Source organism: Vigna umbellata, chromosome 5, assembly GCF_029865625.1.
Source record: "Vigna umbellata cultivar VRB3 chromosome 5, Vumbellata_1.0, whole genome shotgun sequence".
NCBI lineage: Eukaryota > Viridiplantae > Streptophyta > Magnoliopsida > Fabales > Fabaceae > Vigna > Vigna umbellata.
The window spans coordinates 70,155,161-70,295,777 of NC_142169.1; the positions used below are offsets into that span (position 1 = coordinate 70,155,161).

General features: G+C 31.7%; 19 protein-coding genes, 2 long non-coding RNA genes and 3 pseudogenes across 27 annotated transcripts; 13 read left to right on the forward strand and 11 right to left on the reverse strand.

The window, feature by feature from the left end:
* Positions 1–319: 319 nt before the first annotated feature.
* Positions 320–4,443, forward strand: LOC124846908 (beta-xylosidase/alpha-L-arabinofuranosidase 1). Its single transcript, XM_047324280.2, has 7 exons — positions 320–1,072; positions 1,838–2,125; positions 2,224–2,393; positions 2,491–2,588; positions 2,692–3,042; positions 3,192–3,602; positions 3,695–4,443. Exons 1-7 carry the CDS (start codon positions 635–637, stop codon positions 4,264–4,266), a joined length of 2,328 nt encoding a protein of 775 aa, XP_047180236.1. The 5' UTR covers positions 320–634; the 3' UTR covers positions 4,267–4,443.
* Positions 4,444–6,203: 1,760 nt separating this feature from the next.
* LOC124846918 (soyasaponin III rhamnosyltransferase-like) lies at positions 6,204–7,946 on the reverse strand. The gene has a single exon (XM_047324292.2). The coding sequence runs from the start codon at positions 7,842–7,844 to the stop codon at positions 6,408–6,410; it is 1,437 nt and encodes a 478-aa protein (XP_047180248.1). The 5' UTR covers positions 7,845–7,946; the 3' UTR covers positions 6,204–6,407.
* A 4,793-nt stretch (positions 7,947–12,739) lies between these two features.
* LOC124846926 (soyasaponin III rhamnosyltransferase pseudogene) lies at positions 12,740–14,740 on the reverse strand (annotated as a pseudogene). The gene is made up of 2 exons (XR_015786603.1): positions 14,372–14,740; positions 12,740–14,295 (listed from the first exon to the last, which is right to left on the reverse strand). The product of XR_015786603.1 is annotated as a soyasaponin III rhamnosyltransferase pseudogene (transcript).
* A 137-nt stretch (positions 14,741–14,877) lies between these two features.
* LOC124846934 (7-deoxyloganetin glucosyltransferase-like) lies at positions 14,878–16,665 on the reverse strand. Its single transcript, XM_047324311.2, has 2 exons — positions 16,095–16,665; positions 14,878–16,011 (listed from the first exon to the last, which is right to left on the reverse strand). The coding sequence occupies exons 1-2, from the start codon at positions 16,603–16,605 to the stop codon at positions 15,062–15,064; spliced, it is 1,461 nt and encodes a 486-aa protein (XP_047180267.1). The 5' UTR covers positions 16,606–16,665; the 3' UTR covers positions 14,878–15,061.
* An 8,812-nt stretch (positions 16,666–25,477) lies between these two features.
* On the forward strand, positions 25,478–26,666 carry LOC124846957 (cationic peroxidase 2-like). The gene is made up of 3 exons (XM_047324332.1): positions 25,478–25,879; positions 25,973–26,135; positions 26,205–26,666. Exons 1-3 carry the CDS (start codon positions 25,478–25,480, stop codon positions 26,609–26,611), a joined length of 972 nt encoding a protein of 323 aa, XP_047180288.1. The 3' UTR covers positions 26,612–26,666.
* Positions 26,667–28,999: 2,333 nt separating this feature from the next.
* On the reverse strand, positions 29,000–31,421 carry LOC124846946 (soyasaponin III rhamnosyltransferase pseudogene; annotated as a pseudogene). Its single transcript, XR_015786604.1, has 2 exons — positions 31,125–31,421; positions 29,000–30,964 (listed from the first exon to the last, which is right to left on the reverse strand). The product of XR_015786604.1 is annotated as a soyasaponin III rhamnosyltransferase pseudogene (transcript).
* A 3,073-nt stretch (positions 31,422–34,494) lies between these two features.
* Positions 34,495–38,021, reverse strand: LOC148198859 (uncharacterized). Its single transcript, XR_015786636.1, has 3 exons — positions 37,795–38,021; positions 37,562–37,659; positions 34,495–34,906 (listed from the first exon to the last, which is right to left on the reverse strand). It is a non-coding gene; the product is annotated as an uncharacterized LOC148198859 (long non-coding RNA).
* LOC124846879 (NAC domain-containing protein 104-like) lies at positions 34,994–37,366 on the forward strand. Its single transcript, XM_047324254.2, has 3 exons — positions 34,994–36,193; positions 36,485–36,756; positions 36,970–37,366. Exons 1-3 carry the CDS (start codon positions 36,031–36,033, stop codon positions 37,102–37,104), a joined length of 570 nt encoding a protein of 189 aa, XP_047180210.1. The 5' UTR covers positions 34,994–36,030; the 3' UTR covers positions 37,105–37,366.
* Positions 38,022–46,094: 8,073 nt separating the features above from the next.
* LOC124846967 (phosphatidylserine decarboxylase proenzyme 2-like) lies at positions 46,095–55,743 on the forward strand. Its single transcript, XM_047324340.2, has 21 exons — positions 46,095–46,463; positions 46,553–46,632; positions 46,738–46,762; positions 46,862–46,921; positions 47,172–47,240; positions 47,343–47,435; positions 47,517–47,567; positions 47,929–48,012; positions 48,371–48,462; positions 48,681–48,836; positions 49,008–49,092; positions 49,955–50,066; positions 50,611–50,711; positions 51,968–52,015; positions 52,731–52,877; positions 53,781–53,876; positions 53,961–54,035; positions 54,359–54,451; positions 54,600–54,686; positions 54,772–54,822; positions 55,445–55,743. The coding sequence occupies exons 1-21, from the start codon at positions 46,164–46,166 to the stop codon at positions 55,550–55,552; spliced, it is 2,013 nt and encodes a 670-aa protein (XP_047180296.1). The 5' UTR covers positions 46,095–46,163; the 3' UTR covers positions 55,553–55,743.
* A 2,012-nt stretch (positions 55,744–57,755) lies between these two features.
* LOC124846986 (large ribosomal subunit protein eL42) lies at positions 57,756–58,826 on the forward strand. The gene is made up of 4 exons (XM_047324370.2): positions 57,756–57,913; positions 58,158–58,337; positions 58,454–58,528; positions 58,623–58,826. The coding sequence occupies exons 1-4, from the start codon at positions 57,911–57,913 to the stop codon at positions 58,680–58,682; spliced, it is 318 nt and encodes a 105-aa protein (XP_047180326.1). The 5' UTR covers positions 57,756–57,910; the 3' UTR covers positions 58,683–58,826.
* A 1,515-nt stretch (positions 58,827–60,341) lies between these two features.
* LOC124847118 (ENTH/ANTH/VHS superfamily protein) lies at positions 60,342–63,032 on the reverse strand. Its single transcript, XM_047324519.2, has 2 exons — positions 61,731–63,032; positions 60,342–61,587 (listed from the first exon to the last, which is right to left on the reverse strand). The coding sequence occupies exons 1-2, from the start codon at positions 62,392–62,394 to the stop codon at positions 60,458–60,460; spliced, it is 1,794 nt and encodes a 597-aa protein (XP_047180475.1). The 5' UTR covers positions 62,395–63,032; the 3' UTR covers positions 60,342–60,457.
* A 190-nt stretch (positions 63,033–63,222) lies between these two features.
* Positions 63,223–65,826, reverse strand: LOC124847017 (peroxidase superfamily protein). Its single transcript, XM_047324405.2, has 4 exons — positions 65,586–65,826; positions 65,301–65,483; positions 65,028–65,190; positions 63,223–63,903 (listed from the first exon to the last, which is right to left on the reverse strand). The coding sequence occupies exons 1-4, from the start codon at positions 65,787–65,789 to the stop codon at positions 63,479–63,481; spliced, it is 975 nt and encodes a 324-aa protein (XP_047180361.1). The 5' UTR covers positions 65,790–65,826; the 3' UTR covers positions 63,223–63,478.
* Positions 65,827–67,196: 1,370 nt separating this feature from the next.
* On the forward strand, positions 67,197–68,746 carry LOC124847032 (uncharacterized). Its single transcript, XM_047324424.2, has 2 exons — positions 67,197–67,402; positions 68,035–68,746. Exon 2 carries the CDS (start codon positions 68,087–68,089, stop codon positions 68,516–68,518), a length of 432 nt encoding a protein of 143 aa, XP_047180380.1. The 5' UTR covers positions 67,197–67,402; positions 68,035–68,086; the 3' UTR covers positions 68,519–68,746.
* Positions 68,747–69,301: 555 nt separating this feature from the next.
* On the forward strand, positions 69,302–70,180 carry LOC148198860 (uncharacterized). The gene is made up of 2 exons (XR_015779879.1): positions 69,302–69,939; positions 70,069–70,180. It is a non-coding gene; the product is annotated as an uncharacterized LOC148198860 (long non-coding RNA).
* Positions 70,181–71,002: 822 nt separating this feature from the next.
* LOC124846997 (fructose-1,6-bisphosphatase, cytosolic-like) lies at positions 71,003–74,328 on the forward strand. The gene is made up of 12 exons (XM_088116533.1): positions 71,003–71,455; positions 71,631–71,678; positions 71,979–72,053; positions 72,169–72,230; positions 72,324–72,390; positions 72,489–72,602; positions 72,780–72,866; positions 73,098–73,168; positions 73,280–73,345; positions 73,429–73,515; positions 73,646–73,721; positions 74,009–74,328. The coding sequence occupies exons 1-12, from the start codon at positions 71,297–71,299 to the stop codon at positions 74,123–74,125; spliced, it is 1,029 nt and encodes a 342-aa protein (XP_087972659.1). The 5' UTR covers positions 71,003–71,296; the 3' UTR covers positions 74,126–74,328.
* A 3,671-nt stretch (positions 74,329–77,999) lies between these two features.
* On the forward strand, positions 78,000–81,363 carry LOC124846888 (WAT1-related protein At1g68170-like). Its single transcript, XM_047324263.2, has 7 exons — positions 78,000–78,266; positions 78,432–78,494; positions 79,817–79,933; positions 80,025–80,280; positions 80,370–80,528; positions 80,711–80,862; positions 80,967–81,363. Exons 1-7 carry the CDS (start codon positions 78,073–78,075, stop codon positions 81,274–81,276), a joined length of 1,251 nt encoding a protein of 416 aa, XP_047180219.1. The 5' UTR covers positions 78,000–78,072; the 3' UTR covers positions 81,277–81,363.
* Positions 81,364–86,672: 5,309 nt separating this feature from the next.
* Positions 86,673–91,956, reverse strand: LOC124847055 (actin-7-like). 3 transcript variants are annotated; one of them, XM_047324450.2, is made up of 5 exons: positions 91,802–91,956; positions 88,687–88,756; positions 88,167–88,560; positions 87,201–87,814; positions 86,673–87,119 (listed from the first exon to the last, which is right to left on the reverse strand). In XM_047324450.2, exons 2-5 carry the CDS (start codon positions 88,744–88,746, stop codon positions 87,054–87,056), a joined length of 1,134 nt encoding a protein of 377 aa, XP_047180406.1. In that variant the 5' UTR covers positions 88,747–88,756; positions 91,802–91,956; the 3' UTR covers positions 86,673–87,053. The 3 variants fall into 3 exon arrangements, with proteins under 3 accessions (XP_047180406.1, XP_087972471.1, XP_087972472.1); XM_088116345.1 differs by having other exon boundaries at positions 91,763–91,941; XM_088116346.1 differs by lacking the exon at positions 91,802–91,956 and adding an exon at positions 91,603–91,660.
* Positions 91,957–94,126: 2,170 nt separating this feature from the next.
* Positions 94,127–96,640, reverse strand: LOC124847042 (actin-101-like). Of its 2 annotated transcripts, none has more exons than XM_047324440.2 (5): positions 96,487–96,640; positions 95,880–95,960; positions 95,401–95,794; positions 94,652–95,265; positions 94,127–94,570 (listed from the first exon to the last, which is right to left on the reverse strand). In XM_047324440.2, the coding sequence occupies exons 2-5, from the start codon at positions 95,937–95,939 to the stop codon at positions 94,505–94,507; spliced, it is 1,134 nt and encodes a 377-aa protein (XP_047180396.1). In that variant the 5' UTR covers positions 95,940–95,960; positions 96,487–96,640; the 3' UTR covers positions 94,127–94,504. The 2 variants fall into 2 exon arrangements, with proteins under 2 accessions (XP_047180396.1, XP_047180389.1); XM_047324433.2 differs by having other exon boundaries at positions 95,880–95,949; positions 96,487–96,639.
* An 8,190-nt stretch (positions 96,641–104,830) lies between these two features.
* Positions 104,831–106,645, forward strand: LOC124847064 (cytochrome P450 71D10-like). The gene is made up of 2 exons (XM_047324462.2): positions 104,831–105,779; positions 105,978–106,645. Exons 1-2 carry the CDS (start codon positions 104,886–104,888, stop codon positions 106,587–106,589), a joined length of 1,506 nt encoding a protein of 501 aa, XP_047180418.1. The 5' UTR covers positions 104,831–104,885; the 3' UTR covers positions 106,590–106,645.
* Positions 106,646–109,747: 3,102 nt separating this feature from the next.
* Positions 109,748–111,789, forward strand: LOC124847072 (cytochrome P450 71D10-like). Its single transcript, XM_047324468.2, has 2 exons — positions 109,748–110,706; positions 110,906–111,789. The coding sequence occupies exons 1-2, from the start codon at positions 109,813–109,815 to the stop codon at positions 111,512–111,514; spliced, it is 1,503 nt and encodes a 500-aa protein (XP_047180424.1). The 5' UTR covers positions 109,748–109,812; the 3' UTR covers positions 111,515–111,789.
* Positions 111,790–113,414: 1,625 nt separating this feature from the next.
* On the forward strand, positions 113,415–116,328 carry LOC124847108 (cytochrome b-c1 complex subunit 6-1, mitochondrial). The gene is made up of 4 exons (XM_047324509.2): positions 113,415–113,574; positions 114,342–114,426; positions 115,925–116,014; positions 116,099–116,328. Coding segments are annotated over exons 1-4 (210 nt in total). The 5' UTR covers positions 113,415–113,572; the 3' UTR covers positions 116,132–116,328.
* Positions 116,329–118,845: 2,517 nt separating this feature from the next.
* LOC124847082 (serine decarboxylase-like) lies at positions 118,846–124,041 on the reverse strand. Of its 2 annotated transcripts, none has more exons than XM_047324497.2 (6): positions 123,868–124,041; positions 122,806–123,113; positions 120,530–120,761; positions 120,255–120,448; positions 120,030–120,166; positions 118,846–119,571 (listed from the first exon to the last, which is right to left on the reverse strand). In XM_047324497.2, the coding sequence occupies exons 2-6, from the start codon at positions 123,092–123,094 to the stop codon at positions 119,005–119,007; spliced, it is 1,419 nt and encodes a 472-aa protein (XP_047180453.1). In that variant the 5' UTR covers positions 123,095–123,113; positions 123,868–124,041; the 3' UTR covers positions 118,846–119,004. The 2 variants fall into 2 exon arrangements, with proteins under 2 accessions (XP_047180453.1, XP_047180433.1); XM_047324477.2 differs by having other exon boundaries at positions 122,806–123,160.
* Positions 124,042–125,768: 1,727 nt separating this feature from the next.
* Positions 125,769–127,426, forward strand: LOC148198861 (uncharacterized; annotated as a pseudogene).
* Positions 127,427–128,421: 995 nt separating this feature from the next.
* Positions 128,422–139,672, reverse strand: LOC148198862 (uncharacterized). Its single transcript, XM_088116118.1, has 7 exons — positions 139,432–139,672; positions 135,251–135,461; positions 135,065–135,148; positions 134,874–134,958; positions 133,733–133,821; positions 129,354–129,465; positions 128,422–129,157 (listed from the first exon to the last, which is right to left on the reverse strand). Exons 2-7 carry the CDS (start codon positions 135,284–135,286, stop codon positions 128,937–128,939), a joined length of 627 nt encoding a protein of 208 aa, XP_087972244.1. The 5' UTR covers positions 135,287–135,461; positions 139,432–139,672; the 3' UTR covers positions 128,422–128,936.
* Between the last annotated feature and the right edge of the window lie 945 nt (positions 139,673–140,617).

The window sequence follows — 140,617 nt, forward strand, 5'->3', positions numbered from 1 at the left end:
TTGAGCTAAACTTAAAAATCTTAATCCACTAGATTAGATCATAATCAACATTTACATGTAATCCAAAATAGTAATCCACAATTATACAAGATCAAAAGAAGAATGCATGGGAAGTGAATTTGATGTAAGCTTAAAATGCCTTTCCTTTGGTTTCACTCTTAACAAAATGCCCTACAAAGTCTATCCACCTTCCACGTGATTCACCGTAACAGGCAATCCTGCTGCTGATGACATTATTTAATTTATGTAGAAAAAAAAAAGAGAATTTGTATGTGCCCATTATACAGTAGACTGGTATATATATACAAGTATATACACCACCCAAGTTGTGCTTCCAAACAAATCTCAATAACTCAGTGAGGTTATTGACAATTTTGTATATACATTTTTCTTTTCCTTGTTTCCTAGATTCTCTGCCAAAACAAACAACATCTGCTTCCTCCAGAGGGAGGCTTCCACCATCCCTTCCCTCCCTCTGCATCCACCTTCACGGGTTGCTAAAAAACAATGTGTCTTCATTCTTCACTCTCAAAAGTTATACATCACCATACACCATAGATACCTCTTATTCCTAAACAGCAAACTCTCATTCACACCCTTTAGCGTTTTTATTTTGAGTTTCCGAGGTCGCAACATGGCCTGCACCGAAAACAGACAGCCGAAGGTTTCTGTTTTCCTCTGTTTCTCATTTGTGTACGTGGTCGCGGTTTTGTTTAGTTGTGAACGGGTTTCGGGGCAAACGTCTGCTGTTTTTGCCTGCGATGTTGCCAAGAACCCGGCTTTGGCGGGTTACGGATTCTGTGACAAGTCACTCTCGGTGGAGGACAGGGTCGCGGACTTGGTGAAGAGGTTGACATTGCGAGATAAAATCGGAAACTTGGTGAATTCTGCTGTTAACGTGAGTAGGCTTGGGATTCCCAAGTACGAATGGTGGTCTGAGGCGCTTCATGGAGTGTCCAACATTGGACCTGGGACTCGCTTTTCCAGTGTCGTGCCCGGTGCCACCAGTTTTCCCATGCCCATTCTCACTGCAGCTTCTTTCAACTCTTCTCTGTTTGAAGCCATCGGACGAGTGAGTGCGATTTGAACTCTTTCTCTCTGTCATGCTTTGTGGTCAGTTTTTTCCTTTGTTGGGTGGATCACAATTCACAAAGGTCCCTCAAAAAATGGGAAAGGGTGGTTTCTTTCCTTTTTTACTGAATGAGGACATCAAAAGTCTTTAACTTTAATCTCCAAGTTGGTTGTTATCACAGAATTTGAGGGAGTTTGGTGAGGTTTTGAATGTCATTGTATGGGTTCAGAGTCTTTAAAATTGTGGCATTGTGGGGACTTCTCTATTGCTTTCATAATGCTGTACACTGTACATAAGTGATTCAGCTGTTCTTCAATTTTTTGTTTTTTGTTAATATGCAGTTATTTAGAGTTGTTTGTAGCAGAAAGGTTGAAGCTATCCTTAATTGATCAGGAGAACTAGATGGATGGGTAGTGGTGGTTACATTGTTTTTTTTTCAGTCACGACTTTTAGGTATTAACATCTGATTAACCGATACAATAATGAATGAAGCAGAAATTTATGGTGAAACTGTATATATTTATGTGTCCCCTTTTTCTAGCTCGCGTGTTGAAAATCTAATGTGAATGACAGAGAGGGTTTGATGTTGATTGTTTGCCAAGGATATAGTTTAAACATTGATCACTCCCTCTATTTTCAATTGTGATAGCCCATTTAAATGGGAAAGGATTAAATTGCTTTAAATAATCAAAATGTATCATAAGCTATATTTGGATGCAAGGTTATTTGTTCAGTGATGTTTAGGATTAACTGTTCTCATTCCAGGTAGTTTCAACTGAAGCCAGAGCAATGTACAATGTGGGGCTAGCCGGTTTGACTTATTGGTCGCCAAACATAAACATATTCAGAGATCCGAGATGGGGAAGAGGACAGGAGACACCGGGGGAAGACCCTTTGCTAAGTAGTAAATATGCATCAGGATACGTGAAAGGTCTTCAACAAACCGATGATGGAGACTCCAACAAGCTCAAGGTTGCTGCTTGTTGTAAACACTATACAGCCTATGATTTGGATAACTGGAAAGGTGTTCAGCGTTACACCTTCAATGCTGTGGTAATCTACTGCATACATTGATTCAAAACTCAACGTTCATGTGATTTAAATCCAGAACAATCATTTGGTCACCCCTTCTAATATGTTGAATTTGTTAGGTGACACAACAAGATTTGGATGACACTTTCCAACCACCGTTTAAGAGCTGTGTGATAGACGGGAATGTTGCCAGTGTCATGTGTTCCTACAACCAGGTTAATGGAAAACCAACCTGCGCAGACCCTGACCTTCTCAAGGGGATTATCCGGGGCAAATGGAAATTAAACGGGTATCTTTAATTCCTTAATCTTGTAATTTACGTAAGGTAAATTGATTATGTTTGTTAATGTGGTTTTTAATGTGATATGAGTATGTGGTATGTTCAGATATATAGTATCGGACTGTGATTCCGTAGAAGTTCTTTTCAAAGATCAGCACTACACCAAAACTCCTGAAGAAGCTGCAGCCCAAACTATTCTTGCAGGTCAGAAAACATGAAAAGACTCTGGAGCATCAATAAATCGTGATAGCCATTTGCACAAATTATGCAAGATACCTGTTTGCTTATGTTAATTTTGATTTCACAGGGTTGGATTTGAACTGTGGAGATTATCTTGGCAAATATACAGAAGGTGCAGTGAACCAAGGGCTTGTGGATGAAGCGGCCATTAACAATGCTGTCTCCAACAACTTCGCCACATTGATGCGTCTTGGTTTCTTTGATGGTGATCCAAGCAAGCAACCTTATGGAAACCTTGGTCCGAAGGATGTATGCACTTCAGAGAACCGGGAGCTGGCACGTGAAGCTGCAAGGCAAGGAATTGTGTTGCTTAAAAATAGTGCAGGTTCTTTGCCTCTCAGTGCCAAAGCCATTAAATCATTGGGAGTGATAGGGCCTAATGCTAATGCTACTAGAGTCATGATTGGAAACTATGAAGGTAAACAAAATTCAATCTCTTATGATACCCTCATGGATATAAAGTTGGTAACTGCCAAATTTGGCAAACCTATTGACTGAGAGTTGAACATTTTTTTATCTTTACCTCGTGCTTAACATGGGATTTGATGAGTTACTGAAATTTTGCAGGCATTCCTTGTAGCTATATATCACCCTTGCAAGCCCTGACAGCGTTAGTTCCTACGAGCTATGCTCCTGGATGTGCAAACGTGCAATGTGCGAATGCGGAGTTGGATGATGCCACACAAATAGCAGCATCTGCAGATGCAACTGTGATCATAGTGGGTGCAAGTCTGGCTATAGAGGCCGAGAGTCTTGACAGAATCAACATTCTTCTTCCGGGACAGCAACAACTTCTAGTGAGTCAAGTTGCAAATGCATCCAAGGGACCTGTGATTCTTGTCATCATGTCTGGTGGGGGAATGGATGTGTCTTTTGCTAAATCTAATGATAAAATCACAAGCATCCTATGGGTTGGCTACCCTGGCGAAGCTGGTGGAGCTGCCATAGCAGACGTGATTTTTGGGTTTTATAATCCAAGTAAGTCGTTATTCAAAGTTCTCTCTTGAATAAAAAAAATTCAATCCTGTGATGTTGCAACTTTGACCCCGGAGTATGATTTCCTGATGCAGGTGGAAGGCTTCCCATGACATGGTATCCTCAATCATATGTAAACAAGGTACCAATGACAAACATGAACATGAGGGCAGATCCTGCAACAGGTTACCCTGGTAGAACATATAGATTTTACAAAGGGGAAACTGTTTTCTCCTTTGGAGATGGAATAAGTTTCTCAAATATTGATCACAAAATAGTTAAGGCACCACAGTTGGTGTCTGTTCCTCTAGCAGAGAATCATGAATGTCGTTCATCAGAATGCATGTCACTTGATGTTGCTGATGAACATTGCCAAAACTTGGCCTTTGATATCCACCTTGGGGTGAAGAACATGGGGCAAAGAAGCAGTAACCATGTAGTTTTATTGTTCTTTACTCCTCCTGATGTGCATAATGCTCCTCAGAAACACTTGTTGGGTTTTGAGAAAGTACACTTACCAGGAAAATCAGAAGCACAGGTTAGGTTCAAGGTAGATGTTTGCAAGGATTTGAGTGTGGTTGATGAGCTTGGCAACAGGAAAGTTCCACTGGGACAACATCTGCTTCATGTGGGAAACTTGAAGCATCCATTTATTGTGAGGGTTTGAAACAAGTCTTCAAATCCTCTCCACTGTTTTTTTTTAACCTTTTCCTCGTTGGTTTCCTTGAAAAGATTTCTTCGAGGGGATCAGAAATAAGTCATACGTAACTGTAACAAAATTCTCAGATTTGTATTGTCATATTCAAATCACAAATTGAAAAAAACCAAAATCAAGTTTTCATTAGAGTCCTCGTTATATGATTTAATCATGCAAAACTTAGTTTTGTCTTATAATTAGTTCTTTTACCCATACAGATCACGTATTATATACATGTTTTTAATTGTAAATTATCAAATACATTTGTAAAGCCGATTATCATTTTTATACTCTCATTAACTCATTCTCGTAAAAGTTATTATTCAACGCAGCTTGGATCCTCACCGAAAAAGTCTTGGACTAAGAGGAGGCCCAAGTTGACAATTTCGTAAAGACCGATGAGAGTTCCTCTCTCCAGCATCCTAACTACTTTCTACAACTTTTCAGATTTTTTTATTCCAAAAATATCCTAGATTAAACTTTTTTAACTTTTATCCTTTAACTTTATTTATCTTTTTTAAAACTTTAATTTTGCAGCCTCTACTCCCTCCACCTCCTCACTTTTCTCTTTCTCTAATTACACATAAACCTTACCCCTCACTTTTTCTCTTCCTTTCTTCTTTGCACACAGAGAGCCCCCACCCCCTCCCTCTTTTTCTTCGTTTATTTTTCTCTTGCACATTTTTGTGGTTAAAACTTTCTTTTTTTTGTTCTTTTTGTATATGTGCTCTGTAAACGGATGTATGTGGTGTACTGTGTAAGAGGAAGAAGAGAAATGTGAAGGTTTGAACGAATGTAGGAAATCCGTTCAACCTTCAACAGATCTTGAGATCCATTCACGGATATCGGTTGAAGACTGAACTGATTTCAGGCCTTCGCGTTTCAACTCTTTTATTAATTTTTTTTTGTTTTTAGTTTTATTAATTTTTTTTGTAGATTTTAATTTCTGAACATCATAAATGTTTATTTATATAGATTTTACATAATTTAATAATTTTTGTAATATTTTTTATGTATAAAAAATTGTTAAAAAATAAAAGAAATCGTTGAAAGAGAAAAGTGAAGGAATGGGGGTTGGAGAATTAGAGTTTTAAAAAAGTGAGAGGGTGGGAGATGTGTTGTTTAATGAATCTTGATTTACATCCATCCTCGTTAGAAAAAACTTTTAAGTGCAAGACAAAATAAGAATGAAGAGGTGCAGGAGTGTGATGGTGGAGGGAGTAACCCTCAACTCCGATAGTTAAAGTTTTCGTGGGCATACCACATTCGCTTAATTATTAATAAGTCAAGATTAGACAAAGATGACTCTAATGGGAAAATTACATTAATCAAGGACCTATTTAATCATGGGGCCAACGCATACTTGGACTTGTTCAAGGCCCATCATTAGCAAGGAAGTTCGCTCAAGAATAGTATAAACATAGCATAATTACATAGGTGAGTTTGGTTTCAATTCATTCATGAGCCGAAGTGGAAGGGAAATGTTCTTGTTTTACATTCAATGCAACCACTTTTAAGGGTAAAATATAGTAATTTAAAAAAGTAAAGTTTAGTATTCTGTGCAGTAAGATATTTGGCAATCTTCACTAAATATCTAAGAACTATTTTTGTAAGAAACACATTAAACTCATAGGAATAACCAATATCTTAAACTTGTGAAGAGAAATGGGGGTTGAAGGAGAAAACAAACGTATGCTAAATAAATTAGATTGTTCATTAAAGAATAATTATATCTGATAATGTGTATCCATAATACACCCCTGCATTACGCAAAATGCAGGTCACCCTGAATTTAGTTTTTATTCCTGTGATCTTTATTAGAACTGTCTCTTTAAAATGAGTCACTTGACTATTATAATTATTATTTAGAAGGCGAACACTATACATTAGCTAGGTCTTGAAAAAAGTTAAAAGGAAATTATAGGCATTCGCAGCATTATTAATTTCACATTGGAATAAGCATACACAGATAAATAAACCTGACACTACAACAAAAATTAGGGCTACTAACCACTTCTGAAAAGCCTTGTTCAAGTGGTATTCCTTTATTACAAGAGGAAGAAGCACATAAAAGAAGAGAAAATTGAGAAAATAGAAGGCATAAACGCTGCTTAACTGGTGGAAGGAATCCTATACTTGTAAAGTGCAGCAATGAGACCTTCGATGTATTGATTGTGAAGTTCTGCAGAACTGAAAACCTTCCCCATCTCCTTTGCATTCTTCCTTAAACTACCTCCCTCTTCATCCACGATTGCAAACCTCAATGTCTTGGCCACAGAGTCCCCAGTAAAGGACCCATCTTTCTCGCTCCTTGGCACCTCAATGGCCACCTTCTTTTCCTCCAGCACCCTTGAAAACAGGGCTTGGTCAAGCAAATAAGGTAAGGTCACAAGCACATGCCCAAAATGAAGTTTTTCAATCACAGAACCAGAACCACAGTGACTCATGCATCCCCCAATTGCCCCATGAGCCAAGATCTTAAGCTGGGGTGCCCAACCCTTCCAAACAATCCCACGATCCTTCGTTCTCTCCTCAAACCCTTCTGGCAACTCGAGCACCCCCTCTTTCAGGTTCTTCAGAGCCCAAAAGAAAGGCAACCCGGAAAGCTCAATGCCATTGGCCAACTCAGTGAGGTCTTCCTGACTCAGCTTCAACTCGCTCCCAAATCCAATGTACACCACTGAAGAGGACTCTTTTCCGTCCAACCAGTCCTTGATTGTGACCCAGTCAGGGTTTTTATCTTCCTCTTCAACATCTCTTATCTGCATGGATGGTGGAAGCAACCCCACTGGAACCACAGGGACCTTGTAGTTATCAGCAAGATAATCTAACCACTCTCCCTCAAGCTCTCTGGAGGTTCTGAGAAGAAACAAGTCACAGCTGGAATATGCTTTGTTGAGATCAAAGTTAGCCTTTTCCCCTGTCTCCTCGTCTTTGTTACGTTTCAATGCTCTGAGGAACTCATAAGGCCTGAGACGAAGTGTTGTGGGGAAAGGAAGCCAAGTGGGAGGGCCACATATGGTTTCAATGGAGAAATCCTTCATTTTGCCCTTTGGTGGATCAAAGAAGACTTTGTTGTAAGCTGGGGTTATGTTGTAATGCGCACAGGAAATGTTGAGGCTTTTAGCTATTGGGATTACCCAGGCAGCTGCAAAGTCGTAGAATAGCCAATCAGGCTTGGAAGTTTTGAGCACCTCGGCAACTTGGAGACCCTCATAAGCCTTCTTGAGGAAACAGTTCTTTCCTGGGGGAAGTTCCATGGTGCTCTCTGCACCTTCTGGAAGATGCTCTACTTGTGGCAATGGTAGTCTCACCAATGTAATGAATGGTTGTAAGTTTTTGGGAGCTTTGGGCATGCGATCAATGTTTTTGGGACTGTTTATGAAGGTTACATGATGACCCTTCTGAGCAAGAATCTTGGCCACCTCAAAGTAAGGATATATATGACCCATGGCCAGCCACGGGAGCATGGCTATGTGAAGAGGCTTCTCGATTTTGCCATTGCCATTGCCATTTGCTTGAGCTGAAACTGTACCAGCAGAATCCATCAACAAGTAAAGCGTGTACCGATATCTTTGTTAAAGTACTCAGTAGCCAGGGAGAGGATGATATCTTTGTTTTACACAGAGAAACCAACAAATTATATTAAGTCTTCAGTTTGTTTTCATCTGAGATCATAGAAAAGTAAACATGTCCCGGACCACGTGCCTGTAATATAATATTATTATGGGTTCACATCCTCTGCGGTTCAACTTTTAAGCTGCACCGATCATAACTCTTAAAACACCAAATTTTATCTAGGATAATAATAATAATTTTCATAACATTTTTTTACTAACATTTTAACATCACTGTATTATTTTATAATTAATTTAAAATTACTTCATAATTAATAATAATAATTAAAAATACTAATATAGACTATGAATTAATAACATAACACATAAATAATGTTAAAATATTATAAAAAATATTATAAAAAGTATAATTATATTTTATTTATAATAAAGGAATGAGTAATTTTGATTCAATCCATCAAAGTGCACCACGTTAGCTGTAAAACTGCAGAACAGACCATCCATGTCCATAGGCTATTTGTAAAACCAAAGAAAATCATGCCACGAGGTCCTCGGGGCTGTTATTTTATTTCCATTAATCAAATACAAGGGACATATCTGTCTATTTTCTTCTTATATTAACAACATAATTTTATTATGATAATTACTACAACATAAATATTATTAAGTATAAAATTATTTTTATAGAAAGTAATTACAACGTTTACAGTTTTGTCATAGGTGATTTTTTATATTAAAAAATAGTTAAAAATAAAATAAAAAATTGCATATACTACAAAAGTAATTGAAAAAAAATGATTTATTAATATTATAGATTTTATTGTATATCAGAGAAATAAAAACAGAAAAAAAAAAACAAGTACAAATAAAATTAAATGTTTGGAATGTTGTACACAATGTTATATAACATGAGAATTTTATGGTAAGAACCAACTGTTAGATATTATGACTATGACATTTATTATAACTTCTTTTCCATTGAAAAAAAAAACTTTCTTTAAAGTTAAACAATATATATAACAAAGTCATCAATCACATGTACCAGATAACTTAAATACATTGAATAATATGGAAAGGACGCAAATTTGTAATGAGATAGCCGACAATCCATAGCTATAAATCACGTGTCAAATTATTTAAATACCATTACAAAAGACAGCTGTGGAACGAGGACAATCCATAGCTATAAATCACGTGTCAAATTATTTAAATACCATTACAAAAGACAGCTGTGGAACGAGGTCCTCGCGTCTTTTATTTTATTTAACCAGTGCAAGTTTATTGAAATAAAAAATTATAGAATATTTATATGAATATATTTTAGGATTAAATATATTTTTTAAAATTTGTAGTGAAAATTAGAATTAGTATTTTTTAAATTTTGATTCAAATTAATTCTTTAATTTTAAAAGATTTAATTTTTCACTAAAAATTAATCCTATATTTTACTATACATAGAAATTAATAAAATTTATGTGACAAATATTAGAATAATGATAATAATAATTAAAATAATAACAATGATAAGTTTGTTTGTAACAATATAAATATAAATGTTTTAACTCACAATATTTAGAAGACAATTAATAAAATTTATGTGACAATTATTAGAATAATGATAATAATAATTAAAATAATAAATAATAACAATGATAAGTTTGTTTGTAACAATATAAATTGTTTCTAAATATTGTTTTCTATAATGATTTAGCGTAAAATAATATGTTGAGTTTATAATAAGAAAGATAAAGATAAATGTTTTAACTCACAATATTTAGAAGACAGATAACTTTGACTCACAAATCGAAAGAGAAAATTTATAAAGTTTTGAATTACAAATTGGATAAAAAAGAATTTAAAATTTTCAAATACACTTTTCTAATTAAATAAAAATAACAAAATTCATTGATAAATAGTTGATATCAAAGTTTTTGAATAAATGTTGAGGTTAAATTGCAAGTGTGCGTATGATATTCTATGTCAAAGTAAGTGTTTAATCATCTACCTCCGTAATAAATAAATGTAAATTATCTACTCCTTATTTTAAGTCTGTATTTATAATTTTTGGAATTGATTTTTGACTAATAAAGGTTTAATCTCGACATAATTGCTCGTAATCCTGTTTTATTATAAGTTAATGATTATTTGTGTTATTCTTATATTGAAGTAATCCTTGGGTTGATTAGAGTAGAGTTGTAGAATTCACAAAATGGATAGTACAATCATACAATACAACACATTCTCTGTTATTTAAATAATTTATTGATCACTTATATGACATCTTATTTTATCACAATATTCAAAATCATCCTGAAATTATCTCCACATAGCAATATTACCATTTAATAATTTATCACTATTAAATTTTAGTTTTCATTATATATTTAAGTTTAATAAAATCTCTCAAAACATAATTTATTCATAATTAATGTTTCATTCCTTATAATAATTTTATAGTTATCAATATTGGAAGTACGCAAAACTAAAATTACAATAATTCATATATTAAACAAAAATTTTCTACATTATAAAATTGAAAAGAAACCTATAATTTTTTGTTTGAAAAAAATATATACATTTTATTTTAATTTTTTTAATAAAAAATTGCAAATTTTATTTTACTTAAAAATAATTTTTTTATATATTCAAAGTTGTTAATAAACATTATAAATGAAATGTTGATGTTAATATTTATAGTTAAAAATTAATTTTAATAGTGATAAAAAATAATTTATTTTTATTATATTTAAACATAATATTTTATAATTAATGTTTCCAATTTATTTTTTAAATATTTTTTCATAAACTATTTCTTAACATTTATATTTAAAATTATAAAATAAAAGATAGAATAAAATTTGTTTGCTAAATATTGAATTCAAATTTGTAATAAAAAAATTCACTCACATATTTAGAGTATTATAGATTAACAAGTAGATCATGCCAAATATAACACAACCACAGAGTTCATAGAATAACAAAAAATTAATATAATAATTATCATAATTTCATAAATTATGATGTATGGAAGATGGAATACATTAACATGGGTGCAAATAGCAAAGCTTTCTTACTGATGATCACTCTTTGCACATATTTTTACAAAACTGGTAGTAAGAGTTTTCTTTTTAGATATTTTTTAATGGAAATGGATAAAAATTCACCCAATTGACGCTAGAAAAAAAAATCATAATCAATGTCAGTTATATACTTTTCCAATTAGCATTTGAAAAAAAAAATCAAATAGAATATTAATAAAGAATAATATTGATGTCAACTATGTATATATGAATAAAAAAAATAACCAAACCAAAATAGTTCATATTTGCAAATAGTATATTTTGATATAACTTTTATTTAAAAAAAAAAAAAACTGACTAAATTTCCCTCAATTTCCCTTTCAAATTTTCTTCCTCCTATACTTACTTTGCAAGCTATAACCTAGTTAAAAGAAAGTAGAACCTTAATGTTAAATTCTTGCTTTGGGTAAGTAGAACGTTAATGTTAATTTGGGTTATATTTTAATTTATTAATGTTTTTTTCATATTCATTTTATCATTCACAAACTTCTATAAATTTTTATTTTTAAGTATTTTTATTTTCTCCCTTCTATCTTATGAAAAAAAGAAAACTCACTTTCCTCATCTATTTCCTCGAATCAATCTATTTGTTCAAATTCACATTCAGAGTCCAACAAAACCTATAAAATCACAAATTGCACTTCCATTTTCAGAGGCTATACAGCGTAGCTATTAATCTAGTGGACTATATTCTTAATATTGAAATAATTTTAACAATTAAATTCAACAATAATTTGAATAATGCACTAAATCATTCTTTTTATTATAAAATAGTAATTCAAATTTTAAATTAGTGCTCAAGTTTTTTTAGGTTTAACAAGTTTTTAATTTAATCTAATTTAATATTTTGGGAAACCCTCTCTCTGCCTTCCACCAGACTTACCTTTCTCTGTGGCGCGAGAAATTAACGTAGTGTATGTTTGTTCGGTTGCAAGAAAAAATAAAATGAGTAAGAGTGATACGACGTACTTTTATATTTATTTCACATAAAATATAATAATAAAATGATTATAAAAATGTAAATTTTTGTATTTTTTTTAAATAAGAGAATAAAAAATAAAGAAAGATAATATCAAATGAATATAAAAGATTTAAGTGTCTCAAAAAATTATTATTTAAAATAAAATTTAGATAATGAAAATAAAGAAACATGAAATAAATACACAGAGAAAAAGAATTGAAGTTTACTTGTTTAATATAGTATAAATAGATAAATAAAATAAAATAATTTAATCAATTTAATAATAAATAAATAGTATAACAAGTCTCTATGTTTAAAAAACTTTACTTTTTATATTCTCTTATAACTAGCCAAACCAACTACAACTGTTAATGGCAAAATATGGTAGTTTTTGTCGTGAAATTAATCATTGATTTAACGGGGAATGAATAGAATGACATATTTCTACGTTTATTTGATACAGGATAGAATCATTATTAAAAAGTGAATTTTTATATGTTTTTAATAGAGAAGTAATAAAAAGATAAAAAGAGTAATGTCAAATTAATATAAAAAAATTATGTATATTAAAATATTTTTTTATATTTTAATAGATTGGGCAGGTCACAAAACTATGTGTGTGAAACTATATTTTTTTTTTTTATTTTAAAAGATTGGGCAGGTCACAAACAAGTCAGTGGCTTAACTGAAGAGAAATAATTATTTCACACACATAAAATTTTGACGTTAAATTTTTTATTTTCCTTAAAAAAATAAAAAAGTTAACTTTTTTTATAATCATTTTTATTTTCGTGTTAAATAAATGTAAAAGGATCATCCTACGGTTATTCTTACTTACTCTTAATTGAATGAGTTTATTTGAAAGCAAGAAAATGGTGAAGTTTAGGTAAGGAGAAAGAGCTGTAATAGCTAAAATGATCAAATACATATCCATTTACTTGCTCTGTATACCTGAATTTTGAAGGGAAACAATGAAATCTTGAATGTATTGGTTATGGAGGTCTTTGTTGCTAAATTTCTTGCCGATCTCTTTAGCGTTTTTCCTGTAAGCACTTCCCTCATGATCCACCATTGCCAATTTCAATGCCTTCGCCACGGAGGTCCTTGTGAACGATCCATCTTGCGGGTTTCTTGGAATCTCGATTCCCACTTTCTTCTCTTCCATCACTCTTGAATACAGTGCTTGGTCTAGTAAGAAGGGCAACATCACAAGGACGTGTCCAAAGTACAGATTTTCGATCATTGAACCAGAACCACAGTGAGTCAAGCAACCTCCAACCGAGCTATGAGCCAAGATCTTAGGCTGGGGTGCCCATGTTTTCCACACAACCCCACGATCTTTGATCCGATCCTCAAACCCATCTGGCAGCAGCTCGACTGACCCCTTCCTCAGAACCCAGAAGAAAGACAAACCAGAAAGCTCAATGCCAAGACCCAATTCAGTGAGGTTTTCTTGGCTCAGTTTCACCTCACTCCCAAATGCAATGTAAACCACTGATGACCCTTCCTGGGTATCTAACCACGCCTTGATTTTAAGCCAATCGGGGCTATTGTCTCCCTCTTCAGAATCCATTACTTGCATCGGTGGAAGCAACCCCACAGGAACCACAGGCTTGTGGTAAAACTCGGCCAGATAATCCAACCACTCTTGCTCAAGATCTCTTGAGCTTCTGATGACAAACATGTCACAACCAGAATTTGCTTCATTCAGATCAAAAACAGGGGAGGCACCGGTCTCGTTAACTTTGACATCTTCTAACAACTTCCTCACCTCGTATGGTCTTAGGCCGATGTTTGTGGGGAAAGGAACCCACTTGGGAGGGCCGTAGTAGTCTTCAGGGTTTGGTCTGTCGGCAGCAGCTTCACCAAGTTGTTGTTTTGGTGTGTCAAAGAAGCATATGCTCCAGGCAGGGCAGGGACTGAAATAGGCACAGGGAATGTGGAGGCTTTTGGCCAGTTGGGGTATCCAGCTGGCTGCAAAATCATAGAAAACCCAATCAGGATTTGAAGTTTTGAGTAGTTGAGCCATAGGTTGTTGGAGAGCATCGTAGGCTAATTTGAGGTAATAGAGTTTGTCGGAGGGAATGTCCATTGTAGAGTCTGCATCTTGTGGGAGATGGTTTTGGTCGGTGTGGGGAGACAAGGGCAATTTGGTTAGCTTAACAAATGGTGTTAAGGTTTGAGAGAGTTTAGGTAAGCGATCTATGATCTTAGGGGTGGATACCAGAGTGGTATAGTGACCCTTTTGTGCAAGGATCTTGGAAACCTCGAAGCAGGGGTACACGTGACCCATGGCTAGCCATGGGAACATCACAACATGAAGAGGCTTACCATAATCTGAAACTGTTTGATCCATCTCTGTACGAGGAAGATATGGTATCTGCGTTGTGTTTTATATAATCAGAAATGAATGTAAGAGGAAATGAATAGACCGTACAGCCACGAGAAGCACGAACCTTTTATTTTATTCCCTTCGTATCGCGCATGGTCTTGTTCTCCATAGTACAAAAATGGAGAGATTCATTCTTCCCACAAAAAATGCATGGTCTTGTAATACAGCGCATTTGATTTTCGGATCCAAATGACTTTTTCTTTGAGTTGTATAAAATTCCCAGACAAAAAGAAAAGACTAACAAATGAAGACAAAATGTTATTTTTTATGTTAAATATTTTATACTAATGTATAATATATGTTTATATAATGATTTTGCATATAATCAAAAGATGACAAAAGTATAGCAGAAAAGCAAAGAAATAAAAAAAAAACATGGACCTCATCTTTTTATTCTTTTAAAATATGCAAAGAAAATAGAATAAATAGGGCCAAGCTGCCTCTTCCACGCGATTCATATTGCAATTAAACCACTGCAAAGATTGCTTCTTTTTTCTCTAAGAAAGAGGTTATGAAGGAAGGTATCAAGACCATTGTAAATTTTTGGAGATAGTCCAAACAAGAATAGTCTGCCCATCGAAAAAGTAGAGCATTCAAACAGTGAATAGCATCCGTCAGAAAGACATAATATTGAATCCCACATTAACACAACTGGGAAACAACTTATTCAAATCATCTCTGGGAGAAAGCATTACAAACAATATCTCTGATAAAAATAACAACTTAGTAACTTGTAAACTAAGTATATCTCAACTTAGTTTCTTGCAGCCAAACTCTTGAAAAGCAAGAGTTCATCAACCAGTTTTTCCAAATTCAAAAAGGATGAACCACCGGTGCTGGTAGCTTCTTGTGCCTTTTTCTTCCACTCAATTGCATTTTTCTTGAACTCCTTACCCTTCTCACCCTCCAATAACTCGTTTACAGCCTTTTCCACTTCATCCCTGTTAACATTATCACTATCGATCTCCATACCGAAAGCCCACTCACGACAAATGTACCTGCAAATAAGAATTTGATCATTGAAAAAGGGGCAACAGATCAAAGGTACCCCACTTGTTAAGCTTTCAAGAGTGGAACTCCAACCACAGTGAGTAAGAAACCCTGCAACTGCTGGGTGCTTCAAAACTTGTTCCTGTGGGCACCAACCCACCAGTAGACCTCTATCTTTGGTTTCTCGAACAATTTCAGGTGGCAAGATTGGGGCCTCACCCTTAACTAAATCAGACCTAATCACCCACAAAAACTTTTTCTTGCTATTTGATAGCCCCCAGGCCAACTCAACAAGCTGTTGGTGCGTCATGACTGTCACACTACCAAAGTTCACATAGAGAACGGAATTGGGTTGCTGTGAATCCAACCATTTGAGACACTCGGAATCTTCCTTCCACAAATTACATTTAATTGAATCAAATTTGCTCTCTGAAGTCTGATCAAGGAGCAAGTCCAGAGGGCCTATGGTGTATAGTTTAGGAAACATCGTGGAGAGTGCTTCCAGCACATCATGCTCCAAGGCATCAAAAGTCGGAAGAATAACTGCCGAAGCTCTTGAAGTCGCTTCGGTCTGTTCTACCACAAAATCCAAAAGTATATCATTTGGATCTGTGGTGCGATAGATGTCAGGAAGATACCTCAGAGTGATATCCTTCATGCCAGGTATCCAGTCTATGACAGTGTCTAGATGCCCATTAGTCAAATAGCTTGCATCTGAAAAACAAGACCATAACGAAAAATAATATATACGTATTTCAATGCTAATTGATTCGAATAAAATGTTGTATGGTTCCCACCTTTAAGTGGTGTGAGGCCTCTTTCCATGAGATTCTTGCATTGTTTGTAGCTCATGACACCAGAAGCACTGTGAGTCCAAAAGAATATGTTGGGTAACCCAAATTGCTGAGAAGCTTTGAGAGTGAAGGACATGACGCCATCTGATAAAAGGAAAGTTACTGGAGGAGTATGATGAGAGTGATTAAGTTTTGAGATAAGGTTGCATAAGGGCAGCAAAGAATTCTTTCTGGTGGAGTCACACAAAGCTGGAATGCTTTGAGTTGCATCCATGTCGGTGGGAGGGAGACCGTCTGGAATGGCCTCGAAGTGGAAATCTGAGAGGCCATTGAGGGCATCAGGGCCTCTAGATTTTAGGAGGCGTCGGTGATTGAATTCAGAGTTCACAAAGGTTATGTAGAAGCCTCTGCTGTGGAGGAGCTTTGCTAGTTTCAGAAATGGATTTATGTGACCTTGTGATGGAAATGGGATCAGAAGAGCGTGTGGCTTCTTGCTTCCTCCTTCTGAATCCATCTTTGAGATTATTCAGTTTTTTTTAGAGGGTAATTGTAGATGACAATGAAACATCAAATGAATAACGACTGACTCTGTCTCTGTTCTTTGGATATGGTTGGATTTTTTTTTAACAATTAACCGCATTTGTGATAATTGTTTCAAATAGGACAATGATAAGTTAAAAATTTTCTTTAACAATAATAATTTTCTTTAACAATTTTTTACAACAGAATATGTGTAACAGTGTCATTATTTTGGTATGTATAATTACAAATTATTACATAGACGTTAAAAAGTGGTCAAAATTGTTAAAAAAACCTTTTCCTTTCAAATATACATACCACACATATTTTATTATTAAAAATAATTGTTAGCATATTTCATTGTTCTTTTATTATATTCTTTTATCATAAGTCCTTCAATTTCGGATGTCGCAAAATTACTGAAATTGTAACCAGAGGAGTCACAACACACCAAAGTTGATAAGAGTACATATCCCAAGACGAATAACCTTATAGTCGAAGAAAATATAATAAAAGGGTTAATTCAATTGAAAAATATACTTTTACCTACAAATTTTTTTATATTTATTGAATATTATTTTTCTTTATTTTTTTTTCTTTTTTTAAAAGACTATAAAAAATTAATTTTTTAAAACTATTTTATCTTTACTTGTGAAATAAATGTCAATTCAATTAAAATTGTAAAAAATGTTGTCAAAGTATCATGATCCTTTGCGAATGGATAATAATACTTTGAGAACAATTTTTTGACAATATTTTAATATTATTTACGTGTCATTCTGTGGTTGGTCTATATTGATGTTTATGATTATTATTATTGATTGTGGAATAATTTTAGACCAATTACACATATAAATGATGTTAAAATATTGTCAAACTATCGTTATCCTATGTGAATTTGATTTGTTATGCATTAAAAAGTAACGATATTTATTCAATTGGTAATTGATGTAATATGTGGAATAAATATCATAACACTCTTTTATATTTATTTGATATAAAATATAAAAATAAAATGGTTATAAAATATAATTTTTTTATTTTAAAAGATAATAATATTACTAAATAAATATAAAAAATTTAAGTATATTCAATAATATCTTTTATTAAAATAATAGTATCATGATAAGTTTTACATTTATTTGATATTGAAGAATAAAATGATGATGATAAAGTTTTATATTTTTTCAAAAATAAAAAATAGAAGATAGGAAAGTTAGCTGTCTCAAATAATATTTTTTATTTATTAAAACCACGTGTTTAAGTTACTATGTATAAAAACATGAAAATAAGCACACTTTTGTCTTTAAATAAGGGGACTTATCGAAAAAAACCGACAACTTTGCAAAGAAAACATCAAAAGTTTAACCTTTAAAATAATTGAAGAATCTTGTTATGTAGTATTATATTTATTACATAAAATATCTTAGATATTTTAAACGGTTAAGATATTTATAAGTAACTAATCACATTTTTAGGTAAGGGGGTTATTTTTATTTTGCTTATAAATACAATGACAGGGCAAAAGTTCAGGTACGTTCTCTCTATGTTCTAGAGACCCTAAATAATATTTCAGAGTAGTAGTCGGAGTATCTTTGCAGGTACCTTCCCCTCCTTTGAAGAGTATGAACAACAACAATTGGAGAAGAGCAATCGTCCCAGACAATCAAAAGCAACAAAGATACATTGGAAAACATCTACACCGAAACAAATCTTAATTATGCTGTTCTATTGTACCATACCACTGCTCTCGTCGCTTCTCGATCAAAAAGCTGCCAGTTGCTCCTTCCATAATCCAGATATTTATTTTACAGCAAAGATTAGTTCGAAAACTTGAAATATGAGGTTTATAAGATTTTTTCTATGCAGTGTTTAATTTTATAACCACGTGAGACTTAAACATATTTTTCCTTTTCAGTGTGGGTGATAATTTATTGATGTTTTATATTTTTCCAGACATTATTTTCTACGCTATGAAAATTTTATCGAAAAAATTTAGTTTTGAAAATTTTACTCCAAAAGTTTTGAAAAATTTTCAAAATATATAATTTAAAAAGTTACTTTTACATGAAGTATAATATCGTTTTGAAATTTTGGAGGTGCGCGTAGAAATTGTAGGCGTGCAGAAAGTACAAGCCGACATGAAAATAAGAGCCTTTACACTATTCAATGGCTTGATAGGCTTATGCAGCCTTGTATGAAAAAATTGGCAAGTTTTATTTATATATTTATATACATACATATATATATATATACATACATATATATATATATATATATATATATATATGGATTCGTTAACGTGTGTATGCCTGTCTTTTTCTATTTTACCTATGTGTACAGTAGACAAAAATACTCTTATATATCATGGATTCTAACTTTTAAGGTTAAAGGTATTTTAATAATTTTCATTCTCAAAACTAAAAAAAAAAACCTCAAACCCTTACTCAATCCCCTCATTCCTCTCAACCCTTTCTCTTTCATCTCTCTCACTCCAACATTTTCTCTGTCATCCTATGATAATCCAACTGAAATAAATCAGAAACATTGACGGTTAAACAATCTTATGAAAAATGATTCTATAATGAGTTTTCATTTTATAACTTTTGTCTTATCTAATTTTATCCAATTTTCACAAACATAAACGAATTTGTAATTGACCTGGAAAACATAAAAAATACTTAGTTGTTAAACAATTTCTTATAAAAAATATTTTATAATGAGTTTTCATTTTATTTTATAATTTGTGTCTTATCTAATTTTCACAAACATAATGACATGAAAGGAATTGGTAATTGACCTGGAAAAAAATCAGAAACACTCATGGTTAAACAATTTCTTACAAAAAATGATTTTATAATGAGTTTTCATTTTATAATTTTTGTCGTATATAATTTTATCTAATTTTCACATATGATGAAATTATAGAGGTTAGGGAAGATGGTGAGATTGAAAAGATCCTGAATGAACATTTGGCTAAAGGTGAATATGTTAATGACTCAACCCTTTACAAAGTCAAAATTGTTTAACTACAGTTGTTTACGATTTTTTCAATTGGGACTACAGGGATGATAGAAAAAAGATTGAAGTGAGAGAGATGAAAGAGAAACGGTTGAGAGGAATGATATAGATGAATAAGGGTTTGGGTTTTTCTTTTTTTAGTTTTGAGAATAAAAATTATTAAAATAGCTTGTCCCATTAATTATATTATATATGTATATAGAATAAAAACAATTTTTTATTTTGTATTGAGGATGTGAGTAATAATATTCCTGTTGATATTTTTCATTTAGATATTTTTTGAAAAATCTATTTATCTTGACTATAAATTTAATAGTCTATATTTCTCAAGAGTCTAGACTTTGTATGACATTTTCAAAAATAAAACTGTAATAACATTTCAGTTTTAAAATAAATAATACAATTTATCCCTTAAATGATCGATTGAGAATAAACCTAATTAGAATATTAAACAATAGTACAAACAAAAATCATAGCATACACATGGAAAATTAAGGGGTGTTATTCCCTCCACTACCACAACTTGATTCCTCCACCACTTCATTCTTCTTTTATCCTTTTTTTTTATTTTTTTCATTCCTATTTTACTCTTATTAAAATTTTAGGGTTAATATTATTTAAAATCTTAGGTGGACATTCATTCTCTTTATCATTCTTCCCTCTTTCTCTTTATTATTTTTTTCAGGTTGTCTCTTACGTTCCACTACCCTTTGGTTGTCTCTCATGTTCCATTTCTTCTTCTCTTTTATAGAATTGTGACGTGAGAGTGTGGTGGACTTTGTGTTTAGTAAGATTAAAAGTGGGGAAAGCAATTCATCTTCAGCCGTGAGTGTGGTGGTGCTTCAAAGTGCTGGTTCAGAGGCGTGAGAGGTTCAGAGGCGTGAAGGTGCGTAATAAAACCCTAAAATATAAACCGTATAATCTTTAAACGGATGTGAGCATCCGTCAACGGATGTCAACATCCGTTTAAGGGAAAACGGATGTCGACATCCGTTTCAGATCCAAACGGATACTCGACATCCGTTTTTGGCCTGGTTATCTTCTTCCTTTCTCCCAACACACACACACAACAAAAAACGCAGAGCAAAACACAACACAGAACACAACACAGAGATATATGCATTGCATTTAAAAAAAAATTAAAAACATCATCACTAACCTTGTGGGAGAACGCACCGCCACACCTCACCGTCCCACCACCGTCGCACTGTCGCTCCGCACTGCCGCACTGTTGCACTGTCGTGCCGCGCACCGCCCCCACTGCTGAAGGAGGAAGAAAACGGATATGGAGGAAAAATGGAAGATGAAAAACGAATATGATGAAGTTTGGGTGAGAATCTGAGAATGTTGGGAGGTGGGTGAGAAGAGGTAGAAAGATAAATTTTAGAGTTAAAGTAAATAATTAGGATTAAAAAATAAAAATGTTATTTTTGTAATTATAAAAGAATAGTTTTGTAATTCAAAAAATATGTAACAGAATTAAGTAGGTGAAGGAAAAAAATGGGGTGACGGAAGAAGTAACACCCAAGATTAAGTACCAGCTAGCATTGACAATAAGAAGTTATCCAGGAACCAAAAATCTGACTATGAATAACTTTGAAGTAAAGGTTATTAATTTGAATTTCATCCAGAAAAAAAAAGTCAATAACAAGATATTTTGTGCAGACATGGAATCATAAATTGCGAAAATAAATGTATGTTAAAGTTTCTATATATATAGAATTTCTTATTAAAAAAATAACCACGGTAATCATTTTTCTTTTTTACCAAAAGTAATATGATTTATAAAATTAAAAATAATAAACACATGATAACCAACAAATTTCATTATCTAATATTTATATTAATTATATAAAAAAGTTATCATATTTTTAAATATATTATCTTTATTTTATATTTATCTTTTATCATTAGTTTGATTGTTATTATTTTTTATTTGGATTTTGGATTTTACTCATCTTTCTTTCATTGTAAGTAGAAGAATCTATGTGTATATTAAATACAAAGAGATTAATCTCATATATAACTTTTTACTATATTCTACAATTTTATTGTCATACTCACTAGACAGTGAATATACTTGTATCTTTATCTCTATATTCTTAATATCAATTAATTAATTTTAATAAAAATTCAAGAAATGTAATATTATCAAATATTAAATGTAAAAAATATTTTAATTTTCATTTTCAATATCAAATATTTAAAAATAAATTATAATAATATATATTTCAAATTAAAATAGGAAAGAACATTTGATAATAACAAATTTATTAAATTTATAATGTTAATGAAACATGAGAAAATTAAAAAATACTTTTAAAGTTTTTAAAAAATAAACATATTTAATTTCAAAAATGTTAAAAAAAATTCTTGTTTTTTTCTAAATTCTAATTAAATCTCTATTTAATTTCAAAAATATTTAATTTGTTTTTCTTCTTTTTCCTAAATTTTAATTAAATCTCTTTTCTTTATATTATGATAAAAATCATAATAGACCAACTCAAACAACAATTAATAATAATTAAAATTTAACATAATTTTTTTACTTTTTAACTTTTAGTGATAAATAAGATTGATGACAATAACATTCAAATTATTATATCACGATATAAATGAATTGGTTTTGTATTATTGTAGTGATAAGATTACATATGACTTAAAAAATATATAAAATTATCAAATTAGTATTAAATGATAAAAAATATGAAAGAAAAATAAGTTAAAATAATTAAATGTGTCTCAAAAATAATTTAACACACGTAAATGTTATATATATAAGTTAATAAATTATGAGAACTTTAAATAAGAATAAGAACATGAATTCAGATAATACCAAAAAAAAAAACAGTTTTATTTATCATTCCTACTCGAATAAATTTCTTATGTTTTTTTGTTTGTTTTTCTTATATTTTATTTTAGGATTAAATATTTTTTTCATCAAAAATTGTGTTTATATATTACTTTCCGTATGTAAGTTTTTTTTTCTTCTACAACTATATTTCATTCAACTTGTCAATTAAAAAAAAAAAGTACACCAATAGTTAAACGCTGGTTTAGCGAGTGCAGAAGAATCATAAGTCCCTCTTGTTTTCCCCATTGGGTACAATGCCGTATCAAATAGCTAATTAATCAATAATGGAAAATTTTGGATTTCCCAAAGGTTAGGCAGGAAAAGAAAAAGAGAGAGGGAAAACACATAAAAGAAAAAAAAATGAAAAAAAAGAAGAAAAAAAAATGATTTAGTTGAAATATAAATAAAAAATAAGTGAAATGTTTTTTTTTTATATTTTTAGTTTTAGGTAAATAAATTTTATTTGTTATTCATATTTCTTTGTTAGTAGCATTTTTTTTATTATTATTACTCTGAAAGTAAAACACAAGAAAGACACAGGCCAGCATAATTAACAGTTCTTAATAATCGATTACGGGTTAAAAAGTAAATTATTGGCAAAATATAATCAATTTGTTTAAGTATGCTTAAAAAATATATTTGTGATAGAAGCTGGTAATCTTTGGGATTTTATCTTTAATTAGTTTGTTATTATTTGTATTTTGGGCTTAATCCATATTTCTTCTATTTTATAAATGAAGGAATTCATGTGTATATTCAATACAAGGGAGATTAATCTCATACATAGTTTTCATTATATTCAACATGGTATCATAATTAGGTTGGAGTATTTTCTAACGAGATCTATGTGGTTTCACCCGTTGTCGAACTACTATCGAATCACCCATTAATTCCACTCTCATGCTCGAGATCTATACATCAACGTGAATGAGTGTATTGGAAGTCCCACATCTATGTCGTTTTACAAATCATTAGCAATTTGGTGTCTCTCGACTGCAGAAACATATATTTTCACTAAGACTTGATGAATTATATTAGTAACAAGCTTGATACATATGTATGTACGGGAAAGTATTAAATATATTATCTTTATTTTATATTTATCTTTTATCTTTAGTTAATTTGTTATTATTTATATTTTAGGTTTAGCCCATATTTCTTCTATTATAAATGGAGGACTATATGTGTATATTCATTAATCTCATACATAGTTCTTATTATATTAAACAATTAATTAGTTTAAACTTTAGTTTTTGAAAAGCTGGAACACAATCAATAAAAATATAAAGTAAAATGTAAAAAAAATGAGAACTAAAGATATTCCACCAAAATATGTAAAAAATAATATATATATATATATATATATATATATATATATATATATATATATATATATATATATATATATAAAGAGTTGTTAAATTTAATACAAATATATAAATCGAAGATAATTTATTATAAGAAAAAAAAGTCTATCGACACCAAAAGTCTGCGAACATATACAGTTTCCAACGAGAAGAATAACTACGAGGCCCTAAGTTCTAGTGGTAGTGGGTTGCGCATGGAAAAAATGAAAAAACTTTTAGAATTTTATGTTTAGAGATGAAAAAAGAAAATATTTGTTTTAATATGAAATTGGGTATGAGCTATTAGGTAAAAAACTTATCACACAATAATAAACATTTTAAATTATCAATATATTTTATAATAAATTTTAAAATTTATATTGATAAAAAAATGTGTTACTAAATAGAATATATATTAGCAACGAATTTATCAACAATTTTTTACAAAATAATTCACATTTACTAAATTTACTAAATATTTATTTTTTTGTTGATAAAATTTTATCAATAATTTGATTTTTTTTATAGTGATTAACCGTTGACAACGAGTTAATTCAAATGGTTAAACTTAGAAAACAAGTGCCCCCTACTTGTATTTCTTAATTTCACAATCAAACAGTTTATAATAGATTGAAATGTCTTAAAGTAATATTTTTTTTTTCGGAAAAAGTAATAAAATAAGAAGTGCTCTATTTATAAATTAATATTTTCAAATATTAAAATAAAAGAGTGGTTGAGATCTCATGTGTGTCTTCTTTAAGTTAGAGAGGATTTACAGGTCATATTTAGAAATTTTGACTTTCTATAAATTAATAAGCTGACTTTGGAGTTTCACATATTTCTTAATAGATCTTGGAGTACTATTTTCATAAGAAGAATATAAAAAAACTGAAATTATTTTTTCTATAAATTAAAATGAATTGATCTATACATAAACTATTCGTAATGAGTTTTTATATGAGCAACTTGGTGCTAATATAAAAATGTCAATTTCACTTAACTTTACGTGTCAACCTTTTTTATCTATAAATTCTAATAAAGTTATCAGGCCCTTGCAGTAGATTTTAGTTTTCCATTAAAATAAATAAAAATATTCTTACAATTTGATAATTAATCCAATGAAAACGTTGAATTAATAAGTTAATGGTCGATTTATTAAATTAATGATTTACCCACTTGGCTCAATCTGGTTAAAAAGCAAATGATATTTTATGTTTTATAATTGAATCATGTTAACATTTCTTTTTAACAACTTTTTGATAATAGACTATATATCATTATTTTAGTGGTATAAGAATGAATCACAAACTTCCACATAAGTGATTGTAAAAAAATTGTTAAAAATACAATTTTTTTTATAATTTGATAAAGAAAAATGTTCTTTTAATAACTTTTTTACATTTATGTGATAGCTTATGATTAGTCCGTTTTAAATATTCAAACCAACGAAACAATGACACCTTCCATTATCAAAAATTGTTAAAAAAAAGTTGTTAAGGAATGCTCAGTTGATAAATTCAACTAAGTATCAACTTGTATATCCCTACTTAATTATCTTAAAAATATGAGCAAACCATTCTTATAAATATCTCCTCCTCATGACAATGTATTCCACACACTTTGGAAGTCTTAATTTCCTCACAAACATGGAGGGACGTAGTTTAAACTGTCTAATGTTTGTTTTGCTTGGTTTGACTATTGTGAACACAGGAGAAGTTAGTGGGCAAGGGACGCGTGTGGGGTTCTATTCCCGCACGTGTCCACGAGCTGAGTCCATTGTTAAGTCCACTGTTCGAGATCATCTTAAGTCCGATCCTAGTTTGGCAGCAGGGTTGCTTCGGTTGCACTTCCATGATTGCTTCGTGCAAGGTTGTGATGCTTCCGTTCTCATCGAGGGTCCTCAAACCGAGAGAACAGCATTGCCAAACCTTAGTTTAAAAGGATTCGAGGTTATTAATGATGCTAAGACACAGCTCGAGGCTGTCTGCCCCGGCGTTGTGTCATGCGCCGACATTCTTGCTCTTGCAACTCGTGATGCTGTCGACCTTGTAATTAACTCAAAATCATTAATGATGTTCGTGACCTTGTTATTACATTAATTGTTTATGATGTGATGATTTGGTGTATATTTTGCATGGCAGAGTGATGGACCGAGTTGGAAAGTGCCTACTGGACGTAGAGATGGACGCATATCACAGGCTTCAGAAGCGAATAACTTGCCTTCTCCTTTCGATTCTGTTGCTATTCTGACGCAGAAGTTTGCAGCAAAGGGTCTCAACACTCAAGACCTCGTAGTCACTTCTGGTACTTGTAAATGCAAATACAATCTTATAGACAAATGATAGAGTTAATGATGAGTATTTTGGTATGCAGGTGGACATACAATTGGTACAACAGCTTGCCTATTCTTCAGGCACAGACTGTACAACTTCACCGGAAATGGTGGTCCTGACCCTTCCATTGACCCTACATTTCTTCCCACACTACGAGCACAGTGCCCTCAAAGTACAGGTGCTCAAAACCGTGTTGCACTGGATACTGGCAGTGAATTCGAATTTGATAGATCTTACTTTAAAAATTTGAAGAATGGACGTGGAATTTTGGAGTCTGATCAATTGCTTTGGACTGATGCTTCCACGAAGACGTTTGTGGAAGAGTACTCCGACTCAGCGCTGCGTTTCAAATCGGACTTTGCAAAGTCTATGGTGAAGATGGGCAACATTGAGCTGAAGACGGGTTCTGATAGTGAAATTCGAACCATATGTTCTGCCATTAACTAGCTACTTATGACTATCCTCTCTTCTCGTAGATTTATAGGCAAAGAAACCTATTTAGTTTTTATTTGGATGCCTAATCAATTAATTAATGAAATAAAAGTCATTTGGCTGGAGTAACAACATTCCAGTAACACATTTGTACCAATATATAGCTGATAAATTTAAGTGTTTAATTTTTTTTACCAAGTAAAGATTAAAATAAAAAATTTACACGTGTATAATATTTATATGCAAAACAAGAGAAGTCCGTGTAAGAAAGAACAATTATTTTTGAAAGAAGTAATTCGTTGTCTCTATTTTATATCATTCAAAAAAAATTATATATATGTACATTTGTATCAATTAATTTAAAAAAAAAAAATCATTTTCCCTTTCTCGAGACTATATGAAGGCCAATCGATGCAAATTTGGTAGCCAAAATTCAAGCAAAAAGCTAATTCACAAATGGTTTCTTCATATTAAAGAGAAGAGAGAAAAATGAAAAGAGTGAAAAAAATAAAGTTCAGAAATAATGATTGATTTGACTGATTTGTAAATAAAATAAAAATTTTAATTTATGTTAAAAAAATAATTTTTAAGAATAGTTTGATGTAAAACAATTTTTTAAAATATAAATTAAAGTTAAAAATTAATTAAATCAATTAAAAGAAAAATTATTATCAAATCTTAATAAAAAAATAAGTAATGTTTCAAAATAATATATGAAAATTAATATCTATTTTTAAATTATTTTATTTTATTTATTATGTTAGTATTTTATTTAGTTATATATTTTTATATTAAAAGAGGGTTAATGCTTCTACATTTAATATATAATATTATAGTATATGAATAAAATATTAATCATATAATTATTATAAAATATAAAATTAATAAAATCATTTTAAAGATAATCCATCGTATCTTAAATATTTTATATATATATATATATATATAATCGATTTTTATTTGAAAAACTCATAATAATAAATATGGTGCGTGAAAAACTTAGATGTAGATTGGTGTACTTGATTAAACTTGCAGCCATACAGGTCTGTGTAAGGAAAAATCCTTTGACACTACTGTTAAATTTATACATCCATATAAAAATTGTGAATGATAATATTATATTATATTAAGTTATTTAGCTTAAATATAAATTAAATTATTGAATAGAAAAATAATAAAATGAATAGTAGGATAAGGGTATTAAACAATGTCAACTGATTAGGTTCATAGTGAAATTAATTTATCGTTTTAACTGACCTTCCTTCATTCTTAATTGATGCATTCACGCAACATAACTCAGATATTACATAGGATGGACCCGAAACCCACAAATTATTCTTAATTAAAATCCAATAAGCAATCGAATCTAGTGTGGATCTAAGTAATAATATGTTACATATTAAATTACTCACTGTAACATGAAATGTACACAAAAATAATACAAGAAAATATATATTTTTCCATTAACCTTGTATCACTGCAGCATTTTGAACTATTTTTTAAGCTTGGAAGATTTCTTTGCTTGTTTATTTTAGGCTGAGTACCCTATTTTGTCCCCAATTTCGCTCGAAAATGTCAAATTACTCCATCCTTTAAAAAATGCGTCAATTACGTCCTCACTTAATAAAATTTGCATCAATGAAATTCCTTTCGTTAAATCCGTACAAACGGCGTTAATTATTTTTCTCTCTTATTAAGTAACGCCGTTTGTACGGATTTAACGAAAGGGATTTCATTGATGCAAATTTTATTAAGTGAGGACGTAATTGACGCATTTTTTAAAGGATTGACTAATTTGACATTTTCGAACGAAACTGGGGATAAAATAGGATATTAAGCCTTTATTTTACTTTAAATAGAACACTTTTGGTATCTTCCATCTCGAATCTAACTGATCTTAGAATAAGGACGGTTCGCTAATAAAAATATTCGTGTCCTGGGAAAGTGGGGGAATATAAATCAATTATTTAAAGAAAGTTAGATAAAAAAAGGTATATAAGGGAAAAGGATATATAAAGTCACATGGAGTGAGGTGCTGATTCAGTACATTCCATTTTCCATAGTTAATGCCCTTTCAGTGCATACAGCCATTTCAGACAGGCTTCGCAAAAGGTTTGCAAGGCTCAAAAATTCAAAATCCCATTTATATGTTTTGTTTTATATATACACTTAAAAAGTGAATATTTATATATTTTTATTTTATTTTTAGTTTAAGTAAAAAATTTAACGAAATTTTTGTAGATATATTGTTCTGCTCACTGTTAAATCATTATCAGATAATTTATTAATGTCTAATTTTATATATGTGATATATATACTTCGTGAGAAAATGATAGAAATTTTATATCTACTAAAAATAAAATTAATTTGTAATATATAACTAATTTTAATAACATGCATAAGTCGTAAAATACAATCCTGTCATTTCTCTTTCTTCTCATCTCACTCAAGTGAATAAAGTGGGAAAAAAACGCAGATAATTGAAATACTGCATGTGAAAAGTTAAAGCTTTTGCAGAAGTAAAAGAGAAACGCAGAGAATTGAAATAGTACTGCATGAGAAAAGTTAAAGCATTGCAGAAGTAAAAGAGAAAAGCAGAGTAGAGATGATTAAGTGTTGGAAGGAGCTTTGTAGTTCTGAAGAGCAAGAATGCAATCGTCGATGTACTGATTGTGAATGTATGTGGAACTGAAAAGCTTTCCCATCTGTTTGGCGTTATTTCTGTAACTGCTTCCTTCTTCATCCACCATTGCAAACCTCAATGTCTTAGCCACAGACTCCCTCGTAAAGGACCCATCTTCCTTGCTCCTTGCTACCTCAATTCCCACCTTCTTTTCTTCCACCACCCTGGAAAACAGCGCTTGGTCTAGCAAATACGGAATAGTCACAAGAACATGCCCAAAATTAAGCATTTCAACCAGAGAGTTGGTGCCGCAGTGAGTAATGCATCCCCCAATAGCTGCATGGCCTAAGATCTTAGTCTGGGGTGCCCAATTCTTCCAAACAAACCCACGATCCTTTGTTCTCTCCTCAAACCCCTCTGGCAATTCAGCTGAATCCCCTTTCACCTTCTTCAAAGCCCAAAAGAAAGGCAACTTTGAAAACTCAATGCCATGAGCCAACTCAGTAAGGTCTTCCTGACTCAGCTCCAACTCGCTCCCGAAAGCTATATACACCACGGATGAGGACTCTCTCGAGTCCAACCACTCCTTGATTTTGACCCAGTCGCGGTTTCTGTCTTCCTCTCCAACATCCTTTATCTGTATGGATGGTGGAACCAAACCCACCGGAATCACGGGCATGTTGTACCTGCGAGCGAGATAATCCAACCATTCTCCTTCCAGTTCTCTGCATGTCCTCAGAAGAAACACGTCACAGCTGGAATACACCTTTCCGAGATCGAAAGAAGCAGTACGACCTGTGTCAACGTCTTTGCCAGAGTTCATTGCTCTTATTATTTCGTAAGGCCTGAGATGAAGGGTTGTTTGGAAAGGAAGCCAGGTAGGGTTACACATGTCGAGAATAGAGAAATTTTTTTTGTTGAGTACTTCCTTGGGTGGATCGTAGAACACTTTGTTCCATGCTGCGGTTAAGTTGTAATGTGCACAGGGAATGCCGAGACTCTTGGCTATTGCGGGTAACCACTCGGTTGAAAAATCGTAGAAAACCCAATCAGGCCTTGAAGTTTTGAGCAACTCGAACACAGCATCTTGGAGACCATCATAAGCTAACTTGAGGTGACTGCTCTTTGATTTGGGAATGTCCATGCTACTCTCTGCGCCTTCTGGGAGATGCTCTGTGTGTGGTAAGGGTAACCTCACCAATTTAATGAATGGTTGTAAGGGTTGAGGGATTTTGGGCATGCGATCGATGTTTTTGGGAGTGCTTATGAAGGTGACAGAGTGACCCTTTTGAGCAAAAATCTTTGCGAGCTCCGAATAAGGATTTACGTGACCTGCTGCCAGCCATGGGAGCATTGCAATGTGCAGAGGCTTCTGCACTTTATCATTGCCGAGAGGGAGAGAATCCATGAGTGTTTGTGTTTTGTGGTTGTTTTGGCTTGGCTTGGAGTTTTGGTGGATGTTAACAGTGTATAAATACCAGTAAAAAAATGGGCTTTTAACGCGCTATACACGTCTATAAAAGCGCGGTGGCATAATTGTAAATTTGGGGAAGAAGATATGCCTCGCAAGAGATCCTATACCTCGGCTGAGTCAGAAACCAAAGCCTAAAGCACTGCCACGTTGCATCTGCTCTAATGCAAATCGGCGGACAGCTTTTTTGAAATCATTTACTGCCTCGGTCACAGTGAACCGAAGCGTAAACTTTGCCACGTAACCTACTTTTCTGCAATTCCTCTACACATCTCTGCAGAGCAGTTAACAGCAATACTGCTTCAGTTATCAGCAGAACCGAGGCAGAAAGCGTAAGCTATGGCATTATAGTCATTATATTTTTTATTTTTTTGTTATTTTCTGCTAGTATAGACACCCCGATTAGTATTAAAAAAGCAGTATACTTTTATTACCTCGTGTAGGTTTCTAAAGCCTCAGCCCACCGCGACTGTTCCATTCTTCTCGCTCAAACTCTCGCCTGTCGCTCTCAGTCACCGTCGCCACCACTTTATAAGCCTACTTTTCTCTTGCTTCTATCTTCTTCACTCTCCTTTGTCAGCTTTCTTTTCCGATGTTGCATAGTAAATCTATGAATTTCTAATAGTTTATTTAATTTCTAAAAACTAATTTACTGAAAAATAGTTTTTTTTAGGAAGTGAAGTGTTATGCTATGATTATGGTCACATCTCCTAAGATATAACCCTCCACGAGCACCTCGCCTTGCAACTACTAAATTATTTTATTTCCTTCACTAATATTTTATTAATTATTTTATTTCCTTCACTAATATTTTATTAACGTGTTTCTGAAAAAAAAGTTATTGTGCACTGACACATGATTAAATTGATCTGCTAGACAGATTGTTGCTCTGTTCAAGTAATATTTAAATATAAACTCATTCCAATCCTTCACGGCTATGGCAGTGTTTTAAAAATAGAAAAAGTTTATTTTAAGACATTTCTACGTTCATTTCATTTCTTTTCATTATATTTTATTTTTCCATAATAAAAGATATGTCAAATGTCTATTATTCTTAACAATATTATCAATTAAAAGTGATTTTTTAAGTAATTTTTATACTCAAAAAATTGTGTTAGGTTGTATTGAAGAAACATTGCATCATTATTTGTTGCCTATGAGAAAATAGAAAAAAAAGTTATATTTTATTTTTTAAAATTAAGTTTACTCAAATGTTAAAATTTACAATAATTGATATGTTTTAAAAATTTAATAAAATAAAATGATTGTTTTTATCAAAATTTGTGATTGTAAAAAAAATTGAATTAATTAGTTTTAATCAATAATCTCTTTTAATATAAAAATGATCGTTTAAAGAAAATATATTTCCTTTGTTTGCTTTTGTCTTTTTTGTTAGGCTTTTGCTTCAAATAATAAATTTGAGAGAAAAAACGAATGTATGAATTTAAAGAAATAAAAAGAGGAAATTAATATATTTTTTAAGGGATTTAAAATAAAATTAAAGGTGGGTGATTACAGCAACAACTGGAAGGTTTCACCATGAGTGGGAAGAATGAAGATGTAGAGGTTTCTTTCACCATGAGTGGGATTCAAGCCATTCAACCTAAACTCTTCTAAAATAATCAACCTTCCAATAATTCAATACTTTATTAATTCAACAATAACTACTGCTAATTAAACTTGCTTTTCCAAACCCCAGAAAAGCACATGATTATTATGTAATTGTAAACACAATGTAAAAATAATCATTATTTTATCGATTTAGTAATTTTTAATCATGTAATTCACCTAAAATGTAATATTGTTTTGATGGTTTTTGTCATAATCTTTTTTTTATTGGACTTTGTCTTTTTATTTTAAAATGCTTAATGTTTTTGACAATTAAGTCTCACTTTGACTATACTAAAGCATATTAATTATGCGTATAATACTAAGGTTATATTGTTTTGTTATATAATTCAAAAAAACTATATTGTATATATAATTTGGAAATTAATGGAAGAGATAAAATATTTTAGCTATCACTTGAAATGATAAATTTTTTTTGTTAGGATTATGAGGTGAATATATATATTTTATTCAGAATTTTTTAATTCTTGTGGTGATTTTTAAGACTTATTAAATTTGTGACACATGATTTTATATCCCTTTTTCGTCTAGTTCCACACGTTAACTTTTATTTTTCAATTTTACAAAAGTTACATATTTTAAAATTTATCAATTATACTATTATTTTCTAAATTTTATACTTGTTCATCTAATGTTGTTTCGGTAACATGAGTTACGTCTCACACCTTAATTAGATCCAAAAATATTTAGGAATTTAATTTCATAATTTATTGAAAAACACATAGAATCGAATTGAGCTACTCTAATATGAACAAAATCAAATCAAGTTATTAAAAATAAAAATAATTTATTTAATTTTAGGTATTTTTTAAAACAAATAATTTTAATTTGTTTTTAATTATCAATACTTTCGTATAAACATATATAGCTCAACTCAAGCTGTCATTTGTACAGTATTACTTGGCTTTTGCCCTTGCAATCTTTAGACAAAACTATTTTAAATCATTAACTCACTAGTCAAATATTCTCTCAATAATCACTTTGATTTCTAGAGAATTGATTACCTACCCTGTCAATCAAATCAATCTCTTGACTTTATTTTCTAAACTCAATCATGTACTTTTCTAATGTTTTCATGAAATTTTTTGTTGATCACACTAGCTAATGTCATTGAGATTCTGCAAATTGTCCGTTACGTCTAGATAAATCACTCTCAAAATATTATCACTTCATCTTATTCCGATACTTTCAAATGCATTCTTTAAATCTTCCAATTGCCTTTTTATCATCTCTGTGATAACTCATAGTTCTTGATAATTCTTACGATTAATTGCTTATTTTCTTTAGATTCTATTGGTCTACCAAGGCCAAGAAAAAGAAATGGATAAAGAGATAAAATCGTCAGAAAGCAAAACTTGCCAAACTTAGACCCACCACCACTGAGTTATGATAGTATCATTTTCTTACAAGATAAAAGGAGACAACAGATTAATATATATTGGGATTATTTAGATGCTTACTTCAGCATATGGTAGGTATGTGGAAACGTACCAAAACTGTACAACAAGAGTCTGACTGAAACCTGTGAGTGCTCCAACAATGAGTGATTAAAAATAAGTCATCACTTGTTTTTACTTGATGCACTCTTGTGTGTGCGATATTGCTGGAGGAGCATCTTAGAATTTCTCAATGAATCTAACGAGTAGCAACTAATATGTAAGGGTGGGTGTGGGCAAAGTGGAACAAGCACTCACAATCAATAAGATGGCTATAGAGTGAATACCAAGGTTATGAGCATGAAAAAAAGAACTAGCTCATAGTTTTAGGAATGTTGCTCACTGGGCCTTATGTGGATGGAATTCACCTTTTCAGTGGAAAGATGTTCCTCAACTCTTGGTCCACAAAAGATGGAGTACGGTAGTGCTTCCACTTCCACACATGTGTGATATGTTATTATCCGTAGGGTTTATCTATTAGAAAGTGGGTTTAAGTCCAACTCAGTGATTCGAGAATGATCCGACAACGGATGAAACAAAATGTCCACATAGATCTATTTAGGATAGGCTTGTAAGGTGAGATTTGTACCTCACTTATATATTATAAAAATCGGCTTGTAAGGTGAGCACCCCACTTATATATTATAATTTGACCTTATCTCTAGTCGATGTGAAACTTTTAACATTATCAAGAATAAGGTTCACTGGAAAGATATAAATATATAAAGGATTGACATCATTCTCTAACTAAAACCTTAACAATAAGTTAACGGGTCTTTCATCTTTATACAGTGATCTATTTTCTTATTTTTATCCAACGTAGAACTTATACTCACACTTGTATTCTCATATCCTCAATATAATATAATTTTTTTTTGTTGACATAAACCTTATCCAAAATTGGTACAAGTATTATTAAGCTGATACCAAAACCTTCTGATTCAGATTAATGTTATCATGTTATGGTACGAGAATATGAAGCCATAAACGGTAAAGGAATTTGAATCCAGAACTAAACGTTTCGGTTGTTGATAACTAGTTTGGTTGAGTTCTGTTGGTACCAACCTCACATAGCCCATATGTCTACTTCATTGCCAGTCTCAACTGATGCCAGTGCAAGAAGAAATGTACTTAGGTACCCTTTCACGTTCCTATTTTATGAAGCACAATATAGCAGTTAACATATAAAACATATAACGACTTACAAGAAAGACACCGTCCAAAGTTGTACTGTAAATAGTAAATATCTCTAAGATTTAAGGTAATGATGTCTACTTCAAGTTAAATAAATATTACTGCCGAACTTCTAAATCAGAAAAGACATCAATCAACTGCAAAATTATAATTAATTAATGTTAGGATGAGTTATAAGCAAGGTGTAGTTCACGTACTTTATTTTTGTTTCCTTAATAATTGGTTAATCATATAAATAATGTTGTGTTGTAGTTTCCTTGGCTCCACCAAGTGAGGGGAGTAAAATAGTTATATATTGATACAATCTATTGTTGTAGAAATAGAATTTGTGAGTTAGTTAAAGTCCACCTTCCAAAGAAATAATTGATTGCTTTGCTTGATGTATGTGCAGTTCCCACTGTGCTACTCCTGCTTATTCATTCATTGCATAGCTAGGCAGAAGCATATGGGTTGAGAGTGAAACAAAAAGTCCCTCCCATATTTTATTCTCAAAACATACTATAATTGCTGATAATTATGAACCATATAAAGATACACTCCAAGAGGTGGGTCATCCCAGTTCAATTGGCCTAAAACCAAACCCATCTTAATGTCTGTGACACATACTACCGCAGGTGAATGATGTCAGCATGAAGTGTGATCATCATCGTATTATCGTTATCTTTAATCGACGTGAAACTTTCAACACATTTTTTAATCTCACAAAACTAAATTGTAAGATGAGATTTATACTCGTTTATACAGTATAAATTGATTTTATCTTTAGTCGAGGTAGAACTTCCACCAGATGCTGTAAATGTATACTGTAAATGTATATCATATATAATCTTGTGCCACGCAACGATCTGTCCCTACGTTTGTTAAGCAAATATATATCCATGAGGTTCCCTTATCTGGCGCATTGCTTGCTTGGACTTTGAGTGGTACCGTGCCAAAAAGAATTATCAATTATTTGATGAAATGTATCTGTTTTGTACGTGATAAACGCCATCTTCAATTTCACGTCAGGCCCTGCTATATATAGTCTATCCATTCGTTACTTCCTAGCTACCTTCATCTTCCCCTGCCTCTCCTTGCTTCAATGGCAGATACCAATGTCAACCTTCCACCAGGCTTTCGATTCTATCCCACAGATGAAGAGCTCATAGTCCATTTCCTTCACAGAAAAGCCTCACTTTTGCCTTGCCACCCGGATGTCATCCCTGATCTTGAGCTCTACCAATATGATCCATGGGAGCTTCATGGTACTGTTACTTCCTTTGCTTCCAAACTTTCAATACATGCCATATTTCACACAAAAATATTTTATATTCTGGAGTCGTGTTGCATGTAAGAGTTAATAGAATTTGGTTCTTTGCTATACAAAGATCAGGTTGGACTTGGATCATGTATCTTATATCATTCAATAATAATTTCCTGTATTCAAATAGATGCCAAACTATATATAGTTATATAGTTAGTTAGCTAGGATGTTGGACTTTGGTTAATTAGGTATAAATATATTGTAGTATGCATATAATTATGCAAGTGTTCAGGTAGAGCTTTGGCTGAGGGAAACCAATGGTACTACTACAGCAGAAGGACGCAGAATAGAGTCACTGGCAATGGGTATTGGAAACCAACGGGAATGGAAGAGCCAGTGGTTTCAAGCTCAAACAGCAAGAGAGTTGGTATGAAGAAATATTTTGTTTTTCATGTAGGAGAAGATGCTACTGCTATCAAAACCAATTGGATAATGCAAGAATATCGTCTATCAGATTCTGCTTCCTCTACCAGATCATCCAAAAGAAAACCTCAACCAAAATCAGTCAGTACACATTCATATACACTCATCACATGAATATACGTATGCATAAATATACATCATGTATATTTAACTAGTTAAATTTTTTTTCAAAAGTGTTACTTCTCTAAGTAATCATGATTAATTTTCACTTGTGACAGTCTTGCATGGAAAACTGTTGTGCAACACTTTGATTTGATTGGTGATTTTGTTTTTCCTTGTGTTTGATTAATTCAGGATTACAATAAATGGGTGATATGTCGTGTTTATGAGCGTAACGGAGAGGAGGACAATGGAACAGAGCTCTCATGTTTGGATGAAGTATTCTTGTCATTGGATGATGATCTTGATGAAATAAGCTTACCAAATTAGCTGACAATGCAAGTGATCTATAGCAAGCTAGCTAGCTAGCTAGCCGCAGTATCCAACTGGTTAATTAATTAAAATAATGGTTGCTTGTAATTGTAATGGTTGATGTTATTTGTCAGGTCTAGTGTAGGTGGCACTGTAATCACTGAAGTGGCTCTGGCCAGATTTTCATAGCAGCTCTTCAAGTGGGGCACTATGTAAAATATTCATCTCATGCCAAAAACAATATTACTATTACTATGACGTTATGCTTTTAAAGATCCCACTCACTCACCGAGCTACCTATAGCCCCTTTCACTTTTTTTTACCCTTTGTTCTGCATAAGGATACTACAATTCTTCTTACAGTAAATTTTACGTCGAGGAGAGATAAAGTCAATTTATAATATATAAATGACAGTAAATTTTACTTCGACCAGAGATAAGGTCAATTTAGAGTATACAAGTGAGTACAAACCTACCTTACAGGCTGGTTTTGTAAGATTGAATTAGACTTTAAAGTCTACTTCTTAACGAGCACACGGTATCCACTCTCGGCCATTAAAATGCTTCACTAACCCTGCAATTTTGGAACGATGATAAGAATCAAAAGCAAAAGATGATAATGAACTATAGAAAAGAATAATATATATGAAATGGGAATTAATTTGTGTGAGTGAGATGGAAGGATGGTTGAGAGAAGAAGAATAAAAACATTGATGAAACGTGAGAAGAGGAAGAGAAACGTGGAGCCCAAAGAGCACTGTAAGGGAAGTTTGGAACTGAGCATTGAGCAATAAACTACGAAGTTGTGTTGCTTTTAGGAAGGGTTTCCCTTTTGTGTTGTCGTTGTTGTTTTACTTTTCTTGCATTATATGGGTGCCTGCTTAGGGAAGCATCAAGTCATTTCTGATGCAAGCACTACCACTACCACTCTTTCATGCCCCCACCTCCACCACTATTCTATTACATCCCACATATAAATATATTAACTTCGCCATTATCTTCCTCAAAATATCAACATAAACTTTTCATTCAAACTTTATCAAAATACAACATTATTCTTTTCTTATGAGGTTCTTTATCTCCACTACAAGAGATGAGATAATTATGATGGTGAGCACTGTAATTTAATGGCAAAGCTGAGAGTGTAGATTAGGTGAAGAATGGATAAAAAAACGAATGAGTCCAAAGAAATGGGGGTGCGTATCTTTATCATCAGCATCCATTCTATTAATTATCAAATACAAATGCATTGATTCCAATATTACCATTCACATGATATGACACCATTAGTGAAACTAGTGAAATTTTTTGGGCCACAGAATTGAACCAAATCCTATATACTGTTTTATAAAATTTGTACTTCCATGTCTTTATACTATTTCAGATTATTCACCGATGTTCAATCGGATGTAATGATATATTTTTGAAGATCTACACCAACCAGTATCAGTAGAAAGAAATCTTTAACTTAGAGATAGTTTTGTATATTGGGTTTATCGATGAGAGAAAGTTTCCTGGAGAAATACAACCACTAATAAAATATTAACTCAATCATATTAAGGATTTACATCACTCTCTATTCAAAACTTAAAAAAAATAGATTAATGAATCTTTCATTTTTATACAAACTGCTTTCTTATTTTTATTCAGAATAGGACTTCGACTCGTACTTAAATTTTTAACATTATATTCTAAGATTTAATTGGTCTAAAATCAAGTATTGGACAAACATAATACACAAATAATGAAAGATTGAGAAGTAATCGAACCTGCTTCTAAATTGAAATTAAAAGAAAAATTTGATTTAATCAGATTCTTTCAACAAAATTTTTTGTAATTAGAAAAAGAAAAACATGAGCATGCTGCGGTTTGACCTTTGTGTGGTTTCCACGAGTACTTGTCTATCACATAAATCACTAAACAAGTCTCTGCGAGCCTTCTGTCTTTGAAGTTACACCAATAACAAATACTACAAAACTATTTGATTGCTTAATCAGATTTGCAATTATCTCACCCGTGCTTGGGACTTTAGGAGAGAGAAACACAAGTGTATGTGTGGTTTTGGGTAGTTGAAATTGAAAGACCCAAAAACCATTACTGAAAACATAATTAGAAGCAGTACAGAACTAGACGTGGAAAGTTGAAAATGCCAAATCAAAATTGGACGTTATAATGATTGCTAAAGTCATGAAACCTTCCCAATGGGCCTGAGATTTCAACTTGTGATTAAAGCTTTGGTTGATTGCAACAAAACTTGTGTATATATAAAGACACAAAGGCAAAGGCAGGTGTTTGACATGTACCTGAATATCACAATCTTGACATTTTTTAGCTTGCTTGTTTTCTTGGTATGATAATGATGATGATTTCGTTTAAAACATTGCCTTGAGAGACCAACTGCTGAGAATGATTGTAAGGCCAACACCTATAATCACACCACTGGATCCATGCAACCACCAAAAGTCAACAAATAAAGCTTCAAAATAAGTCAACCCCTCACAAAATGAAACAATAAAAATTGAAGTTCAAGCAAAATTAATGTAATGATTTGAGTAACACAACACACATCACATAAAATGTTCTTTTGAATTTAAGAGATGAAAAAAAACTCATGAATGAGTATTAAAGTAAATAATTTATATTAATTACATTAGAGATTCATTAGTTCATCTTAGTTATACTCGAACTCGAAATCATAGGAATTGATTTTCAAACAATTTTTTTTATTGAAATATACTAACATAATAAATTTAAGATCTGGACTTTAAATAAGACATTAGGTTATAAATAAATATATATGTGTGTGTGATTTTAAAAATATATGACATAGAAGACTTAAAAATGTAAAACGTATGTTATATATTATGATTTTTAAAAAATATTATAAGACTTGTGTTAATTTTTTTTATCTTTTTTTATATTGTTTAGTTAAAAAATATTAAATTTCCAGTACACGTAGTTAAATTGTATGAAATTCTTAAATTGATTCACATCCTATATTCTCTCTTTTCTCCTCTTTAATAATATTATCTCCTCCAATAATTTTTTACCTTCTCGTCAAAACAACTTATAAAACCGTATGGCTTCAAAGTAATCATTTTTCCTTGTAATTTTTACAATATTTTTCATCATTTTAATTATTTATGAAATTTTAAAATTCAAACTCTTTCTTCATTCGCACTAATTCATTATACAAAATTTATTCTCTTATATAAAACCAAAATGAAAAAAAAATAAGAACCAGTGTTATTAAATTCTACATCAACCTTCTTAGTTTTTCATTGTGAAAATATGACAAAAACGAGATCTATGTCTTATGTATACAATAGAAGTCTTTAAGTGATTTCACATTTTGAAAAATTATAAAAACAAAAACAAAAAATAAGACTACAATGATCTTATTAAAGAAGAATTGGCATCTTCTTACGACAAAGTGGACATGAAATGTTTCCACTCTGCAGCCAATAGTTAATGCATAAGGAATGAAATTCATGAACGCACACTCCAAATGGTTGAATGAAGTCTCTATTCTTAAATTCTTCCAAGCAAATACAACAATCAGACTGAGATTCTTTCATTTGGTCCTCACGAAAGCATTTAACAGGAGGCAAGGTTGTCATAGCTTTGTCGATAACACAGACTTTGATTTCTGAAAGCTCCCTTCTTATTTCATGAGTTTCAGTATCTCCAACTTCATCATCATCGTCAAATATAAATATTTCTCTGTGACCACGAAAGAATGATAATAATATATAACACCAAATGAGGAATCCTCCTATGCAACTCAACACCACATGTGTTCGAGATGTAGTTGCATCACACAACATAGAGACTAAAACATAGTATGTTACAAAAAATGCCAACAAAATAGGCACCACCAACCCCAAAACAAGAATCATGATATAAGAATACGAATGTTGTGAATACACAGAGAAATAATTGAAGATACTAATTAAGAAATTCATCACTTTTGGTTCATTTATATAATTTTAATTAAGTTCTTAATCTTTTTATACATGTACTTATCTTTATCAATTGTGATTTCCTTATCTATTTATTAATTTCTTTATATTTTATGATTATATTATCTAATGTAAATATATCTCTTTCAAATATATAATATCATAAGGGAAATATTCTTTCTTATCTTTCAATATTTTTTTTATATAAATAAAATAAACCAAAACATAATTATCTATTTTTTAATGGTTTACCTTAGATACAAATTTTTATTATCTATTTTTTTTACCTCTCCAAAATTTTTTATGATTGTTTATCTATTTATCAAAATATCTATAAAAAATCTACAAATATATAAAATAGAATATATTTATTAAACTGGATGGCTAGGAAAAACTTTTAGAATTGTTTGATAGAGATATTGTTATCACTTTCCTATATTTAATTATCCTAGCAAAATATCTCTTTCAATTTATCATCTTTTTATACTTTAGAATTTAATTTAATTTTAAAAAAATGATGAGAAAGTTAAATATAATTTTTATCAATTTAAGGGAAATGTTTATTTTAAGAGCTAAAATAAATCTAAAATAAAATTTATGAAATGATTATTAGTAATTTAGTTCAATGCCAATAAAAGTTTAAAAAAATCATTATAAATTAAATAATATTTTTTCTCTTATCTATTTGATACAAATTATAATTTAAACTTTAATTTATATATTGTAAGCAATAGTTCATATCTTTATAACTAACAAGTATAGGATTTTAAAATAAAAATAAAAGAAATAGTTCTTCTCAAATCCAAATTATATTTTACATCTTCGCTGGAAGTCTTTTAAGATATATCTTTAAAGTATTCATACTATATTAATTTATATAAATGATTTGTGATAAATGATTTATATTTCAGTGCTAGAATAATTTTAACGATTCATATTTTTTTCAAAAAATTGAAATTAAATATAAAAATAAAGATAAACATAATAGATTAAAAAAGATAAGTCATTACGAAAATTATATATATATATATATATATATATATATATATATATATATATATATATATATATAGTAAAATAAATAATAAAAGTAAAGAAAGCATGACTTAAATTAAGTGATATTATTTTAGTTTTAAAGTAAAATATATCACATTAAAGAAAAACAACTGTCTTCCAATATATTATATTGTAATATATAATGATATATTTATAGTCTGATGCATTATCTAATGCATTATCTATTATCTATTACTTCTTAATTATAATGATATTGATTATCTTAGCATATTACGATAAAATTATAGAACGGTGCATTATTTATTATCTATTACTTCTTAATTTATTATATTTTTTTCATGCCATAAATGAAGTATGAATCTCAGTAAAAATAAAAAGAATAAAAGTAACGTTGTGAGAATAAAGTGGCATTTTCATTAACAATTTATTTACTTTTTAAATAAAATATATTATGATTTTAATCGATCAATATTTTTATTAAAGTTTTCACTTATTCCTTTTATTTTCTCAGTTAAAGTCCAAGATTAAAGAGGACGGGAAAGAATTTATAAAATCATCCTTGAATGAACAAAGGCTCAGATTCTCAAGAAGATGTCCTATTTTTTATTGGTTGAAAAATCAAGAAATCAAGTTTTCTTAAGAGGAAGAAGCTCGAGAATGAGCTTTATATTTCTTTAATTAATGTAAATATTTTATTAATCTTTTTCAATACATATTTTTTTTTTAATTTTCATTCTTAATTTTATTTTATTGTTTCAGTTAACTTAATATAAATTTAAAACGTATCATTTGTTTATTTTTTTAAATATTTTTATTCCAAGATGTAATATTTTAAAATAAAAGTATTAATTTATAATAAGATTTTTATATTATATATGTAAGTAATCCTTAATGACATTTATTTTATTATTTAATATAATATTTTACTGATTTAGTTTTTATGTTACACTCTCTGGTTTAAGTGACTAAAGTCACATAACTGTCTTAAATAATACTATGACATGTTTTAGTTAATACAATGTTTTGTCTCACATCTCATTCTTGCCAATAAAATCACTATCACAAGAAATAAAATATAAAATTTAGGTTTAATAACCAATTTAGTCCCCACTTTGGTTGAAAAATCTCAATTTAGTCCCTCGTTATAAAAGTGTTTTACATTAGTCCTAACTTTTAAAATAGTGGGTCAGATTGGTCACTTTCGTTAAATATAAGTTAACGAAATTAATGGATGATGATGTGACACAGCTTAAAGCTGATGTGTTAGATTGGTCCCTCGTTAGCTTTAAGTTGTGTCACATCATCATCCATTAATTTTGTTAACTTATATTTAACAGAAAGGACTATTTTAAAAGTTAGGACTAATTCAAAACACTTTTATAACGAGGGACTAAATTGAGATTTTTCAACCAAAGTGAGGACTAAATTGGCTATTAAACCTAAAATTTATATTGTAAAATTAAAAACAATAAAAATTAAAAAATAAATTCGATAAATATAACAGAGAAATTGGTAACATAATTATATAAATGTCAATATAAAATGGTAATTAAGACATAAAAAATTTAACAATATTAAATTAAAAATATTATATTCATTCAATTTTTAAATTTAAAAATAAATAAATATTAAAATTTAAGATATAATAATTCCAATTTTACATTAAATTATAAACATATTTAATTTTTTTTAGTATGTATACACGACAATAGCTAAAAGTTACACATTTATTTAATTATTTTAAGCATTTGTGAAATTGAAATAAAATTAACAGTTATTAGTTTATCACGACAATTTATAATTATGATTTATAATTTAAAAGTATTATTTTATCATACATTTTAAATATAATATAATATGATTTATATATTAATAGTTATTTATTATTAATTTTAGTTATGAAAAAAAAATTATTCCAGATTTTAGTTCAACAAAATAAACATTCATCATATGAATTATACATTATAAATTATAGTTATTAATGATAATACAAATAAGGGTTAAATATGTTTTTAGTCCCTTAACTATCACGTGATTTTATTTTATAATAAGGAAACTAAAATTTTTCGTCCTCCAAAACCAACAGCTTTAAAAATAAACTGAAGTGACGACAGTGTGACATGTCATTTTTTGTCTGACACCATCAATCTCTCCCAGCTTTTCTTCCTCCGTCTCCTTCCTTGCATCTTTTACTCCCTCCATCATCTTCACCAAATCCTTCAAATAAAGAAATCCATCAACCTCATAATCCATGGCCGCAATCACCATCTCATCCTTTCTCAACCATAAATATAACGTTAACTTGTTTCATCATCGTTGGAGTAATGTGGTTGATTATCTATGAATCAGTTCCTTTCCATCTTTATACAAAAATGTTGATATATGCTATGAATATTTTCTTTGGATTAATGTGGCTTCATTGTACTAGAATCTTTCATTTAGTTACTTATTCATTTTTCCTTATCAGCACTTCTACAGTTTGCATAAAAAAAAAAACTGGTTCCCTTTTTCGCAACAATCAAGTCCAAACGTTTCTAGGTGCTCTTTTGTGGTCTTTTTTCAATAAATTTATGCAATTGTTGTTGTTTATAAGTTACCAATTCCAGTATGATTCCTTTTCATGAATATGACAGTTTGATGGGAGAGATAAACTGGAAGTTGAGACAGATTAGAAACAGGAGATGAATATGATTTCATGTATGAACTAATATGTTATTCCTTGAGAAACTGTTATTTGCTATTACTAAGAAATTGCTGAGTTCCAATTGTTCCTCTTGTGTGGTATTTTATATTTTTCATAGGAAATAAATATTGATTTTGCTTCTCGTCTATTCTTAATTTTCCAACAACATTGTTCTACTTAACTTGTCATTGATTAAAGCTTAAATTTCAGAATGCTTACAATGAATTAAAGAAAAAAGAAGTTGAAATGCTCTGTACTGAAAACTTTGAGCAACCAGAGAATTATTCTGATTCAACGGATAGCATACAAGAGACCCTACACAATAATCGGCATGAAAATGAGCCAAAAGTAAATTCCAAAACAGTGGAAAATAATACAGAGAATAGCAGTACAGATAAGATAAAATCTTCAAGAAACTAGACAAGATTCTGCATTGTCCTCGATGCAACAGTTTATACTTGGACGATGATGATTGTTTATTGAGAGGAATGTTGATTAAGCATAATACGAGCGGGTGCTGAGGTACTTGACGAGGACGGTGATGGAAAGATTTCAGCTTGTAAGTTGAGGAACAGAATAGGGATGCTGGGTAGGGAGGTTGGGTTGAGAGAGGCTGAGATTGTGATTGCGACGGTGGATTCTGACCGTGATGGGATTCTTTGTTTAGAGGATTGAGTGAAGATGCAAGGAAGGAGACGGGGAGAGAGGGAGAACATTGGGAAAGATTGAGAGTGTGAGAAAAAAAATGACGTCTCATATTAGTCATTTCAGTTTTAACGTCGTTAGTTTTGGAGGATGATAAAAAATTATAATTTTTTTTAAGGAGAATGATGAAAGTGTACCAAAAAAATCGCGTGATAATTGAAAGACTAAAAACATATTTAACCATAAAAATAATTACAAAGAGAATTTATACGAATTTTTATTCTAAGAACTAAAATAAAATTTATAAAATAATTATTTGTTAGTTTAGTTAAATGCTAATAAAAGTTGAGAATTTTTTCATTATAAATTAAATAATACTTTTTCTATTATGTCATTCGATACAAATTATAGTTTAAACTTTAATTTATATATTGTAAGTAATAGTTTATGTCTTTATAATTATTATTGGGTTTTAAAACAAAAATAAAATATTGCCAATAAAATTAGTGTCACAATAAATAAAATATAAAATTTATATTGTAAAAATTAAAAGAATAAAAAATAAAATCGAAAAATATAGTAGAGAAATTAGTAGCGTATTTAAATAAATTTGAAAACATATGAAGTTAAAAAGATGGTATATGAATAGAAATATTAAAATATTAAAATATCCAAAAGGGTTGAACTGGCCATGCTTACCTGGAGCGCACTAGCGACGTTCATGATTCAGCCGTGTATTGAGGTGATTATTGAACATGTGTGCATCACTGAATGGTCACCATTACTGACCAGCTCGTTACTCAGCTCAACCTCAATCTCACTGTAAGAGACCTAATCAGCGTTTTCATTATCCAATTCTTCCTTGGATTGAAACATTTGCTAGCAGAGAGAGAGAGAGGGATGGGTCACGAACACTCCAAACTGTCAGAACCAAAGGGATCGCGTCGTGCTCGCTTCAAAGAGCGTTTGCGTCGTCACCTTCACCGCCGTCAAAGCGGCAACGGCTCTTCCGCGAACAAGCCACTAACTGCCGATAGCTTCGCCGGAATCGCTCTCCTCGCTCTCCTTAGCGTACGCACATTGTTATTTCTTTTAATCTTCCATTTTCTGTTTACTTAATGAACGCAGCTGCTGCTGCTTCTTCTTTTTCTGTGTTGCAGGCGGAGATGGAGTTCAAAGATAAATGGATTGCGTGCGTTTCTCTCGGAGAACAGACTTTTCGTACGAACACCTCTGATAGGTTTAGCTCTTCATCTAACCACTATTTTTCAATTCTGCGACGTCTATTCCTTTTGTTAATAGTTTGTGGGTTGTGTATTGATTTGTTTTATTATTGTTAGTGCAGCACAGACAAACCAGTTTGGAACTCAGTGAGTGCTCTAAACCGTTACTGTTTCAAATTAAGTATGTTTGCTGAAAAGGTGTTTCAAACTATGTTTCGTCCATATGACTGGCTTTTTCTTCTACAGGAAAAGAAACTTCTTTTGGAACAGAATGGGGCTCATGTTGCAAGAGTTTCCGTCTTCGAGGTATGCTAAAAGAATTAGAACCTTTTAGTCTTTTACTCTAAAACATCTTTTGGGGGGATGTCACTTTTGTCAGATTAAAATGAATCTTGCACGATATTTCTCCTGCATTTCATGAGCATTTTTTTGTCGGTGTCCCCTATTTTTTAAAATATACTGTACAGAGTAAATTTTTTTAAATGTTTTCATTCTGCATCTCCTGTTGCCTATTTTGTTTGTGAATATAAGTTTTATATTTTTTTTTCACATGTAGACGAACAAACTGTCCAGCAATACTCTTGTTGGATACTGCGAGGTTGATCTACTTGAATTTCTGACCAAGGTGAGGAAACAGAAAAAATAGAGAGTTTAGAATTGTTAATATATTGGTTTATTCTTTATTGTTTCAGCAATATTCATTGTTGTGAACGATATGATCATGCAGGATTCTGATTCTGAGGCTGAGGTATTTAACCTTTTAGATCCGTCAGTTCCTGGAAAAGTGGTTGGCAAGATTTCCATTTCATGCTCTGTAGAGGTATGTATGGCTTATGATATAAATTCTAATATTGTTTGAGTATCGTAGGGGTTTCTAACTATAATAAGCGCATGCTAACAGGATCCAATTGAAACGGAGAAAGGCTTTGTTAAACGCATTCTATCTATAGTGGTAAGTTTGATCTCCCTCTGTTTTTTGATAACATGTGCCAAATGTGGGGCTTAAATAAAAAGACATATGAAGGTAACGAAAAAAGTGATGATGTATAATTTCATTCCTTTACATGAGGGTACTATCATGATATTAAGCCACATTATGACTGTGCCTACGAGTCCTTGTTTCAATATTCCACATTAGTAAGATGTTGTACAAATTGCAATAACTGATTGAATACATACCAGAGTATTTGGAATCTACGAATTATGGAAAGCACAACATGTAATTTTTTATCATCTATGTAATTTGAATATTCTGTTCTCATGTTGCACTGTCTAACATTTAATATCAACCTGAGAAGTGATGTTTGATGCAGGACTACAATGAAGATGGAATGCTTTCACTTTCTGAATTTTCTGATCTAATTGATGCTTTTGGCAATGAAGTTGCAAACAGCAAGGTTCATACCTGAGTGGTTATTTTGCACTTAATATGCTCACATTACCTTTTGTTTATGAATTATTTTCTTTCCAAACTAATTTGCTTGTGTACCTGGTTTTCATTTCTGAGTCTGATTTGCCGTCCTTCTATTTTGGAGTTCTATACTTTACATAAACCAGTGACATCTTGATTGTTGGTACTTAGAACCTGGAATTTGGTTATATTGAAGTCCAAATCTTCCCTGCAAGCTTGTGTGGAACTCTTGGCTGAAATAATGAATCTATACGCTGTGCATATTGAAATGGTGTTATAATATGATAACTAGTTTTATATGTGTACAATTTTTACTCTATCATCAATACATTATTTTTCACCAGAAAGAAGAGCTCTTCAAAGCAGCAGACAAGAATGGAGATGGTGTTGTGAGCATGGAAGAGTTGGCTTCACTTCTTACTTTTCATCAAGAACAGTAATGTCCCATCTAAATTACAAGTGATAAAAGTTTTAATTTTGTTTGACTGTTATCTTCTTTTGCTAGAAGTTTGACAGTATTTAGTAATTTAACTGGCCTCTCTATATCATTTTTTATGATTTGATGATTTACAAACTATAATTTATTTGAATTATTTTGAAGTTTTTAGTTTATTTTTATTTTTTATTTTACTTATATAGCTTCTGGTATTGCAGGGAACCATTATTGAATTGCTGTCCTGTGTGTGGCGAGGTTCTTCAGATTTCTGACCGGTTGAACAGCATGATCCACTTAACTCTTTGTTTTGATGAAGGGACTGGTAACCAGGTGATGACTGGAGGGTTCTTGACAGATAAGCAGGCTTCTTATGGGTAAATTTCTTCAAATTGCTGCTAATTTAGGCATTAATGACAGACAGGGTATGATAATCTTTATTGACCTAATGGATTATACCCCAGTTTTATTGACTAGGGTTATGTATTTATGATTTGCATCATATGACAACAAAAAAAATACTTGTTTTTTTCTTTCTGTTTATATAGGTGGTTCTTCAAACTGAGCGAATGGGCCCATTTCTCGTCCTATGATGTTGGAATTCGATCTGGATCAAGTGCATCCCATATCCTGGTATACGATATTTTCCACCAACTTGCTTTTTCTTTTTATTTAACAATTGAAGTACATTTATATGATATATTAGACATAAGTGTATGTTTCGAGTCATTTCAGGATGTAAAGACCTCTTTGAAATTTCTTCTTTGCATTGGTAATACTGGGTTTGCCCAATCACATCCACCAGAATTAGAAGAAAGGCTTCCATGCTTACTTACTAACATATATCATCCCAGCACCCTTTTCAGCTGTTCCCGTATAACAATGTTTGACTTGCATAACTCTTTTTAAATTATTGACAATTTGAATTGTGTTGGCTTAAGATCTCTATACATCTCCATCAAGGCAGTGAAATAAATATATTATTCGGATATCATTGGATTATGGAATTGGAAAAATAGTTTAGAATTTTAATTTTATAATTATAGATTGTTCATTTGTTTGAATTATGCAAATAATTAGACGTAGAATTAGAATTCTAAATTCAATTTCAATTTCCTAATTCTACAGCACTGGCTGTGTGAAAATGGTGTGGAGGGGATGAGAAGTGGGGGTAATGGTGGTAGGGTGGGTGGTTGGGATGTTGGCAGTATGTGTAGCAGTAGCAGAAATGAGGAGGGTGATTTCTCAGTATGGAAGTTAGGAATTGACAAAATTTAGGGTGTTAGTTGACTGGAATGAATCAACTTAGGTACTATGGAATTCCATGAATATGTAATGCAATTGGGATTATGATTCTCTGAGGGAATTCCCAACATAGAAATTAGGAAATTTGATTAAATTCTATCTATGGGTCAATTATGGTAATTTTAAACATAGATGTGTGCCTCTTGACCCTCCCAACTTGTTATTTGATATTAACTTCTTTTGACATCAGGTATATGATCGGAAGTCTCAAAGGCTTGTTGAAGAAATAATTGACAAAAAGATTGTTTTGTCAATGAGAGCCATTTATCAGTCAAAAATTGGCCTTGGCCTAATGGATATAGGTATGATTTTTTTTTACTACTATTAATGATTGAAAGAAGCGCTTGGCTTCGTTTATATATAGCTTCACCAATAACTAGTCGCCACCACTCCCTATTGTGGGCCATGTGGCAGTTGCTGAGGTGTTGTTGTTCGTAGGGTTAATGCTATAGAAATATTGCTTGTTAAAAATTGCTGTACAGATATTACATCCAGCTGCCATTCTTTAAGATGTGTAAGTAAATTATACTTGAGAAAAATACAAAAGAGTAGAAAATGAATTTGAGAGGATGATTTTCTCTCTTAGAAGAGAAGAGGATAGAAAAAGTTATATCTAGAAACTAGTAACTTTTCAATAAATTTTATATACGAGAACTTATTCTAAAAATTATAAATGATGGAAAGTTCTTTGGAAAAGTATTTGTCATAATGAACCTTTATGGCATTCGTATCACTTGAAACCTGCTTTTTTTGGCCAATTTATAGATTCAAAATGGATTTGAATGATTTTTTTCTTTTTCATGGAGTTACTTTTTGTGTTTAATTTAGTGAATCTATCATATGCAGGGGTGAAGGAGCTCTTGCAAAGCATTTCTGAAAAACAGGGAACACGAATGGATTCACCTGAATCTTCTGCAGATATTCCAAAATTTATTGAATCTTTTAAGGTGTAACAATGCTTCTCTTAGTTCTTTGTGAATCGCGTACTTTAATTTTGATACGAAAGTTTGTAGTTGTGCAGTGCCTCTTGACTAACTTTTGACCAGGGTTTCATTCATTACGGTGCCCCGTAATTCAGCATTACGGTTTCTTTTGGATGATACCTTATCCTCTCGTCTTTTCCTGCATTATCTAATAGTATGTGTTTAATGGACGACCCATAATAAGGGATTTTTACAAGTGAAGTAAATAAACACAGCCCATGTAATAACAATAATAAAGAAAGGACTATTGAATTATCTAATCCAAAGTTTCGTGCATAGAATCCAAGGAACTAGGAAATCTCCAATCTTTTATAAAGAAAATGATAGGTAAGAGAAACTGAAGCTGCCCAGGTACCCATTTTGATCTTGCAAGATTATTCTGTATTTTAAAGCAGAAGAATATTGCTTTTTTCTACCACTAAAATATTTAAGTCGAGCTGGTAGCACTTTTAAATCCATGCCTAGCATTTTTTACTTGCAATCCCTAAGAGCCACTAAACATGTATGAAATATTGAAGGATTAAGAACATGGCATTATTCTAATCATATGACATAGTGCATCCGAATTGACAATGCGACAGAAAATGACATTATTCTTGTGTCTATACATACAAGCATCACCAACACTAGATGATCATGTATGATGCAAAAGTTAGTGTGTATATAGGGTTAAATTCAAAAATTTTCTTGTATGAGTGTTCTTTTTGTTCAAGTATTTTTGAACTACTTTTTACTGATTTTGTTCATTATTTTTACTTAATACCTTATTTTGTCCCCAGTTTCGCTCGAAAATGTCAAATTAGTCCATCCTTTAAAAAATGCGTCAATTACGTCCTCACTTAATAAAATTTGCATCAATGAAATCCCTTCCGTTAAATCCGTACAAACGGCGTTAATTATTTTTCTCTTTCTTTAGTTAACGCCGTTTGTACGGATTTAACGGAAGGGATTTCATTGATGCAAATTTTATTAAGTGAGGACGTAATTGACACATTTTTTAAAGGATGGATTAATTTGACATTTTCGAACGAAACTGGAGACAAAATAGGGTATTAAGCCTTATTTTTATTCTTTAGTTTAGGAGAAAAAATAATTATTCTACAAACCGATTAGGGTTCCTTTCTTTTTTCTGTTTTGTACTTTAGTTCTTCTTGTGCTGCACATGTGTTTCTATAGTTGCTTCCTTCTTATAATAAATGTAACTATTGTGTTGTCTGTAGGATCAAATCAATTTGGCTGAGGTCAAGTATCCACTGGAACACTTTAAGGTAGGCCAAACTTTGTAATGAATTTTAATTGATATGTTATTGTTGCATAATTGCTTCTGAAAACACTTTTTGACCCTGTTAGTTGTTTAGTACGCTTTGCTGTTCAGTTCAATTATGCTGAAACTAACGTTGTTTCGTTTCATCATATACATACAGTCTTATATCTTAATTTTAATGAAGTTAAGCATTACATGCTGCTAATTTTTTCAACAAACATTAACCTTGTCCCATGTTTCCTTAAAGCTATTGCCATACTTTGTAGCATCGCTCTCGTGTCTATTTTTAGAAATAATCGGATACCCCTCATTCCTGTGAACCCCCAAACATTCCTGTCGTTAACAGCTTCTATTCCCGATTTAAGTATATCAACTCGTTGAATTTTACTTTTCCCAGCCAGTCTTGAAATCAACAATTTATGTCAATCCTGCCTCCACCCTGCCAGCTTAAGTTAGATTGTTGAAGAATCTCTACTGCTTTCTAGTTGAATAGATCCTCTCTATTGATCGATCTTAACATAATTTTATTTAGGGGGGAATTGAAAGAATTTGTTTTTCATTGAGCTAGCAATATACATATTTGGTTGTACTAACAGTTGGAGTAAAGATGAGCGGAAATTCGGAGCAATGCGTGTGCTGAAAAGCATGTGGAATTTTAAATAGTAGTGATTATTTTGTCACATAATATTAATACATTTCTTAAATTACGGTCTTTGCAGACATTCAATGAATTTTTCATTAGAGAGTTAAAGCCTGATTCTAGACCAATTGCTTCTGCTGAACGTGATGACATTGCTGTATGTGCTGCTGATTGCCGTCTTTCGGCATTTAAATCAGTTGATGATAGTAAAAGATTCTGGATCAAGGTACTTCACCTCTTTCTTACTATAAATATTAAAAATAGAGATACGTGAATCTATTTTAGATGCTTTGAATTGGTTTAGAAGAGCTTAAAAGACGCCTCTTATGATCTTCTATTTATAATGATGAGAAAGTGATACAATGGGAAGATGAAAGATCAAAGGACTACACTAGACTTCCTAGGTACAAAACTAGGTATAACTCATAGGTTGCACTAGACTCATAGGTGCAGGTGGAAGTAGTTCCCAACACACTACTCCCTACTTTAGACTTAGTAATTACTCTTACATACATAAATTTAATAATTATTCTAATACTTACAACTCTTGAACATGGAAGACTTCTGATCTCGATGATGCAGTTTGTTTCAAAATCAGTTAGAAGCTGGAAAGTATTTCTTATTTTCAGCTCGGAATTAAATAAAGATGATATTATTGTAATTTTATTTATTGAACTAGGGCCTGTTTCACTCACCTTACTTTAGGACAGAGATGGGGGGCAGGGAAGAAATGGTTTTGCAAATATTAGATTACAATCTCAGGTTTGTTTTTGGCATGCACTGTTTTGCATGAAATCAAGCTTGATAGGTAACATACAAAACTATTTAGATGCTTAAACGATTTTAACGATGAAATGGTCGTAGTGTTTGTGGTAACTGGAAGTTAACTTATCACTGTGTTCACTGCTTTTTCTTTATGATAATTTTTCCATTTCATCACTTTTTATTTCCAAGAAGTTATAATATAATATTAAGCTAAGCCCATTGATGAAATTATTGCCAGCTAGAGGCAAATAAAATTATACTCCCTAAAATGTTAGGATATCCCTCATTTTCTAGTCCTTTAATCTTTTCACTTCCTTTATTTATCCCAAAAGAAGTGTTTTTGTCATTATTTGTTTCTTTTTAGGGTCGAAAGTTTTCAGTTCAAGGTCTTTTGGGGAAAGATATGTGTTCGAGTGCTTTTGTTGATGGAACAGTGGTGGTTTTCCGTTTGGCACCACAGGTATTTGTTGCTTTCTTTCAAAGCTATTTTAAATTTCTATATAATTTGATTTCAAATTTTAATTGTAATATATATTTATTACAGGATTATCACCGTTTCCACTTTCCAGTATCAGGAACTGTTGAGCAATTCGTAGATATCCCTGGATGCTTGTATACTGTATGTGTAATAATAACTTGAGGAAAATGATATTACACACACACACACACACATATATATACATATAATGAGAAAATAGGTTATGCGCACAGATAGTGTAAAGTAAATTTCTCTTCCAATCACATTATCATGTCAGTTTGTTATTTTTACTATAATTACCTTACAGTTCATACTGATGGTGGTTTTTTATTGGTTGACAATATTGATTTCTTTTACACTGTAAGTGGATAACCACTAAATTCTCTCTCGATACACACACACATATATATACTCTTATTTTTTGTCAATTCACACTGTTTTCCTGATAGTGTTGCACTCTTCAGGTCAATCCCATTGCTGTAAATAGCAAGTACTGTAATGTTTTCACGGAGAACAAGAGAGTTGTTTCAATAATTTCAACAGTAGATTTTGGAAAGGTTGGTTTGTGTCTGAATTTTATGTTTGACTGTATCCTTCTGAATTTGTTCCTTAGATTTTTTTTTTCCGAGTTACCTATAGTTTGCTGTCTCTACAATTTTATAATTTCCAACCTGTATTGACCAGCATTGTATAATTTGGATTCAGGTGGCATTTGTTGCAATAGGAGCGACGATGGTTGGTAGCATTACTTTTACAAAGAAAAAGGGCGACTCTGTCAAGAAGGGAGACGAGGTTTGTCAAGTTACAGTTGTTACCGGTGTTCGTTTCTTATATGTTGTATTTGTTTAGAAGTGCCATTTGTGTGCTTAATTTACAGTTTGGATATTTCTCATTCGGTGGGAGCACTGTCATTTGCGTATTTGAAAAGGTTGGTATTTCTATTGTGAGAATGTTTGAAATTTATTTCGTTGGACATGGTGTTTATTATTCCTGACTGACATCGCTGACCTGAGTTATATGTTTAGTATATCATACAAATGATTCGTGTTTATCATGTCATTCCTGTTTGAAGAAAAACTATCAGACAAGGGCTAAAAATCCTTTATCCAATTAAATTTAAATGTTTCACTTGATACTGACTAAATATATTACTAAGTTTAGCATGCATGCTCCTTGGCATTTCTATTATATATACAGGCCAAAATTACAGTGTAATATTCAAGATTGACGGAGGATGCCATAATTGATTTTTTAAAATTCAATTTTTTGTAGGATTTTACAAATGATAATCGAGATTGATGCGTTCTCACTTGCTATGCGTGGTTTTAATGAAAATTTGTGGTTTTTATGGCTTAACAGTTGAACAAGTTAATGGATAAATAAATAAGAAAACATAAGCGTAACAGCAAGCCATTTCTTTGGTTATAGGCAATGCAAATATACAATTTGTTAAAGAATTAATATATTTATTACCATTTTGGAAACATCATCTTTACAGAGCTTTTAGCTTAAGATTGAGAAACGCAGTGACATTTTTTTTTTCTTTGCAGGATTCAATTGCAATTGATGAAGATCTTCTGGCGAATAGCAACAGGGCACTCGAGACCTTGGTTTCTGTAGGGATGAGATTGGGCGTCTCCACGAGAAAATTGTCTTGACATTGGATTGATTTGGAAATGTTGAAATAGAATAATAATGAGAGTTCTTCTCCCAATTTGTAAAGTAAATCTTTTACAACCTCATGATTTCGTGTAGATTGATCTAGATAGAAACATCTGGGATAAGTTCGGCCTTGTAGAGATCCATTCTTTATATAAAGAGTAATAAGCATGGACAAATTTATAAAGCAGTGTGATGCATGAACGTATTTACAAGTCATTGCATAACCTCATAACCTGTTTAGTGGTTTAAGATTTAACTTTATACATCATGCACATGGGCTGATATAATGAAAGCAATTTGCATATTAACATTTGAGTAGCTCTTGGTGAATATTGGGCGGGTTACACCTCTTTTTCTTCCCGAAGGAGTTCAGATCTCGATGTACGGCTTGCTTCTGTGAATTGTACAAGTCTGTGATCGCTTCAACTTAGTAAAATGATACCATGAGCTCATCATGTTATTCTATTGTTAATTTAACATTCTATAAGTTTGGTTTGACTGATCCCTTACAACTTTACCTTTATTTCTGTTTCTATTACACCAAACCATTTTTATTGGACTAAAATTTAGGGTCAATAGTCAGAACTGTACTTTGGGTTCATGTATACTTATGAAAAGTGGAAGCATTCGTGTCTTCTTATTCTTTTCTAGACTAGACAGAAAGGAACGAGGTTTCTATTTTATAGGTAAGAGTCTATTTTATTCCAGTAGTTAATTTTCATATTGAGCTATTGTTTATGAGTTTTACTATCTTTTTTTAACTCAATTTACTCGAACTAGTTATTGACTTATTTATTTTATCTCATTCAAACGTTAAAAATAGTTATATACGAAAACATGAAGAATGTTTATGTATATTATTAATGAGATAAAATTAAATATAAAACTGATAGAATAATTTAGAATCAATAGATTAGGACTATTTTGACAACCATCTTTACTTGGTTGCTAAATGTTATATGCATTTGCATAAGCTCATTTTAATCTATTTCACTACATTTTATGAATAAATGTCAAGGTAAGTTATTTAAAACTTCTTTAATGATTATTGCTATTAACTTTGTAAATAAATTCTTCATTAACAAGACTTATTCAATACAAAAATAGCTAATTACAGAAAAATAGCACAAATATGTAAAAAAAAAGTTAAACTGCTTATTTTAATTATATTTTTTACGGAGATAACTTGTCTTTTTAATCAAAGCTACTATTATAATCTCATTTACATGTTTGAATTATAAAATATATTAAACATTTCAATATTTCAATATTTACAAGTTATAAATTAAACTAGTATACACATAAAGTTTAATCATTTTTCATATTTAAAATTATGGGCATCTAATGTTTACTTTTTTTAAAAATATTTCTATGAATTTCACGTAACATTATGGATAATTAATAATAATAACAATATTAATATTATTATTATTAATAATAATATTAATAATAATAATATTTATATTTAAATTTATAGCATATTTATAGTTGATGATTATTTAATTTTTTTTATTAATTCTTTTTAATTTATCACATCTATCACATTATATACAATTTTTTACAAACTTTCTTCTCAAATCTACTAAAAATCACACCATTTTTCCTTAATCTAAATAACACCACAATTATCTTTTCATCTCTTCAAATTCATCAACTTAATAATATGTTCCTCAAATCTTTTCGTCTATCCAAACATATCCTTAGTTTCTATTGTTAGTGAATTCACATGAGGTTCAAACAATATATTGAGTGTGTTTGAATGCTCTTTTATGCTATTTACATTAAATCAATATGGATCATGTCAAAACTAAAATGATTAGTTTTGCCTGTTTTGTAACGACTTTGACATAAAATAAAACCTTCAATTCACTTCTTCATTATCTTAATTGGATGTAAAAAGTGATTAAGGATATGTTTCACACTTCAAAGCAAATGTCAATTTTTTTTCCTATACTTAATACTCTATCAATAATAATAATAATAATAATAATAATAATAATATATTATTATTATTATTATTATTATATATTGAGCACATTCTCTTCACTTTACAGCCATACGAAAATTAATATATATTAGTTGTTAATAATATTATTTTTAGGATTTCAATTTTTAAAAAGTAACAGAAAATAAGAAAAGGATGTATATTCTAAAAGGAGTGGATATGGGGCAGGTGAGCGTTGGTTCAAATTGGGCCTTTCTAAAATTTGTCCAAGAAAACAAAGCTTGGTCCAGTCCGTGTAACCCTAGTTCCTAAAGCCATTAAAACGCAGGGCATTATCACTCGTGGCCTTGTTTTCGCGGCGCACATCAGAACCCTACTTCTTCAGATTCCGGTCGCACGCGCCGTCACAATGGTAACCTTCTCCTCCATCTTTGTTTACTCTCAGTTGTTTTTCATCGTCACTAGATAACTCTGCTACCACCAACTCATCGGCCTTAGACATTTTTTTATTTTTCGAAATCAATTAAATTTTTCTCAAGCCCTAGCTTATTGAATTAGATTTGAAATTGAGGAATATGCCCCTATTTAATTGAGTTGGGGTTTAGGTCGTGTTTGGTATAACGATTTAGTGCTCGTCTTATTGTCGCCGTGAACAGGTAAACGTTCCAAAAACGAAGAAGACTTACTGCAAGAGTAAGGAGTGCAGGAAGCACACTCTGCACAAGGTTACCCAATACAAGAAGGGTAAGGATAGCATCGCTGCTCAGGGGAAACGCCGTTACGATCGCAAACAATCCGGTTATGGCGGACAAACTAAGCCTGTTTTCCACAAGAAGGTAACTCCTTTTGTTCTTTCCATTTATCTGCGTCCTATTTTTTAGTCCATAGATTAAAAACCTTTGTGTTTGTTTGCTGATAGATAAATATTTTTTTATTTTTCTTTCTCTAATAGGCCAAGACCACCAAGAAGATTGTCTTGAGGTTGCAATGTCAGGGTTGCAAGCATGTTTCCCAACACCCAATTAAGGTCAGTGTGTGGACAACCTTACATTTTTCTGGGTTGGTGTTTTTTGGCTCGGGATGTATCTGGCTGATTGTTGGTTTTTATTTATGTTGTGCAGAGGTGCAAGCACTTTGAGATTGGTGGTGACAAGAAGGGCAAGGGAACTTCTCTTTTCTAGGTTGAGAATTAGGATTTGCAGCTTTTGCGTTTCTGCAATGTTGGGATGTTTTGTTTCTGTGTGGATTTATTTGCTAGTTATATTTATTATTTCGCAATACCTTATTATGCGATTGAGAAATGAAAACTAACATCATTGAGTATTCGTTTTCCTTCTCTTGAATTTGTCTTATTGTGCCTATTCTTTTGCTTCTGGGTTGCCTGGTTATTCAGGGTGTCTAGGATAGCTGGTTTTTTTTGGGATCATATATGTGAAGTGCCGTCCGGAAAGTGTCCATACGTCTACTCTTAACTAAATTAAGGAGTGGTTATATAGCAGTTACATTCTCTTACCCTTTTAGATTGTGTCTACCTGTCTAAGTAGCCATTGATTTAGAGGAGCCATGATTTTGGGGGTTTTAGTGAGTCCTCTGACTAAGTTTCAGCCTTGAATTTTAGTTAGTTGTCATTACATTGGTGCAATGAATTTGTTCTGGAGTTTGATACAAGAGTTTATGATAAAACGGCGCAGTTACCAAGTTAAGTTGTCTGGACTTGTCTTAAATAGGTATTGCGAATAATTATTTATAGTTTATTTACGTAAAGTTTCTTTCTGAGTGTAGTATTTTTGTAATCGATATTGACCCTATATTACAGCATCTTTTAGTCTTTCCTTTGGGGTAGAGCCTCTAAATTAGGAGCAAACATAAAATGTTAATTCAATGTATTTATGATATGATCTTAAATTGTTTGCTACGAAATTAAGTTAGGTAAATGTTCAATTTGTAATTCAGTCTAGTTTGTATAAATAACTGGTACGAGTAGCATATACTGTATTTGGTCTGTATGAATTGGGTTCTTAGAGAAGAATGGGTGACCTAACCATACATTAAAGTCACCTTGTCGATCAATCCGTCTTTTATCATAGTTGCCATTTTCTTTTTCTTCTTTAATGTGTATGTTAGATATGGTTAAAGATAAAATGAAAAGGTAAAATGACTACGTGCTTGCGGTCTATCTACCTTAAGATGATGAGTAAGAACTAATAGAAATATAAAATGAGATAACTAAGTAAACAAGAAACGTTGAGCAATTGATGACTGATTATTTAACTTTGCTTTTAAAATTAAACGATGTTTTTAAGGAAAAAAAATTAAAACAAATTTTAGTTGAATTTTGTACCATTTTTTTTCTCTCTATAAGGAGTATTGGGCCTAGATTATATTATGTTACTAATTTGATGGAATATATACCATTAAATCAAAAGCAAACTTTCAAAACTAAAATCAATTGAATTTAGATTATCAGTGACATTGAGAATAGCTCCTGAACTGAAGGAACTAGAAGGCACTGACAAATTTATTAAATTGACGTGTTGTACTCTTTAAACATTACTGTATGTAGTAAAGAATTGAGTTATTGAATAATTAATGTCATCGTTAACTTACTGGATACACGAATCGGTTTTAGTATCATATAGTATTTTAAAATTTAACTACTTTGGTTAAAATTCGGTTGGTGTGAATTGGATTGGATTTATTCAGGAAAAAGTTCGTAGTATTTTACAAGCTTTCTGAAGTGGCAACGGAAGAAAACATTTAATACCGTAAGATTTTGTAAGCGATCTTAGTTAGCATTGGCAATCTTTAATGTCTTTTTTGATTCGTATTCTAATAAAATAATGAGAACATGTGTTTCTAATGAGATGAGTAAAATTTTGTCACTCAGAATAAAAGAGTGAAAGGGTAGGGGACAGGTCCCAAGGAAGGAAAAACCTGTCCTCGGTCCTAGTCAACGTTAAAAGTTGCGGTGATTTTGCGGATAGCCTCCATTGTAAGATTTATTAGTATTGTTAGAGTGCAGTTTTGCGACTGCTGCTGGTCCTTGCACGCCATCCTTTGCATATTGCTGCCACATCATCTGTTCTTCAACCAAAAACCTCTGCTTCTTCTCCATATCTGACATTTGAACGTAAGAGGGAGGAGCCACAGCCAATGAAGCTGCAAATGGATCTGAATTGGAATCTCCAGGTCCTGATGTTGGGGGTGCTGGCAATGCTAGCATTGAAGGCCTTCCAGCCGAACCAAGTGCCACACTACTAGAACTTCCATTCATCCCATACCCTGGTCCTTGCATGACTCTATTCACCTCTGCGTGTTTATACATGCCATCCAACAACAATGTATCAAAGCCACCACTATATGTAGGCTTTTGGTTGGACAAGTTGGATGTTGATTGCACAAGTGCTGTTTCCCAATCTGCCTCTTCATCAAATGCATGCCATGGAAGCGCTTGTGTGGAACCTGCTCCTCCTGCTGCTGCTTCTCCATCAAACAAGGCCAAGGTTAGTTTATCCCCTTGTGATTCACTAGTCATCGCGTCATCTCCTAAATTCAATAAATCACCCTCTGTCTGCACTATTTTTTCTTCCTTTGGCTCCTCCTTCACTTCTTCAACCGCTTCCTCCTTGATTTCCTCAGGCGGTGGTAGTGCCTTCGTTGCATTAGGATCCTCTTCCGGTTCTGGTTCCGGTTCCGGTTCCGGTTCCTTCTCTTCTTCCTCCTCTACGTTTTCATTCATATTTTGTAGTAGTTCAGGTCTGTTGCATTGCGCTAAGGCGGACTTGTCCTTGATAAACTCTTCCATGACCTCTAACTTCTTTAACGTGATCCTTTCAATCTCAGGGTACTCCGAAGAGCGTGCGATTCCAATGTTCCTAGACCATCCGTAGAAGAGGTCTAACTCCTCAAATTGCTTCCCAACGCGGCAAAAAATGTCATACACCTTCACACACTCCTGTACCTCCATGTCAGGGAACCGATCAATCAAGATAGACAGTATATCTGATATATCATAATATATCTGAAAACTCTCCTTCACTAGCGGGTAGAGAGCCACTATCACAATACGATGGTTCTTTGCCGCCCCTGTTGCATTGAAATAACCAACAATAAGATTGCTTTATAAAACAAGACATTCTGATCATTCATGATAGAAATGCATCTCTAAACCAGAATGTGAACTTATTGATTTATAAAAGGCTACTTGAAAGAAAATCCCAATTACAGACCTGTAGGGCGGCAAGCTAAAAAGCGCTCAAGCAGCAAATGCAAATGCTGCATTTTGGAAAAGATTTGCTCTAACTTCATGTCACGTACTGGTGTGGATCTTACACCCATTTCTCGTTCTTTTTCTATTTCTGCTTCTCTTTCTCTCTCTTCATCTTCATCAACACTATACCTGCCGCTTTTCCCACGCCGGCTTTGCATCTTGTACTCAAGCCTTTCATCTAGAAACAATGCAGAGGTGCGCACAAACGCAGAGAAGTCCCACGAACCAGATTTGGAGTTGTCACGAAAATCAGACATGTTGAGAAGGCGAGTCCCGCGTCGAGTGGAGAAGAAAATTTCCTGCTCATACGCAGGATCACCGTCTAATAGCAGCCTTTCAATCAAAATGAGCGTTTTCAAAGCCACAGTCCAGCTCCTAGTCTTGTTGAGACGTCTTGCAAGGGTGTTAACACATGCAGTGATGAATGCTCGAGAGTAACACGTGAGGCTCAGAATCTCCCTTATGTACTTCTCTTCTGCAGGGTATTCATCGTGCCTCGTTGCCTTCACAATGGCCACATCAAGGTCTGCAAGCGAGGCGCTGCTTCCCACCTTCGCTAGGCCTATGCTTGTTTGATCCTTAACTGCCCCTAGGGCTCTTCTCAGCTTTGAGTTTTGTGGCATGCTTTGCTTTATTACCTCCTAGATATTCTAATTTCCGACCCTAACGCTAAAATATCTTCAAAATCACCACACCCTGCAAATTTTTTTTCAACGTTCTATTTCAAATTGTAAGATTTATGTATGATGGTAAGGACAAAAAGTAAGGATGCTTTTGGAATCCAACCTGCTTCGAGAGCACCGGAAGGAGGTAATTAAGATTTTTCAACGATTTTTTTTTCTTAATCACAAATGTTTACGGATATCTCTGGCATGTATAAAATGCTGTCTTTGTTGGAATCTTCATGCCAGATGTTGTTACAGGAAAATGAAAAAAAGAAGATAAGAAAGGAAAAGGTAGATAGATTTTTCTATCTCTTTCTTTTCTTACTCTGTGAGATTACAACCCCTAAGCTCAAATTGGGTAAAAATTCCCCGTTTTCTTAGCATAAAAACGTGGGAAACAAAGGAAATGCAATGATATTATTGTATGCGTTAATACCCATTTGAAACCAGTTTGACTCTACTCATCACAACTGGGCTTTGCCATATTTGGTAGGCTAACTTCACCCTTTGACCTTTTCAACGTCAACCCACTAAAAATATGTTTAATATTTTTTTCTCTCTTTATCTGATTTTTTTTTTCGATTTAGTGTCACTATTTTGAAAGGTGTAATTTTTTCCTAATTTGATTGAAAAGTAAATTATTTGTTATTTTCTTTTTGATTTGGTGTTTATGCATTCTTCTCGTTTAATTGTCATAAGAAATCATATCTACCCAATATTTTAATCACAATGGTTAAACACTGCAACATTATTCATGGCAAAATGATATTACCAATATGAAGCAAATATTGAATCCACGGACTCCATCAACCCACATTAACTAAAAAACAACCTTAAACCTCAGTTAACATTTACACAAATTTACCCAAACCAAACAAGCTAGAGGTGTGATCCTTTACACAAATGAAGTGCCCATTGAGAAGTTGAAAACATAAACAATAAGAACGTATAAATTTAGAATATAAAGCAGAGGAAGCTTTCCACCTAAAAAATAACAAAACCAGAAGCCATAAATCACTTCATTATTGGTTGCTTATTTACTTCAATTGAATTGTGAACACACTGTCCTGATTTCTCCAAGGAATCCTGTCTTGACACCAATTTGGCCCATCCTCACGAATGAATCAACAAAATCAGCTTCAAAAGAAGGCTCAAACATTGGACCCAAGGGAGAAAAGTAAGAGTCAATGACATTCTTTGTGGCTATGTCATCATTGAGTCTGGCATCAGATTCTAACACAGCAAAACCTTCCTTTATGTTCTTCAGAATGTGTACGTCAAAATTCTGCTCACTGCCCTCGTCAATGGCTAGCCTAACATTAACATCTCCATTCTGAGGGCACTTTGCTTGCAACTGTGGGAGAAAATTTGGACTAATTGATGGGTCTGATCCTCCACCACTTGGAAAAAAGTTGTACAGTCTTTTAGTCATAAAGAAGCATGCTGTGGTTCCAATTGTATGTGCACCTGAGATTGTTTTCAAAACTCACAATATTACACGAAAAAGAAAACACCAACTTTTACAATCTTTAACCAAGCCAAGTTTTCTTTACTTGCTTATTATTCTGGCTTACATATATTTGTCACTGTCATAACAGTCACCTAGCTAATTTACCATAAATTCTAGTACTTATACGTTCTCAGTTAATCAGAATACACAAAATAAATATGTAAGAGAAAGGGACAAACAAGCATATCTCTATCAATACCAATACCAATTAATGTGGATTGCAACTGTAACTCTGCATGTGCAACATTTGTAAGATAAGAACTGTCATCTGCCACAATTTTGCATTGGGTTTGATACGAAACTTTAAGCGGTCAATGAATTAGGTGAAACCAAAGCTAAGTATAAAAGAAAAGCGAAATGAAAGCTGGCACACATAATAATACCAATGAATCCCTATTCTTACAGCTATATAAAATTAAATATGTCCTCATGATAAGACATAAATTAAATAAAGAAGTCTCACATGTATCATTTATCATCCATCAAATAGAAAACATGATAGATCTTTTAGCAAAAATTATACTAAACAGATATAAAGGGAACATATGCAACTTTTCAGAATCATAGGTACTAAGTTTATGAATAAATTAAAGTGGTAGCTGTTATGGCAAGGTTTCTTGAAAGGTGAAAATTTGTCAAAAAAAGGAAAAGATTACTTAAAAAGATGATGATCTCATATCATATATTTGAACAAAAGATATCGTGTTTCAAAACAATTTCTGCAAAATAAGTTATACTCTCTTTTTTCTTTATCTTCTTCATCACAATTTCTCTTTCTTCGTTCCTTGGGTCTTTCTTTCAAAAGAAATGCTAGTATAATTTATGGTATAATTAGAAATTGTCTTCTGGTAATTCCTAGGACTTCAACATCAATTTCCCAAATTGGCACAGGCTTTCGTTGTATTGTAAAGCGGAGAGTAACATCTGCTAAAATAGTTTAATATCATAGGTTTGGTAATTTGGCCATAGCAGGTCTTTTAATTTGGTTTTTTTTGCCAAGGTTCATATAATTTTTCATCTTCAACAACCATGTTCTCACCTATTCAGCATGACAAAGATAGCATAGTGTGTGAGAGAGTACCACTGAGAAGAACAAGGTCTTTCACTGTGAGACCCTTGTTCAGAAACTTGGTCTTGAGTAGCTCAATTGAATCACTAACATCTGGCATGTCATCTGCAAGAGAAACATTTGAAACCAACCCATCTCTCCTCCCTGTTGGAACTTCATATGTTGGTCCATTCGCCTACGTTCATATCAAACATTATCTAAGTCGCAACTTACAAGAACAAACTCTTCCATCAGCAACAAGAGAAAAAGCATGAATTAACTAATAATAATGAAGTTAGTTAGTACCAAAACAATAGCCTCTCTAGCTGCCAATGCCACTATGTCTGCACAAGAAACCACACCAGGACAAGATCCTTCCAATTCTGCCTTGGCTTTTTCTATCACATCAAACCCTCTAACCCCTTGATGTCCAAATGCGTGTCTCTCTGATTCTGGACCATTCTCAATCAGAATTGAACCATCACAACCCTGAAATTATCCCATCCATTTCAACCGTTGAAGCCAAAAGAAAATAGCACCATGTTATGTATACATAAATATCAATAATACAGTTATATTATTCAGAGAGACCTCAACAAAGCAGTCATGAAAATGAAGTCTGAGCAAGACAGCAGCCATGTTGGTATCAGAGAGAGCAGCTTCTCTAACAACGTCACGGACAACGGAATCTACCTGAGGACAAGTGTTGGAGTAGAACCCTACCTCAAGCTGACCATCAGAACAACCCATTAAGAATGAGAAGAATAAGAGAGACACAACAAAGAGCACCGTCATCACTGCGAGTGCAACTCTGTAGATGAAATATAACTAGTTATAAGCTAACACACTAATTAATATATATATATATATATATATATATATATATATATATATATATTTATTGTTGAAACTATCGAAAAGAAGATTCATCATAAAACATAAACATTAATAACATTTGAGTCTAATTATGTAACGTATTAACACTATTTTTTATTCAAAATCTTAAAATAATAGATTAAGAATCTTTAATTTAATGTGAGAATTATACACACACTTAATTCCTAATATATATATATATAATAATATTTGTTCTCAACACAAATACATAAATGGTTATTTTATAATGATGCTAATGCGAGGAAGAAAAGGTGTTGATGAGGCTGAAATAAATAGACATAGAAATTCATATTGTAGACGGCAAGTTGTCAATAAGTTGGCCACGTTTCAACCAGTGCATGACTCTTGTGATTATCACTTCTCCTTTACTTCTGTTACCAAAGTCAATTCTGCATCCTTTTCATTTATCCTCTTTTATAAAAAAATGCATGATTCAGTTGCACGCACTTCAACCTCTCTGTTACCAATTATTACAACTCACTTCATTTATTTGAGAAAATTACGTGAATTAAAGTTTTTCTTCAGCAATCCGCGTAATAATAAGTCAACTATAAGGTTCAATGCTTGCTATTATTTTAGTACAATTTCAGTTATACTTAAAATACTTACTGTACTATATTACTGTGTGCTTTCTATTTTATATTGGTAATGCATCTAAGCAGAGTTATTCTTATATTTTAAGAAGTGTAAATGAAGGTCATTGTCATTTATGAAAAGCCTAGTGTTGGTTAGTGGCAATTTAAATTAAATTTGAATAGTTCTTAGTGAGTGTGATATTCTAATAACTAAATATAGAGAAGTGTGATAATCTTGTCCCTCCAATTAAGCACAAAGATTATAAAAAAAAGTTGTATTTTTTTAAATAAAAAAAATTAAAATATAGAAGATAATGTCAAATGTAAAAAATTTCTATGTATCAAAGTATAATTTGTCTTTGAAACTTTCATGCTGGTATGAGTCAGCATTTTATTGAGGTGTGAGTCACTGTTTGGGGTGGCCTACCTTCTCCCTTCTATTTGTTTCGTATAATGTTCAAAAATGTCTTTTTAATAATTTTCTTTTTGACAATTTTTTTATAACCGTCTGTGTTATTACGTGATTAGTACATTTTAAAATTGGTGTTAGCTTGTCATTAGTACGTTTCAAAATTGGTTCATCTATAATGTTTCAAGTTAATAGTAAAACTTTTTCTATTTTAAATTTTGTTTCTGTAAATCCTATATAGGCATATACAGCTCAGCATACAGTTACTCTTTCCACGTACATATACAATAATGGTAGAGTTCATAAGGCATAATATATGATATATATGATGAAGTGATATAAAGCATACATCCCATTTATATGAGTGATGAAATGATGAAATGCATTATTATTGAACATTTTCAGAAATATCTGTAATTGAAGGTTTCAACTTTGAGGATAAACCTCTCTCTGCTGCTCCCAGTGAGGGTTTATCGTTTAACGGTTATTCCCTTCTGCATCCTCAATCCTGCGATTGTTTTGAACTGGTAAAGTCTCAGACTTTAATCATCTTTTGATTCGTTTTGCATTTTTCCTTAGTTTGTTTTCATGTCAACTCAGCATCGGCGCTTATCAAATACGAAAATCATTTATCCTGTGTTGTTGAATAGGGCCTTGTGAGGAAACCCTAATTAGAAAGCTGGTGTTTTTACATTTTAATTGATTCTTGTTTTTTGGAATATGAAGATTTGGGATGTGCTTTTAATGAATGGTGTCTCCATCTGTGAGTGAATGCAATTTGATAATTTTCTGAACTTATGTTCATTTTTCTGGTCCTTTCATTCGTTGGTGTTGGGTATGGTAAGCCTCATCCTTCACTCAGGTTATCTCTCCCCTTGTTATTGTATATGCCATTCACTTCTCATCTATGATGGAAACGGACACAAAATAACAGCTAAATAAAACAAACAAACCCACATAAAGATGGAAAGAGAGTGGGCTGCCTTGCTACTGTAGAATCAACAACAGAAGGCTATATCATCGTCAGTCCCCTCCCCCCTCCCTTGCAATTAAAATTTAACAAACATTACTCGTGGGAATTTTGGTTCCTTGTGGAGTTGTTCAATGCTTATAACATGAACATTGGAAGTCTATGAACTTATTAAAATCGTCCTTGCAGGTTTGTGCTATTTTAAAAGTGAAACAGACTGAGTGTGAACTGTTGACCTGGCATGGCAAGCTTGTTGACAACATCGGTCATCAGCTATTGTCCTGTGAACAATGGTTCCAGGGGATTTGGAAAGTCGGGGAATTTTTCTAAAGGAAGTCATTGGATAAAAGCGGTGAAGATAGAGAAATCCTTGGAGGAATTGTACAATGTGAAAGTGGAAAGAAAAGTGTCTCCTGAGAGACTAACTGAGCTTGGAGTATCAAAATGGTCAGTGTGGAAGAGTGGGAAAAGCAAGCTTCCCTGGGACTGGCAGGTAGACCAACTGGTGTACATTGAAGAAGGGGAAGTGAGAGTTGCGCCTCAAGGAAGCAAGCGTTTCATGCAATTTTTGGCTGGAGACTTGGTCCGGTACCCAAAGTGGTTTGAAGCTGACCTCTGGTTCAATGGCCCATATCAAGAACGTTATAGTTTTAGAGCATATGGTGATGATTAAAGTAACATCCACGTCTTATCTGGATGTTTCAAGTAATTGACGTGTTATGTAGTTTTAGTTGTCCAGTTCTAATTGCAATGTCAATATATTTGACTGATTGCGATACTTCACTCTCTTCTAAAAGATTTGGTACTAATTGCTTATGTTGTATCCTTTTTCATGTTTTTGCCTTTGCAAGGAAAGACTTCCCGATGAGTTTATCCAGACCAACTTGATATTCCATCACTATACTAAGCTCGCAGATGATTTTTGTTTTTCAAAACCTATCAACATAAATATATATTTTAAGGTAATGCAAACGTGTACAAGTAAGAAAGATATCTCTTTATAAAAATAAGAGCACACATTAACTTGGAGCCGTGTATGTTCAACTCTATACTCGGAAAATCACTCACCGGATGGGATAGGTGTATGGAAACATTGTGCTTAGTGGAGGGTCTACTATGTTTCCCGGAATTGCTGATCGTATGAGCAAGGAAATCAGTGCTCTAGCACCAAGCAGCATGAAAATCAAGGTGGTTGCACCTCCCGAGAGAAAGTATAGTGTCTGGATTGGTGGTTCTATCTTGGCATCGCTTAGCACCTTCCAACAGGTTTGTACTGATTCTTTTCTCAATTCAACAGAACCCCTAACCCCTCCCCTTGTGTAATTATTACGAATAAAACTGATTAGTTTATGGAAGTCATTGGATTTTTACTTTTTTCTACTGTATATAGATGTGGATCTCTAAGGGTGAATATGATGAATCGGGGCCAGCTATCGTTCATCGGAAGTGCTTCTAAGTTGGGTCAAGTTGAACTGAACGGTTATCAAGTTCTGCATGCATCCGATCCTGTTTCATATTTCAGTCAAGTTTGGTTGAATTATTTGATATTTCATGCTTTTGGGTTTTTGATAGATATATCTAGTTTAATGAATGGATTTATAAGTTGAGTATGTAATATGTTTCTCCGTTAGGTTCTTGAAGCCAGACTTTTTATGCAATTGGCGGATGGTATTGGAACTCTGTAGGTTCTGCTGGGTTTGATATTCCTTTTCTTCGTTTTTCATGCTGTGGCCAAGAATTAGGTGCCTCGGTTTAGAAGGACGATAAGTTTAAGGATATTTTCTCCCAGGTGGATTTTTGAGTCAGTTTCTGTTTATTAGTTATATACCTAATTGGTTTTATGTTTGCAATACTCTAAAGGAATGTTTTTATTTTGAGTTTGTGTGATCAATCGTTCATACACCATATGGTTAAAACTTAAATGAAATCTATTTGTATACGCCTGTGGCATATATTTAAACAGGGATAGAGTTTAGTGCGTATATGCTCCCTGCCTTTCGATATTCCAGAAAAAGGTTCACGAGGAACGAAAGATGGACCCTGCCTTAGTACCATGATGCTGTTCGAGTTCGATCCATCAACCGAACCTTAATGGTACTCAGTCCTGATGAAAAGTGTACTTTTTTTCACTTCTTTTCAAAGTTGATGTATATTTTCGTCTAGCATTTGCTCTAGAGATTTGCTTATTTCTGATCACTTTCATCTTTCTTTGGATTTTCGTAGAAAGGGGATGAGTCAGACAAGGCGAGGATGTTGTCATCCTTATCCTAATAAAGATTGAGTGGGAAATATAGTACTTACGATATTTATAAATGGACTGGAATTGCAAGATCAATGGAAGTTGCACTTGTTTTCTTCAGTATTATATAAAAAATAATAACGTGAAATAAATGAAAAGCTTACATGCTTATATTGTTTCTTTTTCTTTTCTTTATCTTTCATGTCTCAAGACTCTAAAGGAAAGATACCAGAATAAAAAACATGAATCTATCGAAATTATCCTAATGTCAATATAAAATGATATTAAATTATAAAAACAAGAATCATTCATTGTATTACATTATTAACAATCTGAATTTATATCATAATTAAAATATACTTCCGTGCGTTTCGGTGGAAGATCTGTTTCCTTGTCTAGCTGTCTTGTACTTTTAAGCTTTAATCATCCGTATACATCATTATAGTCTGCAAAAGCTTTTGAATCGTTACATTCTAGACAACTGACTTTGCTGTAATAAAAAATGAGTTCTTAAAAGTAATTACTTGATTTTTAATTAATAACTATTATTTTTATTAATTATTCATTAATAATTATGTCTAATTCAATAATTATTAATATATAACTTTTATTATTTTTAATTAATAACTATTATTTTTATTAATTGTTCTTTAATAATTATTATTGTTCATATTAGTTATCAATTAATTACTATTTTGAATATCTACAGTTTCTTTTTGAGTGGATGGTTACACTGTAATATTTTCAGACGGTTGTCTAATAAAAAATGTCATATATAATTAGATTATCCTTGATAACAATTTTTAAATTAATTGATAATAAAAAAATCTTTCCTGTATCTACATAAAAATTCAATATAAAACCATTTATTCTAAACAAGCTGTCTATGATTTGCGTGTAAATCTCATCCTTTCCCTCCATTTTCTTCTTTCCTTCCCTTCTCACTCAAAGGTATGAGAATAGTTCGTGATACAGCATCATACCCATGTGTCATTCCTATCATCTCGTTGACATAACTTTCTCATGCCCCAATTCTCTCAATTCGTAAAAATCTTTAATCCCTAAATATTGGTATAAGTAGGATACTCTAATCGTCTTTCATTCATTCCAGCAACTTCTTTTCTTAAAAAGAGGTACCTTTCTTTAGTTGAATTTGCGTGTATTGCTGCTGGTATTCACACAGAACATTGAGAAAGAGAGAAGGGAAGAAGGATGGATCACCAAGCTGACACTAACAGAACTGATTTGATGACTATCACACGCTTTGTTCTGAATGAACAGTCTAAGTATCCCGAATCACGTGGTGATTTCACCATCCTTCTCAATACCATTGTTCTTGGTTGCAAATTTGTTTGTTCTGCTGTTGGCAAGGTGTTTTTTTTCCTCCAACCATACACATCATTTTCTTGGACACTGGGGAAACTGTTATTTTTACCGGAAAAAAAAAACATAGTTTTCCCCCGTCCAACTTTATGTTCTCATGATTTGACATTTTCTTTTTGGAGCATTTATCTTTACATATTTTGTTGGGCACTTTTTCTGGCAGGCTGGGTTGGCTAAACTCATAGGACTTGCTGGAGAGACCAATGTTCAAGTGAGTTCTATATTTCTCATTTTCGAAATAACCATTGACATAAATCGCTAGTGTGTATGAATAGGGACAACTAGCTTTTGAGTCCAAATCCAAATTTTAGATACCATATCAAAGTTTAGCAAATTTTTCTATGTTAAGGATCTCACGAATTAACTAATGATATTAAAATACTGTACATAATTATAGTTACAATCCTTTAGTTTTTGGGATGATCCAAACACAAAGTAATGATATATTTTCTTAATTACACTATTATGCTTTGGTGTTTTATCATATTAGGAGTAAGTATGCCTTTTGTAGGGGGAGGAGCAAAAGAAATTGGATGTACTTTCAAATGAAGTATTTGTGAAAGCCTTAATTAGCAGTGGACGCACAGTAAGTGTGTTTATAGTTCTTGTTTTTTCATTCTCCTTTTCTTTAAATTTAAGTTTGACTCCGTGCAGCCTTTGGGCATATTTTCTCGTAAAAATCCAATCTGTTGTCTTGACAGTCCGTTCTTGTTTCCGAAGAAGTTGGAGAGGCCATATTTGTGCCACGATCACACCGTGGCAAGTCAGTTCAAAGCTCTAGAACCAACTAATACTCCATCTTTTAGTGGTTTTGATAAAATACATTATCTGATCAAAGTTCCTTTTGATTTTGTAGATACATTGTTGTGTTTGATCCTTTGGATGGATCCTCAAACATTGACTGCGGAGTTTCTATTGGAACTGTATGAATTTTTTTTAACATCAATTGCCAAACAAAATTGCTGCATTTAAAAACAGAAAACATTATAATAACTGCCAGCATTTTTTCTGTTGCACATAGATCTTTGGAATTTACATGGTAAAGAATGAGGCTAAAGTAAGTCTTGAAGATGCAATGCAACCTGGAAACCAAATGCTAGCAGCAGGTTACTGCATGTATGGAAGCTCTTGCACGGTAAAACAGACAAAATCTGTGAAACACGACTTGTATAACTATTAAAAAAAATATTTCCTTTTCACAACGAATTTCAAGGTTGTCCTGTTTTTCTTATACCAACATAATTAGAAGTTCCCTATTTTTCTAGTCACCAATATATGATGCTGATTGAATAAATTAATTATGGAATTGCAGTTCGTGCTTAGCACAGGAAATGGAGTGAATGGTTTTACACTCGATCCTTCCCTTGGGGAGTTCATATTAACTCACCCCAACATCAAGGTATATGCAATTGGCCGTGAAATTGGTATATCAAGTTATTAGAATTTTTAGCAGGAAATTCTAAATTTTCTTCTATGTAATAAGGCGTAGTAGTATCAAGATGTGTACATGTGACTCCAGAGTCCAATTCATCCTTGCTCTGCACACATTGCACATAATTTTTTGTGTATCAAACGTTAGACTGTTAAAGCGAGCTTTCAATTTTGTTTAATTACTGTGTCACTTGCATAGATACCAAGGAAAGGAAATATTTATTCCGTGAATGAAGGAAATGCCAAAAACTGGGATGAACCAACCACTAAGTAAGTTATGGAGACCTATTATTTGAAATCTAATTGAACCCGAAATAACTGATTTAATTTATTAATAATTCCTTTCATAAATGACAAAATTCTTGACACTTTCTGTTCCAGATACGTACAAAAGTGCAAGTTTCCTCAAGATGGTTCACCACCAAAGTCTCTTAGGTACATAGGAAGGTATTTGATTCTGAACTTCTTGTAGTATCTTGGCCTTCTTTTATATGTCTTCATTTCAATTCTAACAATGATGAGCAACACAGTATGGTTGCTGACATCCATCGAACATTGCTTTATGGTGGTATCTTCATGTACCCTGCTGATATAAAGAGTCCACATGGAAAGCTACGGTATGATGTACTTTGAATTAGCTTCTAGGAAAACCATCTCTCACCTACACTTTTGCATATTCAATTTTCCAAATCAAGACGTGTTTTCTGAGTTACATGACTTATTTATGGGATTTCACTGTGAAATCAGGATTCTGTATGAAGTATTTCCAATGTCATATTTGATGGAGCAAGCAGGAGGTCAGGCTTTCACAGGAAAACGACGGGTATGCCTCTCATTTTCCTTTCACCTGATAGTTTATTATTGCAAACACTCTAGCTCAAATGCAATGTTAATATCCAATAGTAAAAAACTAAATAACTTAGACGGCAGTACATGCATTTTTGCTTCTTGAACTTAACATGTGGATCATAATTTGATGTCACTTCTGATGGATCCTTTTTTGAATTCTTTTACGTATCAATGTTTAAGCAACTACAATAAATTCTAGGAGGTTTTGAAGCATTATATGTGTATACATTCCTTATTTATGAATGGATTGGCAAATTGCAGGCTCTTGACTTGGTTCCAAGAGAATTACATGAACGATCACCAATATTCCTAGGCAGTTACGATGACATTGAGCAAATCAAAGAGCTTTATGCATCATCCAAAGCAGATGGTGCATGAATATTGTCTTTCAATCTTTGAATCTTTTCTTTCATGTGTTAACATATATTTGTTCTTGGGCTCTTGAAAGTTCATTGGATATCACAACATTTAACCTTTTGTTTAATAAAAAAATTTAAAAGGAAACAAATGGGTTAAAAGTTTCTTTTTTTCCTTTTAATTAAAAACCTCATTAAGTTGTAAAGATAAAGTGACTTAACCTGTAAAACTAGATTTTTATTCCCAACTATTGCACTTGTCTATGAAAATTTTCCGGACAGAACAGAACACACGGTTCTGAAAACTAAATTTTGACCTTCTCTTAATTAATAAGAACAAAATGTTCTAAAAGGAAAAAATAATGTGAGAAGTTTTCAAGAATCAAATTCTGACCTCTCCAAAATAAATTGTACTATTATGATAAATGGAGATGAGAGTATGCTTCATGAAGAGCTATTATAGAAATCTATGCTAGTTAGGGGAAAAAATCTCTAAAGTCATTAATTTTTGTGAAAAAAAAAGGGAAAAGTCTGACATGATGCATCACAGCATAAAAAAAAGTCCATCTCAATATTTCTGGAGATCCCTGATTTTGGATTCATTTGGATTAGATAATTTTTTTTTTAATTTTAACACTTGGAACCAAATAAATTCAATCTAATTTGCATCACCGTTGGTAACAAAGATTTGACGAAAAAATTAAGTGTTGGAAAGATCATATATATAGATGATCAACTATATGAAAATGCTTTTGTGAGAAAGGTTATATCCCAATCTTTCATGGTTAAAATTATTTAATCTTCTCATAAGAAAGTCAAATAAATCGCATGTCAATCAAAGTTTAGTCAATTATATGAAAATAAAATTAAATTTAGTCAAGTAAATTATGTGGAAAGAAAATTAACATTGATTCTCCTTGCTTATACTATATATCATCACTTAAACTACATGAATTCATTAATAAGTAACAAACTTTCGTAATCAACTTAAAAATCTTACTCTTCTTCATTACTTGACCAACTATTATTTTTGGACATTAAGAGTTTTATATCAAAGATAATTGATTTATATCTCTCATTTAAACTTCAATTTATAACTTGATTAAAGAGGTTTATTACTTGAGTGAAAAATTAAACACTCAAGTATATTTCTTTGTTTTGGATATATATATATATATATATATATATATATATATTTGACCTTATAGTATTACTATTACTACTATTAAATTATTTTGACCTTATAGTATCTTATGTAGTAATGCAATCTAGATCAAATAAAACTTTAATTATATTCAACAAGCACATTGAATTGATCTCAGATTAATCAAATATGTTGAGTTTAAGTTTATTAATATATAATTACATGAAAAAGTATTGATTAAGTTCTCATTTTGAAATCAAGTAACCTGAGATATTAGGTGGAAATAAAATTTAGATTTTGTGGACATTTAATATCTATAGTAATAATTGTGTATACATGAATAGGTAAGTTAGACGCAATCTCAAAAGGAGAAGGCAATGGTGGGCGCTGTCTAAAAGCATAATTAAGACAGACATTAAATAAGTGAGAAAACCAAACTTTCCAATTTTAGTTTGGTTTTTACAACATGCTAATGCCTTTTATGACTAAGCTTCCATCAAGGTAAACCTATGACCCTTTTTCATTTTTCACCAATTAATGGAATTATCAGACCCCACTACACTTTTTCTGCATTTTTCGTCTCCATCTTTCTCCTCTATTGTGTCTTCATTTATGTTAATCAAATCTACTCCTAAGATTCAAATTGGTATTTGCTTCTTATATAATTCATTTTTAATGGTTTTTCTATCCCTAGTTTGATCTTATATATTGATCTAGTTCATCTATTTATTTTAAAATATTTTATATTCAAGTCACAGTATTTTAAAATATTATAATTAAATATCAGATGTTAACAAAATGGATAAAACTAGAGGAGTTCCAACAAACTTAACTTAATATCAATTACGAAATTTTGATAGTTAGTACAAGAAGTTTAAGTGTGTATATCACATAATTTCAGTAGTAATTTTTGTTTTTATGTTTTATATTTTTATCTTTATTATCATTTATGCAATATATCATTGACAATTTGGAGACGGATAATTGAAAAAAAATATCTTATTTATTTTTTCCTTATCGTCATTATTATTTTATGTGGGTAATGAATTGCTAATATAGTATCATAGTTGCAAAAAAATGTATGTTTTTTTTTTTAATTTTGGATAGTTGAAGTATTATTATTTAAAAAATTATAGTATTTTATGGAAATGGGTTCTCTTTTGACTGTGTTATAAAGATAAATTAAGTGCTTCTCTTGCAGGCATGAATTTTTTTTCCTTCTATACCAAATAAGAAAGAAAATAATAATTATACAAGCATTTCTTTTGAGGAAAATATTGCATATAATTATGTCTCAAGAGATTCAAAGAATGAATATTCTACTTTTATTACTCTAATAGAAATACAAAATGTTTATATTCAATTTTTTATTATTAATATAAAAAATATTACATTGTAAAATTACAAATAACTTTTATTTCTTTAATATTGTTTTATATTAATAATAATAATATAACCTTACATTTCTCAACATATAAATATAAAAAAATAAAATAACTAATAACCATAACACCTAATTAATGAAAAATAAAATAAAATAAATTTAATTTAAAAATATAAAAATTTTAATACTCAATGGACATAAAAAATTAATAGACATTCAATTGAAAATATTCAAGTTTATTAATAACTCAAAACTTAATTAAGCCAAAAATATACTACACAAATTTAATAAATATTATAAAAGAGAATATAAATATAAAACTGTAAAATAATTTAATAATAACTATGTACAAAAGTTACAAGCTATTAAAGTTTGTTTACAAAGTAATATGGATTCAAACTAACTTTTTCTATAAGCATAAAAATTAGTTAAAGTTTATCGTCAAACATAAACCAAAACCACACTAAAAAACATTACAAATAAAAAATTAGACTAAACTTTAAAAAAAATGAAGACTCTTAGATTTTTTGTAAAAAATGTAAGAGAAATTTAACTATAACCTGATTAAAAAATTTAATTACATCTCTACAATGCATGAATCCATTTAATATCTTCTTGTTTTACAGTGAATAAAAATAGAAAAGTAAAAGAAAATATGAAAATATAAGAAACATATATATATATATATATATATATATATATATATATAGTGAGTTATATTTTTTAATTATATAGTAAATAGTAATAAAATGTTCATAATACAAATATGTATATGTTTATGTTATATAACTGATTGCGTTAAATTATAATTTTTTATGTGAGTAATATTTTATTGATATTTATAATAATATTTTAATAAAATAAATAAATAAATTTGATTTTTACTTATTTTATTTTTTGGTAAAAATAATGTTAGTTCACTTTTTTTTCATTCTTTCAATCCACTAAACCAACATAGGTTTTGATTATAAGTATTTAAGAAAAAATATTGTTAAAAAGGTAATGTAAGAAAAGGTAGAAGAAAGAAAAAACCATAAGTTATTTAATAAGTTTAAAGTAGAAAAGGACAAGTTGTTCACAGGTGATAACGGGAGGAGGTTGAAGAATCTGGAGATTGACCTAGGAAAAGAGGTTTGACACGTGTCAGGCTAGAGCAAAAAGTGTGTGGTATTTTGACACTAACGACTGAGAAAATGACATGTGAAAGAAACAAAGAAGGGCTCTTTCTACTTTGGAATCTGCCCCCTAATAAAACCCTACCTCACAACACCATTTCCCAACAATAATAAAACTCTCAATTAACTTCTCGACTCTTCTCTATTACACTCTCTACTACTTTTCAATTTCGTGTTTAACAACCCACTACCCACTCAGATTCACTTCTATTCATATTATATATAGTAATTTGCATTTTTTGAAATTGTCATTACAAAACAGAACCATGAAGAATGCGTGCAATGTGGTGCAGGCCATGAAACCCACCCTGCTAATGCTGGTGGTGCAAGTAGCATTTGCCGGAGTTAATATCTTCTACAAGCTTGCCGTCAACGATGGCATGAACTTGAAAGTCATTGTTGCCTACCGTTTTCTTTTTGCCACCGCTTTCATTGTTCCACTTGCTCTCATTCTTGAAAGGTACCATTTCTGTTTTTCACACGTTTAAATTCTTATGTAGTTTATTTCTTTCTTTCACGTTTGATTGTGTTGTTTCATGTTTGATTGTCTTGTTTCTTACAGACTCACTTTAATAAATTAGGAAACACAAAACAAGGTCACATGTTTCTTTTGTTTGATTGGCAGGAAGAAGAGGACAAAGATGAATTGCACCATACTGTTTCAGTCATTTCTTTGCGGCTTATTTGGGTATATGTTGTCGTTTAACTGTTCAGATGCGATTTTCTTGTTCCTTAGCTATCTATTCTTGGTACTCTTCTCTAGATTAAGAATGTTAACCAACTGATTTTGAGCCAAATACATATTATGTAAAATGATTATGAGTTTTGTAGACTGTGTTGGCACAATGAATTTGTATAAGTACATAGCAATATTTACACATGGAACTATTTTTTACCAGCTGTCTCCCCCTCACCTGGCAAGTTTTCAGGAACTTATTTATTACAAATTATGAATATACTATTACTAATAAATACTGACTCAATTATTAAAATCATTTTTTTATCTCTATTTGACAATATTTTTCTCAAAATTATAATTCAAACACTTGACATTTAAAAAGACTTAATTTAAATGATTGTAATTTAATAATATTCTTTCTTAATTAAAAATAGCGTGATGTGAGAACATAAAGTAGTAGAGATGATGAAATGTCTGATATTCTCCAAATACAAGTAAATTAATTATATGAATTGCATAGGATGTGTATATTCGTAAATTGAGTGTATGAGTTACGCTATTAGTCTAAATATGTCTTTCTATCTTTAATAATATTATTAAATTTTTAATAATATTAAGTTTTTTGTCTTTACTCTTTCTTATGATAAACTTTTAATCAAATCAAATAAATTTTAGAATACATATATAATATGTTTATTTATTTTTAAGATTTTTATTTATTATATTTTTATTTGTTGTTTTATTTATTTTTATATAATAATATCTCACTTAACCAATTTTAATTATTCAATCAATTAAATCTTAAAAATGTGTGTCTTTCTTATATTAAATCTTTAATAATATTGCACTGTTTTTTATAAATTTTATATTCAGTCATTTAATCTTATATATCAATATTGAGAAGTAAGTGTAAAAAAACAAAGATAAAAAAGAATAAAAGATAAATTACAAACTTATAGAAAATATACAATCTAATTATCTATAATTTAATCTGTTGAAGTTATAAACTAATTATTCAAAATCCTATTAATATAGGCAAATAAATTTATGTTCCTCTTAAATTAAGTTAAAAAAAAAAAGAATTTTTTCCTAAGATTTTTCTTTTTAACTTTTACTTTCTCACAAGTCTCACACTATCTTTTGTCATGACAAAAACAGGTTTTCTTGGTTTTTTTTTTATTATAAAATAAAATACAAATTGCAGTGGTAATATAAAAACAAAAGACGGAATTTCTTACTAAAAATTTGGTATAAAGATACACATAAAATTTAGCAATGGAATAACTTTTTCTATAATATTTTAAACGAACTGGTCTTGGTTTAATATGCAGGGGATCTTTAGCTCAGAATTTCTACTTGCGAGCTCTGTCCTTAACATCTGCAACATTTGCATCTGCAATGGCTAATCTTGTACCAGGCATAACCTTTATCATGGCAGTTTGCTTTGGGTAAACTCAGTATATCCCTCATATTATTATTATTATTATTTTAAACTTTTTTAAATTTACTTTTAAATTAATTTAATTTAATTATTTTCAGTTTGGAAAGATTGAATTTGAGAACAACATTCGGAAAGGCCAAAATAATGGGTACATTAATTGGAATTGCTGGAGCAATGGTTCTTACATTCGTTAAAGGTAAAGATATTGAGATAGGGACGTTTCACTTTAACCTTTTGCCTGAGAATGGCGCACACCCACAGGTGCAGGCTACCGGCGGCGGTGCCAAGACCGTCATGGGTGCTTTGTGCGCTCTGGCTAGTGGAGTCAGTTATGCGTTCTGGCTCATCGTTCAGGTAAATAAACTTTTTTTATTGTTTAATTCAGATTTTCTTTGGTGCATTTTTTCATACACTTACAGCTCTTAAAATTTAATTTTGGTCAGGCGAAGATGAGTGAAAGATATCCTCATCCCTACTCTAGCACAGCGTTGATGTCACTGTGGGGAGCATTAGTGTCCATTATGTTTGCACTTTTCGTTGAGAGGGACTGGAATCAGTGGAGGTTGGGTTGGAATATTAGGCTTTGGACTGCAGCATATGCGGTATTAATAGTTGTATAATTCCAAAAGTCTATTTATTGCTTTTTCTGGTAGCTGTTTTTGGTATTCAAATAAAGGTAGAAAGCATGTCTATTGAAATGGTTGTAAATAGTTTAAGAAATGTGATTATTGTTGTATTTTTCTATGACTAAATGCAAAATGTCATCATCTAAATGGTGTTGTAGGGTATTGTGGTTTCTGGGATTATGGTGGTTGTGATTTCATGGTGCATCCGCATGAGAGGCCCATTATTTGCCTCTGTTTTTAACCCTCTGATGCTTGTAATAGTCGCCTTGGCTGGTTCTACCATGTTGAAGGAGAAGCTACACCTTGGATGGTATGTACCTTTACAATTATTAAGGTTTAGCATTTTAATATGCAATGATGTTGAATGTTTCTGAAATGAATTTATTTATTTATTTTTATATAAATTTGTTTCAGCATTATTGGAGCTGTGCTGATTGTGTGTGGCTTATACATGGTTTTATGGGGTAAAAGTAAAGAGATGAAGAAAAATAATCAATTGGTGCCAGCAGCAGATAACAGCCATGAGGATGAGTCTGATAGGGTGGAAGTAGTAGTTAGGGATGAAGTAGAAGATAAAAGCAACCAAAAGAAAAGACATAAAAACGATGAAAAAGTAATTGGGGATTACCACGAAGATCGAAAGCTAGAGCAGAATTTAGATGTACCAAGTCAGAGTAATCAGGGAAGAGATGAGGAAAATTCTAATACTGTTTTCTGTACTTAATAAATATCTAATGTATGCTTATGTTTTTTTTATTGTACTAAGGAATAGAAATAGATTCATCCATGAAAAGTATATTTCTAACCCAAATCAACTTGCTAATATAATTTTTAGTAGTTCTGAAACATATCAGAGGCTAATCTTATGAATATAAGTACATCTAGGTCATTAATAATTAAGTATTTCAATCTTATATTTATAATCATATTTCTTACTTTCTCTTTCAACTATTTCAACTTATTAATGGTCAAAGTTTATTTAAGAATGGCTAATATATATTTTCTCTTATTCTAACCTTAATTGTACAATTTTTACGCAGTCTTTTACTTTTTAAACATGTTTTTTTTACTTATTTAATATTCACAAAGTTTATTCTTTTTTTATGTATCATTGAGTATATTGGGCGGTTTTAGCAAATCCTGGTTAGTTTTGGTGGTTTCAACAAAATCCATGCTAATACTAACGGTTTTCACAAAACTCCACCCGTCGGTGATTTTCGCAAAGCTCTTGTTAGTACTGGCGGTTTTGACAAAACCCCGTTAGTACCAGCAGTTTTCACAAAATCCCTGCTAATACTGACGATTTTCTCAAAACCGCCAGTAATTACTTAGTGATGCAACTTTTTCTAGCGTTTTTTCTAATTGCGAATAACCTACTTTTCGGGAGTTAAAATTGCCGGAAACGAAAAAATAATCCCGATAAAAATGTAGATTTTTTAAGTGTATTAGCATTCCTAATTCAAATCAAATAGGAGGTCAATGTTGAAAAAAAAAATATACGAGAAAATTGACTAAATCATGAAAATAAGAAACATATGAGATATTTAAAAAAAACGAAAATATATACACCTCAGATACAAAATCATTTTCTTTATATTTAATCAACGAACTAATAGGAGTAAAAAAAGGTTAAAAATAAAGGGTATGAATTTAACTTAAGAAAATTATTTACAGGAGACAACAAATAGTAAAGAAAAAAATAATTCTTTTATAATTAAAATAATTTTATACAAGTTATTTAGTGTCTCTCTCTCTATATATATAATATTATTTAAATACGTGAATAGTTTACTTTTAATTTTAATTAATAAAGAATTCAATTTTATTTATTTTTTCTTTATATTGTCTCTCGTAAGCTTTTACAAAGACATTCGTCCTTCGCCAAGAACAGTACACCTTTAGAAATGAAAAAGAAAAAGAAAAAAGACAAGGTATTTATATGGAGCCAATTAATTTTTGCATACAACGAATAAATAAACAGTTACCATTCATAATTATAGTTATCTGCATCCAAATCTTATACTATTTTTATTTCGTCTTATTTACTATCATATATAAACCTTTCTCGTGGTTTCCAAAGTTTTATATTTTTATTTTTGAAATTGAAATTTAGTAGAAAAATCTAGTGTGCTGGCCTGATTAAGAAAGGTTAATAAATCGAGAATTAAATAAATTTGTTTAACTCTAACTTTCGTAACTTTTTCCCTATGAAATATAAGATAATATTAATAGTAACGTCTTATAAGTCATCCCAAATTTTCTCAATTAATGTGATAAGAGATTTAAATCTTTTAAACTAGTCCAGACACTTACCATCACATTCAAATAGAATATAGGTAAAAAATAAAAGACGTATTTAAATTTAGTTAATAATTTGATTTCTTCTATGTAATATTTTCCTTTTTAGCAATTTGTTTTTTGTTTTCTTATTTTTCAACGAATATTTCAGTGTAACTCTTATAATGGAAAAAATGTCACCATTTTTGTTTTTCAAATATGTTTATGAATTGATTTATTATTGTTTTTATTATTTTAAAATTAAAATATCTACTAGTGTCAAGTACCCAGCAAAGCGAAGTATGTAAGAACACAAGTTCAAGATTCTTTAATTCAAAGATCATAAAACGTTAACAATTTTTTTAACAACTTTTTTATAATAGGATATATGTCGTCAGTTTATTGATATGTTTAAATTTAAATTTAGAAAATTATTTCGAACGGATGAATCACAAATAATCAAGTATGAGTTATCAAAAATTTGTAAAAAAAAATATTTTTCCTAATCGAAATTCTAAAGCAGTACGGATTCTTGAATCGGTCATCACTCAAAAGATAAATTAAAATTAGAATAATTTCAATGAACAATTAGACCAAATGGATCAGAGAAATGAACTGAAAAAAATGCAGTGAGAAGTATATACATGCAAAGTTCCAGGATATCAAAGATAAATGTAGTCAAACGTACATGCCCATGGGATATTAATGTATGAGAAAAAGCTACAAACGAGTTACAAATTACTGTTTATTCATATACAGACTGGTATGGAAATAAATGAGATAGAAAAAAATACAGATAGATATATTTTCTTTTTTGGAGAGTCACCTCTTTCATAAGACTCAACAAAGAAATGGATGGTTACTTTATCATTTTGTTTATCATTTTGTGAGAGAGTACATTGAAATTAGTTAAAGAAATAAGGTTGTTTATGAATAACAAATTAGTCACTGATCTTGTTAAATATCAAATGTTTCAGAATTTAAGTGAGTTTAAGTTGTATATTGGATAAAAATGGAAAAGTAAAATAATATATAAAGATGAAAGACTCGTTAATCTATTACTTTAAGATTTTGAATAAAGAGTAATATCAATTTTTTATATGATTAAACTCAGATGTAGTTAGTGTTCTATGTTTCAAAAGTAATATTTTAGAAATTTGAGAAATATAAAATTAAAATTTTTCACGAACTCAAGTTCGTGTGAGTCAGCGAGCTCAGTTCGTCCAAGGTCGGCTTGGTTTGGCAGCTCGGCTTGTGAGATCGGCAGCCCAGCACAGGTGTTAGGAGCCCGGTAACTCGGCTTGGGTGCATAGAAGCTCGGCTCCAGCACGGGAACTCGGCAGACCGGCCCAAGAGCTCGCAGGTCCATTTTTACTGAAAATGTTTTGTTTTTGGTTTGTTTTTTGGTTTAAAGAAGTGTGTTAGTGTTTTGGTTGTAATACAAAAAACATTTGTCAGTTACATCATGATCATGTGCTGACTTATAAAACTCGGTTGCTTTATTTCCTTATTTGAATGATATTACACCGTCCACTTGAATGATATTATGTGAAAATTATGGAATTGACATGGGAACGAGAAAAACTACCAATCTGTCAATTTAAGTGTAAGATATTGTTGGGATGGACAAATAGAACTGCACTGTACTACTAAAATCTGTATTGAACTAAAAACTAATTTGTATAAACTATACTAAATTGTACTAAACTACAATATAAACTAAACTGAACTACTAACTATACTAATTTTAAACTGAATTATACTAATTTTAAAATCAATTGTACTAGTTTTTAAACTGAATAGTATAACAATACATGTTCTTTTTAATTGAAATTTATTTTAATATTTATTTTATTTTATTCATAAGTGTCTTACAAATTAACCTTTTAATTATTTGATATTATTATTTTCTATTTTATTTATATTTCTTTTATTATTATACGTGTATGGAAATTATTTTACTATATATTTATTTATTTTATTTTATTTTATTTTTTATTTATATTTATTTTGTCATGAATATTATTTTACTTTTATATTTATTTTTTTAATTTTTTATTTATATTTTTTTGTTTTATATGTGTATATAATTTATTTTATCTTTTTATCTACTTATTTTATTTTAAAATAATTTTTTATTTATATTTATTTTGTTCTTTCGTAAAATTGTTTTATTAATCAATTATTTATTATTTATATTTTATAATGTAAAAATTAAACTAATATTTATTAATTATTATAATATAATAAAAGATAATACTAGAAAAATTACTCTTAATAAACGTTTGTTAATTTTTTTATCATTTGATATTTCTATAATATTAATTATTTTTGCTATATTACTATTTTTTTATGATATTTCATTATATATTCATTTAATAAAATTTAACGTTAAAAAATATATTTTAGTTTTAGTATGTAAAATACTATCATTTAAAAATAATAATATTAATATTTATTTTAAAGTAAGTTGATTTTTAAAATAAATAATTATTTTAGTGTGTGCTTACACACATTTTAATATCATTAAAAAAAATTTTAACATATTTTTACATATTTAATAATATGTTAAAGAATATAATATATTTAAAGTATTATTTTTTTTATATAGTCTTTTTTTTATGATTTATATTACTTAATCATTTAATAAAATAAAATTAAAATATATATATTTTACTTTTATTACTTAAAATAATATTATTTAAAAAGTAATATATGTTTATTGATGAAAAAATATAAAAATTTGTGATAAAAAAATTTTGCCTTAAAAAATTTATTATTAATTTTTTATTTAAACGGTTGTTTTTATTAATATTTTATTATTAAATAACGTTTTCTTAGCGAGGAGCAATTGAAGGGTAACTAGAGAAGAGAAAAGAGTAGATACAGTTCTCACAGTTAACTGAACCAAAACTGTTATAAGTTCAGTTTTTAAAAACTAAACCATAAAATAGTATACTGAACTTTTAGTAAAAGTGAATCAGTTTTTTTAAGTATAATATAGTATAATTAACTATAATACAGTACAGATCAGTTATTTTTGCCCAGCTGTAACTATTAGTAAAGACGTGGTTAGAATATTGAAGTGGCCTCATTGAAAACGTGTCAATTTTCACGTTAAAATGTGCTGTAGGAAGCTGTCAAAGTTATCAATATGTCTATGAATTATGAATCGTTCCCGTTCTTACACCAGCTACCAAATTTATGAACTATTAACCACCCACGATATTATACTGTTCCACCTTTTGTTCACCAAATCTGGTGAGTGGGTGGGGTTGGAAATATGGAAAGAGAAGAAGTGAGAGCGAGAGTGAAAATAGGTAGGAATTTAAAGTTTCATATTAATATATATAAATAGGATTAAAAGTAAAAAAAGCTATTTTTATAATTAAAAAAAATTAAAGAGTTAAGGAGGTGGAGGGAGAAGGGTGATGGTGGAGGGATTAACTCCCAAAACCCAATTGGATGCGACCAAAGTCCAATTACACTCATCCAGTTCTGAAAAGGGTGGTTTACTTTCAGCACCTTCCCAGTTTGTTCTCAGACCTCCTCAAAATTTCAAAATAACCATTTTATCTTCTATAAAATTGATTTATAAAAACGTCAGCAGTAAAACATGACTTGTAAATACAATTATTTAAATATGAACTGAGAAAATATTTTATGCATTTAACTTTGATTAATCGGATACTATGAGCTCATTTTTTATTCGTCCAGAACTTTATTCGTGAATATCATCAGCAAGGATAAAAAACACACCACCCTCAATTCTTGTTCACACTAACCAAATGGTGTATATAAGGGATTCATCACCTCAAACAATAAAAAACATTCTCATTGTACTGCAAGCATAACCAATTAAGCATATAATTAATATCGACAGAAACTAAATCAAAAATCCCTCCAATAAAAAGGATGCTTAAACTTATCGTCCTCCTATCTCGAGGAACCTAATTTTTTTGCCACAGCATAAAAAAAAAAGAATAAAAGGAAAATCAAACCAAGCGGAACCTACAACGTTCAAATGCCATCCATCGCCAACTGCATAAAAAGTCTGGCTTCCAACGACCTAACGGGGAAACATATAACATACTCAACTTATAAATCCATTCATTAACTAGATATACCTATTAAAAACCCAAAGCATCAAATATCCAACAAGTCAACCAAGCTTGACGGAAATATGGCACAGAACTGGGAGCATTAAGAGCTTCATGACCCATCTTAGAAGCACTTCCGGTGAACTATAGCTGGCCCAGATTCATCATATTCACCCTTGGAGATCCACATCTGCATACATAAGAGAATAAAATAAACACCCAATACTTCCATAAACAAATCCGTTTTATAGGTAATTTGCAGGGTACAAACCTGTTGGAAGGTACTTAGTGATGCCAAGATAGAACCACCAATCCAGACACTGTACTTCCTCTCGGGAGGTGCAACCACCTTGATTTTCATGCTGCTTGGTGCTAGAGCACTGATTTCCTTGCTCATACGATCAGCAATTCCGGGAAACATAGTAGACCCTCCACTAAGCACAATGTTTCCATACAGATCCTTCCTAATATCAACATCACATTTCATGATGGAGCTGTATGTCGTTTCATGAATTCCAGTAGCTTCCATACCAATTAGAGAAGGCTGGAACAGTACTTCAGGGCAACGGAATCTCTCAGAACCAATTGTAATGACCTGTCCATCAGGCAATTCATAGCTCTTCTCTACTGCAGAACTACTCTTGGTAGTCTCCAATTCTTGTTCAAAATCAAGGGCCACATATGCCAATTTCTCCTTCACATCACGGACAATTTCCTTTTCGGCAGAGGTGCTGAAGGAGTATCCTCTCTCAGTAAGAATTTTCACCAAGTACTCCGTTAAGTCACGGCCAGCAAGATCCAACCGAAGAATTGCGTGAGGAAGAGCATAACCTTCATATATGGGCACCGTGTGACTCACACCATCACCAGAATCAAGCACAATACCTGATTAAAACAAACATAGCAACACAAACGGATAAGGAAATAATGCTGGTCACAAGCAATTAATGTAGAAATGCAGGAATTTCCCACCCGCGTACATGTGGAATAGTGCTGCTGTATATAATTTAACTAGGCTAAAACTATGAACAAAATCAATTCACGAAGAACATCATAGGCTAAAACTATGAACAAAGTTTCCAACTTATGTGCCACATATAACCTTGGATAGTGTATCCTATTCTCAAAACAGAACTTACCGACTTACAGCAATTATGATAAGTTGATTGCATCCAATTGAAGTCTCATGATAACAGTATAGTAAATAGTAAATCAAAGATAAATCAGAGAAACAAACCTGTAGTACGTCCACTGGCATACAGAGACAAGACAGCCTGAATTGCCACATACATAGCAGGCACATTAAAAGTCTCAAACATAATTTGGGTCATCTTCTCTCGGTTGGCCTTGGGATTGAGTGGTGCCTCAGTAAGAAGTACGGGGTGTTCTTCAGGGGCAACTCGAAGCTCGTTGTAAAATGTGTGATGCCAAATCTTCTCCATATCATCCCAGTTGCTGACTATGCCATGCTCTATAGGATACTTCAAGGTGAGTATACCCCTTTTTGATTGGGCTTCATCACCCACGTAGGCATCCTTCTGACCCATCCCAACCATTACACCAGTGTGGCGCGGTCGACCAATAATACTGGGGAACACAGCCCTGGGAGCATCATCACCTGCAAAACCAGCCTGCAAAACATTGAAGAAAATATAATTAGTATTATAGCAAGGAAAAAACTAAGCAAGCACAAAGCAAGCCATCTTTAAATAGCAGAAGAAGCAGTCCTTAATAGGCAATACAAAACATAGTCTGACCTTGACCATTCCAGTTCCATTATCAACAACAAGAGGTTGAATGTCCTCCCCATCAGCCATCTTTTAAAACCTGTAGCAGAGATCGGGAAAGATGTTGTTTATGGGGGAAAATAATAAAACCAAACAAAAAGAATATGCAACAGATAAAACTTGAACTACTAGAGAGGGCCTTTCGTTATCACTCAATTATGTAAAAATACATCAACCACTAGTCACAATGGTTTCATTTTTTGTTCAAACCAGAAAAGAAACATGTAATCCCATCATTTTCAAGCAAATGCAGAGAAAATCATCAACAGACACGAAAGATCAGAAGCAAGCATACCCAGCAGCGACCTTAGTTATAGGTGACGGGTGCCATATGTATAATTAGATTTATCACTAATAAGGTTTTTTAAGAACTTCAAATATTCTTTAAATTATTTATTCCTTGATTATTAGTAAATGTAAATCATTAAAAGATATAAAAAGTAATAACTAACTTATATTTAATCATTGAAAAAAAGAAGAAGATAATATTTAGTTATTTTCGATTTATATTATTAATTGACATGTTTTTAACTCTAGTTTCCATATGCATGGACAGGGCAAGTTCAACAAGGCATCAGCTGCACTGTAGCATTCTCTGTATACATGTTCCCAGGAAGAAAATCCACTAGAGATGCTAATTTCAGGATGTTTTGAACTAAAGGGAGAATCGGGTGAAGGGAAGAGCACCCTATGGTGAGAAGGTTCCAAATGCAGCAACTTGAAACCACAATCTCTATTCCAAGGTAAATGCTCAAAGTTCAGCATGGGTACTGGAAGGATCCCGATAGCAACCGAGGAACCAGCCAAGTACTCCCAAGATGGTTTTTAATACAACCCCTCAAGAAGCTCTCTGATCAACGGATGAAAAATGCACCATCACTACTAATCTTAAACTAGCTCGGTTAGGCAAATTTGAAAACAAGGAATGAGGATCATTAGCAGAAAGATTTTGCGAAGGACAGGATAAAAAGTATGCATAAGTTCAATGTCTTGAAAACTTCTGGCCTTTTAACAAAAATAACTGAATTGATTTCTCACTTTGCATTACAATATTTCTCCAAATAAAATCTATAGTTCCACCAAAATGGACAGTACATTTTTTCTGAGTATGGTTGTTCGGAAGGAGATCTGAAACAAGCCACTTGTGAGTAGGAAGGCAAGAAAAAGACAGACTATGCCTGCCATTCAATAATATCATCAATAGTGCCTTCGTAGGAGAACATTCCCTAAAGGTATGAATAATGGTCTGACTGCTAGCTTTGCAAACAGGACATAGGTCCGAATTTCTTATTCCTCTTCCCGTCAGGAGTTAAATGGTAGGGATTATACCATTACATATTTACCAGGGAAGGCAACAAACTCTTTCTGGGCCACAATGACAAATAGGTGAAAATCGGATAACTGTGGTTCTGAACAAGATCATACTCTTACACGCATTTTCGAGTTTGAAAAACTTTTTTTCCCATTTTCCGTTACATATTTATTCTTATGATTAATTTGGTGACACTTTCTAAACATTACCCGTTTAATTAATTAATTAATTGTCTTTTTCTAATATAAAACTGTCTTTTATTTTGAATCCATTTTTTTCACAACTTTCATATATTCAGTATGGGGTAAGAGGGATTAAAATTACCTGTCTCCATTATGTATTTTCTTCCCTTTTCCTTCAATAATATTTTGAATTTGTATTCTCTGATGGTTATTTTAGTGTTGTTCCTCTATTGCTGTTACAAAATACATTGATTTTGATATTTTAAAACATATTGAAAACTTTTTTAATATATCAAAATCAGTGTATTGTGAATATAGAACAGCAGGATAACAACATACAAAACTGAGGAGAGAATTTGAACTAATGTTTTATTGTTAAGTCAATAAATATAGCACACGAACATTAAATGAAATTAACAGTTTTAATTGACGACATGACAATAAATTATTAGAGGGACAAATAAGACACATAAAATGGGATCAGCTGATTCGAATTTTAATCCCTTATATAAGAAAAATTATGCAATATGACTCAAATTAGAGGATTCCTTTTGTGAGCATTTTGCACACATTTTTAAAGTACAAATTTCTCTTTAATTTTAGAAAAAATGTTATTTCCTTAAATTCATTAAAAAAAATTGGTGTATTTTCATACAACTTTTTTAATAAAGACAGGATGTTTCTTACAATGTTTCACAAAAAAATTAAGGATAACTTTCCAACATTTTTTTATTGATTAGTACACAAGGGAACAAAATCATAATATATTAATAGCATCATTATTAAGTTAAAAACATATAATTAAAAAAAGGGTTAAATATGTTTTTAGTCCCTAAACTATTGGCCGTTTCTGGTTTTCGTCCCTCTTCCAAAGTAAGGTACAATTTGTTCCTCATTCTTTAGAAAAACGTTCGTTTTAGTCCTCAAAATTTTGTTTTTAGTCCTCGTTTTAGTCCTCAAAACGTTCGTTTTTTCGACTAAAACGAACGTTTTTTAAAGATTGAGGACTAAATTGTACCTTACTTTGGAAGAGGGACGAAAACCAGAAAGGGTCAATGGTTTAGGGACTAAAAACATATTTAACCCTTAAAAAAATAAATATTTAAACAATGTCATTAAATGCTTACAATCAATTCTAAGGGAGCACATTATCAAAATATATTGAATTCCTGTAATATAATTTTAATTATTTCGCACTCCAAATTTTGATTTCGATCTCAAGTTTGCCTCTGCACACCCTGAACTAAACGCGTACAATAAAAACCGAACACTGATATACAATTAACGAGCTAAGCAGCAATAGCATCTTCTAATTTGATCACCCATTTATCGCATATAAACAAACCGATGCATCAGAAAGCATATATCAGCAAAATTAAGTAATAACCGAACCTTACACACACAAGAAGATGCAGCGGGGAAGTAGATCCAGATCAGCAACAGAAAACAAACCCGTAAAAATTTTCGATCCAGGAAACACAACAGAAGTTTACCGATCCAGTAAGAAAAGAGCATGTAAATACAAAAGAAAAAAAAACATCCAAAAAATTACTTGAATGCACGAATTCCGGAAATTATGATCAGAACACACCTTCCGCGAATGAAGTGTGGTTTCCCGGCGAAGTGGTTCGGTGGTGTAGCACCAGCAGAAGCAGTAGCAACAGGGGCAGAGTTTCGCGAATGAATGTCAGAGAGAGAAGAAGCTTTCTATTCAATGAGGATAGCTAAATGACTTTGAAATGAAACTTAAATGAAATGAACTTTCCACTTCAGATTATACCCATAAAAGGGAAGAATAAAAATATGCCATACTATTGTCTTGTAGAAAATGTCTTGAAAAAAAATGGACTATCTTTCTCTCTGGATCATCAGACACACAATTAAGAACTAGAAAAATCACTTTTCAAAATTAAATAATTTGCAATTGCTGTGGCTCAATACCTATTATGGTAAATTACTTTATTTTAAATATGTGTTATGCATGGACTGATTTAAATTATATTTTTTGCATTTTAGTATATATTTAAAATTAAGTACTATTTATTGATTTTTAAATATTTAGTCTTATATTATATTTAATCACATTAAATTAATGATATTTATTATCTGTGTTTTAATTAAATTTTAACATTATATTTTATGCAATATAGAAAAAAAAATTAAATTAATTAAGATAGTTGTAAAGTTTATTATTTTCATGAGACGTATTTGCATCACTTATAATGTTAATGTTAATTTAATAAATCGTAACATTTATTTTGCAATGTATCTTATTCAGCCTTATTCGTAAATTTTATTTACATATATTGTTTTATTAACTAATATATTTAATTGTTGATTCTTAGTAGTAATAACTTCTAAATTTTCTCCTTAAATATCAATTAATCTACTATTTAAGAAAATAATTCACGTCAACACTACCAATAAATTTAACAAAATAAGAAATTTAATTTATGACAAATGAATTACATATTCAGGATTTAGACTATGATTTTCCAATCATATAAAACATTAAATACAGAAATCAAATCATTAATAAAATATACATACATATATATATATATATATATATATATATATATATATATATATATATATAATTTAAACTAATACTTGAGAATTAGATGCTTACATTTAATCTTAATTAAAAATAAACCAATAATACATGAAAATAAAGAAGCAAACTAAAAGATTGTGAAAAATTAGAGAAAAAAATTATCTTTCCAAACTTTCTCAATTATTTCAATAAATTTCTCTTACATTTTTTCCAAAAAAAAATTTCTTAAAAATGTTTTTTCTTATTTTCAAAATTCCTATTTATATCTTATAATTTCATAAATATGGGAACTAGATTCTGACGATTTCACTAAAGAAATTAGTTTCATTCAGTGAATTATTTTTGTAAAACACATTTTAAACCAAAAAATGTTCATAACAAAAACCCAATTGGATGCGACCCAAGTCCAACCACACTCATTCAGCTCTGAAAAGGGTCATTTATTTTTTGAACCTTCACAATTTGTTAATAAACCTCCTCAAATTTTTAGAATAACCATTTTAGTCCTTTACTAGTAAATACAATTATTTAAATATGAACGGAGAGAAATTATTTTATGTAATTAAATTTGAAATATGCAATGATGAAAGATATTGTTTTTAATATTTAAATTATACTTTAAGCTTACTTATATATATATATATATATATATATATATATATATATATATATATATATATATATATATAAACCTTTTTAAATTAATTTGTACCATTCATTGAATTAAGAGAACTTATTTTATAACTTTTAAATATGCAATGATGAAAGACATGTTTTTTTTACTATTATTACACAACTTGGTTTAATAAACATAAATTTGAATTATATCATAGATAAAAGAAAAAGGAATTATTGTTACTATTACAAAATTTTAATATCATACCATACAATTATGGATTGAACTTACAATCCAATAATTAAATCTAATGAATTCAATATCTAGAAAGAAGAATATAAGATGACTTCTTTATTTTCTTTTATTACACATAAACAAATATTATTTTTAAGCTTTCTTAAATTTAATTAAATATTTTCTTTTAAATAGAATGTTTGGTGATTGTGATGGATAAGTTTAAATACTAAAATATTAATTGATAAATAAATAATGGATTAAATTCAGGTTAGGATAAAAAATAACTAAAATAAGTTAAATAAGATAAGTTAACCCATATGGCAAACAAAATTCAAGTTATCTATACTATGAGCTCATTTTTTATTCGTCCAGAACTTTATTCATGAATATCATCAGCAAGGATAAAGAGCACATAATCCTCGATTCTTGTTCACACTAACCAAATGGTGTATACAAGGGATTCATCACCTCAAACAATAAAAAACATTCTCATTGTACTGCAAACATAACCAATTAAGCATATAATTAATATCGACAGAAACTAAATCAAAAATCCCTCCAATAAAAAGGATGCTTAAACTTATCGTCCTCCTATCTCGAGGCACCTAATTTTTTTGCCACAGCATAAAAAAAAGAATAAAAGGAAAATCAAACCAAGCGGAACCTACAACGTTCAAATGCCATCCATCGCCAACTGCATAAAAAGTCTGGCTTCCAACGACCTAACGGGGAAACATATAACATACTCAACTTATAAATCCATTCATTAACTAGATATACCTATTAAAAACCCAAAGCATCAAATATCGAACAAGTCAACCAAGCTTGATGGAAATATGGCACAGGACTGGGAGCATTAAGAGCTTCATGACCATCCACCCATCTTAGAAGCACTTCCGGTGAACTATAGCTGGCCCAGATTCATCATATTCACCCTTGGAGATCCACATCTGCATACATAAGAGAATAAAATAAACACCCAGTACTTCCATAAACAAATCCATTTTATAGGTAATTTGCTGGGTACAAACCTGTTGGAAGGTACTTAGTGATGCCAAGATAGAACCACCAATCCAGACACTGTACTTCCTCTCGGGAGGTGCAACCACCTTGATTTTCATGCTGCTTGGTGCTAGAGCACTGATTTCCTTGCTCATACGATCAGCAATTCCGGGAAACATAGTAGACCCTCCACTAAGCACAATGTTTCCATACAGATCCTTCCTAATATCAACATCACATTTCATGATGGAGCTGTATGTCGTTTCATGAATTCCAGTAGCTTCCATACCAATTAGAGAAGGCTGGAACAGTACTTCAGGGCAACGGAATCTCTCAGAACCAATAGTAATGACCTGTCCATCAGGCAATTCATAGCTCTTCTCCACTGCAGAACTACTCTTGGTAGTTTCCATTTCTTGTTCAAAATCAAGGGCCACGTATGCCAATTTCTCCTTCACATCTCGGACAATTTCCTTTTCGGCAGAGGTGCTGAATGAGTATCCTCTCTCAGTAAGAATTTTCACCAAGTACTCCGTTAAGTCACGGCCAGCAAGATCCAACCGAAGAATTGCATGAGGAAGAGCGTATCCTTCATATATGGGCACCGTGTGGCTTACACCATCACCAGAATCAAGCACAATACCTGTTTAATACAAACAAAATCAGAACTTAGCAAACTTACAGCATTTACTCAAATGATAAGTTGAATGAATCCAATTGAAGTCACATGATCACAACATAGTAAATAGTGAATCCAAGACCAATTGCAGAAACAAACCTGTAGTACGTCCACTGGCATACAGAGACAAGACCGCCTGAATTGCCACATACATGGCAGGCACATTGAAAGTCTCAAACATAATTTGGGTCATCTTCTCTCTGTTGGCCTTGGGATTGAGTGGTGCCTCAGTAAGAAGTACAGGGTGTTCTTCGGGGGCAACACGAAGTTCATTGTAAAACGTGTGATGCCAAATCTTCTCCATATCATCCCAGTTGCTGACTATGCCATGCTCTATGGGATACTTCAAGGTGAGTATACCTCGTTTTGATTGGGCTTCATCACCCACATAAGCATCCTTCTGACCCATTCCAACCATTACACCAGTATGGCGCGGTCGCCCAATAATACTGGGGAACACAGCTCTAGGAGCATCGTCACCTGCAAAGCCAGCCTGCAAACATTGCAGAAAAGATTATATTAATCTGTCCTCAGCACAAGAAGAACTGGTCAATTGCCAAAACAAAACATATCCTAACCTTGACCATTCCCGTTCCATTATCAACAACAAGAGGTTGAATGTCTTCAGCATCAGCCATCTTTTAAAACCTGTATCAAAACTTTGTTTAGGGAAAGAAATAACAAAGTCAAAGAAAAGAACATGTAACAATTAAAATTTTGAACGGAAGATCTTTTCAATATCATTCAATTATAAAAAAATACACTAACAAATACCCCCAATGATTTTATAACATAAACAGACCTAAAAGATTCGAAGCATGCATAGGAAAACATTTCCATGGACTCGTACAGTAAAAACAAGAAACACAGACATATAATTATCAAGATAAGAAAGAATATTATCTTTGATAGCCTATAATCGCATGATAACTAACAGAAAATCAACACCGAACAGAAAACATCTCAATAACAAAATTAAGCAAAACGAAACCTACACACAATATGCAGCAACTAAGTAGATCCAGGTGAGCAAGAGCAAACGAAGTAAAATAAAAAATAAAAATCGATCCAGAAAACAAAAAAGAAGTTCGCGGATCCAGTACCAAAAAGCAGAACGGAAACACAAAAATTCATCCAAAGAATCACATGAAAACGCAAATCGGAGAAGTGGTAATCGAAACACACCTTGCACGATCGAAAAGCGTTTTGCAGAGGAAGTGGTTCGGAGATGGAGCAAAGGCAGAAGCAGCTACGACAGTAGGGGAGTGTTTCGTGAGAAAGCGTAAAAGAAGAAGCTTTATATTCGATGAAAAGAGCTAAATGACTGTGAAATGAAATTCAAATGTAAATTAACTTTGGACATGGACTACGCTGTTTGGGGAGTGTTTGGATTGAGATAAACCTATCCCGAAGAAAAATATGCAGTGACATGTTGAGAAAGAAAAATGGACTCTTTCGGACATCAAACAAGGAAAAAAACACGCCTTTTTTTTTTTCTTTTGAAACCTAACCATCATTCGAATTATTTAAAATTTTCTTAAAAATTCAACTAGATCGTTTTACATTATTAAATCGATTCAAAACTTAATAGATCGTTAAAAATAGAGATCGAAAATTATATTAAATTATCGGTTTATCGCATTAATAGTATATATCTAATCCCTTAAAACTATTTAACAATATAAAGTGTTGTTAAAAAATGTAATGAAATTATTGTTTTTTAAATGCATTGTTACGAAGCAAGTGATTATTTTATTTTCTCTTACACTAAGCATATTATCATAATTAGTTTTACTACGTTTTTTACATTTCAAAAGTTTATGGCTTTGTTTGGTAAAATGACGTCGATAAATTGAGGTGATGTGTGTTAATTTATGTGACTAATTTTTAAATTGAAACTAAATGAAAATTTATGTAAAGACTTGAAAAATGAATCAATGTAAGCTTCACTGTAAGAATTAATTTTAATATAATATTGAAGCTGAGGCATAAGAAAACAGTGATCGAAAAAAACAATACCGAACCATTCCTTCTTTAAAAAGGAAACTAAAGGTATACCGAACCGTAGATACCGTAGGAATAAGTCTCAGCCGTCCATTTTGTGTGATGTTGATTTGGACGGTGTGTTTGGTCTTGTGCCACATCGGCATGGTGGCTACGACGGGCTTGTGGGCCCTATGAGTGCCGACCAATTCTTGAAAAGTTCTGGTGTGACCATGAAATCCACCATTGCTCATCGAACAATGATTCAACGTTTGCATGGAGTTATTCAAATCAAAATCAATTTGAAATTAAAAAAAGTGGATTTATTATGACTGCTCTAAAGAAAAATTGGATTAATGTGGTTTTAATTTAACATATTCAACAAAGGGGAATGAATTTAAAAGGAGAAAAGAATGAGTAACGGCATTGACTGCATTCCAAGTCCAACATGGACAAAATTTCAGATGGAAGATCATAACAATTTGTTTACGTTTAATTCAGTTTTTTAAGATCCAATTTATTATCGGACCTTATAATTTTTTATTTGTGTATTGTATAATCGTTTTTTTTTATTTGTACACTGTATGACAGTTTGATTAATTTTGGATCAGTGTAAAATATCACGATAACAAAATATGATTAGCATCAATTGAGTGATGATTAAAATATTTATAAATTTATATTTAAGTAAAAAGATGGATATATATTTATTAGACATTAATTAAATTTTGACTTAAGAATATATTTTTCAGATAACTTTCTGAATTAATTAACAGAAGAGTTTAAAAAACAAACATTGAACATGAACACCTATAGAACGTGATAAATAGATAATGTTGACTCTCTTATTGAATTGACTCTCTCAAAATTCTTATTATAATAAGAGAACCATGTTAAAATGTTTTGCTGCCAGATATTTTTGTTCATCTGACACATAATTTTGATTTTTTGTCTTCAACTTATTATTGAATATTTAGAAGTATTTTTTTGTGATCCTAGATTATTTGATTTTGGTTTATACATTTTAATGAGTAGGGATTTTCATTCTATCACTAACTTTTCTTGGAAGCTTTTGAAATAACTAAATTTTTTATAGGAAGCTTTCAATTATTAAATAAAAAAGTTCATGAAAATCAAACTAAATTCATATATAAAGCAAACTTCTAAAACGATAAGTTAGCCCACTTTAATCATCAAAATTTATACGTAAGGATAATGATACTTTAACAACATTTTTTTGACAACATTCTAACATCATTTACGTGTCATTCTATGATTGGTTTAAAATTATTCCACAATCAATAATAATAATCATAAACATCAACATGGACCAATCACATAATAACACATAGATGATATTAAAATGTTATCAAAAAAATGTTATCAAAGTATCATTATCCTTATAAAAAATTGAGTAAAGAATACATCTCTTCATAGATAATTTTCCCTATGTTTGAGTGGTATTTTAATTTTATTGTATTTTTACTTTTAATGATGTATAATTTATATTTTCTTAATTTTTTAAACGTTTTAGTTTAATTTGATACAGACATTTTTTTATTTGGAAATATTTATTTCATATTTTAATTAATAAAATAAATTTTAAAAATTAAAATAATATCAAATGTATTTTTAAAGGGTTCGACATATATTTTTAATAAATAAAGTTCACGTATACAAATTTAATAATCAAATTATCCAAGAAAAAAATCTAAAAAAAACTATATATTTATATACAAAAATAAATGGTAAAAAATATAAATAAATTAATTCATTAATTAAATTATTAAAAATATCTGAAAATAAAAAGATGTAAAAATAGCAAAAAAATAATTAAATTATTAAAAAGATATTGAAAAATAGAAAATGTAGTTGTATAAAAATTTAAGTAAAACGTAAAATAAATAGAAGTGGAACTTGACATGTGTGCCTTTTTTTCATGTGTTTTTTAGATGAAATTGTGCTTTTTAAATGTTTTATAATCATTTAACTAAAGAATTTTTTAAATTTGTTTATACTTTTTAAACTTTTATATGAACATATTTATTTTAGATATATCTTTTAATAGTTTGATTAATCAACTAAAGTTATAATTATTATTTTTTACCTTTTAAAACATTTGACGTTGTTTTTATTTTTTGCATAAACTTTTTTTGAAAATTTTGATCATTAAAATTGTATATGTCAATGGAATATTTGAAAAGAAATATGATCTTATTTTAATATTCAAAATTTAATTTACTAATTTAATTATAAAATATATTTAAAATAACTTAACTAAATTGTAAGTTTAATGTAGAGATATTATAATTAACATAAAGGATCAAGACTTATTGAAAACATGTTGTATAACAATGAGTCACTAACATTACTTATGTCAATATGATCAATGATAGTCCATTGATGTTATAAGCGATAATAGAATGTGATGTTAGGTTCAATTCTTATGGAATCTTTAAGTAAAATCTCCATTAGGTTATTAGGTTTAACGTTAAAAATGTGTAACAATTGAATAATTATGCCACAAAATTTTCATGATAACTTGAAACTGTTTGTTGTTAATCACATATATGTAGGTTTAACTGAAATAATAAAGGAAAAAAATATTCTTAAAATAGCCAATAAAAAATAGAGAGAACATTTTTAATCCCTGATTGTACCTAATATTTTTTTTGGTTATAACAATTATATAATATGTTTTATATTGATCACAAAACTTTATATTATATTACTTAATAATTCAATTTTTATGTGTTTAAATCTCGAAAAAAAGTTTAACTTAATCTAATTCAAATGATAGGTCAAATTGATTCACAGATTCTAATCAATTTAATAGCACTACATATTATTTAAACATAATACATAAAAATTAAGTAAAGAAGATGAGGTGACAAAGACAACAACTAATTTACAATGTTAATGAAAAAAAAATTTAATATTTGCGACAAAATTGAAAAATATAAAAAAATTGAAGAATAGATAAATAAATATTTATTTCAAAAATTAATTAGAAGTACTTAAATTTATAAAAAAAATTATGTTTATGTTAAATGAGAAGGTAAACAAAATAATAAGACTAAACAGCAATCACGTCATTGTGTTAATAGAAAAATTAAACAATTAAGACTCACATAAAAAGTAATTTTTTAATGTTATATATATATATATATATATATATATATATATATATATATATATAATAAAAAAATTAAGTTTACAAGAAACTTAAAACTTAATTAAATTGTAAAAAATATGCATATATTAAATAAAAAAGCAAATTTAGAAAATAAAATGTGATTTTATGACAAAAATACTCAAGTATAACTTTATTTAGCATTCCCAATTCAAATAGGAGGTCAATGTTGCAAAAAATTATACGAGAAAATTGACTAAATCATGAAAAATAAGAAACATATGAGATATTTAAAAAAAAGCCGAAAATATATACACCTCAGGTACAAAACCATTTTCTTTATATTTAATCAACGAACTAATAGGAGTAAAAAAAGGTTAAAAATAAAGGGTATGAATTTAACTTAGAAAATTATTTACAGGAGACAACAAATAGTAAAAAAACAAATAATTCTTTTATAATTAAAATAATTTTATACGAGTTATTTAGCGTGTGTGTCTATATATATATATATATATATATATATATATATATATATATATATATATATATATATATAATATTATTTAAATAGGTGAGTAGTTTAATTTTAATTTTAATTAATAAAGAATTCAATTTTATTTATTTTTTCTTTATATTGTCTCTCGTAAGCTTCTACAAAGACATTCGTCCTTCGCCAAGAAAAGTACACCTTTAGAAATGAAAAAGAAAAAGAAAAAAGACAAGGTATTTATATGGAGCCAATTAATTTTTGCATACAACGAATAAATAAACAGTTACCATTCATAATTATAGTTATCTGCATCCAAATCTTATACTATTTTTATTTCGTCTTATTTACTATCATATAAACCTTTCTCGTGGTTTCCAAAGTTTTATATTTTATTTTTGAAATTGAAATTTAGTAGAAAAATCTACTGTGCTGGCCTGATTAAGAAAGGTTAATAAATCGAGAATTAAATAAATTTGTTTAACTCTAACTTTCGTAACTTTTTCCCTATGAAATATAAGATAATATTAATAGTAACGTCTTATAAGTCATCCCAAATTTTCTCAATTAATGTGATAAGAGATTTAAGTCTTTTAAACTAGTCCAGACACTTACCAACACATTCAAATAGAATATAGGTAAAATATAAAAGACGTATTTAAATTTAGTTAATAATTTGATTTCTTCTATGTAAAATTTTCCTTTTTAGCAAAAAAATATTTTTGTTTTCGTATTTTTCAACGAATATTTCAGTGTAACTCTTTTTGTACTGAAAATGGCTAGGTCATAAATGCAAGAACATTTTTTCTATGAATAATTATAATAGAAAAAATGTCACCATTTTTGTTTTTCAAATATGTTTATGAATTGATTTATTATTATTCTTATTATTTTAAAATTAAAATATCTATTAGTGTCAATTATCCAGCAAAGCGAAGCTGCTGTAAGGACACAAGTCCAAGATCCTTTAATCCAAATTCTAAAATAGTACGGATTCTTGAATCGGTCATCACTCAAAAGATAAATTAAGAATTAGAATAATTTCAATGAACAATTAGACCAAATGGATCAGAGAAATGAACTGAAAAAATGGAGTGACAAGTATATACATGCAAAGTTCAAGGATATCAAACATAAATGTAGTCAAAGGTAAATGTGTAACATCCCAAAATATAGTGATAACCATAATCAGAATTAATTACATTAATCATTAAAACAGTGCAGTCTTTACATAAAGATACGAGGTTCAAAATGTCGAACGGCTTAAAGTACAAAATTTAAGATCGCCAGCGGTATCCCAAGGTTCTAATACTAACGGTTACACAACCCGCAACTGAACTTTCAAAAGCTAAATAGAAAAAAAACTAAAGACTACCACATGTCGAGCACTCTAGGGCTCGACCTTAACCTCTACTTCAACCAGATTGGCATCATCCAAAATTTCTTCTTCCAGCGCCTCTTCCAGCAGCTCACTTCCATCTGCTCCCATCCACACGGATGATCATCGCAAGGACAAGACGGACGTACAATGACGATCGACAACGCAAGGAAAAGAACACAGGGTAAGCTTATTGAATTTAATTCAAGTAAAATACACATTTCATAAACATAACAATCATGTCGATACTTCACACCATATAATTTAACTCATTCAATTACTCAACCAATTCCTGATACTAGACTGACTGTCCGGACTGTATGAATCTTGTGTAGCTACTACGTTTCTTGCACCCGGGTGATGTGATAACTGAATTTCTCCTCAGCTGCCACCCGAGGTTAGTCCGTTCCGTCCAAAGTAACCCTAAGGACTAGGACCTCCTGCCGTTCCCACACATGATGTACCCCCTCTACGTGAGGACGAGTACTCACGGAACATCAGGATGAAACGTCGGCCAAGCTTTGTCCACATTCATACATTACAATTCACAACTTTCATTCTAGAGTCGTTCCTCCCTGGAACGCTCGTTCCAATTCTACAACCGTTTATTCATCACATATATTGTTCATCATTCATAATCTTTCAGTCCAAGTACATAAAATCACAACGTTCAGCCCTCTTTATAACGAGGACAACCATGAGGAACGAGACCGGAGAATTTACCTCGTTCCATAACAGAATAGGACCGATTACCAGATAGATGGACGATCTGTATTAACACGGGTGCTCGACACTGTCGGTCGACACAGATGGACGATCTGTATTATCAAGGGTGCTCAACACTGTCGGTCGACACAGATGAAGGATCTGTATTACAAGGATGCTCGACACTGTCGGTCGACACAGATGGATGATCTATATTACCAAGGGTGCTCGACACTGTTGATCAACACAGATGAAGGATCAGTATTACAATGGTACTCGACACTGTCGGTCGACACAGATGGATGATCTGTATTCTCAAGGACGCTCGACATTGTTGGTCGACACAGATGAAGGATCTGTATTATCAAGGATTTTTCCAGAAAAGAGTAAGAGCGCTTGGTGTAAGACCGATCACTACCCAATACGATTACTATGTGTAAGATCGACACTGCTCATTATGAGCTCTAAGTAAAAGACCTACATAGCTCATGCTCGACCAGAATTCTTCCCAATGAAAGTATTCCAATTCAAAGAAGTTTACTGGAACACCAAACGGTCGAGAACCGTTTAATATCGGAAATACGTTATCATAGGGAAGTTGATATTCAAGTTTCACTTACGTTCACTGCTTCTAAACATGTATATTTCATATTCACACGTATCACCCATATCATACATTTCAACCAACATATATCATATTCATTCAGTACAGCAACGTTCGATCATGCATACTCGACCAATATATACCTCATACTTATGATCATATACCAACAATCAAATAACACCGTTCATACTTCATGCGACACACATAATGTTCATACAGTACAAGACAAACATACGAATTAAATTTAATAAGCTTCCCTTACCTGGATAGCAGTGTACGTCTAATAGTATAACTTTCACACGTTCAACTACAGCTCTTCTATACTCGACAGTCACTTAAGTTCTTCCACTAAATCTAACCAAAGAGAAACTCAGAAACTCAGTTTATATCCTTGCATGCAACTGAAACAGAGTTCGTAGTAACTCCAGAACTAGGGTATGGTTTGAAAACTTACCGTTTACAGAATCTAAAAGGATTCGGATCAAAATGAAGCTCACTGCTGGACGAACGTTCCTACGGTTCTGAAATGGAATTCGGAGAAAAGCTTGGTGAGTTACAGTAGAAAGAAGTTTGGGAGTTCTAGAGAGAAGTTGGAGAAGATGAAGGGTTTGGGTTCTGAGGAAGAGGAAGAGTGCATGCAAAGAGTGATGCGGACTTCAGAAAATTCATTTTTTTGTTTAAAAACCAACGTCCGTTCTCTTGCTGCCACTTGTCTTCCACTGCTGATTTAGGAACATTCCATCACGACACCTGGCAGGAAGGCAGTGAGTCTGGAAGTGCGTTTTTAATGCACGGCAGAAGGGTTTCTAGGGCAATTAATGAGGATGAGACAGGGATTAATGGCGCTCGTTTTTCTAGGGTCTTACAACATGTCTATGGTATATTAATGTCAAGAGAAAAAGCTACAAACGAGTTACAAATTACTGCTTATTTAGATATATTTTGTTTCTCTATTTCCTTACAAATGCTCAAATTATCTATCTCTTAAAAGACTTTGTTGGAAAAATTACTTAAATTTATTTATACGTGGATGTCAACAAAATAACACTTATAGTTCTTATGGTATATTTAAGAGCCACATACTTAACAGTCGTCGTTATCTAAAGGCAATAAATATTGGCCACATTCTGGCGATGACAAACAGCAATTTATGTGGATGACAATATGGAGAAGTTGTTTCCCATAAGTAAGTCCCTAAATCTGTAGATAAATATATTAAAGGCCCCTGGTTGATGCATTCATTCATGTTCTTTTTCACTGTTCCTCCTACATCTATCATCTTATATCATATATGGTCATGGATGTTCACCACTACCACCCTTTCTCTGTTTACTTCATTGCTTCCATTCTCTTTGTTTTCTTCATCTTATACAAATTAGTTCAAAGCTGGAGTTCAAGCAACTCCTCTAGCAATTTACCTCCAGGACCTACGACACTGCCTCTCATAGGAAACTTGCATCAGTTGGTAGGTTCATTGCCACATCACTCCTTGAAACTTTTGGCAGATAAGTACGGACCGTTAATGCACCTGAAACTAGGAGAGGTATCCAACATCATAGTCACTTCACCGGATATAGCCCAAGAGGTTCTGAAAACACACGATGTTAATTTTTCTGATAGGCCAAACCTTGCATCGGCTAGAACAGTTACTTACAACAATACCAGCATAGTCTTCTCTCCGTATGGAGAATATTGGAGACAGGTACGAAAGATATGCACGGTGGAGCTACTAACGACAAAGCGAGTGCAATCTTTTCAGTCCATAAGGGAAGAGGAGATGGCAGAACTGGTTAAGAAAATAGCTGCAAGTGAAGGCTGTGCTGTTAATCTCACCCAGAACATTTTCCCGATGACTTACGGAATAGCGGCACGAGCGGCTTTTGGTAAAAAAAGCAGATATCAACAAGTTTTCATTTCAAAGATTGAGGAGCAATTGAAACTCATGGGAGGGTTTTCGCTAGCTGATCTCTATCCTTCTAGCAGAGTGCTTGAAATAGCGGAGAGGGTAAAGTTTGAGAAAATTCACAAAGAGATTGACAGGGTTTTGCAAAACATCATCGAGGAACACAGAAATAGAAGCAAGTGCGAAGTAGTGGAAGATCTGGTCGATGTTCTTCTCAAGTATCAACAGGAAAACGATTCTGAAAGTCTCATAACTGATGACAACATTAAAGCGGTCATCCAGGTTAGTGTCTGTATGAAACTTCTAACTAGATAAGATGTCAAATAATTCATGATTTAAATGAAAGATTGATGGAATTCTCATAGGAAAATTCGCTCTGTTATGGATCTTCTAACTTATATGTCAGTTAAGTGTCTCGTTATTTCTAACAAAAACACATTTATTTGTAGATAAATGATAACATTAATCCATACTTTTCAGGACATATTCATCGGTGGAGGAGAGACTTCATCTTCCGTAGTGGAATGGGGGATGTCAGAATTGATAAGAAACCCAAGGGTGATGGAAAAAGCACAAGCTGAGGTGAGAAGAGTGTATGGTAAGAAGGGATACGTGGATGAGACAGAATTACAGAAATTGATATACTTGAAGTGCATAATCAAAGAAACATTGAGGTTGCACCCACCTGTACCATTGTTAGTTCCGAGAGAAAGTAGAGAAAGGTGTGAAATCAATGGGTATGAGATACCCTCTAAGACAAGGGTAATCATCAATGCTTGGGCAATTGGAAGAAATGCTGAGTATTGGACTGAAGCTGAGAGTTTCAAACCTGAAAGGTTTCTCAATAACTGTATCGATTTCAAAGGTGCAGACTTTGCATTTATCCCATTTGGTGGTGGAAGAAGGATCTGCCCAGGCATCACATTTGCCATCCCGAACATTGAGTTGCCACTTGCTCAGCTACTTTACCATTTTGATTGGAAGCTTCCGAACAATATGAAGAATGAAGAACTTGACATGGCCGAGTCTGGTGGAATTACTCTCAGAAGAAAAAATGACCTCTGCTTGATCCCCACCACTCATCAAACTTAAATGTTAAATGTAAGAGTGATGGTTAGGTTCATTTGAAACATATAACAAGAATAAAATGATTATAAGAAAAAAAATAAATAAATATATATATATATATATATATATATATATATATATATATATATATATATATATATATATATATATATATATCAAGTTATTATTTCTCTAAATGTATTACTTAAGGTTACCTGTAATATAAAAAAATACTACTTTCGGCATTAATTTTATAATCGGACTATGTAACTTAATTAGCATACTACATTATGAAAATTTATGTTACATAAAGTGTTTACTAAAAAATACTTTGGAGAAAAATTGATGGAATAAATAAAAATTTTAAAAATTAAAGGGTTCGAATTTATGAATTTCATAAAATAATCTTTAGAGCTCTTAATATAATTGTTATCCTAATTATTTCATTCCTTGCGATTCTTTCATTCTCAACAATTTTAAATGATACATTTTAGTAATGTATATCAAATTTTAGTAGAAAAAAAAACTGTGATTTATTAATATATATAAATAAATAAATCAGAATCAATTCTATTGAGAATCGATTTTAATTTGTCTTTTAATTATCCAGAATCGATTTCATATCAAGAGAATTAAATTCAGTCCTAAAATACACTTTATTTACTGAGTATATTCTTTTACATCCATTATGCACATATGATTTCAATTCTCTCATTTGCAAATTATCATCATTAAATCGTCTCAAATTTATTAAAACAAATGTGAAACTAACCGCAAATCCATCATCATACAGTAACAATAACAATACCATCCATTAAAACAAAGACAGTCTAAGTGCAGTTAGACTTCATATTTCTTTTCAAAATTTATTCAAAGACAGTCTAATTGTCAATACAGGGGATCACCTTCAATAACAATTTGATGCTTACAGTATCACAAATTAAAAGGAAAACTTACATCACTGTTTCAAATATTTCATTCAAGGGAAAAAAATTGTATGAATATGATTCAAAAGATATTTTAAGTATAAGTCAGTTTTATAAAACTGGACTTCTATTTATCATTTTCTAATACTACGTGTCTTGTATGTCATAGAATCTAAATATAAACGTTGACAAGATTTACAAAATCAAATCAGTCAACAAGAAATTAATTTTTAAATATAAATCTTATAAAACAAATTTCTATTTATCATTTTTGAATATTACGTGTCTTATTGTGTGTCACGAAACCTAAATATAAACATTGATAGGACTTTTAATTCTTTTTTCTTCATTTTTTTTATCACTGTCATTATTGATTCTTCACATTACTTATTTATTGTGTTGGTCAAATTATAGTGCTAGTAAGATCATATATGTTTTTTAATAAGTCTACCGTATTGTTAATGGTTAATATATAACTTTACATCACAATAAAAAACTATTCTTAATAATTTCATGAGACCCTGATTCATAAATCTCCGTAAATATTTAGTTTGATAAACCTTTTTAACAATTTTTTTTGTTTTGTGAGTTCTTTTGGTTTCAATCCACATGAACTAAGATTAATTCCTATAAAATAGATTAATTTTATAAGTCTACTACTCTTATTTATATGTCATATTTTGTTGATAAGTTGAAAAAAAAAAGATAAAATCATAAATAACATAGTTAACAACTAACATCTATGAATAAAAAACCGTATGTATATATCATTCTATAAGAAGTGTTCTGCACCACCCCAAGTACTTCTGCATCTTTCCACTATTTTTTTTTATTTCAAATAAATATATTGAACAGTGAAAATAAATATATTGAACAGTGAAAATAAGATTGAATCAAGCTTATTTAAGGGAAAGTGTAAGTAAAATTTTACAATATATCACAAGTTTAAATCTGAATCTTGTGAATGCTCCATTAATATGGAGAGAGAAAGAGAGAGATTATTGAATATAGTGGGGATGTGTAAGGTAATTTTGGAATAAAAGAAAATAGTGGGGAGGTGTAGAGTATTTTTGGAATAAAAGAAAATAGTGGAAAGATGCAGGAGCACTTGGGGTGATGGAGGGAGCAACACCCTAAAAAATATGGTAATTTTGTCCGAGGAATTGAAGAAGAGGTCTCGTTCTTCCTGGGCCAAACTTATGTGGTAAGAAAGAGATTGATGTTCCCTTTGCCACCCCCATCTTCTTCTTACACCTCCCTAATTTTTTTTAAAATTCTAAATTTACTCTTTTTATTTTTAAAACCCTAATCCCAATTCCAATCCCAATCCCTTATCACTTTCACTTTTCCTTTCACTCTCACCAGCAAGCCCCCACTCCCCCTCCCCTACTCACTTTCTCTCTTTTTCTTAATTTTCACTTCCGTTAACACAAAATTTGACAGAAAAAGTAAATTCTGCATGGTATAAATTTAAAATATTTATAACTTCTGATGAGTTTTGAAGTATCATGATTCTATAATATAATCTACTAAAAATTTCTTTCCCACTTCTTTGTCTTTAAATAACTAAACTTGAAAATTTATGCTTCAAATTGAAACTCTAAACCACCAAGAGATAACCCTTGTCATTGTAAACCAAACCGTTTAGGTCGTAGGAATTGAACTTTTTTTCAATGATCACTGAGTTTTCGATGAATCTCGCAGAATTTGAAAAGAAATGAAAAATGTGTTAACGGAAGTGAAAATTAAGAGAAAGAGAGAAAGTGACACTTGGAGGGGGTGGGTCCTTGTTGCTTAGAGTGAAAGAAAAAATGAAAGTGAAAAGAGATTGAAATTAGGATTTTAAAAAATAAAAAGTAAAAGTAAAAAATAAAAAAAGTAAATTTGGAATTTAAAACAAATTGGAGCGGTATAGAGAAGATGGAAGGAACTCGCTCTGAGAAAGATCCTGCGAATCCAGGCCCACTAAGCCCGCTACTCATATATGTTGACAAAAACACAATTAAAAGAAGGCCACAATTTTTTTTATTTTTTTTAAATTTAAAATATACACTTAAATTTATTTATACGTTGATGTCAACATCATATAATAGTTATATTTTGTACGGTACACTTAAAGGCCACATATTTCACAGTTGTACTGTAAATGCTATAAATGTTGTCGGGGATGACAAACAGCAATTTATGTGGATGACAAATTTAGTGAGAAGTAAGTCCTTAGTCCATTGACAAATATATATAAAGAGGTAGATGCTCTGGTTCATGCATTCGTTCATGGCTTTTTTAACCGTTCCTCCTAGATCTACCATCATATATCATATATGCTCATGGATGTTCACCATTACCACCCTTTCTCTGTTTACTTCATTGCTTCCATTCTCTTTGTTTTCTTCATCTTATACAAGTTAGTTCAAAGCTGGAGTTCAAACAACTCCTCTACAAATTTACCTCCAGGACCTACGACATTACCTCTCATAGGGAACTTGCATCAGTTGGTAGGTTCATTGCCACATCACTCCTTGAAACTTTTGGCAGATAGGTACGGACCGTTAATGCACCTGAAACTAGGAGAGGTATCCAACATCATAGTAACTTCACCGGAGATAGCCCAAGAGGTTCTGAAAACGCATGATGTTAATTTCTCTGATAGGCCAAACCTTGCATCGGCTAGAACAGTTACTTACAACAATACGAATATAGTCTTCTCTCCATATGGAGAATATTGGAGACAAGTACGAAAGATATGCACAATGGAGCTACTGACGATAAAGCGAGTGCAATCTTTTCAGTCCATAAGGGAAGAGGAGGTGGCAGAACTGGTTAAGAAAATAGCTGCAAGTGAAGGCTGTGCTGTTAATCTCACCCAGAACATTTACCCGATGACTTGCGGAGTAGTCGCACGAGCGGCTTGTGGTAAAAAAAACAGATATCAACAAGTGTTCATTTCAAAGATTAATGAGCAATTGAAGCTCATGGGAGGGTTTTCGCTAGCTGATCTCTATCCTTCTAGCAGAGTGCTTGAAATGGCGGAGAAGGTGAAGTTTGAGAAAGTTCACAAAGAGACTGACAGGGTTTTGCAAGACATCATCGACGAACACAGAAATGGAAGTAAGTATGAAGTAGTGGAAGATCTGGTCGATGTTCTTCTCAAGTGTCAACAGGAAAACGATTCTGAAAGTCTCTTAACTGATGACAACATTAAAGCGGTCATCAAGGTTAGTGTCTGTATGAAACTCCTAACTAGATGAGATGTCAAATAATTTATGATTTTAAATGAAAAATTGATGGAATTCTGATAGGAAAACTCGCTCTGTTATGGATCTTCTAACTTATATGTTACTCAAGTATCTCGTTATTTCTAACAAAAGTACATTTATTTTTATATAAACGATAACATTAATCCATATTTTTCAGGACATATTCGTGGCTGGAGGCACTTCATCTTCCGTAGTGGAATGGGGGATGTCAGAATTGATAAGAAACCCAAGGGTGATGGAAAAAGCACAAGCTGAGGTGAGAATAGTGTATGGTAAGAAGGGATATGTGGATGAGACAGAATTACAGAAATTGATATACTTGAAGTCCATAATCAAAGAAACATTGAGGTTGCACCCTCCTGTACCATTGTTGGTTCCGAGAGAAAGTAGAGAAAGGTGTGAAATCAATGGATATGAGATACCCTCTAAGACGAGGGTAATTATCAATGCTTGGGCAATTGGAAGAAATGCTGAGTATTGGACTGAAGCTGAGAGTTTCAAACCTGAAAGGTTTCTTAATAACTGTATCGATTTCAAAGGTGCAGACTTTGCATTTATCCCATTTGGTGGTGGAAGAAGGATCTGCCCAGGCATTACATTTGCCATCGCAAACATTGAGTTGCCACTTGCTCAGTTACTTTACCATTTTGATTGGAAGCTTCCGAACAATATGAAGAATGAAGAACTTGACATGACCGAGTCGGGAGGAATTACTCTCAGAAGAAAACATGACCTCTGCTTGATCCCCATCACTCATCAAACTTAAAATGTAAGAGTCATGGTTACATTCATTTGAAGTGGTGTTGATGATGAATTTTCCTTGAGTATCGGTGAATTGTTAGTGACAATTATGTGAAAGTTGCCGACAAGGTGAAGGTTAATGACGAAGAATGATTTTCACCGTCAATGAGTTTTTGCAAATCACCGGTGGCAAGAATGATTCGAGCAGATCGATTGACAGTATGTGTTTCAAAGTAAGTGACAAGACTTTTATGTATAAGTGGGTCTAATAAAACTGAACTTTTATTTATCATTTTTCAATGCTACGTGTCCTTTCATGTGTGCCACGAAACCTAAATATAAAGGGTGACAAGGTTGACAAAACTAAGTCGGAAATTAACTAAAGTATAAGTTAATCTTATAAAATCAAATTTCTATTTATCATTATGTTACCTGTCCTTCTGTGCGTGTCACGAAACCTAAATATAAATGTTGATAGCGTTTACAATTCATCTTTTTTCAATTTTTATCACTGTCGTTACTTATTATCCACATTTCTTATTTATTATGTTAGTCAGATTATGATTCTAATTATATATTTTTTTAATAAGTCAACCACAATATTAGTGATTAATATATGGTCTTACATATAAGAAACTATTGCTAATAAATTTATAGGTTGGATTGGTCCTAATCCATAGGTCTTCTTGGATATTTGGTGTGGTAAACTTTGTTTAATAAATTTTTTTGTTGTCTCGTGATTTTTTTTATCCCAACCCACATGAATGAATTGGGATCATATCCAAGATGAGTTAATTTTATAGATTTATCATTGACATTTAAGTGTTGATAAGTTGAAAACGAAGAATGAAATCGTAAATTAAAATTTTCCCACTAATATAAGAATGTTAACAACTAACATTTATAGATAAAATATTTAAAATTTCTCCACTAAATCCATGTATACTAGCATGATCTCCATGTTTGTGTAATTATTCATATATTTTAAAAAATCTCTAATTTATTTAACCCCGTGATAAATTCATAAACTTTATTTACAATAAAGACTTCATTTTTTCTTCTTACGGAATATTTTTATAAATTTATCCATCAAACAGGTGTTATGTGTAGTAGGCTTGTGTTCAAGTATAATATGTGCTTATGTTACTTTTTATACATTCCAATTCTATTATTATTATTATACATTTGGAAAAAAAAAAGAGAAGAAGAAGATTTCTTCAATTAAACACTTTGCCCTCCCTTAAATTCACAAGAGACAACTCTTTATTTAAATAATTAACATTTCCATGCCAAATTCATATTCACCAACAATACATTGGAAAAGACTTAACTTTACTTTACAGCAATAATGGAAATTCAAATTTAAAATATTTTTTATGATTAATAGTCCACAAGACCTCGTGCAAATTTTCGTAAATTTATCAATGCACAAATGCTATAATCTAGTGTATTTAATTATACTCCATGCTCGTTATTTATACATTTGCAAAAATCTCTATTTCTGTTCTTAACCATGCTAAATTATACTTATATATGAAGTTTTGTGAGATAATTATATAAAAGGGTACAGTGAATAGATAAAAGTGTCAGTGGAAAATATGTTTGTTTTTAATTAAAGAATGTTTTTTTTAAGTAAAAATGTATTAATAATAATGACACAGTTAAAAAGAAACAAATACCTGTTCGAAAGTTTAAAGAACAATTTAAAACTTTATATCGTTTTTGAAAAATATAAAAAGAAGACAAACCTTAAATCTCAGTAGACAAATATTATATTATACTGATTTGTGAGAAAAAGAGAAGGGAGGTGCGTTTTTTTTTTTCTTTTAATCTCATTATCTATTAAATGACAGTAAAAAATATGGTAATTTTGTGCGAGAAATTGAGGAATTAAAATGTAAAATTTAAACAGAAAGAAGCACAAAAATCTAATTGTGGCGTGGTATAATTTGACCAATTATACCCAAATCGAATGCAACCCTAATTGGCACAGTATTATTTGATCCAAAATACAAGCTCTTCAAAACCCAACCAACATCGACACTACCCACCATCATCACCAAAGCTCTGCAACCATTCTGCAATGTAAGTCTCTAAGCTTCTGTCTTTCTTTCATTTCTCATCTTCTAGATCTATTATCTTTCTTTCATTAATGGTAGTCCTTCTTAAGTTTATCTGAATCTAGGGTCTCGAAGTTTCGCTGCAATTGATTTTGTTTTTATTTGGCACGCTTGATTGCCCCAGATCCCGTGGGGATTGAAAGTGATTTGGGAATTTCTTTCAATTTGATTCGAACGTTTATTTATTTCTTTTGATGCCGGGTTTTTCGACACGCTCTGCGAATTGAAAGATGGGGGGTTTGCTGATTTCAAGCGTTTTAGGTGTGATCCCTTCTGAGTTTGGGATGATATAAGGCTAGAGTTTTGTAAGGGATGCTTATTAGGTCTATGCCACAAACCGATGTGGTTTATTGCTAGTGATATTCGGTGTTTGTTTTCTTGTGCTTTTATTCACGTTGTGTTATGTTGTGCGTGGGATGAATTCCTTCGAAAATAATGCTTTGATGGCTTTTGTGATGGACTTGTGTTGTGTTTAGTGTAACCATAATCTCTTAGGACCCAGACAAATATGTGATAGAACCCTTTTTTTTTGTGAAAAAGAAAAGATAAGTTTTCTTTTCTCAGTTTGCTGTTCCTGGTTCCCTTCACTTGTTTGCGTAAGCATTGAGTTTTTTTTTACTTTATATGAATGGTTTTTCCAGTGCCGATTTAAATTATTATTTTTTTCTTTTTTACGCATTCTCTACTGTTTATTGCATTTCATTTATGTTTGAATTGTTTTATGAATCTTAGGGCCGACGAGGAACCTGTTGATCAGAAGAGATATCTTGAAGAGTCTTGCAAGCCAAAATGTGTAAAACCTTTACTGGAATACCAGGTGTGCTTTTCTTGAAGTGTAGAATTATACGTTAGATCATTTAAAGACGAGATTTATTCTTACTTTAAATTATCAATATGATATTCTTTTATTTTTAAAATTTTAAAATCAGCTATAGATTGAATTTTCAGTTATTGGTTAATTATGATGTTGCTCTTGGACTAGTAAAAGTTATGACATGGCCGACTAAAATATATAGCTTGAGAATTCGACAGTGATGATGAGTGTATATAAGTAGAAAACATTGAGATGGTACTAGATAGAGTGTACAAATGAAGAGAACAAAGAAATGCAATGTAGTGAAGAAATACTGGAGTTTTCTGGTTTTTTTGGCTTAAGGTATATGATCTCATTATCTGGTGTTTTATTGCTTATGAATGGGGATAGATAGATATGAAGCTGAATTATTATGTTGAGCTACACAATGATAGTCCAGCTATGTTTCCTTTATTCTGATATATTTTTCTATTTTATCATATTCGATGGTGAATGCAAACTTCTGCTGTGTTCTTTTTTTTTTGGGTGGGGGGTTGTTGGGATTCTTCTCCCAAGTAAAGGAAGTTTTTACAGAACTGCTGTTAGATGGATCAGTAGCGTGTGAGTAAGGGTTTGCTTGGGTAAACAAATTAATTAAGAGTTTATTGGATACGTGCTCATCTTTTAAGTTCTTATGTGTATCAAATTTGGGTCACTGTTTTCATCTAAGCTGCAAGCTGTTTAGATAAGCTATCGAGAGAGGTTATTGAAATCAGCTGAAAACAGATTATGGATATGTTTGACCCAAACAGTATTGTCATAAGCTCTTCCAAACATTATTGTTAAGTAGCTGTAATTGCGCTGCGGGCGGGATTCCTTGGATTGGTGATAGTGACTCTTTCTACCATTGCAACTGCCAAGGGTTTTATGGCATGCATTCTACATCCTCTTCATCCCCACCGAGTCTCTGCCCAAATGAACTTTTGAGATAACATTATGCCAATTTTAATGCATTTTATTTTTATTTGCATGAAACTTAATTATGTTATGCATATGAAATGTATGTGACCATGAGATAGCGGATTGGCTTTCCACGATATTTTGCAATCTGCAATAGACAACACTACTCCCAAACCAACACTTTCTCATTGCGTATGTTTATAAGTCTAAATAAGCTCTTCTAACTGAACCCTGGGTATTTTTCACATAATTTTTGGCAGTGTTTGCATAAGTACAAAAGGAATTTAATCCTAAGGAAGCCTAGAAGTTACAGTTTTTAAGGACTTGGGGCAGGTTGGTTATATCTTAGGGTCAATTTTTTAATGAGAAAAAAATTCCATGGGGGATTTCCTTGTGCATCCGCTCCCCTCTTTTTACTAAAGAACTAATGCTCATATCATTTATGGGGCACCTTAGATTTTGACTTATTAGACGAACAAATACCCTGAGCGAGTGTTAAATTGACAAACTTTTGTTCGGTCTTATTTTTAGCTGAGAAAAGTTATCGTTTAATTTGCTACAGGCGTGCATTAAAAGGATACATGGCGATGAATCCGGGCAGAAACACTGCACTGGACAATATTTTGATTATTGGTTTTGTGTTGACAAATGTGTAAGTACTATTTAGTCAGTAAATATGCAGAGTAATTTAGTTTTCTTGTGTATTCTGTGACAAGATCATAATCCTGTAATGCAGGTCGCGCCCAAGCTATTCACCAAACTGAAGTGATAAGGAAGGATTTGATATGGCTTATTGTCATTGCATTCTGTTCTACTTTCATTCCCTAATAACTTCGACTGAACTTTCGATGTTATAATAACCAAACTATATGCTCGGTATGGTTATTATTCTGTTTTTTGTGAAGTTTTGAGTCTATGCAACCTAGATTATGATTAATAAGAACATTATTCCGAAATTTGGAAGGATGTATTTTGGAATGGCTCGGTGCTTCATTTTTTCAATCATGCCGCAGAATATTATTACCTTAAAGATCGCTCTTCTATTGATGGTCTCATCTTTTTCAAAATGTTTTAGTTATTGTGGGATACATAATGTTGCAAGGCAAATTGTTTGACAATACTGCTGGAACTAACATGACGCTTTTCAATAATATACATAATATTTCCAGTTTATATTATTGAAATTTATTAAATTCATTAATTATTCATTTTTTAATGGTTAGATTTTAAGTATTTTTTACAATTATTGATTTCTCAATGATCGCTGAAGGAAAACTATATTAAGAAAAAGTAATACAACAATTAAATCAAGTCTTTTTTATCGAGTGATACATTTTAAACCAAGATCAAATACCTTTTCTCAATTAATTCTGGTTGTTTCAATGTAACAAGCATTAAGCTCACGAATGAATAATTAACATATATGAACGAAGGAAATCTAAAAAATATATATGAATTAATTTACGGTCTTCGATTTCTTTTTTTATTTTAGTTTTGTTGTGTATTGATGGATTGATACTTTTGAATTGGAAGGATTGTGATTGTGTTATGTCAATCCTTTTTTAGGGTGGTGAGGGTAATATTTTCTCCGGTTTTGGTCTTGTCATAGGTTTATTTTATATAATAATTTGAGAAGGTTCTTTTGAAGGGCTATTTTTGTCCATCAAATATATTTGAGGTGTAGATTGAAAATCCCAACGTTTGCTTGTAATGGGTCACACTACCATTGGGCTGGTTTCATACTGTCCAAAAAAATTGAGTGTTACTCCCTCCACCATTACACACTGCTCCTTACACCTCATTTCTCTTTTGTCCTTATAAAATATTTAATTTGTGGTGGTTAAACGTACTTACCTTTATCAACATCCACCCATTGTATCAATACAACCCTACACCCAAACACTCTCACAGAAATCAGATTTTTCTTGCTTCTTCTCCTCTCTAACTATGCTATTGTGATGGTCGAAGATGGTCTAGTGGTGGTGCCAAACAGAAAGTTCCTAGATGTGAATACAAAGTTCAGTACCCTTAAACGAATATGGGGTATCGTAGAACACTTAAACGGATCTCAAAATCCGTTGAAGGATATCGACATCTGACAGATTTCGAGATTCGTTTAAGTGTTTTACGGATATCCCGTATCTGTTGCCATCTTTCGCGTTTCTCTTCTTCTTCATTTAACACAGAACAGAGGCACATAACAACATCCAACACACGCGCAACACCCAGCACATAGACAATACATGTTCACAAAGAATCTTGATGAAGATGGGAAATTGGAGAAAGAGGAAGAGGAGAATAAGAGAGGAAGAGAGAAAGTAAGAGTGTGGGGGTGGGGGATATGGTATAAGAGAGTAAAAAATTAGGATTTTAAGAAAAAGTTAAAAAAGGTAAAGGGTGAGGGGGTATGGTGTGAGGGTTGAGTGAATGAGAGAGTAAAAAATTAGGGTTTTAAGAAAAAGTTAAAAAAAAAATAAAAGATGTAGGAGAGAGAGTGTGATGTGTGGCCGAATGAATAAGAGATTAAAAATAAAAATGGTTAGCTCAAATTAAAAATAAAAATAAAAATGGTACTTCTGGAATTAAAAAAAAAATTGTAGATGTACAGGAACAGTGTGACAGTGAAGGGAGTAACTCTCAACAAAATTTTGGGCTGCTTTTGATTAGCTCAGTTTAAGTGTAACTGTAAATTTGATATTCCAACCTAGCCAGCTGTATGCTACATGCCAAGAAAGCGATCCACGAGCTTACTTTTTTTTTCTTTTAACTAACTTTTGAAAATTATTATAAAAAGTTTAATTTATTTATTAATCAGTAAGCATGTAAAATTTATATTAAATTAATATTTTATTGTAATTTTCATTAACACATCAGCTCACCCATAATTGTGTCCTTTTATGATAATAAAAAGTAAAAGAAATAAAAAACTAATTATTAGAATAGTTATTAAAATAAAAATATAGTACTAAAATTAATATTTAAATTATAGAAACCCATGTCCATATAAAAATATTTGAATTTAAAAGAGAAAACTAACAAAGTGAATAAAAAAACCAGTTACAAAACATAAAAAAGTGAAATAATAATTGTGCATACTAATAAACAATTACCAGAATAATCACTTTGAAAGAAAAATAAATAAATAAATATGTAAGGAAACAGTTAAAAAATTTAAAAATAGTAAATTAGTAAACAATTATGTATACCTACCCCGTGTATGAAAGCAAGGTTAATTTTGATCTTTACTAATTGATCTTATGTAAAATCACTTCCAATCTAGTACTATCGTTTACATAGCTGACACTATGATGGACTTCACTTACATGTATAAAATTGACATGAAAATGACTTGTATGATCAAATTTCATGTTATAGATAAACCAAACATAGAGACGAAATTTGTATACCCTTTTGTTTTAGCTTTTACTTGGGTTACGAGTACTTTCAACAGGGTAACCAAACCAATGCTGATAACAGGTTAAATAGTGGAAAAAATGATAAAAATTAAGGCAAAAGAGTACGGACAACAAAGAAGATTCTAAATGTTACTAATAACATAAAAATCCTGAGAACATAAACGCGTAAACTGCATAACACTCCAAAACTCAATTACAGCAACAAACTCTAGATTGGATGCTGCAATTACTTGTGCAAAGCACAAAGGCAATTCTTTTCACCTACATCCGACGATATACAGTAAGGCTGATCCTTCCCATCTTGAAACCAGGTAGCACGCTTCTCCAGAAGCTCGTTCAGAAAATCATTCAGCTTCTCAATAGTGATGTTTGGCATCACCACCACATGTGCAATATTCCCCTTGCATGCTAACTGCCACCTGCGTACAAATTCCTCATCATGTGGCCTCTCAAACACAACTGTGCTGCTCAGCTCATTAAGCATTGCACCAATCCCAGCCTCAACAAGGCGATCTTTGAAATAGTGTGCATTTCGCAAGCATTTCTGAACTTCTTTCTGAAAACCTCTATATCCTTTCCGATTCAAGGTATACCAAAGGAATATGGGAGCATGACCGTTCCGACTACCCATGATCGTGGCATCCCTAGATGCAAGATACTCCACATCCCTAGAGAGAGCATTCACATAATTCATTCTTGTTATCTGCACACCACAAGGCATGGGACAACCTACAAATTTGTGGCCAGAAACACTGACACTGCCAATAGGCTTCTTAAAAGTAACTTTTGGAGCCTGAAAGCAAATACAACAATAATATGGTGAGGTTCACATAAGATGGGTTGACCAAGAAGCATGAAATTTTAATCTTGCCAATTTTTAACTATAACCAGTTTATAACAAAATGAACATTCCCTGACTGATATTGGAAAAGGAATGATGCCGTTTCATGGGCATGTAAAATAATAGTGACAGTCACATTTATACTATATATAAAGTGGGTTGATCAATAAGCACTAATACACTTTCTGCTATCATTAATATTATGACTTTATACCAAAAGTATAAATATAAGACAAAATGAGCCACTGGAAAATTAACAGGTTATGCTAGGAAGAACCAAAATGATGAAAATTAAACCAGAACACAAGTATAAGAACACATCATGATTTTCTATTGGAAAAAATAAGGACAGCGGATGAAAATCCCATCATTTTCAAGTTAAAACAATTTATAGTAACATCTTCACATACTCTTTTCACGAAAGGCATCATGAGACCAAATAAAGCCCCGTCACAATGGATGTAGAATCTGTCCTGTGAAAATCCAGCTTCTTCAAGTTTCTTGATGACCAGATCAAGATCATCCACAGCTCCTTTCACAGTTGTACCTGCAATTGTTGTAAGGGTTAGAATGAACAAGGTAAGAGGAAGGGAGAATGGAATGGAAGAGAGAGAAGCAATGATAAAGAAACTTGCCTATGTTCACATTTATAATTGCTGGCTTGTCCTGATTTTGAAGAAGCTTGGCCTTGAAATCATCACAATCAATCTCCCCAGACCAAAGAGTATCAACCTTCACACATTCCATTCTGTACATTCGAGCAGCTTTAAAAACAGAATAATGTGACTCTCGTGAGGCGTACAAAATCCCATCTGGGAAAACCTCTCTCCTGCACAAGTCATATAACCATATTAGATGTTCTTTACAACCTTACCAAATTTTGAAGATGAACAAACTAGCTGAAACTAACCCAACAAGGATGCCATGGAGATTTCCTTCTGTACCACAGTTTGTTATATAGCCCCAATACTCGTTTTTCTCCAGTTCCCACAGTCGGGCAAACCAATCCAAAACACCAACTTCAAACTGTCGGGAGTGGACACCATAGTTGCTTTCAATAAATGGATCTCCCAAGTTGTTTATGGAAAAATGCTGAAGTTGTGAGAGTGCACCATAATCGAAATCCAAATTATAAGGGTACCCTGGAATAAGTTTTTCATAAATTTAACGAGTTATACTCAACTCCAGAGGGTAATTGAAGTAAGAGGGAACAAAAGTTACGCAAAATCCTGATAAAATTATTTGAATACGATGTGTTTCTGAACATAGTATACCAAGGCAATACCAAGACAATTCAGAAATAACATCGAGGAAGTTATAAATTCACCCTAAGAAGATAACAAAATATAAACAAGGGCAAAGTCTATTACTATTACATTGAGGAAGTTGTAAATTCATTCTAATGTAATAAAATATCAACACAGAGACTTCAAAATCAGGTAGTATTTAGCTCCAGAAGAAGATAGATTACTATGTAATGAAGCCACAAATTATCAAAAGTATCAAACACTGAAATAGACACAATCAAGAGTGCTTCCTAAAACTTGGAAATGAAAGATTATCTACCCAAGTAGATGAGGGAATAATCACCCAGCTAATTTGGCACAAGTCCATGAACCCCTTGAAAAACCAAGAATATTATATCAAAATATCTCTCCATTTGAAAATTCAGGATTGAATTTACGTTTGCACATTGGAATCTCCTACATTGCATTGCTTTATTCACAAGATTTTATTTATCAAAATCATCAAGGTCTTGGACTTTCAGAGTTAGAAATCATCAAGTAAATCCAGACTTCAGAATAAACATAGAACATAAGTGTAGAAAATTCTAATGCTAAGGAGATAATTTTCATGGTTATGACAATCACAACTAAAATTGTAGTAAGAAAATAGTTTTTTATGGACCAGCATATTGTCAATTGTGTCATATTTTAATTAGAGAAAACAGAATCCTATACTGTATTCCATGGTGTTTGTCTATATTGTTTTACATTAGATTGTGAAATTTGTGACCAGGGAAGAGAATATTGTGCTGTAGTCAGGATAGCGCTTTGGGGGGTAGAATGGCCCATGGCCACTATGGAAATACTGTAGAAGAGCGTTTCAGTAAGGTGGACATACTGGTTGTAGCAGCCAAGATAGTGGCGCTATAGCATGTCCTGATAAAACAAAAGAAAAAAAAGAGATGAAGGTCAAAATAGTGGATGTCAAGTGGCTATAAAATTTGTTAGGGTGTCCAAATATCATTAACCAAAAGAAACCCTTTGAAATAGGTATGCTAGGTGGTAGTATTTGAGGACCTTCTCTAGAATTTTTTATATTCAATAAAAAGATTCGTTTTAGATTAAAATGATCCACTTTTTCTTATCACTTTTTCTGCTCTCCTTTTTGGTGATATGTTTGATTTTTTGACTGACATAAAGTGGTGTTTAATCTGAGCACACGTCTATTTTAACTTTTGTCTTTTGCAAAGTGCTATTTTGCCCATGCACACAGCTACTTCATATCATTTTAAGTTTTTTTGTACGTAAGACCATTTCTTCTTTTTTTTCTCCCACAACCTTCACTTCATTTTATATGAACGATTCTATTTCTGTGAAAAGTTGTTGACTGACAATCATATTTATGATTCTGTCTTTTGTGAAGTGGTTACATATTTAATTCCTCTAATGCATCGTTATGTGAAGAGTCTTGTTATATATGTATACAGTTTACATTATAAACTACATAAAAAATCCTTAGAATAGAGGGTGTCCCGCTACTGGGGATCTAGAACACTGTTTGTGACATCTAGATTACGCAGGAAGGTTGAATGAATTCCATGAAGTTATGACAAAAACATGCTGGGATTCCCGCTACAGATAAAAGAGAAACATGAACCAAACAAAGGATGACAGGGGAGTAGATGAGCTAAAGAAACAAGTACAGGTTCAGTGCTAATTGGTGATTGCTAGTGCTGGGTTAGGTTGACACCATCAAGAAGCTAACTGAATTTACCGCATACGTATATCAATTGTCTAGTCATAAATCACAGTGTGAAACCTCTAATAAATTAAGCAAAATCCCAAGGGGAAAATCAAAAGCAGTATCAAGATCTGTATAATTGGATTGATTTTGTAAATAACCCAAGTAAATGTAGTAAAAAAGGCAATAAGATCACCAAAAGAGCAAATATTGTCAAACCTAAATGGTGTTTTGTCCTTTCAGTCAAAGCTCTTTTGTATCTGGCCAACACACCAGCCATATAAGCTTCCCGGTCCCCTGTAACTTCGTCATCTGCATCAGGCTCTGTGACTTCTAGACACATGGTATGGATATTTCTTCCCAGAACTATTAATCTTTTCTCTTTTTCCTTACTGATCTGCACCTCTTCATTGACACTGCCATTGTCTACAACTGGAGAAGGCACAGGATCCATGATTAAAGCTGTTGCGTCAAAATCCTCAGGCAAAGGTTCAACTGCTCCGTTCATTCTCAAATCCTCGTTTAAACTGTTAACACTCCCAACCATTTTTTTTTATCAGCAACACACAAGCACCTGATATAAATGGATTGCAAGACCGAAAAAGAAAAATGAGAACTAAAATCTAAATAAAGATAAAGAAAAAGACCAATTAGTCCAAAGACAGATGTGAGAAACCGGATTTTTACATATGAAATCAAGCCATCACTCTCAATTCCATGCATAAATTTAAGGAACACAACCACAGAACCACACAATTATTTTACTCTATCAATCAACGACTTCGCGAGCAAACAAGACTGCACGAAAGGTGTTACACCTAGAATATAAACAACATTTATACACAGATCTATTTAATTTTTCTTTGAATACACACATTTAAAAGAATTAATTCTAGGCCATCATTGTGAATTCAGCCACTATTAACAAAACAAAGATTAACTTTCAAATGCTCAATTAGCAGAAGATACAGGGTTAATAATTCTCATTCAACTACATCTTTAAAGCCAAAACTAGAACAGCAAGTATTCCTCAGAAACTTTGGAAAAATAGCAAGGAGTTTTTGCTATGACCTATGGCTTCACAGAATCACAGCATGTCAATAACGTGTACAGCACATGCAAGCTGAGAGAACAACTATCTAAGCAATGAGAGATGATAAAATCCACAAGAATAGAATAGGCACAATTGTTAATACATTAGGAGATTATGCTGGTTAAATTAAAAGAGGAAAATGAAAGTAAGATAATAGATCTGAGAGAAGATGAAGAAGAAAAGCTAACCGCAAAAGAGAAGCGGTGGAATCGACAAAGGAAAGTGAGAAACGCCGAAAGACTCGGCCTCTGGCACAAGAGAGATGAATAATGCGGACCGGCCAAAAGGAGAAACACAACTGAACTTCCCTCCTTTTATAGCTGCATCAGATTCCTTCACGCGCTTCAACTGACTACTCTACCCACAGGCATATGAGTCTGAGGTGGATCAATATTTCGCCACTGTCCCTACAAAGATCTCAGAATCTATACAAATGAATTCCCTGCAGTTACTGTTTCAGCCACAGGAAATCTGAACCCTTCAATTTATATTTATGATAAAAATTTAATAAACATGTGAGATGAAAACTATAATGATCCTTGTCACCCTAATCTTATGTAATTATATTTAAAAAAGTGTTTGACACAATATTTTAACTCTTATAATATAATGGTTTTAGTTGTAAACTGACTTTTTTAAGAGTTACTATTATTTTAATTTTTTCTAATGAAACTCAATTACAAAAATAATAAGTGAAAAAGACGGTAAACTAAAAAATATTTTTTAAATTACTTTTATAATGTTAAATATAAGTAATTTTTATTTTTAATAATTTAGTATATTTTGTTGCATTTGTGTTCAAATTTTTAAATACTTATATTATAACACACATGCATCACATACTCATATACACATCCATTGTCACACGTATCCCCATATACTTGTTGGAATTAAGCCGAGTTTGGTAGTTAGTTGGTCAGGATAGTTATTGATTAAGTGTTCAGTTGCTTTTCATTTTATAAATATTGAACCTCTGTTCTTGTAAAGCATTCTTTTGAGAACAGTGTGAATAATACATTTTCTGTGCGTTTGAGTTTTTTACTCTTTCTTCATCTGTTCATTTCCTTGATCGTTTGGTGTAAAGGTCTTAAACTGATCGGTGCTGTTCGTGTTCTTGCTGGGTCGTTCGGTCATCTAAGTTGCAGTACGGTGTGTTCGTAGTGTTGGACTAGGGACGTTCGTTCTCCAGTCGCATACGACACTCATACCGTTCGGCTGTGACGCTCGGTGCAAACCCTTTGGTTTTCTTCCATTTCTAACAATACTTACATTGTGAATTTAGAAATATTAATAAACTTACTTTATTTTATTAATATTTTAAAATTGTTGTGAATGCATAAATATGACAATATTTATATCAGACCAAACACATTTTTATATGAAAGATATTATAAAAATGTGTTTAACTAATATAATAAATTCATTTAATAAATCATTATAGATAATTGTAGATTAAGTATTTTCTATTGTTGTTTGCATAAATTGTTGTATTATAACTGCATAAAACAATATAACTTAGCAAACCTAATTAAAGATATATTATAACATATTAACGAAAATATTAGTGTCATCATACCTATGTATACTCATTTTTTAAATTATAACGTCTGTATGCATGCGTACTCAGACACAAATACGACACTGCTCGTGTTTCCACTAATGTTTATAATACCAAATTATTAAAAGTAAAAGCTACTTATATTTAACATTATAAAAATAATTAAAAAATATATTTTAATTTATGATTTTCTTCACTTATTACTTATAATTGAGTTTTATTTAAAAAATTTAAAATAGTGATTATTCTTATAAAATCAGTTAACAATTATATTATAAAAAATAAAATATAAATATAAATTGTGTAAAAAAAAATGAAATAACCAAGGATAATATATGAACATTTTTTTTTATGTTTTATTATATATTTGGGTCTACTTCCTTACTTAATTTGTCATTTTCTCATGAAAATAAATTAAATTTAACATAGAAAATGTATACTTAAAATCTATTTTTTTTTCGTTTAAGTTCATTTAAATTAATTGTATTTATCAATTCCTTGACTGGATATTTACTTAATATTTGGAAGGGTAAAGGAAAATCTTGAAGTACTACTCCCAATGATAGCGCGTGGAAGCTATTTCGACTTCCATCGAGAGGACCCCCAAATCTCAAAAATGTGAAAACCCTAGACGTTTTATTTCCCTATCAGAAGCTTGGATCTGAATAATGGGAGTTTCACCGGCGATGAAGCTCCTCGAATCGAAGAAACGAACAGAAGTGCAGCCAGAGTCATATGAAAATCTCTTAGACTCCCTCGAATCGAAGAAACGAACAGAAGTGCAGCCGGAGTCATATGAAAATCTCTTAGACTCCGTTCCAACACACAAAAAAACTAGGGATTTACCCAACTTAACAGAATGCCATGCGTGTGAGTATGCTCCGGTAAGAACAGACTTCGAACCCTTTATAGCGAATGGCGTGTAGTTCTTCTATGCAAGAATTGTTTTTCTTCCGTTCAATCTTCCCAAATTTGTTCCTATTGTTTTTATGGAATGTCTCTTGAATCATATGGTTGCAATAAGTGTCAGCGTTCTGTTCACAAAAACTGTTTTTTGAAATATAAAAATGCTCCTCCATGGTCCTATTGCTTCTATGGACTCTGAATTTTCTGTCTGTGTGGATTGCTGGATTCCTAAACACTTGGAACTTTCAAGAAGAAGAAAAAGAAGAGTACTGGGTGGTGAAAATGGTAGTTCTAGGGATTTGCCCGATGGAAATTTGGAGAGGTCAATGGAGGATTTGGTTGAGGACGCAAAACGTGTGGTAGGGCTAGAGAGGGGGCAATGAAGAAAGCTTTGGTGGCGAAAAGGGCGGTTGAAATTGCAAACAATGCTTTGGGTCTAGTAGCAAGTAAGGAAAAGAGTGGTTTGGATCCGCCTCCTGAGAGGGATGCTTTTGAAGTTCTTGATTGCTCTGAATTGACTTTTGAGTTGCATCCACAGTTTAATTGTTTGCCTAGGATTTCAAAGAGTTGCTGCTTATTGAATACATGTTCCCTGGATATTCCTAAGATGTTTTCTTCTAGTGTTGATTCTTCGAGCAACACATCAAACTCAAGGAATGCCGATTATCGTGATAAGCATGAAGTGTCCTGTGACAATAAACTATTGACAGACACTTGTAAATCTTTATGCGAGCCTTTGATTTCTGTAGGATCTTTGGATAGTGGCTCTTCAACTGGTCTGAATCTTCTCTGTACGGGCAGAAGTGGCATGGAAACTGGTTCAAAAGTTGATGAGCCCACAGCTGAATCTGATGGTGAAGGGGTCGGGGAAGGGCTTCAGAAGGAAGGGGAGGGAAGTTGTTCTGACAGGATAATAAACATGAGTGAAGATACTGGCATGGAACTTGATCGTAAGCAAGCAGATTCTGCATTGCATAGGGAAAAACCATGCAATGCACGACCAGATAGATATTTCTTGAAGTATAGTAGGAGAAATTGTAGTTTGAAATCAAACTGAGGTAGTAATTAACGATCCCACAATCTGTTAGAATGAGTTAGGATTTACTCTAACATTGGGGTTCTATGGCAGTCAGTCATTCAATGGTTGCTTGTGAAAGTGGATACTTTAGAAGCCATCATAGGAGGGAACATATATACAGTTTTTTCTCTTCTTGATTTGGTTAAAACCTAAAGAGCTCTTTGTTATCTTTTATGGCTGTTATCATTTTTAACATTGTATTTGCTCTTCTGCTTTCAGTTTGATCTATGAAAAATGAATGAAGTTTTTGTTTAACAACGTCAAAGTTGACTGGAAAAAGCAAGAATGATAAGATAAACATTACTAATTTCATTGATGACATATTGAAATGAAATGATAAGCTACACATTGCCTGGAAAGAGTACTGTTCACTGTTTTATTGGCATTTCAAGGAGACTATTCCATAGCACTGATTTATTTCTTAGTTTATTTTCTTGATTGTGTCCCTCTTACCTATCAAATCTCTTACTCGTCTTTTTGCTTGTTGTATTGCTTTGGAAATATTGCAGACTGTGTTCACTGTGATTACATTATCGGTGACCTTATATATAGAATGTTCAAGTAGGATTTTACATAGATAAGAATTCAACATGAATGCAATATTCTTAAAGTTATATCATTTTGCTCTGACAGCTTTACCATATTAAGAAAGATTGGTTCTGGATGTTCCAGAAAGGACTCGAGTCTGATTTCTTTTTTAAGGCTTTGTAATGTGCTAAATTTGTACTTTTGTCTGCAACCATAATGATTTGATTCGTTTCATTGCATTTTTCAGTCGAGTTTTCCTTTGGAGTTCCAAATCTGTCGAATGTTTGGTATTTGTACCGAATAAATTTGGTTAGATCAATCAATTTCACTGATCCAAACCATAATGCCGGTGTCATTGGCAAATTGCACGCGGATCTAAACACAATATCTGTTGAAAATGAGATATGAATGAAAACTGAAAGTCTGGGAAGAAAGAGTGAAAAAAAAAGAGTAAAAGGTTTTTTCACACTGACATGTGGATAATTCACATGTACTTCGACCTCGTCATATTATTATTGGATGTATTTGAATCAATTTTATTTGAAGTTGAATTAAATTTTGGTAAAATTAATTTAACAGTGCAATTAAAAAGTATTCAAATTGGTTATATTTACAAATTACAAAAATACGCATCGCATAATGTTTGGGGACTCTTCATTAAAACTTGTGTACTGTAACAAAAGGATTAACATCTTTATTTGACATCTGACATAATTGAAGATGACAAAATATATCTTTAGTTGACATCAATAAAGACATTGGCAACATGTCGCACAATTACACGATCACGTGCTTAATTTATGCTGAAATTGTCACCGTTGTCGAAAAGTCGAAACAACGACGTTAAGAGACCCAACAAAAAATGACAAATGTTATCACTTTAGATCCGATCACGTATTTGTTATCTCGTTTTTTCAATTATTTGCCTCCAATTAGCAACCAAAGCAAAATGTGCGTGTCGGTGACGTACATCGTAGCTCCCATTGAAGCATCAAAACATGGCAGGGTTGCTCTGTGGTAGCCATGATTTGGTCCCAATTAAAGCGAAGTTTCATGCCCTCCAAAACATGGCCCCATAAAAAAATTAGTCTATCATGTGAATGTGATCCAACCGTTCTTCGGAATCTCGAGCACCTCAAATTCGATAAGAATGTAGGAAGCTTCTCAAAATATGAGCAAAAATCAAACTATTCTTCGGCAGAAGGTGGATTTATTTTAGGAACTGTCGGCAAAGTAGACGAACTTGAGCCGGTTTTTTGGTCAGTCGTAGCAATAGAAAAAGGTTTGATAGATGACCGGAGAGATTCTGAGCCCTCTGTTTCAATCCTCTTGCACAATGCATCGCAATTACTGATCACCTCAGTCAACCTTCCTTTGAGCTCTCCAATTTCCACCTGCAAGGCATGGACTGCAACATATAGATTTAACAATGTTCACAAACAAATGAATTAAGACTTTGACTTCATGATCCTTGAAAAGGATGAAAGAGGGAATTCCCTTTCAATGCAGCAGATTATGAAAACAAGTCTAACAGTATCAGTCTCTCCCTATAATATGAGAATCCTAGTGTTCCAAATATTGTTCAAACTGTGTCAGATAATTACCTCCGGATAGATGCTGCGAAGCACTCTTCATTGTAGATTTTGAATGATTATATCGCTGAAGAAGTTTGATTGCCAAAGCATCTGCAACTTCTATTTTGTTTTCTATATCCTCCTGCAAAAATTGCTACCATCTTCATGGCATGTACAGAAATACAAGAGACAACAATGTCGAGCCATCAATGCAAATATTGGTACTATCTAATAAAATAACATAAATAAACTACCAATATTATTGAAGGGTTCATCATGATAGGAACTATTCTCGTATAGAATTAAATGAGGCCACTAAATTGCCTTTTCATTTTAGAAATAGATTGAGTAGTTTATCACCAAATACGGAAGTTCCAGCATTTTCATTTTTGCTGTGTACAATCAATTAATTAAAACAATAATGAAATTAGCTTCACGATTCCAAATCTTCACCTGGAAAATTAAATTAATAGTCTGATGAATATCTTTTTTACAATCACTCAATACCAACATTTACATACTGAAATAGTCAGAAGATTCCAAAATAAACTTTCGTAGCATGGAAGGGGGAAATAGACCAGCTTAATTGTTATCCATAAGGTAGAAAGTATATGTTTGAAGGCAACTCTTCTCATGTCAACATATGTTTAATAAATACTCACCAGTCACAAATTGAAAAGAGAATGACAGAACATGCCAACTTTCATTAAAATTGGTGTCGTAATTGTTAACAAATCATCATTACTATTATATAGCAAATAATTGTATTGCTGAAATGTGCTGCCAACACATCAAAATGAAATTCCTTGTATGAACTTTGTTAACACTACAAGGATTCTGTATTTGTTGACATACAATTCTGACCAACTGACATAAATTCAAGAATATGCTACATACACCTCCCCTCCATTAAATTTTTCTTTGAATTTCACATTCTAAATAACAATTTTAAGTTAATTTCTTGTTACCAGTTAGCTCAACGGTGATAACACAACTATTAAAGACAAATGTCTTCTCCATGTGATGGTCACAACTGGTGCCACAACACTGCTTAGTCTAATTGGCAAATACAATTCATTTTGTTATATCTAATAAGTATTGGTCAACTATATTTTATTTATTTAACAAATAAAAAACCAGCTATGTTTATCATTCATATATATATCAAAATCTTAACTGATATCATTGAGAGTATTTTAGCCTTTTAATGATAAATTTAACACCACATATCCTTCTATTAATAGAATATACATGTTTGAGGTCTTGAAATGAAGGGAATAAAAGGGTGGGTTTCAGTATGGGTAAAGGGGTGTGTGTAAATCACATGACATTGAATTATATACGTGCAAGGAAAAAGTTTCCTCTTGTGTAAGAGAGGGTAAAGGTGGGTTTGGTAGAGCGGGTGTATGTAATTCACTTGAAGTTGAATTATACTTATGTAGAAAAAAAAACGTTTCCTCTAACGGAAAAGGGAAAGGGTGGGTTTTTCTAAGATTTGTATGTATGCATTAGTAGATGAATATGGTTAAGAAGTGGATTTTAAGTCTAACTCAATCTTATAAAATCTGCTTGTTAGTTGAGGTTAGCACTCACTTATATATTGTAAATTGGCTTTATCTTTAGTCGATGTGGAACTTCCAACACACACCCCTACGCTGAAGTATATAAATCTCGAGCGTGGGACTAGACATTAAGGGGTGGTATGATAAAAATCCGATAGTGGATATAATTATATGCTCAACAAACACAAATCTCTCTAGGATAGGCTAATTCATGGTTTTGATACCATATTAAGAAGTGAATTTTAAGCCTAACTCAACCCTACAAACCCTAACAAAACTGGCTTGTAAGGTGAGATTTGCACTCACTTATATACTATAAATTGACCTTATCTCTAATCGATGTGGGACATCCAACACATCTCCCTCACGCCGAGGTATATACATCTTGAGTGTAGGATTAGACATTAATGGATGATCTGATAGCGACTTGATAGCAGGTGGAATAATATGCTCAACAAACACCAAATCTTGCTAGGATACGCTCTAACCCAACTCTGATACCATTTTAAGAAGTGGATTTTAAGCCTAACTCAATCCACAAAATGAGTTTGTAAGGTGAGGTTTCCACCCACTTATAAACTATGAAATCGCCTTATCTCTAAACAATGTAGAACATCCAACCAATGTTGTCAAACTCGAGGATTGTAAGAGAATCAGGAAGGGAATGAAAACTTGTAACTCGAGGATCATAACTCGACTCGTAAGAGTTATAAGTAAATAAAAAATTATATTCATAAATTGGTTGTCCCATCTATGATCAATGATTTTCCAAAGAGGAGTATAGCTATGCAATACAAAAATAAATAAATTTATCTCCAAAAACAAAGTCTAATATTAGAGAATGAAATATTAGTGTAAGCAAATTAGTTATTGTTACCTCTTGCTAACTCCATTGAAAATACTTTCTATCTTCTCTATAGCAATATCCATTTCTTCATAGATAAATCCCAATCCCATGGCTGGTTTCTTATATGAATCCACCATGCACAACACCTTAATCAAAGGAAGAACACCCATCAGGCAATTCAACTATTTTTCCAAAATTCCTGATCCAATATCAAATTTTCCACAGACCCACCATCTCTAGTCTTTACCATTTGATTAGATTGTCACTCCTTTGATGTGAACATCCTAATTAGTGAGCCTTTATTCCCGTTCAAGCATCCCAAAGTCGAATAAGAAGTGGAAAAGTGAGTATGGGTAGGTCTTATCAAATTTGTCCCATTAGTAAATTTGTGCAACAAAGAAATAAGACTCGTTCTTGAATAGATGTAGGTTGTGATTTTCTTACCACTGGTTATTGTTGTATCATGATGAAGTGGAATTTTCTTCTCTAAATCTTCTAACATCAAATCAATGCAGTGGGATACAAAAGGTTTCTGTTCTTCACTTGGTCTTTTTCTAGCATATAATCACCCATACCACCATCCCCTTCAAATTCTTTGAATATTGATTTTTAATCAGATTTTTCTGCAACACAGAAACCACACCCAACATTAATATTTTTACATCTTTCAAAAATGCAATAGATGCTCCAACATCCTTTGAGTTCCTGCTAAATGATGCTTGAGTCAATAAATTCCACCCGTCAATAACTTTTCACAGTATTTACATTTTACATTTCTTGCTTTCCCATCAAAAGAAACACAATGACTCCATGCTGGTTCAGTCCTTACTCCAATTCCACTTCTTCCACTTGATGTCATTTGTTTCTTCTTCAAACTGAGAATAAAAAGAGGCGGCGTGGAGAGAAAAAAAACAGGGGTAGTACGGTAGCAAGTAAAACGAAAAAGTCACAGGGAAGAGTGGCGATGCAATGAGGACGATGACAAGCATCAGTGATGAGGCATTGGCGACAGGTGAAGCTTCGTGCATATTGTATGAGTTTCTGTTTGTAAGGTGCAAAATTGTTCTGTTTTTGAGGTGAAAAAAAGTTAACCTAACCTAAAAGAAAAGGAGGGAAAAAAGTTGGGTTTTGGATTGAACTGAGTCTGTTTTTTACTAAAACATGGAGCAGGTCTGCTTTAATAAAACATGGTGTCATCAAACCCTAATTCCATTTTTTCTCCTTTGAACCTATCTTCAACATCACCATGGAAGATCGACATGAAGCATGATCCTCTGATCTGGCGAAAGAACTCGAAAGATCGCTCCAATCCGGCAAACTTTTGATCTAGCATCCTATTTAGCTCGCATGGGCTGTGAAAACTCGCAGGTTTGTTCGAGTTTGTGATTAAGATCGCGAGATTTTGACAACATTCCTTCCAATTCATTTCCCTCATGTCGAGGTATATACATCTTGAGCATAGGACTTAGATATTAATGGGTGGCCCAATAACAGTTTGATAGCGGCTCGATACCGGATAGAATAATATGCCCAACAAATAACAAATTTCGTTAAGATAGGCTCTAACCCGGCTCTGATACCATGTTAAAAAGTGGATTTTAAGCCTAACTCAACTCTACAAAACCGGCTCATAAGGTGAGGTTTACACCAACTTATATACTATGAAATTGCCTTATTTCTAAATGATGTGAGATTTCCAACACACCCTCCTCACACCGAAGTATATACATCTCGAACGTTGGAATAGACATTAATGGATGACTCGATAGAGGCCTAATAGCGGGTGGAACAATATGCCTAACAAATAACAAATCTCACTATGATAGGCTCTAACCTAGCTTTGATACCATGTTAAGAAGTGAATTTTAAGTCTAACTCAACTCCACAAAATCAACTTATAAGATGAGGTTTACATCCACTTATTACTGTAAATTAGTCTAATCTCTAGTCGATATGAGACTTCCAACAAATTCAATAGACTATTCTTGTATTAAGAATACCTGTCTTTTGGTTATCTCTTGGGCCTTTTTTTCCTGCCAATCACGGTACATTGAGAAGAGCTCCAATAGAACCTTGGGATTCACTGTACCTATTTCAAACATGAAAAAGAGAGAAACTAAGCAATTGGCCACAACAAAACTACTAGTACTAAATGCAAATGCCATTATACAACAAAGTGATTTATGCTCTCAACTCTTGTTTGAGACCTATATGATAGGGGAACCTAAAGAAAAAGCTTTAACAGAAAAAGAGATTCCTTAAACTCTCAAATACATGCAGATGTAGACTTCACACATTAGTGCAGTAAGAATAATAAAAGAACCCTTGCTAATATTATAGGTCAATGGGTTGAGCATAACATGCCAATACCCAAACCCAAGACAAATCGGTAAACTAGAACACGGAAGTTTTATGTGGGTACAGATGTGGTGCCTAAGTGAATCATCATGACATTTGGGACAATTGATCAGGATGGCTGTTAGGGAATGCTTGCACAGGGACAGCAATGCGGGTTCTATAATAGATGCCACAGGGTATGGCCAGAGCATTAAGGGTTTTTCTAATTTCGGGAAATAGGATCTTGTTGCTGTAAACAGAAGGCTAATTCCTACAGTTATGATGCCTTCTTACAGTGGTAACCCACGGAAATCATTCTGTTGGAGGGGATTTCATCTTAATGCTACAAACAAAACCAATCAGAAACCTTTTGCCAATGTCGAAGACATTACCCATGTAATCCCTAACTAATTAATAGCTTGAATTAGGAGAAAAAGTTCATGAAAACTGCCAATATGCTAATCTACTTTTAAGAACAAATCAATTACAAGAGAAGCTATCCAGCATGTGTGTTGAAATCACAACCAATAAAAGCATAAGCTGGGGACCGGATAGAACTCTGCATTTTCATTTTTATGTAAAAATAGCCACACACAAAAAAATATTATATCGTAAACTAAAGAAGGCTTAAGCCAGGAAGGGCAATGACATCTTAGTAATCACAGTCGGAAAAGAATATCTACCAAAAGGAGCAGGATTAGATGCATAAAATAGATTATTTAGGCCAATAACCCCTCTGTTCAATTCTATTGGGAGTATAAGAAACAAAAGAATCCTTATCCATTAAACCTTAGAGATCAGCACCTGAAAACGAAGACGATGAAGGCTTCCTCACCAAAATATCAGTTAAAGTACCCTCTGTTGGGGGAGAGGTCAATATCGGAGGTGTCTGCACCAAACCAATTAAGGGAATAATAACCAAATGAAACAATCAACAATAAAGAAAAAAACTCACAACAAAGACTTGTTTCCTTATATCAAAGAAAATTACATACAATTTTGAGAGATTTAAGGCGCTCCAAAATAGGGTCAGAAGCTTCCGATCGCTCCGTTATGGTGGTGATTCTGTCATCAGGCGTCTATTGCAATAACAAATCAATAGTGTTCAGTGAACAAGGACACAGCTAACAGTTTTATTCATTTTGAACCAAAAAAGAAAAAAGAAAAAGAGGAATTGAAACCTGTCCGCTTGAGAGAGTAGATTCTGAAGCGCCCATGTATCGCAATGCGGTGCGGGATCGTAGCTCAAAAATTAATCTCTAAATCGAAACTCTCACTCGCGTAGCGAATTTGGGGAAGGGAAACAGTACTCTAACGAATTCGCGTTCAACGAACACGTTCAAAGACAACAACCACCTTTGATGGTATCGCACGTTACCGTAAGCTTAAGTTCTGAAGATAAAAGTAGAAAATTAAAAAGCTCTTCCACAAGGTAATGTTGTTCTATATTTAAAATTAAATAAAAAAGTTGATTCCTTCGTTAATTTTTTGTATTTAATTTTTTTTAAATTCCATTTTCATTCAACTTGCTACAGAAATATAATAAACTTATTTTTAGAATTAATTTAAAATAAAATAAAAAGATAAGAAATTTGAAGAGTCTATTAAAAATGAACATGAGATATTAAAAGGATAACAAATTTAAAAAATATGTTAAATAAAATAATATTTTTGTATTCTTGGTTTTAAATATTTATTGATTTTATTGCTTAGTGTACATATAGACTATTCAAGTATTAATTAATTAATTAATTATTTAATTAAATTTTTTCTATAATTTATCACTTATCATATATCATAGTATTTTATATATATAATATTTACCTATTAATCTTTTATCTTATTTTGTTTTCACTTTATCTATCAAAGGTTTAAAAGTTTACAGATACACAAAAACACTAAATAAAATATACATATATTTACAATAATATATATTTTATATTTTCATATACAAAGCTTCTATTTTCTTTTGACTTTTAGGAAACAAATTATCTTCAAAATTGGGAAGACTAAGCTCAAATATAATGATATAATCTTGTTGGTAAGAAAAATTATTAAATTTTGTTAAGAATTTTACTTAACACCGATTATTAATTGTTGTTTTAAGCAAATATTTTCGAGATAACCTTCAGAATGATTTCTTTGTAATTATCCAAATTTCAGTTTAACGAAAATTTTCACCAACTAATCTAAAATAAATAAAAACCATAAAAATTAATGGAAATAAATGTATTTTTAATCTTTATATTTTAATTAATGTGAAATTAAAATTTAGCAGTAAATAGTGTATCTGAAGAGTTTTTTCATGGATTGTTATTTTGTGAGCAATGAACTTCTTTAGAAAAGGTAGTAATGTTGTTATTTGAGTTTGAGTTGAAAGTGTGTAGTGATCTTGAAAAGTCAAAATTGAAATTATGTATGAAAGAAGTAGGTAAGAGATAAAGAAGGCAAAGTGAGTCTACGGTTTTAAGCTATAGTGTCAACTTTGAAGTGATAAAGCGATATAGAACGTTGAAACTGATAAAGTGGGTTAGTGGATGAAAGAGTGAACTAAACTATGATTTTAAGTAGTAATGTCGATCTTGAGGTGAGAAAGTATTAACACTGAGTAAAAAAGAGGAGATTTAAGTTCTTGGTTTGGTAAGAATTGAATAGGTGTTATTCGAAGATTATGAAGACTGGGGCATGAAGTGAAGGTGGTAAGGAGAATTCATTAATATAGTTAAAGTACTATATCTAGTGGGTTTCTCAGAATGGTTGAGAAAATGGTAGTTTGGACAATCCTAGTTTAAGATGTATCATAAGATGGCTAAATACTAATCAAGCTAGTAATTTCAAGTCGAGAAGAATGCAAAGTTAAGTATGAGTACATGCTAGTGGGTCAACAAAGGAAATGGTCCAGGTTGACAAATTGAAGGAACGAAGATGGAGTGCTCAAAACTGGGTTTTGTCGCTGTAACAAATGAAATAGTTCTACCTTGGGAATGGTTGGAAACTATATTACTCAAGAGTAGAGATCAATAAAGCAATGTGAAGTCCTCAAAATGGGTATGTTTAAAGGGGATCAAGAGTGATTAACAATGGGGAGTAAAGCAAAAGTTGTAGTGATCAAGTCAGTTGTATGGTGCTTCTTAAAGGGATCAATAAAAAGTCAAGGGAGATCAGTCAATGGTTGATTTGAAGTCAAGGATAGCTTAAGTTTTAGAAGGATTTTACAATAGGCTTGTGGAAGATAAATGAGGGGTGTTTTCAGTTTGGCAGATGTAGTTTGGTTGGTAAAGTGGAAGAAGAATCCTCAAAAGTGGAGGTTTAGAAGTTGAGAATTTGTTTAAGAGCAGTGGCTAGACCAATTTACAATATTGAACACTGGAGCATTTTATCACAGATGCAAGGTTTTTCATGTCAGTAAAGTTATTGGGAAGTAATATCTTTGTCAAATAGGTGGTTGTGATAGAGAATGTGAAGAGAGTAGGTTGTTCCTTTTATATAATAAGTGAATTTTCGAGGACAAAAATTTTTCTTGTTGGGGAGAATGTAAAATCCAAAAAAATGTTATTTTAGAAATGATGATAGTTTAAAAATAGTGAGACTCAATTATTTTAATATTAAATGGTTTACTTATAAATAGTTTTGTTATAAACGAGTTTCATTATTTTAAAACGTATCATCTCTAGAAACCACTTTTCTAGAGTTCTCTACCATCTCTCTAAGAGTTCTTACCCCTGAATCATCTCTTTAACTATTATGAGATACCTAAATGATCACGACAGAGTAATCTACACTTTACCCAATCAATTTCTATCATAGAGCAAGTAAGTTTCAACTATTTTTTCTCTTTCGTTCCTAATATATTTTTAGAAGTTAAGTGTAGTTGCATGTGTAATCATGCTTCATCTAATCATTTTTTAGTAATCTAAAGTCCAAAGGACTCTATCCGCTTCCAATTTGGTTTTTCATAGGTTTGTCCAAAAACTTATTGCGTTTTAAGCAATCAGTGAGGTGTTGTTAGACTTGGGTTGTTCATTGTGAGGTAAGGGAAGCTAGTATTTTCTCTAAGTTATGTTTGTTGTATATGTTTAGTATTTTTATGTTCAATTTTATGATGAAATTGAAATTGTGAAAAATGGTTCTAATTTGTATTATGTTTATGTGATGACTTTGGAATGTATGATACTTGGATGATTGGTATTTGGTGATTATGAATTGATTATTGTTATCATGGTTGTAAACTGATGATGTTGGATAATTGGAATTGGATGTGATTCTAATAAGCAATAGGTGGTAAAAACACATAAGTGTGTAGTTGAAAATAGAGGTTTCAATGGGCAAATCTGTAAGATATGAATTGGTGTAAGAAAGCAATTTTTCCATGTCTGTTATGAGGTAAATTGAAGTTTGTTAGAAGAATGTTTTAAGTGGAAACTGATCTAGGATAAAGAAGAGTGGTCAATGGTTAGTGTTTGAATGGTTTTAAGTACAAAATGAGAGATTTGGGTAGTGAATTTTTGATGTAAAGGGTTAGGCTGAATTGGAGAGTTTAAGGTATGTGTTAGAGCCAAACAGGACTTGTCTAGGTCTTTAGTTTGCTGTAATTGGTGTAGGAAGTGGTAGATGTAAGTTTAGGAAGTCTATAAGGGATACTTTGGGTTTGGAGTGGTCATTTTGTGTTAGAGGTGTGTTTTTTGAGGTTTCTCAGTGCCTAAGGGGTTCTAGGAACCATTTAAACTTATATACAACGTCACCAAAGTCATAATAAAAGAGGTTTTTAATCTAGTGCAGCGCCCAGGGCCCCCAAGCGCTCTTCTGGCGCCTTCTTTCCAGTGGTCTAGCGTCCGAGCTCCTTTTACTCTATCAATCAACGACTTCGCGTGCAAACAAGACCGCACAAAAGGAGTTACACCTCGAATATAAACAACATTTATACACAGATCTATTTAATTTTTCTTTGAATACACACATTTAAAAGAATTAATTCTAGGCCATCATTGTGATTTCAGCCACTATTAACAAAACAAAGATTAACTTTCAAATGCTCAATTAGCAGAAGATACATGGTTAATAATTCTCATTCAACTCCATCTTTAAAGCCAAAACTAGAACAGCGAGTATTCCTCAGAAACTTTGGAAAAATAGCAAGGAGTTTTTGGTATGACCTATGGCTTCACAGAATCACAGCATGTCAATAACGTGTACAGCACATGCAAGCTGAGAGAACAACTATCTAAGCAATGAGATGATAAAATCCACAAGAATAGAATAGGCACATTTGTTAATACATTAGGAGATCATGCATGGTTAAATTAAAAGAGGAAAATGGAAGTAAGATAATAGATCTGAGAGAAGATGAAGAAGAAAAGCTAACCGCAAAAGAGAAGCGGTGGAATCGACAAAGGAAAGTGAGAAACGCCGAAAGACTCGGCCTCTGGCACAAGAGAGATGAATAATGCGGACCGGCCAAAAGGAGAAACACAACTGAACTTCCCTCCTTTTATAGCTGCATCAGATTCCTTCACGCGCTTCAACTGACTACTCTACCCACAGGCATATGAGTCTGAGGTGGATCAATATTTCGCCACTGTCCCTACAAAGATCTCAGAATCTATACAAATGAATTCCCTGCAGTTACTGTTTCAGCCACAGGAAATCTGAACCCTTCAATTTATATTTATGATAAAAATTTAATAAACATGTGAGATGAAAACTATACTGATCCTTGTCACCCTAATCTTATGTAATTATATTTAAAAAAGTGTTTGACACAATATTTTAACTCTTATAATATAATGGTTTTAGTTGTAAACTGACTTTTTTAAGAGTTACTATTATTTTAATTTTTTCTAATGAAACTCAATTACAAAAATAATAAGTGAAAAAGACGGTAAACTAAAAAATATTTTTTAAATTACTTTTATAATGTTAAATATAAGTAATTTTTATTTTTAATAATTTAGTATATTTTTGTTGCATTTGTGTTCAAATTTTTAAATACTTATATTATAACACACATGTATGCATCACATACTCATATACACATCCATTGTCACAGTATCCCATATACTTACATTGTGAATTTAAAAATATTAATAAATCACTTTATTTTATTAATATTTTAAAATTGTTGTGAATGCATAAATATGACAATATTTATATCAGATCAAACACATTTTTATATGAAAGATATTATAAAAATGTGTTTAACTAATATAATAAATTCATTTAATAAATCATTATAGATAATTGTAGTTTAAGTATTTTCTATTGTTGTTTGCATAAATTGTTGTATTATAACTGCATAAAACAATATAACTTAGCAAACCTAATTAAAGATATATTATAACATATTAACGAAAATATTAGTGTCATCATACCTATGTATACTCATTTTTTAAATTATGCCTGCGTTATATTACAAAACTCAGACACAAATACAACACTGCACGTGTTTCATTAATGTTTATAATACCAAATTATTAAAAGTAAAAACTACTTATATTTAACATTATAAAAATAATTAAAAAATATATTTTAATTTATGATTTTCTTCACTT

Bases quoted from the DNA above. Each gene is read 5' to 3' on its own strand.
- LOC124847082 (XM_047324477.2), bottom strand. From the start codon at position 123,133: ATGGTTGGGAGTGTTAACAGTTTAAACGAGGATTTGAGAATGAACGGA. The intron at 120,762-122,805 runs GTTTGACAATAT...AACTTATTCCAG, and splicing joins AAGGACAAAACACCATTTAG to GGTACCCTTATAATTTGGAT. The intron at 120,167-120,254 runs GCAAGTTTCTTT...CAACAATTGCAG, and splicing joins AATTATAAATGTGAACATAG to GTACAACTGTGAAAGGAGCT.
- LOC124847072 (XM_047324468.2), top strand. From the start codon at position 109,813: ATGCTCATGGATGTTCACCATTACCACCCTTTCTCTGTTTACTTCATT. The intron at 110,707-110,905 runs GTTAGTGTCTGT...CATATTTTTCAG, and splicing joins ACATTAAAGCGGTCATCAAG to GACATATTCGTGGCTGGAGG.
- LOC124846957 (XM_047324332.1), top strand. From the start codon at position 25,478: ATGGAGGGACGTAGTTTAAACTGTCTAATGTTTGTTTTGCTTGGTTTG. The intron at 25,880-25,972 runs GTAATTAACTCA...TTTGCATGGCAG, and splicing joins CTCGTGATGCTGTCGACCTT to AGTGATGGACCGAGTTGGAA. The intron at 26,136-26,204 runs GTACTTGTAAAT...TTTGGTATGCAG, and splicing joins AGACCTCGTAGTCACTTCTG to GTGGACATACAATTGGTACA.
- LOC124847032 (XM_047324424.2), top strand. From the start codon at position 68,087: ATGGCAAGCTTGTTGACAACATCGGTCATCAGCTATTGTCCTGTGAAC.
- LOC124846908 (XM_047324280.2), top strand. From the start codon at position 635: ATGGCCTGCACCGAAAACAGACAGCCGAAGGTTTCTGTTTTCCTCTGT. The intron at 1,073-1,837 runs GTGAGTGCGATT...TTCTCATTCCAG, and splicing joins TGTTTGAAGCCATCGGACGA to GTAGTTTCAACTGAAGCCAG. The intron at 2,589-2,691 runs GTCAGAAAACAT...TTGATTTCACAG, and splicing joins AGCCCAAACTATTCTTGCAG to GGTTGGATTTGAACTGTGGA.
- LOC124846888 (XM_047324263.2), top strand. From the start codon at position 78,073: ATGAAGAATGCGTGCAATGTGGTGCAGGCCATGAAACCCACCCTGCTA. The intron at 78,267-78,431 runs GTACCATTTCTG...TTTGATTGGCAG, and splicing joins CTTGCTCTCATTCTTGAAAG to GAAGAAGAGGACAAAGATGA. The intron at 80,529-80,710 runs GTATTAATAGTT...ATGGTGTTGTAG, and splicing joins TTTGGACTGCAGCATATGCG to GGTATTGTGGTTTCTGGGAT.
- LOC148198862 (XM_088116118.1), bottom strand. From the start codon at position 135,286: ATGGGCGCTTCAGAATCTACTCTCTCAAGCGGACAG. The intron at 133,822-134,873 runs GTGCTGATCTCT...TGTTTGAAATAG, and splicing joins TTCATCGTCTTCGTTTTCAG to GTACAGTGAATCCCAAGGTT. The intron at 129,158-129,353 runs GTAATTATCTGA...TATATGTTGCAG, and splicing joins TTCGCAGCATCTATCCGGAG to TCCATGCCTTGCAGGTGGAA.
- LOC124847108 (XM_047324509.2), top strand. The intron at 114,427-115,924 runs GTGTGCTTTTCT...AATTTGCTACAG, and splicing joins AACCTTTACTGGAATACCAG to GCGTGCATTAAAAGGATACA. The intron at 116,015-116,098 runs GTAAGTACTATT...CCTGTAATGCAG, and splicing joins GGTTTTGTGTTGACAAATGT to GTCGCGCCCAAGCTATTCAC.
- LOC124846934 (XM_047324311.2), bottom strand. From the start codon at position 16,605: ATGGATTCAGAAGGAGGAAGCAAGAAGCCACACGCTCTTCTGATCCCA. The intron at 16,012-16,094 runs GTGGGAACCATA...CTTGTTTTTCAG, and splicing joins AGGCCTCACACCACTTAAAG to ATGCAAGCTATTTGACTAAT.
- LOC124847042 (XM_047324440.2), bottom strand. From the start codon at position 95,939: ATGGCTGATGCTGAAGACATTCAACCTCTTGTTGTTGATAATGGAACG. The intron at 95,795-95,879 runs GTTAGGATATGT...CAATGTTTGCAG, and splicing joins ATGGAACGGGAATGGTCAAG to GCTGGCTTTGCAGGTGACGA. The intron at 94,571-94,651 runs GTTTGTACCCAG...TTATGTATGCAG, and splicing joins CACTAAGTACCTTCCAACAG to ATGTGGATCTCCAAGGGTGA.
- LOC124847055 (XM_047324450.2), bottom strand. From the start codon at position 88,746: ATGGCTGATGGGGAGGACATTCAACCTCTTGTTGTTGATAATGGAACT. The intron at 87,815-88,166 runs GTTTGTTTCTCT...TGTTTTAATCAG, and splicing joins TGCCAGTGGACGTACTACAG to GTATTGTGCTTGATTCTGGT. The intron at 87,120-87,200 runs GTTTGTACCCTG...TTATGTATGCAG, and splicing joins CACTAAGTACCTTCCAACAG to ATGTGGATCTCCAAGGGTGA.
- LOC124846986 (XM_047324370.2), top strand. The intron at 58,338-58,453 runs GTAACTCCTTTT...TTTCTCTAATAG, and splicing joins AGCCTGTTTTCCACAAGAAG to GCCAAGACCACCAAGAAGAT. The intron at 58,529-58,622 runs GTCAGTGTGTGG...TATGTTGTGCAG, and splicing joins TTTCCCAACACCCAATTAAG to AGGTGCAAGCACTTTGAGAT.
- LOC124846967 (XM_047324340.2), top strand. From the start codon at position 46,164: ATGGTCACCATTACTGACCAGCTCGTTACTCAGCTCAACCTCAATCTC. The intron at 52,878-53,780 runs GTACTTCACCTC...GTTTCTTTTTAG, and splicing joins GTAAAAGATTCTGGATCAAG to GGTCGAAAGTTTTCAGTTCA. The intron at 53,877-53,960 runs GTATTTGTTGCT...TATTTATTACAG, and splicing joins TTTTCCGTTTGGCACCACAG to GATTATCACCGTTTCCACTT.
- LOC124847017 (XM_047324405.2), bottom strand. From the start codon at position 65,789: ATGACGGTGCTCTTTGTTGTGTCTCTCTTATTCTTCTCATTCTTAATG. The intron at 65,484-65,585 runs GTCTCTCTGAAT...GGATAATTTCAG, and splicing joins TTCATGACTGCTTTGTTGAG to GGTTGTGATGGTTCAATTCT. The intron at 65,191-65,300 runs GTACTAACTAAC...ATATGAACGTAG, and splicing joins CTAGAGAGGCTATTGTTTTG to GCGAATGGACCAACATATGA.
- LOC124847118 (XM_047324519.2), bottom strand. From the start codon at position 62,394: ATGCCACAAAACTCAAAGCTGAGAAGAGCCCTAGGGGCAGTTAAGGAT. The intron at 61,588-61,730 runs GTCTGTAATTGG...TCAATGCAACAG, and splicing joins TTTAGCTTGCCGCCCTACAG to GGGCGGCAAAGAACCATCGT.
- LOC124846918 (XM_047324292.2), bottom strand. From the start codon at position 7,844: ATGGATTCTGCTGGTACAGTTTCAGCTCAAGCAAATGGCAATGGCAAT.
- LOC124847064 (XM_047324462.2), top strand. From the start codon at position 104,886: ATGGTCATGGATGTTCACCACTACCACCCTTTCTCTGTTTACTTCATT. The intron at 105,780-105,977 runs GTTAGTGTCTGT...CATACTTTTCAG, and splicing joins ACATTAAAGCGGTCATCCAG to GACATATTCATCGGTGGAGG.
- LOC124846997 (XM_088116533.1), top strand. From the start codon at position 71,297: ATGGATCACCAAGCTGACACTAACAGAACTGATTTGATGACTATCACA. The intron at 71,679-71,978 runs GTGAGTTCTATA...TGCCTTTTGTAG, and splicing joins CTGGAGAGACCAATGTTCAA to GGGGAGGAGCAAAAGAAATT. The intron at 73,516-73,645 runs GTATGATGTACT...CTGTGAAATCAG, and splicing joins AGTCCACATGGAAAGCTACG to GATTCTGTATGAAGTATTTC.
- LOC124846879 (XM_047324254.2), top strand. From the start codon at position 36,031: ATGGCAGATACCAATGTCAACCTTCCACCAGGCTTTCGATTCTATCCC. The intron at 36,194-36,484 runs GTACTGTTACTT...GCAAGTGTTCAG, and splicing joins TGATCCATGGGAGCTTCATG to GTAGAGCTTTGGCTGAGGGA. The intron at 36,757-36,969 runs GTCAGTACACAT...TGATTAATTCAG, and splicing joins GAAAACCTCAACCAAAATCA to GATTACAATAAATGGGTGAT.